Source organism: Phyllobates terribilis, unplaced genomic scaffold (assembly GCF_046119375.1).
Source record: "Phyllobates terribilis strain yellow unplaced genomic scaffold, ASM4611937v1 Scaffold_7__3_contigs__length_470593459, whole genome shotgun sequence".
Lineage (NCBI taxonomy): Eukaryota > Metazoa > Chordata > Amphibia > Anura > Dendrobatidae > Phyllobates > Phyllobates terribilis.
Window position 1 is genome coordinate 424225524 of NW_027362767.1, and position 144179 is coordinate 424369702.

The 144179-nt window shown below is 49.1% G+C and overlaps 2 protein-coding genes and 1 pseudogene across 2 annotated transcripts; 2 read left to right on the plus strand and 1 right to left on the minus strand.

The window, feature by feature from the left end:
- The first annotated feature begins 17471 nt into the window (after positions 1-17471).
- On the plus strand, positions 17472-26955 carry LOC141155595 (negative elongation factor E-like). Its single transcript, XM_073642464.1, has 9 exons — positions 17472-17603; positions 18079-18157; positions 19481-19550; positions 20062-20207; positions 20470-20544; positions 20638-20675; positions 26091-26287; positions 26621-26765; positions 26841-26955. Exons 2-9 carry the CDS (start codon positions 18083-18085, stop codon positions 26953-26955), a joined length of 861 nt encoding a protein of 286 aa, XP_073498565.1. The 5' UTR covers positions 17472-17603; positions 18079-18082.
- A 9787-nt stretch (positions 26956-36742) lies between these two features.
- On the plus strand, positions 36743-81637 carry LOC141155596 (superkiller complex protein 2-like; annotated as a pseudogene).
- Positions 81638-82011: 374 nt separating this feature from the next.
- On the minus strand, positions 82012-96954 carry LOC141155154 (cytochrome P450 2A13-like). Its single transcript, XM_073641841.1, has 9 exons — positions 96740-96954; positions 95760-95922; positions 93784-93933; positions 93243-93403; positions 91933-92109; positions 91600-91741; positions 90043-90230; positions 83021-83162; positions 82012-82434 (listed from the first exon to the last, which is right to left on the minus strand). The coding sequence occupies exons 1-9, from the start codon at positions 96917-96919 to the stop codon at positions 82250-82252; spliced, it is 1488 nt and encodes a 495-aa protein (XP_073497942.1). The 5' UTR covers positions 96920-96954; the 3' UTR covers positions 82012-82249.
- Positions 96955-144179: the final 47225 nt, after the last annotated feature.

Genomic DNA, 144179 nt, shown 5'->3' on the forward strand with positions numbered 1-144179 from the left:
AACACGGCAAAAATGTTCAAAAGGTGTATACAAAAAAAATGGTATCACTAAAAATGTCACATTGAACAAAGAATGCGGCCCCCCAAATTCAAATTTTTTCCATGTGCGGCCCATATACCCAGCCGAGTTTGAGACCCCTGGTATAGATGGACTAATAGAGAAAGTCCCACACACTGCTAGAAGGCCAAATATTTTTTCAGAGCTAGATGCAGACAAAAAATTATTTTTAATTTGCAACCTGATGGAGGTCAGTATAGATGGACTAATAGAGAAAGTCCCACACACTGCTAGAAGGCCAAATATTTTTTCAGAGCTAGATGCAGAAAAAAATTATATTCAGTTTGCAACCTGATGGAGGTCAGTATAGATGGACTAATAGAAGAAGTCCCACACACAGCTAGAAGGCCAAATATTTTTTCAGAGCTAGATGCAGATAAAAATTATTTTTAATTTGCAACCTGATGGAGGTCAGTATAGATGGACTAATAGAGAAAGTCCCACACACTGCTAGAAGGCCAAATATTTTTTCAGAGCTAGATGCAGAAAAAAATTATATTCAGTTTGCAACCTGATGGAGGTCAGTATAGATGGACTAATAGAACAAGTCCCACACACTGCTAGAAGCCCAAATATTTTTTCAGAGGTAGATGCAGATAAAAATTATTTTTAATTTGCAACCTGATGGAGGTCAGTATAGATGGACTAATAGAGAAAGTCCCACACACTGCTAGAAGGCCAAATATTTTTTCAGAGCTAGATGCAGATAAAAATTATTTTTAATTTGCAACCTGATGGAGGTCAGTATAGATGGACTAATAGAGAAAGTCCCACACACTGCTAGAAGGCCAAATATTTTTTCAGAGCTAGATGCAGAAAAAAATTATATTCAGTTTGCAACCTGATGGAGGTCAGTATAGATGGACTAATAGAACAAGTCCCACACACTGCTAGAAGCCCAATATTTTTTCAGAGCTAGATGCAGAAAAAAATTATATTCAATTTGCAACCTGATGGAGGTCAGTATAGATGGACTAATAGAATGATGCTATGCCCAAAAGATTTTACTTCACTAGGTGCAGTAAAAAAATTGGTATTCTATACACAGGTGGTATATCTTGCAACACAGATAGGCTACTCCACTGACTAACACACTCTGCAATAGGCCAAAAAGGATTAGCTTTGCTAGATTCAGCCAAATGCTGTGAAAAAAACTTGCACAGCACTGGCACAGACCTGCCTGGCAAAAACTGATAGGAACTGATGTAACCTAGTCCTGAAAAGGACTCCAATTACAATTAGTCTTTACTCCCACAATCTATCTATTTAAGAGCACAGACCTGCCTGATAAAAGTCGTAGGAAATGCTGTAACCTAGTCCTTAAAAGGACTGCAATCACAACTATTCCCTACTCCCAAGCTATCTGTAGATTTGTGCGAAAATTGGCTTGAAATTAACAAGGTATAGCGCACACAGCAACAGCGGTGCAGTCTAACACGCAGCTGCAGCAATGAGAAAATGGTGGCGACGGGGAAAATGGCTTGGTCTTATAGGGCAAGGACATGTGACATACACTGCCAATGACACATGCCCTTGCTTGTGTGAAAAACAGCAGTTCGCTCCGTGTGTGCGCTGCTGATAGGCTGACAGACTGCACCTCCCCACTGCAAATGCGGGAAAGAGAAAAAAAAATGGAGATCTTCATTATTCCTGCAGAGATCCATCCCCTGCCCCTCCCCCCACCCCGCTGTACACTCAAACTGCGTATTAACATTAATTTTCATCATTACTGAGAAAAAATCCAGTTATGATTTTGGTGCACGAACAGTTATCGAACATAACCTCAAACAGCCGAATTTTTCTCAAATCGTTCGTGTTCGCCGAACGGCTCGAACACCGCCCAAAACAGCTCGAATTTGAGATTGGCGAACAGTTCGAGTAGAACAACGCTCATCTCTACTCATGAAGCTCTGTGGATAGCGGGCTGTATCACACATGATAGGATTAGATACATGGCTCTGCTCAGTCAGTGTAAAGCCTCATTCACACGTTCCTGCACCACAGACATCTGAATGAGGCTTTACATTGACTGAGAAGAGCTTCAGTGAGTGATCAGACCACAGCAGCGCGATGGTTACACTACGGTGCTCTGAACACTGCGGTGATGGCAGTGGTGAGTACAGGTCTGCAGCCTGGCATTGTACTACTAATCCCCGGCTACTGAGCTTTCTCATTGCTGGAAGAAGAATCCGCCACTGTTCTGCTCTCCATATTCTGAGCAGCTCTGCGGGGTGACTTCTTTCAGCGGTGAGAACAACACAGTAGGCTGGGATCAGTAGTACAATACCAGACGGCCATCCTGTAATCACCGCCACTGCCCTGGTGCTCTTCTCACCACCTATGCCCTGGTGCTCTTCTCACTGCCGCTGCCCTGGTGCTCTTCTCACCGCCGCTGCCCTGGTTCTCTTCTCACCACTGCTGCCCTGGTACTCTTCGCACCACTGCCATCCTGGTGCTCTTCTCACCACTGCTGCCCTGGTGCTCTTCTCACCACCGCTGCCCTGGTGCTCTTCTCACCACCGCTGCCCTGGTGCTCTTCTCACTGCCGCTGCCTTGGTGCTCTTCTCACCGCCGCTCCCCTGGTGCTCTTCTCACCTCCGCTGCCCTGGTGCTCTTCTCACCGCTGCTGCCCTGGTGCTCTTCTCACCACCGCTGCCCTGGTGCTCTTCTCTCCACCGTAGCCCTGGTGCTCTTCTCACCGCCGCTGCCCTGGTGCTCTTCTCACTGCCGCTGCCCTGGTGCTCTTCTCACCGCTGCCGTCCTGGTGCTTTTCTCACTAATGCCGTCCTGGTGCTCTTCTCACCACTGCCGTCCTGGTGCTCTTCTCACCACTGCCGTCCTGGTGCGCTTCTCACCACTGCTGCCCTGGTGCTCTTCTCACCTCCGCTGCCCTGGTGCTCTTCTCACCGCTGCTGCCCTGGTGCACTTCTCACCACCGCTGCCCTGGTGCTCTTCTCTCCACCGTAGCCCTGGTGCTCTTCTCACCGCCGCTGCCCTGGTGCTCTTCTCACTGCCGCTGCCCTGGTGCTCTTCTCACCGCTGCCGTCCTGGTGCTTTTCTCACTAATGCCGTCCTGGTGCTCTTCTCACCACTGCCGTCCTGGTGCTCTTCTCACCACTGCCGTCCTGGTGCGCTTCTCACCACTGCGGTCCTGGAGCTCTTCTCACCACTGCCATCCTGGTGCTCTTCTCACCATTGCCGTCCTGGTGCTCTTCTCACTGCCGTTGCCCAGGTGCTGTTCTCACTGCCGCTGCCCTGGTGCTCTTCTCACCGCCGCCACCCTGGTACTCTTCTCACCACTGCCGTCCTGGTGCTCTTCTCACCACTGCCGTCCAGGAGCTCTTCTCACCACTGCCGTCCTGGTGCTCTTCTCACCACTGCCATCCTGGTGCTCTTCTCACCACTGCCGTCCTGGTGCTCTTCTCACCGCCTCTGCCCTGGTGCTTTTCTCACCACTGCCATCCTGGTACTCTTCTCACCACTGCCATCCTGGACCTCTTCTCACCACTGCCGTCCTGGTGCTCTTCTCACCACTGTTGTCCTGGTGCTCTTCTCACCGCCGCTGCCCTGGTGTTCTTCTCACCACTGTCGTCTTGGTTCTCTTCTCACCACTGCCGTTCTGGAGCTCTTCCCACACTGCCGTCCTGGTGCTCTTCTCACCACTGCTGTCCTGGTGCTCTTCTCACCACTGCTGTCCTGGTGCTCTTCTCACCACTGCCGTTCTGGTGCTCTTCTCACCACTGCCATTGCCCTGGTGCTCTTCTCACCACTGCCGTCCTGGTGCTCTTCTCACCACTGCCGTCCTGGTGCTCTTCTCACCACTGTCGTCCTGGTGCTCTTCTCACCACTGTCGTCCTGGTGCTCTTCTCACCACTGTCGTCCTGGTGCTCTTCTCACCAATGCCGTCCTGGTGCTCTTCTCACCACTGTCGTCCTGGTAATCTTCTCACCAGTGTCATCCTGGTGCTCTTCTCACCACTGCCGTTCTTGTGCTCTTCTCACCACTGCCATTGCCCTGGTGCTCTTCTCACCACTGCTGCCCTGGTGCTCTTCTCACCACCGCTGCCCTGGTGCTCTTCTCTCCACTGTAGCCCTGGTGCTCTTCTCACCGCCGCTGCCCTGGTGCTCTTCTCACTGCCGCTGCCCTGGTGATCTTCTCACCGCTGGCGTCCTGGTGCTTTTCTCACTAATGCCGTCCTGGTGCTCTTCTCACCACTGCCGTCCTGGTGCTCTTCTCACCACTGCCGTCCTGGTGCGCTTCTCACCACTGCTGCCCTGGTGCTCTTCTCACCTCCGCTGCCCTGGTGCTCTTCTCACCGCTGCTGCCCTGGTGCTCTTCTCACCACCGCTGCCCTGGTGCTCTTCTCTCCACCGTAGCCCTGGTGCTCTTCTCACCGCCGCTGCCCTGGTGCTCTTCTCACTGCCGCTGCCCTGGTGCTCTTCTCACCGCTGCCGTCCTGGTGCTTTTCTCACTAATGCCGTCCTGGTGCTCTTCTCACCACTGCCGTCCTGGTGCTCTTCTCACCACTGCCGTCCTGGTGCGCTTCTCACCACTGCGGTCCTGGAGCTCTTCTCACCACTGCCATCCTGGTGCTCTTCTCACCACTGCCGTCCTGGTGCTCTTCTCACTGCCGTTGCCCAGGTGCTGATCTCACTGCCGCTGCCCTGGTGCTCTTCTCACCGCCGCCACCCTGGTACTCTTCTCACCACTGCCGTCCTGGTGCTCTTCTCACCACTGCCGTCCAGGAGCTCTTCTCACCACTGCCGTCCTGGTGCTCTTCTCACCACTGCCATCCTGGTGCTCTTCTCACCACTGCTGTCCTGGTGCTCTTCTCACCGCCTCTGCCCTGGTGCTTTTCTCACCACTGCCATCCTGGTACTCTTCTCACCACTGCCATCCTGGACCTCTTCTCACCACTGCCGTCCTGGTGCTCTTCTCACCAGTGTTGTCCTGGTGCTCTTCTCACCGCCGCTGCCCTGGTGTTCTTCTCACCACTGTCGTCCTGGTTCTCTTCTCACCACTGCCGTTCTGGAGCTCTTCCCACCACTGCCGTCCTGGTGCTCTTCTCACCACTGCTGTCCTGGTGCTCTTCTCACCACTGCTGTCCTGGTGCTCTTCTCACCACTGCCGTTCTGGTGCTCTTCTCACCACTGCCATTGCCCTGGTGCTCTTCTCACCACTGCCGTCCTGGTGCTCTTCTCACCACTGCCGTCCTGGTGCTCTTCTCACCACTGTCGTCCTGGTGCTCTTCTCACCACTGTTGTCCTGGTGCTCTTCTCACCACTGTCGTCCTGGTGCTCTTCTCACCAATGCCGTCCTGGTGCTCTTCTCACCACTGTCGTCCTGGTAATCTTCTCACCACTGTCATCCTGGTGCTCTTCTCACCACTGCCGTTCTCGTGCTCTTCTCACCACTGCCATTGCCCTGGTGCTCTTCTCACCACTGCCGTCCTGGTGCTCTTCTCACCACTGCCATCCTGGTGCTCTTCTCACCACTGTCGTCCTGGTGCTCTTCTTACCACTGTCGTCCTGGTGCTCTTCTCACCACTGCCGTCCTGGTGCTCTTCTCACCACTGCCGTCCTAGTGCTCTTCTCACCACTGCCGTCCTGGTGCTCTTCTCACCACTGTCGTCCTAGGGCTCTTCTCACCACTGCCGTCCTGGTGCTCTTCTCACCACTGCCGTCCTGGTGCTCTTCTCACCACTGCCGTCCTGGTGTTCTTCTCACCACTGCCATCCTGGTGCTCTTCTCACCACTGCCATTACCCTGGTGCTTTTCTCACCACTTCCGTCCTGGTGCTCTTCTCACCACTGCCGTCCTGGTGCTCTTCTCACCACTACCGTCCTGGTGCTCTTCTCACCACTGCCATCCTGGTGCTCTTCTCACCACTGCCGTCCTGGTGCTCTTCTCACCACTGCTGCCCTGGTGCTCTTCTCACCACTGCCGTTCTGGTGCTCTTCTCACCACAGCCATTGCCCTGGTGCTCTTCTCACCACTGTCGTCCTGGTGCTCTTCTCACCACTGCCGTCCTGGTGCTCTTCCCACCACTGTCGCCCTGGTGCTCTTCACACCACTGTCGTCCTGGTGCTCTTCTCACCACTGTCGTCCTGGTGCTCTTCTCACCGCCTCCACCCTGATGCTCTTCTCACCACTGCCGTTCTGGTGCTCTTCTCACCGATTCCGTCCAGGAGCTCTTCTCACCACTGCCGTCCTGGTGCTCTTCTCACCACTGCCGCCCTGGTGCTCTTCTCACCACTGCTGTCCTGGTGCTCTTCTCACCGCCTCTGGCCTGGTGCTTTTCTCATCACTGCCGTCCTGGTACTCTTCTCACCACTGCCGTCCTGGACCTCTTCTCACCACTGCCGTCCTGGTGCTCTTCTCACCACTGTTGTCCTGGTGCTCTTCTCACCGCCGCTCCCCTGGTGTTCTTCTCACCACTGTCGTCCTGGTTCTCTTCTCATCACTGCCGTCCTGGAGTTCTTCTCACCACTGCCATCCTGGTGCTCTTCTTACCACTGCCGTCCTGGTGCTCTTCTCACTACTGCTGTCCTGGTGCTCTTCTCACCGCCTCTGCCTTGGTGCTCTTCTAACCACTGCCATCCTGGTACTCTTCTCACCACTGCCGTCCTGGACCTCTTCTCACCACTGCCGTCCTGGTGCTCTTCTCACTGCCGCTGCCCTGGTGCTCTTCTCACTGCTGCCGTCCTGGTGCTCTTCTCACTGCCGCTGCCCTGGTGCTCTTCTCACTGCCGCTGCCCTGGTGCTCTTCTCACCGCCGCTGCCCTGGTGCTCTTCTCACTGCCGCTGCCCTGGTGCTTTTCTCACTGCCGCCGCCCTGGTGCTCTTCTCACCGCCGTCGCCCTGGTGCTCTTCTCACCACTGCCGTCCTGGTGCTCTTCTCACCGCTGCCGTCCTGGAGCTCTTCTCACAACTGCCGTCCTGGTGCTTTTCTCACCACTGCCGTACTGGTGCTCTTCTCACCACTGCTGTCCTGGTGCTCTTATCACCGCCTCTGCCCTGGTGCTCTTCTCACCACTGTCGTCCTGGTACTCTTCTCACCACTGCCGTCCTGGACCTCTTCTCACCACTGCCGTCCTGGTGCTCTTCTCACCACTGTTGTACTGGTGCTCTTCTCACCGCCACTGGCCTGGTGTTTTTCTCACCATTGTCGTCCTGGTTCTCTTCTCACCACTGCCGTCCTGGTGATCTTCTCTCCACTGCTGTCCTGGTGCTCTTTTCACCGCCTCCGCCCTGGTGCTCTTCTCACCACTGCAGTCCTGGAGCTCTTCTCACCACTGCCATCCTGGTGCTCTTCTCACCACTGCCGTCCTGGAGCTCTTCTCACCACTGTCGTCCTGGTGCTCTTCTCACCGCCGCTGCCCTGGTGCTCTTCTCACCACTGTCATCCTGGTGCTGTTCTCACCACTGCTGCCCTGGTGCTCTTCTCACCACTGCTATCCTGGTGCTCTTCTCACCACCGCTGCCCTGGTGCTCTTCTCACCACCGCTGCCCTGGTGCTCTTCTCACCACCGCTGCCCTGGTGCTCTTCTCACCGCCGCTCCCCTGGTGCCCTTCTCACCTCCGCTGCCCTGGTGCTCTTCTCACCGCTGCTGCCCTGGTGCTCTTCTCACCACTGCTGCCCTGGTGCTCTTCTCACCACCGCTGCCCTGGTGCTCTTCTCACTGCCGCTGCCCTGGTGCTCTTCTCACCACTGCCATCCTGGTGCTCTTCTCACCACTGTCGTCCTGGTGCTCTTCTCACCACTGCCGTCCTGGTGCTCTTCTCACCGCCTCCGCCCTGATGCTCTTCTCACCACTGTCGTCCTGGTGCTCTTCTCACCACTGCCGTCCTGGTACTCTTCTCACCACTGCCGTCCTGGAGCTCTTCTCACCACTGTCGTCCTTGTGCTCTTCTCACCACTGTCGTCCTGGTGCTCTTCTCACCACTGTCGTCCTGGTGCTCTTCTCACCACTGCCGTTCTGGTGCTCTTCTCACCACTGTCGTCCTGGTGCTCTTCTCACCACTATCGTCCTGGTGCTCTTCTCACCACTGTCGTCCTGGTGCTCTTCTCACCACTGCCGTCCTGGTGCTCTTCTCACTACTGTCGTCCTGGTGCTCTTCTCACCACTGCCGTCCTGGTGCTCTTCTCACCACTGCCGTCCTGGTGCTCTTCTCACCTCTGTCGTCCTGGTGCTCTTCTCACCACTGCCATCCTGGTGCTCTTCTCACCACTGCCGTCCTGGTGCTCTTCTCACCACTGCCATCCTGGTGCTCTTCTCACCACTGCCGTCCTGGTGCTCTTCTCATCACTGCCGTCCTGGTGCTCTTCTCACCACTGCCGTCCTGGTGCTCTTCTCACCACTGCTGCCCTGGTGCTCTTCTCACCACTGCCGTTCTGGTGCTCTTCTCACCACAGCCATTGCCCTGGTGCTCTTCTCACCACTGTCGTCCTGGTGTTCTTCTCACCACTGCCGTCCTGGTGCTCTTCTCACCACTGTCATCCTGGTGCTCTTCTCACCGCCTCCACCCTGATGCTCTTCTCACCACTGCCGTCCTGGTGCTCTTCTCACCACTGCTGTCCTGGTACTCTTCTCACCACTGCCGTCCTGGACCTCTTCTCACCACTGCCGTCCTGGTGCTCTTCTCACTGCCGCTGCCCTGGTGCTCTTCTCACTGCCGCTGCCCTGGTGCTCTTCTCACCGCCGCTGCCCTGGTGCTCTTCTCACTGCCGCTGCCCTGGTGCTCTTCTCACTGCCGCCGCCCTGGTGCTCTTCTCACCGCCGTCGCCCTGGTGCTCTTCTCACCACTGCCGTCCTGGTGCTCTTCTCACCGCTGCCGTCCTGGAGCTCTTCTCACAACTGCCGTCCTGGTGCTCTTCTCACCACTGCCGTACTGGTGCTCTTCTCACCACTGCTGTCCTGGTGCTCTTATCACCGCCTCTGCCCTGGTGCTCTTCTCACCACTGCCGTCCTGGTGCTCTTCTCACCACTGCCGTCCTGGACCTCTTCTCACCACTGCCTTCCTGGTGCTCTTTTCACCACTGTTGTCCTGGTGCTCTTCTCACCGCCGCTGCCCTAGTGTTCTTCTCACCACTGTCGTCCTGGTTCTCTTCTCACCACTGCCGTCCTGGTGATCTTCTCACCACTGCTGTCCTGGTGCTCTTTTCACCGCCTCCGCCCTGGTGCTCTTCTCACCACTGCCGTCCTGGAGCTCTTCTCACCACTGCCGTCCTGGAGCTCTTCTCACCACTGTCGTCCTGGTGCTCTTCTCATCGCCGCTGCCCTGGTGCTCTTCTCACCACTGTCATACTGGTGCTGTTCCCACCACTGCTGCCCTGGTGCTCTTCTCACCACTGCCGTCCTGGTGCTTTTCTCACCACTGTCATCCTGGTGCTCTTCTCACCATTGCTGTCCTGGTGCTCTTCTCACCACTGCCGTCCTGGTGCTTTTCTCACCACTGCCGTCCTGGTGCTCTTCTCACCACTGTCGTCCTGGTGCTCTTCTCACCACTGTCGCCCTGGTGCTCTTCTCACCACTGTCGCCCTGGTGCTCTTCTCACCACTGTCGTCCTGGTGCTCTTCTCACCACTGTCGTCCTGGTGCTCTTCTCACCACTGTCGTCCTGGTGCTCTTCTCACCACTGCCGTCCTGGTGCTCTTCTCACCACTGCCGTCCTGGTGCTCTTCTCACTACTGTCGTCCTGGTGCTCTTCTCACCGCCAATACCCAGAGTTCCTGTCACCGCTTGTAGCGGAAATGGTGCTTGGCTTCCCCCACAGCTGAGAGCTGGACAGCTCAGGCTGGTGCCCAGTTCACAGCTCAAGCAGCCACAGTGTAGGAGATGTGGTCAGACATTGTCCGCAGTCTCCTGGAGATGCAGTATTTATGGTGTGTAAGGGTTGTGCTCAGACACATCCACACCAGCAAAAATGGCCATCCCCCGCGGCTGCAGAAAAAAATGAATAAGTGTCAATACATTACATTTCATTTTTTTTAAATAAATGTTTATATAATCAATAATTATTAATACAAAAATAAAAATTGCAACACTTTCCCTTTCTTCCCTTTCAGGGCATTGGAGGAAACGTAGTATTGCGCTTGCAGCAGATTTTTACACATTTGGGAAACCCAATGTGATATGTAAGGAAGTCATCATATTCACATTTCAAAGAAATATTAAATTGTTCCAACCATAAGATGGAGGTCGGCCCCATTAAACCAGTATTACAGAATAGGACGAGATAGAGGGTTTTTATGTACAGATAATCAATTTTTGGCAACCATTTTACGTCAGCCTCCAGTGACCTTAAAGGGAAGACACAGGAACTTTTCTTCATGTGACCACCCTTCCTTCCAACCACAGCATGTTACTGTAATCCTACCCCTGTATAGCCTACTATGACCTTACTGGAAGAGATCCAGGAACTTTTCTTCATGTTATCACTGCTGTACCATACGCAGCCTGTAGCTATTATTTCACCCCTCACAGCCTTCCCAGATTGTGACACAGGAACTTTTCTTCTTGTTACCTCCTAACCAAAGACAGCCTTATGCAGTCATACCTCCATGTACTGCCTTCACTGCTCCAAAGGAGAAAATACAGGAACATTTCTACTTGTTATCAGCTCACTTTAATTACCAATTACAGCCAAATGTGATCCAAGGTGGGGGGTGCATACTGGAACTTTTCTTTATGCTATCACCCTAGTATACTAATCACAGACTCTTCCTTTCATCTCTAGGGCTGTATAGCCACTGAACTCATCGGGTACAGGAATACCAATCACTCCAAGGTGGCGGATGCTGAAAATCTCATTCATATCACTCCCCCTCTTCTCTTACCAATCACAGCCCGTTACTATTATTTCTCTTTAGTGACTCCAATGGAGACGACATGAACCTTTCTTCTTGTCATCATCCCTTTGTTATTATGTTATACCAGCTGCAGAGCATGGAGCTGGACAGCACAGCTCCACTCACTGTTTAGTGGCAGCTGCCAAGAATTGCAGCTCAGGTCCGGTCATTCTTTACATCCAGTCGCTGCTGGAGTTCATCGATGGACGTACCAGGTATCAGACCTCCATCGACCTGATAATAATACCTTATCCTAAGGAAAGTCATCAATATCACAAGTAGGAAAACCACTTAAAAGGGGTTGTCCAGGTTTGGGTTTCAAGTCTGCAGTCGCTTTGCGTGACTGCAGACTTGTGAATCCTCAAAGTGCGCTGTCAGGATTCTCTGGTGTCGGGAGAAAGCGATTTTCTTATTTTCGGACACATTACGACTAGACTTGTATTGAATGAGGCTGCACACCTCTAATCGGCACATAAATACATTCGGTTACGCACATGGTACGGGTACTGGAGAACCCTGATAGTGCGCAGTGTGCACTCTGTGAGGATTCACAAGTCTGCTGTGACATAGAGTGACTACAGAAATGTACCCCACGCCTGGACAACCCCTTTAAGTCAGAACACAAAATCGTAACAGCTCCAGTGATTGGGAACAGGTTGTCTGTATCTGTCTGGGTGTGCAATAGTTTAGGGGATCTGGATTTATGGGGCCTGCCTTGGATAGGGGTCTGTATTTTTTTACAGGGTTTTTCCAGGGTCTTGTATGTAATTAGGGAGCAGGTATTTACTTAAGGGGTCTGTGGTGTTTATTTAGAGAGGTCTGACATGAGGACGGTCATAGTTTGGGGCTCTGTATTTATCTTAGGTAACCAGCAATGGACAGGATGAGCAATAAGTGTTTGATTGGTGGAGGTCCAATCACTGCTACCCTTCCCCCATCCCCTGCTGATGATGAGAGCGGGGGTCCCATGTCCTATATGTGTATGGAGCAGTGACAAGACCACCACCTGCCAGCATCTATGGAGGAAGTGGTCACATGAGCCCCCTATACACATCATCAGTGGGGTCTGACCCATTCTTCTCACCCTGTTGTGGTAAAATTTAGAACTATGAATATTGTGGGCTGTAGATTGTTATTGGCTTCTTTTTCCCCCAATGTAGTGGATTTTCAGGACTTAGTGCGCAGGTGCACGTTCTGATAATTTATTAACCATTTGATGGCCCATCACAAGCTGGTAGCTACAGCAGCTTCATAAGAATGGGACGTCATGCCTGTACATGACTCACCCCCTGGGCCATGTTGGGCAGCGTTGCGCATGCGGGGAATACCCGGAGCCGGATCCGATAGGGGTAGTAGTCCTCGTGGCGGTGACCCGGTCCGTGCCCAGGGTGTCAAACTAAGTGGCGGTGCTTGGCATAAGATGTTGTTTTGTTCGACTACGCCACCCGTTGATTGCGGCTATGAAGCCGCCGCTGCAGGGCAGACCGCTGAGGCCGGTGGTACGGTGGTGCAGCGTGGATGGTATAACCCCCAACGGGAGGGGTATAGCCTCAGGGCAGCTGGAAAGGCAGGGAAGAGATGATGGTGGTCGTGGTGGTGTAACAAGGAATCACTGAGACGTGCGGTTGCAGTTTTCACAGCTTTACTCACAGTTCTTTATCAGGTCACTTGTGCGCAGTAAGGACCACCCGAGCCGTGCTGCGCCCACCAGGTGAGGGACTCGGCTAACTCCCAGGCAGTTCCGGAGCGTGGTCCAAGGCTCCCCTCTCTTCCTTCCTACTGGCCGTCCCCACTAGGGACCCACCTTTGTCCGGCTCCCTCGGGCCTTCTGGTGGTGAAACCTTTCCCGGTTTCCCTGACCCTATATGGTATGCCTTCCTGGTGGATATGGTGAGGGGTCACGCCAAGGCTTGACCACGACCTCCGGTTCCTGGCAGAGGATAATTGGCCTCCACCAGTTTGGGATCCGGTACCCTGTTCTACCAACTCTTCACCCGATAACTCGTGGGATCTCAGGGTTCCCTCTCTTCTTGCGTCTCTGGGCCTTTCCTGGTGTTTCTGTTCCTCCTTCTTCTTCTTTCTCTCTCTCTCTGCCTCAGGCCTCCTCTCCAGGCCTGGCTCTGGAGCTGGGCCCAGACTGAGCCCCAGCTCCCTGTCAGCCCTCTCTGGCTGAGCTCCTCTCTGAACTGACTCACTATCCAAGATGGTGCCCACCTTTTATACTCCCTCTGACACCCGAGCCCAGGTGACCAGCACCCAATGGGCTCCTACCTATGCCCAGAGTCCCTCCCCTCTCTGCTCCTACACCACTGGGATGTTCCTCCCCCCTCCCCACTCCAGCCAGGGACAGAAGCTGTTGTACCTGCACATCTATCTGGTGGGAGTACCGTTGATCTGTCCCCCGGAAATGGGGTGAGTGTAGTGTATGCAGCCTACTGAGCTATGTTCCACGCTCCATCCTTACCCGGGAGTGGAATACCGCACCTCTGGTTCGAGGTGCAATACCCCTGTAGCAGCCGAGTCCTCGGGGTGCTACATTCCCCCCTGGTAAATCACAGCACGTCCTCGGGCTGGAATAGAATAAAACAATATAAAACATACAAATTTTGAAAGTGCACTCATATATAAAACATTAACTGAAAACTCATCCCTTTATGGGAGGTACCTTTTTTTTTTTTTTTTTTTTAAACGTACAGGTATAAAACATTTTCAAAATATATTCTTGATCTCTGGCCACGGTGCAACTTGTGACCAGGTAAAGTGCAGCAGTCACTAATTCCAAGGTAGAAAGGCAGTTCTTATAAAACCAATAGGGGGCGCTTTAAGAAGCGCAACTATTTACAGGGTGGCCGCTCTCAGTCCTCAGCCAGGTAGAGGGAAAGGATGACCGCTCTCAGTCCTCGGTCAGGTTAGGGATTAGGGCAAAACAGGCAACAGTTCTCTTTCTGTCCCAACGGGGACCACACTCTTTGTGGAAACAGTCCCACAACAGTCCTTATACCCGATCGGGTAACTATTTACATCTCCTTTTTTTACCGTTTATGATTTACGGTGTCCTCCACACGCTCCTTCCTGAGGGTAGTCTTCAGACCCGTCCGGGTCCTCTTGGTCTTCCTCATACTGCATCTCCTCCTCAGTCAGCCGGTGTACGTGAAGGGCGTACGGTCCTTTAGCACACTGATGCCGGGTGAAGGCGACCACATCACCCGGGTAGAGGTCACGTCCGCGGTGTCCCTCCGGCAGGTGGCTTTCGACATCCCTGCGGGTGACAAAGACGTCGCCGGGGGTTCAGTGATCCCGGATAAAGCCCCAGCCGTTCTCCAGTTGAAACTTTATTACGGTCCCGGTGGTGCGGGGGCCGTGGGCCGTACGGGGGTTTCGTCGGGCCCGGCGTTTCTGCTCCGCGCTTTGGGCCTGCAGCTGTTCCTCGCGGATCCGCCTCTCTCGCCGTTCTCTCCCAAAGACCTCCAGCTGTTGACGGCAGCACTCCTCCCGCCGGGCTGCGGCCGCCCGGGTCTCCTTGGTGAACCCCATGAGGTCCTCACCGGTCGGATCCCATGCGAATTGGGCGTCTTCCAACGGGAGCGGGACAATTTTGGCGGGTGCCGGTGCCGGGATCAGAGGCTCACACAGGGGCCGTTCCCTCCGGAGTCGGGGGTTGATGTACTCCGGTGGCCACACGAAGGGCAGCCCGTCCGGGCTAGTATGCTGCGCGAAGAGATCTTCGCCCAGGGGCAGCACTGTGGAGGTCAAGGGCGCTGTGGGGGCAGCGGCGCCCGGATGCACCAGGCCTTGCGACCAGGCCGGCGGCACAGTGGAGGTAGAGGGCGCTGTGGAGCCCGCGGCGCCCGGGGGTACTCGGCCCTGCGACCAGGCCGGGGGAATCCTATTTGGGTCAAAGGACGGCACCGTTGAGGAAGAGGGCGCTGGAGGGGCATCAGCGCCCGGGTTCACCAGGCCTTGCGACCAGGCCGGTGGCACTTCCTGCTTCGCCGCGCTCAGGGTCAAGGGGCGTGGCGTAACAGAGGGCGCGACCGCGGCTCCTGCCGCTTGAGGCCTAGTTTGGAGCAGCGGCGGTGTGGCAACGGGCGCGGTGAGTATGACTTCGGGCTCTGCGACGGGGAGCTGGGGCAGGCTTACGGCTACTGGGCACGGGGTGATGACGTCCCCATTACCTGCTTCCATCCTTGCAGCTCCCTCCGCGGCGTCGTCTCCGGCCTTCGTCCCTCCTGCACCATCCTCAGGGGCAGACATGCCCCACGTTGCGGGTGGCGTCCTCTGCTAGCGGGGTCCAGCCTGCTGGGCCATCTCCCTTCTCCATTCGGCCAGTGCTTCCTGCTGTACTCGGGCCATCTTCCGGGCCAAGTCCTCCAGCGCAGCCTGTGCACGCTCCGGATCTCTGGGGAGCTGTGCCAGGATCTCCACTAGGCTGTCTGGTGTTGCGGCCTGCAGCAGGCCTCGGCCCGAGGTGCTGGCATTGCTGGGCGCTTCCTCCATTCCCGGGTGCGATCCATCCAGACTCCTCCAGGCCGCACCCATCTTCTCAGCTTTATTCCCTATCCGCCCCCATTGGGAGTGGTCCCGGGGCATCTTAGTGACAGTCAGTTTCAGAGGCAGACCCCCCACTCTGATGGACATCTCCATTATTGTAGTCTCGGCTGGTGGGGGCGGTCTCTTCCTTTGGCGCCACTCTGGGGCCATGCGCACGATGGGAGGTGGTCTCTTGCCACCCTCTGGCACGCCCATAATGGCGTCCGCTCTGCCAGGGCGGGAAACCGTCTCAGATGGCGGGAATCGTCTCCTGATGGCGGGAAACTCCGCGGATGGCGGGTAAAGGCTGCAAATGGCGGGCAAACGGCGGGAAACAACTCCGGACGGCGTCCGATGGCGGGAATCCTCCGGAATTGGCGGGAGACTTCTTTTTGAGGTACATGTTAACTTTCCTTCAGGCACGCAGTACCCGGTGGTCGCGGGCACGTAATCCTGCCGACTACGCCAAAGTTGACTCACCCCCTGGGCCATGTTGGGCAGCGTTGCGCATGCAGGGAATACCCGGAGCCGGATCCGATAGGGGTAGTAGTCCTCGTGGCGGTGACCCGGTCCGTGCCCAGGGTGTCAAACTAAGTGGCGGTGCTTGGCATAAGATGTTGTTTTGTTCGACTACGCCACCCGTTGATTGCGGCTATGAAGCCGCCGCTGCAGGGCAGACCGCTGAGGCCGGTGGTACGGTGGTGCAGCGTGGATGGTATAACCCCCAACGGGAGGGGTATAGCCTCAGGGCAGCTGGAAAGGCAGGGAAGAGATGATGGTGGTCGTGGTGGTGTAACAAGGAATCACTGAGACGTGCGGTTGCAGTTTTCACAGCTTTACTCACAGTTCTTTATCAGGTCACTTGTGCGCAGTAAGGACCACCCGAGCCGTGCTGCGCCCACCAGGTGAGGGACTCGGCTAACTCCCAGGCAGTTCCGGAGCGTGGTCCAAGGCTCCCCTCTCTTCCTTCCTACTGGCCGTCCCCACTAGGGTCCCACCTTTGTCCGGCTCCCTCGGGCCTTCTGGTGGTGAAACCTTTCCCGGTTTCCCTGACCCTATATGGTATGCCTTCCTGGTGGATATGGTGAGGGGTCGCGCCAAGGCTTGACCACGACCTCCGGTTCCTGGCTGAGGATAATTGGCCTCCACCAGTTTGGGATCCGGTACCCTGTTCTGCCAACCCTTCACCCGATAACTCGTGGGATCTCAGGGTTCCCTCTCTTCTTGCGTCTCTGGGCCTTTCCTGGTGTTTCTGTTCCTCCTTCTTCTTCTTTCTCTCTCTCTCTGCCTCAGGCCTCCTCTCCAGGCCTGGCTCTGGAGCTGGGCCCAGACTGAGCCCCAGCTCCCTGTCAGCCCTCTCTGGCTGAGCTCCTCTCTGAACTGACTCACTATCCAAGATGGTGCCCACCTTTTATACTCCCTCTGACACCCGAGCCCAGGTGACCAGCACCCAATGGGCTCCTACCTATGCCCAGAGTCCCTCCCCTCTCTGCTCCTACACCACTGGGATGTTCCTCCCCCCTCCCCACTCCAGCCAGGGACAGAAGCTGTCGTACCTGCACATCTATCTGGTGGGAGTACCGTTGATCTGTCCCCCGGAAATGGGGTGAGTGTAGTGTATGCAGCCTACTGAGCTATGTTCCACGCTCCATCCTTACCCGGGAGTGGAATACCGCACCTCTGGTTCGAGGTGCAATACCCCTGTAGCAGCCGAGTCCTCGGGGTGCTACATACACAGCAGCCGATTAACAGAAATAAATGGAGAAGAGAGGGGGCGGCGACAACGACACAGACCAGCCAATCACAGCCGACCACTTCTCTCTGCTGATTGGTCAAAAAGGCTTGAAGTGTGGCGGAAACGCATTTACTCATGTGACCAGCCAAGACAAGTTGGGGCGGAAATGTATCAGCGAAAGTCCGCGGTGATTGGTTGCAGGGCAGTGATGACGTCAGTGGTTGGCATGCGTCGCTCAGCTGGTTGGTAATCTCTGCAAACAAGAAAAAAACTGCCGGTGACGTATAAAAAGTGCGACCAGAGCGACAAGGTAAATACTTCATATTCTCCGTTTCTTATTCTAAGTTCGCGCTCAGTCCGGTTCTTCTCGCCGTCTGCAGCCGGTGTAGTCCGCCTCTGTGGGCAGCTGAGTGACCAGTGATAGTTCTGGGGTATTGAAACCTCTTCCTACGTGTACAGCTCATCGTTGCCTGCATTCTTCTCATATTTTCTCCATTTTATCCCATTTTCTGCTTTTATGTTCATCACTAGGTGTAAAATGACAGGTGGTAAAGCCTCCGGGTGTAAATATCACTGTTTCCACTCACTGACAGCAAGCAGAAGGTTTATCTGGGTTTTCCAGGCTGATATGTATATAGGTTTGGGGTCATCAGCCTGGACCCCTTCCCAATCCTCAGATCAAAGGGTTAAATACCTGCATGGCCCCTTTATCTACTCAGGGAATGGATTAAGGGGCTTCTGCTTCTTTATTTTGTGGTTTAGGGGTCCTAGATATCACCTATGGTCCGACACTATGATAATGTGACGGCACCGGCCCTTTAATTGGCCTCAACCCCTTTAATTATGTAAATGAGTTACTGTGATTTGCTTGTAACTGTCCCCTCTTTTTTCCTTCTCGCCCCCAAGCACTATGGTTTTGTTGCCGCCCGTCTTGACGGATGAAGAGGAAGCTCTACAGAGGAAGTTTGCCAAGCTCAAAAAGAAGGTTTGTTAAAGGGATTGTTCAAAATTGAAAAAAAAAATACATCGATGTGCATGCTGCAGCCAATCACTGGCATCAGTGATCTTGGACCGTACACTCTAGCTGAGGCCTGTCATTGGTTGCAGTGGTCACATGGGTGCACTTTTTTTGTTTTGTTTTAAAGTGCATCCAGGTGAGCGCTGCAGCCGATAAGAGGCCTCAGTTAGTGTGTACGGTCCAAGATCATTGATGCTTGTGATTGGCTGCAGCGGTCACATGGATGTATTAGGCTGAGGCTATGTGCCCACGATGCAGAAATGAAGCAGAAAATTTCTGCATCTCCCTGGCAGAAAAAACGCATGCAGATTGTGCATGCGTTTTTCCTGCAGAATACATGCGGATTCACATGTGTTTCCGCATGCAGATTGACAAGTGCTTTCCAGGCGATAGCATCACTTGGAAAGTGCTTGACAACTAGGTCACACTGTATAAATCCATGAAAATAGCATGGATTTATACAGTGTGAACCGTAAAAATTAAAACAAAGCTATACTCACCCCCGAGGCCCGGCGTGGCTGCAGCGCTGCTTCCTGTCTGCTTTCTGGATGCCGGCATATCGCGAGACAGAGCGGTGAAGGGCCTGCGGTCACATGACTGTGACGTCACCGCAGGTCCTTCAGCGATGCCGGCATTCAGAGAGAAGCCTTAGGAAAGGTGAGTATAAACTTTATTTGTTATTTTATTCTTTTTTTACAGGTACAATGGTACCCAGGTCTGGATGAGAGTCTCCTCTCCTCCAGAACTGGGTACCATCCGCACATAGAGACGCATAGAAGCCGCTTGTACAAATGTACAGTCGCGGTTTCTATGCAAGTCAATGGCGGGAGTTCCGCTGCGCTTCTGCAAAATTAAATGACATGCTGCAGATTTTTGTACGCAGCATAAACGCTGCGGAAGAATCCGCAGCATGTGCATAGAACATGCGGAATCCCCTTGGGGACCATGGGGTGCGGATTACCTAGCGTTTCACAAGCGTTTATGCTACGGAAATTCCGCAGCATAAACGCTTGAAAAACGCTACGTGTGCACCCAGCCTATGGCTACACACAACATTATGATTCCAGTGTCCCACTGTAACATTGCATTTATTGATTTCCTGTAGTGTTATAGGGCAGAAACAGCGCCACACTTGTTCAGGGGTTGTCTGTGGTATTGCAGCTAAAGGAATGGAGCCTTGCTGTGTTACCAGATGCCTCCTGTGGACTGCGGTGGCGCTGTTTATTGAAGAAAGCCGCGATGTTTTGCAGGATCTCTCTTAATGTATTTTATTTTCGTATCTTGTACTAGAAAAAAGCATTGTTGGCTCTGAAAAAGCAAACGTCCACCAACCAGACGAGCCAGGCCGGCATCAAGAGATGTAAGTCAGATCATATAATTACTGTTCATATATAAAAAAGAGTCTGGGCCTTTTTATTTTTGGAAAAGTGACGCCCCTCTCTAGTGGTCGTGTCTGGTACTGCAGCAGTCACTTGTCTGACAGTAATATATATATATATATGATTTATTTTGTGCAGGCTGCTCCGAAGGTTTGTACCTGCACCAGAAGCAGGGTCTGCCCTGTTTGGAAGCCACAGGACCACTGCCGCTGGTAATTGGCTGCAGCGGTTAGATGACAAGCAAAATGCGTCAGTAGATGTTTCTCTGATGACGTGCTATCCCAGTCATATATCCGGTGCCGCAGTACCTTGACATTCGAATGGGCAGAGTTCTGGAACGGCCTGCGCTGAATCTGCGGGGGCACTGGAAGGTGATCGTCTCTTGTTTATTAGTTTTAATAAACCCTTTTAAGCTGCGATACCAGGCACAGCCAGAGACGAGCGTTGCGCTATTACCATTTCTTCTGTTTCTGGGAAACTTGTCTTTTCCAGCTTTATCGGATCAACCAGCAGTGGACACTGCCACAGCGACAGAACAAGCTAAGATGCTGGTGAAGACCGGCGCCATCAGTGCTATTAAATCCGGGACCAAAAACAGCGGATTCAAGCGTTCTCGGACACTAGAGGGCAAACTGAAGGTGACGTCTACGTGACCCCCCCATGGTCTTCTCATTCTGGGCTGCTCTATAAGGGGCTCTGCGGTCTGTTACCCTCTAGGACCATCCTGTAATGTATGGCCTTGGCTTAAAGTCTATGCTCATTCAGTCAAGTGGAAGCCCCCGAAATGGCGTGACAGCAGGGGTCAGACCCTCACAGGCATCAAACACTGTACAGGAGAGGAATTCCGCTTTTAATTACAATAATGTCTAATTGTTTGACGCCTTGTATTCTTGCCCTCAGGACCCCGATAAGGGCCCGGCACCCACTTTCCAGCCTTTCCAGCGCAGCATCTCTGTAGACGAGGAGCAGGCTGAGGTCAGCACTCAGGGAAGCTTTAATATTTTGTTATAGGAGCGATCCGATCTGAGACACTCGCTTTTAACATGTCGTCTGTTTTTCTGTCTCCAGAGTTCAAGACGCAACCAAAGGAAGTCTCTGTACGACAGGTGAGTCTCCTCCATCGTCGCCTCTGACCTTTCTGTCCTTTTATTGATTTGATTTTATTCAGTCTCCCATGACAGCACCACGAGAGAGAGGATCCGCCCATCATGGACAGTAAACCTACAGGTTAAAAAGGGCGGCCCTCTCTTCCCGCCTCAGTTTAGGTTTCCTGTCCATGATGGGAGACCTCGCAGGTTTACCTGCAGAAGTTGGACTACTGTCCCAGAGAGGGCCACAGCATGTGGTTGGAGCCGGTCCGTCCCGGTCCTCTGGAGACGCCACGGTAGGGCTCAGTGGGGCGCCTCCGTGAGCGTTGCGGCGGGCGCGACATCACCTCACGGGGAGGTAGATGTCCGCCAGGTGTGGGGCCGCTAGCGGGCTTCCTTCCCCCGCTACATTCGCAGGAGATCCAGGTCGCGCCGGCGGGGCACGTGACAGGCGCGGCTTAGTGACGTGACTTCCGGTGCGCCGGGCAGGAAGTCCCTGTCACATCACCGGAAGGGGCCGGAGCTCGCGCGCATCCAGGAAGTGCACGCGAGCAACAGAACGCCGGGGGTGTAAAGGACTTGGCGGCGAGGAGCCCACCTGGGGCGATGAACCCACCTGGGGAGGAAGACCAAGGAGCAGGTAACGCCCTCCTGGGTAAAAAAAAAAAAAGGAGGAAACACACACCCACACATGGTACCGGTATGGCCAGTATATAAAGGGTCTGGTAACATACAGAGGTGCTTCCCAGCCCATTATTACAGTGTAAGTTATGGGAGATTCACAAGAGCTGTCACCTAGGCAACAACATCTGCTGCAGGAGCAGCCCTCTGGGGAGCCCTCACAACTAGTGGCGCAGCGTCATTCCCGGCTAGGGTCTGGTCGTACAACTAGAAGAGTTACCACTAAGAGCAGGAAGGACTGTCCGGTGCGGCGTGATTCCAGGCATGTTGGATTCTTCTGCTTCTACGGTACCGAAAGTTCTGTGGGGTGAGTGGAATCTTCGTGAAAGTTCTACTAATGTTTCCTCCTTTCTATCTATAACTTTCTTTTAGAGCAAGAAATGTTCCTCAAAATCCAAACACAGAGAATGTGCCTTATGTAGCTGTCCACTCCCTGATTCATATACCAAGAAGTCATGCCAGCTTTGTATTAGCAAGATGATGTCGGAGGAAACCCCAGATTTTTCCCTAGGCCTAAGAACTTTAATAAGGGAAGAAATAGGCAAAGCTTTGCAGGGTTCAGAGTCTGGGCATATTCCTCAAGAAACCCAATCGGGTTCAGACTCTGAACTATCGACCGCCTTCTCTTCTTCTGACAGTGAGCCAGACAGACAGTGTTTTCCCCTGAAGGAGGTTGATGCCCTAGTAAAGGCTGTCCGATCTACAATGGGGATAGTGGACACGAGGGCAGAGAAGCCAGCTGAGGATGTTATGTTTGGTGGTCTGGGACTAAAGAAAAGAAGGGGCTTTCCGGTAAATTCAAAGGTGAAAGACCTCATTGATAAGGAGTGGAGAAAGCCTGACAAGAAGGGTAGTGTTCCTCCATCTTTTAAAAGGAGATATCCATTTGAGGATGCTATGTGTTCCTCCTGGTTAAAAGCACCCAAACTGGATGTTGCTGTTACCAAAGCAGCGAGAAGAGCTTCCCTCCCGTTTGATGATATGGGTGCATTGAGAGACCCCCTAGACAGACGGGCTGATACTTTCTTGAAAGGGGCATGGGAGACAGCTGCGGGAGCACTGAGGCCAACTGTAGCAGCTACCTGCACGTCCAGAACCCTGATGGTTTGGCTTGAACAGCTAAACAGTCAGTTGAAGGATGGGGCTTCTAGGAAAGACATTATTTCTTCCCTTCCACTGGAGAGGGGGCGGCAGCCTTTCTTGCTGATGCATCTGCGGACTCCGTAAGGTTGGCAGCAAAATCAGCAGCACTGTCAAATGCGGCTCTGCGAGCCTTGTGGATTAAATGCTGGCCAGGGGATTTACAGACTAAATCCAGACTGTGCACAATCCCGTGCGAAGGAGAATACCTCTTTGGTCAGACCATGGATGACTTATTGGAGAAAGCTGGGGACCCTAAGAGGGGGTTTCCATCAGTACCTCTACCCTCCTTTAGGAGATCGTTCCGGAAGAGGAAATATTTCTGGAAAAGATATTTCAGGGAGCAAGACAAGTCTGACGAAAGGGGTCGAAAAGGTAGAGGTCTACTCTTTGATCCGTCTCCAAAAATTGAGCAGAAGCCAGGGGATACATAATCAGCCCAGATGGGAGGGAGATTGTCATTATTTGTCCCAGCTTGGGAACAGATTTCTCATAGCAATTGGATTTTAAGCCTGATTAAGTATGGTCTTAAATTTCAATTTAAAGCATTGCCTCACAAAAGATTCATGGTTGTTCCCTCCAGTTCTTCCCCAGAACGCCAGGCTGCCCTCTTTTCGGAAATACAAGCCCTAATAAGAAAACGCTTCCTGATTGAGGTTCCGGAGGCTGAAAAGGGTCTCGGTTTCTACTCCCCGCTCTTCTTGGTTCCGAAACCGGATGGAAGTCTCAGGACAATCATAAATCTGAAATCCCTGAATAATTTCCTTAAAATACATACCTTTAAAATGGAGTCTTTAAAATCCGTAATAAAGTTACTTTTTCCCCACTGTTATATGGTAGTGCTCGATCTCAAAGATGCGTATTACCATATCCCAATTCATAGTGACTATCAGAAATACTTGAGGCTGGCCATTGAAATTGACGGGGTGGTTAAACACTTTCAATACACTGCACTCCCCTTTGGTTTAGCTATAGCCCCGCGAGTTTTTACTAAAGTAATGGCGGAAGTTATGGCCCATGTAAGAGAAAGGGACATTCTAATTATCCCTTACCTGGATGACCTCCTGATAGTGGGGAACTCGTTTGTTCAGTGCGAGACCCACCTGCAGGAGACCATGTCGGTCTTAAAGAGCTTGGGGTGGTTTCTAAATTTAGAAAAGTCTAGACTATCTCCACTCAAGGTACAACAATATCTGGGGGTCATATTAGATTCTAGGAAACAGCTATGTTGTCTTCCAGAAGAAAAAATTGATAGAATCCGGGGGTTGGTAGCACAGTATATACGTAAACCTTCTATGTCACTCCGTAAGGCCATGTCACTGTTGGGAACCTTCACCTCCACTTTTCCTGCGGTTCGTTGGTCACAATTACATTCAAGAGCTTTTCAGTGGGATGTGTTGTACAATAACGCAGCTTTAGAGGGCCATCTAGACCGTGAGTTTACTCTAGGTCCTCGTGCCATACGGTCCCTTCGTTGGTGGTTACGACAAGACAATCTTGCTAAAGGGGTTCCCTGGGAATGTAGTCCAACTGCAGTCTTGTCCACTGATGCAAGTGCTACAGGTTGGGGAGCTCACTTTGAAGGGAAATTAGTGCAGGGAACCTGGTCAAGCAGTGAGCGACAGCTGTCATCAAATGCTAAGGAGCTTCTGGCGGTGCTGCATGCATTCAACGAGTTCCTTATATATTTACAGGGCCAGCATGTCCGTATACTCTCGGACAATCAAGTCACGGTAGCTTGCATAAACCACCAAGGGGGAACCCGCTCAAGAGTCTTGATGAGGGTAGCGAACACACTTCTGCAGAAAGCCGAAGTTCATTGTCCCTGTCTTTCGGCTACTCATCTAAAAGGGAAGGAAAACATCACAGCGGATTTCCTCAGCCGTACTTCTGTAAAAGAGGGAGAGTGGTCCCTAAATACGCAAATATTCTCCAGAATCGTAGAAATGTGGGGCCTTCCAACTGTGGACTTATTCGCAACAAGGGCCAATGGGAAAGTGGTGAATTTTTGTTCCTTAGACCCAAGAGAGGGACCCCTGGCAGTGGGCGCCGTCATGGTTCCCTGGAGATTCCCTCTGGCATATGCCTTCCCTCCCATGATCCTGCTCCCAGCAGTGATAAGAAAGATCAGGGCAGACCGGGCCAGAGTGATACTCATCTGCCCCGAGTCTACATTTGACGGCGTGGATTTTGAGAGGGTGTTATTGACCAACAAAGGATTCCCCGCAAATGTAGTGAATACTCTCCTGGCTAGCAGAAAACCTGTTACCACCCTTATTTATGCCAGGACCTGGAGGAAGTTTCTGTCCTTTGCAGAAGTTAAGGTGGAGGAGGGGCCCCCTATTGGGAAAATTCTGGAATTTCTGCAGCGGGGCTTAGAATTAGGTCTCACTACCAGTACCTTGAAAGTACAGGTGTCGGCGTTGGGAGCTTTATTTTCTTCCAATATTGCAGATAACTATTGGATAGCCCGTTTTATAAAAGCTTCCTTTAGGGGTAGACCCATTACCAAAGTAAAGATGTCTCCCTGGGATTTGAATTTTGTCTTTGATGCCTTGACCAGTCCTCCTTTTGAGCCACTAGATTTGGTCTCCCCCAAAATTATTTTCCTAAAGACGGTCCTGTTAGTAGCCCTAACTTCAGCCAGGAGAGTCAGTGACCTACAGGCCCTTTCAATATGCCCTCCTTTTACGCAAATTCTGGACGATAGGATTATATTAAAATCTGATCCAGCCTTTCTTCCTAAAGTGGCCACTCGATTCCATAGAACCCAGGAAATAGTTCTCCCAACTTTTTGCTTCCCGCCCAAAAATCAAAAGGAGGAGAGGCTTCACACTTTGGACGTTAGGAGGTGCGTACTAAAGTACTTAGAAGTATCACGTGGGTTTAGAAAGGATAAGTCCCTATTTATATGCTATCGGGGGGCTAGAAAGGGTTGTAAGGCCTCAAAGGCTACAATCGCTAGATGGATCAAGGAGGCAATTTCCCTCGCATACTCCTCGGGGGATAAAGAGATACCGGAGGGATTGAGGGCGCATTCTACCAGAGCGGTATCAACCTCCTGGGCTTAGAAGACAGGGCTTTTCCATTGAGGAAATTTGTAAGGCTGCCACTTGGTCTTCTCCCTCTACTTTCTATAGGCACTATAGATTGGATCTGGGTGGCTCTGCAGATCTCACTTTCGGGAGAAGGGTGCTTCAAGCTGTGGTCCCTCCCTAATTTCCTTCGTCTCTGTAATTCTCTCGTGGTGCTGTCATGGACGACCGAATAAAGCCTTAGTTACTTACCGGTAACGGGATTTTTCGGAGCCCATGACAGCACCTTTATATTCCCTCCCTTCACTGGTGTTGTGCACTCCCGTAGAGTTGATTTCTTTTTGTGCACCCTTGTGGGAATTTGATGAAAAGTAATGTACTTAATGTGATTATGTTTTGTTATAACTAACCTTGGCGGTACTCTCATGCTCTGTTAACTAAACTGAGGCGGGAAGAGAGGGCCGCCCTTTTTAACCTGTAGGTTTCCTGTCCATGATGGGCGGATCCTCTCTCTCGTGGTGCTGTCATGGGCTCCGAAAAATCCCGTTACCGGTAAGTAAGCTTTCTCCATTCTCAGTTTTGTCAGCTCCAGTGAACGTATGCGAGAACCCGAGAGGGAGACGGAGGAGCGAGAGAGCGACAGAGAAGGCCATCGCGCAGGAGACAGGGAGCCGTATGAACGAGAACGAGACCGGGAGAGGGACAGGGAGAGGGACAGAGACCGAAGCGATAGAGATCGGGAGAGGGAACGAGACAGAGAAGGCTTCCACCGGAGTACGTGCACGTGTATCACTGCGGGGATTGTAACCACATTAGACAGTGACCCCAGGAGCTCACGATCTAATCACCTTATTGTGAGACTAGAAGATCGTAGCTTTCTTCCAGAACCACTATTATCCATTGACTGTTTCTGGTATTACTAATGTGCAATACCAGACTCAACTAGTGTACAAGAGTGGCGCTGTTTTACTAACTCCATGTAGAAGATGCCAGCCACTGACCGCAGTGCGGCTCCCCCTTGTAGTTTTGAGGTCGGTAGGGTGGGCTTGGGAGTAAACCTGGGCTGTAGATGAAATGTCTTCTGTTTCTGGTCCCCGGTGTGCGCAGGATCAGATTCTTTTCCAGAACGTCGAGCACCCAGGAAAGGAAACACTGTGTACGTTAATGGCGTGGGCATGAAGAAGCAGATGCTCACCAACGCCTTCTCCAAGTTTGGGAAGATCATAGACCTCGCAACTGACGCTCAGCGGAAGTGCGCGTAGCTGCTCGTCCGTGGTGCTAGAGAGGACAAGCAGGATAATCCGAGCTTCTGTTTTATCCCGTACAGCTGTGCTTTTGTCACATTTGAGAAGATGGAATCAGCAGATCAAGCGATCCAGGAGGTGAGAGCGGGTGAGGGGGCACTAGAGAAGAAGCCAGGAAGGACTTGGTTCTGCTTCTAAATCCCCTATATAGTTAGTCTCATACATAGTCTCCTTTTCCATGGGCCAATATTAAGTGATAGAACGCATCTCCATGCACTCACCACTAGGGGGAGCGTATGAGCTCATGGAATACTTTGTATACATTCAACAATAAAACCGTGCGCTCCCTTTAGTGGTGACTGCAGGAGACCAGAGCTTTGTCGCTGTGTGTTATAACAGTGATGTGATGTTTATATATCATTTACATATATTACAGTGCATTGTGAAAGTATTTAGCCTCCTTGAACTTTTCTACCTTTTGCCACATTTCTGACTTCAAACAAAGATATAAAATTCTAATTTTTGGGGGAAGAATCAACAAGTGGGACACAATCGTGTAGTGGAACGAAATTTATTGGATATTTTAAACTTTTTTAACAAATTAAAAACTGAAAAGTGGGGCGTGCAATATTATTCGGCCCCCTTGAGTTAATACTTTGTAGCGCCACCTTTTGCTGCGATTACTGCTGCAAGTCGCTTGGGGTATGTCTCTATCAGTTTTGCACATCGAGAGGCTGAAATTCTTGCCCATTCTTCCTTGCAAAACTGCTCGAGCTCAGTGAAGTTGGATGGAGGGAGTTTGTGAGCAGCAGTTTTCAGCTCTTTCCACAGATTCTCGATTGGACTCAGGTCTGGACTTTGACTTGGCCATTCTAACACCTGGATACGTTTATTTTTGAACCATTCCATTGTAGATTTTGCTTTATGTTTGGGATCATTGTCTTGTTGGAAGATAAATCTCCGTCCCAGTCTCAGGTCTTTTGCAGACTCCAACAGGTTTTCTTCTAGAATGGTCCTGTATTTGGCTCCGTCCATCTTCCCATCAATTTTAATCATCTTCCCTGTCCCTGCTGAAGAAAAGCAGGCCCAAACCATGATGCTGCCACCACCATGTTTGACAGTGGGGATGGTGTTTTGAGGGTGATGAGCTGTGTTGCTTTTACGCCAAACATGTCGTTTTTCATTGTGGCCAAACAGTTTGATTTTGGTTTCATGTGACCAGAGCACCTTATTCCACATGTTTGGTGTGTCTCCCAGGTGGCTTGTGGCAAACTTCAAACGAGACTTTTTATGGATATCTTTGAGAAATGGCTTTCTTCTTGCCACTCTTCCATAAAGGCCAGATTTGTGCAGTGTACTACTGATTGTTGTCCTATGGACAGACTCTCCCACCTCAGCTGTAGATCTCTGCAGTTCATCCAGAGTGATCATGGACCTTTTGGCTGCATCTCTGATCAGTCTTCTCCTTGTTCGAGATGAAAGTTTAGAGGGACGGCCGGGTCTTGGTAGATTTGCAGTGGTCTGATACTCCTTCCATTTCAATATGATCGCTTGCCCAGTGCTCCTTGATGTTTAAAACTTGGGAAATCTTTTTGTATCCAAATCCGGCTTTAAACTTCGCCACAACAGTATCTCGGACCTGCCTGGTGTGTTCCTCGCTCTTCATGATGCTCTCTGCACTTGAAACAGAACCCTGAGACTATCACAGAGCAGGTGCATTTATACGGAGACTTGATTACACACAGGTGGATTCTATTTATCATTACCAGTCATTTAGGACAACATTGGATCATTCAGAGATCCGCACTGAACTTCTGCACTGAAAGTAAAGGGCCGAATAATATTGCACGCCCCACTTTTCAGTTTTCAATTTTTATTGGATATTTTAAACTTTTTTTTGTTCCACTTCATGATTGTGTCCCACTTGTTAATTCTTCCCCCAAAAAATGTAATTTTATATCTTTATTAGTGTTGAGCGAGTATGTTCTGTCCGAGTATGCTCGGGCCGAGCGCCGAGTAGTTACAGCTGCTCGGTGATATGGTTGAATCGCTCCCGTGTGCATGATTTGCGACTGTTGGACAGTTTTACTACATGTGAGGAATGTGTAAGAAATAGACATTCCTCACATGTAATAAAACTGTCAAACAGTTGCAAATCATGCACACGGGAGCGATTCAACCATATCACCGAGCAGCTGTAAATACTCGGCGCTCGGCCCGAGCATACTCGGCGAAAGGGTTAATAGAACATACTCGCTCAACACTAATCTTTATGTTTGAAGCTGAAATGTGGCAAAAGGTAGAAAAGTTCAAGGGGGGGCAAATACTTTCACACTGCACTGTGTGTGTGTGTGTGTATGTGTATATATATGTACAGTACAGACCAAAAGTTTGGACACACCTTCTCATTTAAAGATTTTTCTGTATTTTCATGACTATGAAAATTGTACATTCACACTGAAGGCATCAAAACTATGAATTACCACATGTGGAATTATATACTTAACAAAAAAGTGTGAAACAACTGAAAATATGTCTTATATTCTAGGTTCTTCAAAGTAGCCACCTTACTCTGTCGCCTCATTGGGGGACACAGGACCTTGGGTGTTATGCTGCTGTCCACTAGGAGGCGACACTATGCTTATCTGAAAAAGATTAAGCGTGGCTCCTCCTCCGCAGTATACACCTCCGGACGGCATCAGCGTGCTCCAGTTTTTGCTTAGTGTCACAAGGAGGCACACCTCAGACCTTCACTCGTCCCTCGCTTCAGCACGGGATTACAGATGAAAAAAAGAGGGTCTCTTTAGAGACCCCCGGCATGGCTCCTTCCTCTGCCCCCTACTAGGGGTGCACAGTTGAACTTGAGATGGCGTAGCCACCATGCTGCTCCTTCTCCGGCCCCTCGGGTCAGGCTCGAAGTTGAGAACCCCCCTCCTTCCCCAATTCCCTCGGTCTTGGTCCGAAGTTGAGGCGAGGACAAAGCCCCCTGACGGTGACAGCGGCACCCTCCCTAATCCCCCCTGGGGGTATTAAGTTGAGACACCATCAGGTAGGGCCTGGACGGCAGCATCTGCAGCTCTCACCAGCCAGCACACTGTAGCCGAGGACCAGCAGCAATACAGGAGCCCCAGCTTGACTGCGGGACCCTGTAGGAGCCGGGGGGAGTGCAGGCAGCCATGGCACACACAGGCACAGGCCTTCACAGGCTCTGCACCTGCGGCAGCTTTTCATGTTAAGCGCCTAAGGGGGACTCTTTTCAGAGACCCCCTTCCACTTATGTCCCCACCGCCATTCTGCCTTTCAATCCGGGGGGGGTCCAGTTCTGATCCGACCCCCCCCCCCCCCCCCCCTTTGGGCGTAGAAAACAAATTTACACCGCGGCTTCGGCCTTGCTGAAGCCGCCGCCCATTTTCCGCCCCCCCCCCGGATGACTATTTTGACTCACTACGGTGTCAGACAGGGGGCGGATCTAGGCTGCAGGGCTCGCATCTCCATAGCAACTGCCGCTCTTGCAGCGCTCCGCGCCCCTTCTCCTTCATCCTTGCAAGCAGGAGAAGAGCTAGGGCGGCCATATCAAGCTGCAGGACGCATACAGGCCAGCCAAGTCTCCGGGGAGGCACAGGACCAGGCTCTTTCGTCTGAGTTACCTCAGCTGTGAATTGTATTACTCTGTATCCTCCTCTGCACAGTTAGCCCCCTTGCATAGCCACTCCAGGTGCACTATGCCGGGCTCAAAGTCTAAGAAAACCAAGCAGGACTGCTTTTACGCTTTCTGTACAGCCTGCAGTAATGCTCTTCCCAGCGGCAGCACATATCCACATTGCAAGGATTGTACTCAGACTACTGTGCCAAAGTCCCAAGTAGCCCCTACCAACCCTTCAGTGTCTAATGCTACGCCGGAATGGGTCACTCAAATGTCACAATCTATGACACAGTCCATAGATAACATGACCTCCAAATTGCTTCAGGCTCTGCAAAGCCATACCTCGACTGTGAATGCTACCCAACAAAGGGAAAGCCGGACTCAGTCACATACTGGCCCAGGTACATCCATGTCAAGGTCAGGACGCAAGCGCACCCATAGGTCACGCTCATCTGCGTCATCCCATAGCACACGGTCATCCCTGTCTAGGGAGAGATACCGTAGTCACAGGTCATCTACACAGTCCCCTACCAGGGACAGACATGATATTTCTCCGCACCAATCTCCGTCCAGAGAAATCCCCCATTCTGGGTCACCTAGGACACACCTTAGTGATACACAGGAGTCAGAAGGCGTCTGCGATTCTGACTCAGACAAGGAAACTGATGGATCCCTAACTCCAATCCCACCTAGCAATGCAGCGCTAGTTGAGGACATAATCTCGTCCATACATCGGGTGCTGGACATCTCTGATCCGATCCCGGACGCACCACAAAATAATATTTCATTTGAAGGAGCTCTGAAACCACCTAAGGTTTTCTTGGATCATCCAGAATTTAAATCTATCCTCACAAAACAATTCTCACAGCCTCACAAGAAGCTTAACAATCACAAGTTTCTGGAGGCCCGTTACCCCTTTCCAAAGGAAACCACCAAAGAATGGGCAGACCCACCAGCAGTGGACCCCCCAGTCTCCAGACTGGCAGCACAGACACTTCTTTCACTGCCAGATAGCTCAACCCTTAGGGATGCAGCAGACAGTCAGGTAGAAAGTATGGCTCGATCAATTCGCTTCTGTTATGTTCTGCTACCAGAGCTAAGGAAAGAGAGGAGATCTGTCCCTACGATAGAACTCAGCTGAATCCCTACGATGTAACAGGGAACCTGATCCTGCGATCAGACCTGCTAAAGTCCTAAGCTAGTCTGTACGGAGACCTATAGATGTGGGGAAGGAATCCCTATAAGTACTAAGGACTGGGAGGAATATGGGACACCTCCTAACAGAAATAGTAGCAGACAGACGAACAAACAAAATATATAGAACATAGAGGTCCGTAGACCAAGCAAACTAACAGAGTAAGATACAGAGCACAGGCTAGCTAGAAAGTAGTTATACAATGAAGTCCAGCAAAGCCAGAAGGGCGGAGTAGGCTTAAATAGGCCAACAAGGTCATGTGACCAGCAAAGGAAAAAAAACCTAAGAGCAAGGTTCTAACAGTACCCCCCCTTCTAAGAGGATCCTCCGGATCCCCTAGGACCAGGCTTATCAGGAAATCTCCTGTGAAACGCTCTGATAAGTCTGGACGCGGAAACATCATCCGACCTCACCCAAGAGTTATCCTCGGGTCCGAAACCTTTCCAGGCCACAAGATACTGCAAACTACCTCTATACAGTCTAGAGTTAAGGATGCGAGAAATTTCATATTCCCCGTCCTCCACCACCGGAAGAACAGAGGCAGAGGCGTCACAATCCGATACAACAGCTTTTTTCAACAGAGAGACATGAAATACCGGATTAATTCTCCAGGAGGTAGGAACCTCCAACCTAACAGCAGATTGGTTGACAACCTGAAGCACCTTAAAGGGCCCTACAAACTTGGGACCCAATTTCTTAGAAGGAATCCTCAACCGCAGATTCCTAGAGGACAACCAAACCATGTCACCAACAGCGAACAAAACCTCCTGTCGTTTCCTATCAAAGTAGTCCTTAGATTTTCTGTTGGCCTCCTGAAGATTACCACGCACATCCGTCCAAACTCTCTCCAAATCACCGGAAAAATTCTCCTCCTCAGGCACGGCAGATCCCAACTTGGAGAACGACCCAAACGACGGATGTCTTCCAGAACAACAAAAAAAAGGCGAACAACCAGCAGAAGAAGATGTATGATTGTTCAGAGCAAATTCAGCAAGTGGCAGAAACTCAGACCACCCCTCTTGATTGTCTGCCACAAAACAACGCAAGAACTGCTCAACATCCTGGTTTTTCCTTTCTGTCTGGCCATTAGATTCAGGATGATATCCGGACGAGAACGATAAATGAACTCCCAACCTGTCACAAAAGGCACGCCAAAAATGAGCCACGAACTGAGGACCCCTATCAGAAACAATGTCAGTAGGAACGCCATGAAGTCTGACAATTTCCTTGACAAAGGCCTTAGCGAGAGTTTTAGCGCAGGGCAGTTTGACAAAGGGAACCAAGTGACACATCTTGCTAAAACGGTCCACGACCACCCAGATGACAGTAAAACCCTCAGAGGGGGGAAGGTCAGTTATAAAGTCCATAGCCAAATGTGTCCAAGGAGCACTGGGAACCTCCAAAGGACAAAGCAACCCCGCAGCAGGAGTATGTGAGGACTTAGATCTAGCACATATAGTACATTGACGCACCCACTTAATGACTTCCTTCTGCCATCCAGGCCACCAAAAACTGCGACCCACCAGTCTCTTGGTCTCAGAGATTCCGGGATGACCTGCCAACCGAGATTCGTGACACTCAACAAATAAATCTCTCCTAAAGGTCCCAGGCACAAACAACCTCCCATGGGGAGTGTTAGATGGGGCATTCTCCTGTGCTTTAAGAATCTCATCTTCCAAAACGGAGTCCAAAGCAGCTATCACAACACCTTCTTGTAAAATGTTCTCCTCTTTCTCAGCACCGACTATGGGAGAAAAACTGCGAGACAAGGCATCCGCCTTAACATTCTTAGTACCAGGGATGTAAGTAACGGAGAAATTAAACCGCGAGAAAAACAGTGCCCACCTAGCCTGACGGGCATTCAGGCGCTTGGCAGCATCAAGATATATCAGATTTTTATGATTCGTAAGAACCTGAACGGGAAATTCCGCACCTTCCAAGAAGTGACGCCAGTGTTCAAATGCGAGTTTAATAGCCAATAATTCCCGATTACCAATATCGTAATTCAGTTCAGTCTCCGAAAAATTTTTTGAAAAAAAGGCACAGGGATGTACTCCATCCCCGTTATCCTGAGACAATACTGCGCCAACCCCCACAGAGGAAGCATCAACCTCAACCAAAAACGGCTTAGTCACATCAGGCTGCATAAGGATGGGAGCAGAGGTGAACCTCTCCTTGAGATACACAAAAGCTTCAATGGCCTCAGAAGACCACTGAACCGCATCAGCACCTTTCCTGGTGAGATCGGTCAGAGGTTTGACAATACTAGAAATTTTTTTTATGAATTTTCTGTAATAATTGGCGAAACCTAAAAACCTCTGTATCGATTTCAAACCAATAGGCCTAGGCCATTCCTGCACAGCTTGAACTTTAACCGGGTCCATCTCAAAACCTTCACTGGAGATAATGTAGCCCAAAAAACTAATTCTCTGTACAGCGAACTCACATTTCTCCAGCTTAGCAAAAAGCGAATTGTCCATTAATAACTGTAATACCTCACGTACGCTCCGCCAATGAGACTCCAGATCCGGCGAATAAATCAAAATGTCATCCAAATACACAACCACATTTTTGCCGATCAAAGGTCTAAGGATGTCATTAATCAGATTCTGAAAAAATGCAGGAGCATTAGTAAGACCAAAAGGCATAACCAGATTCTCAAAATGACCCACAGGAGTGTTAAAAGCAGTCTTCCATTCATCACCCTCCTTCATGCGCAACAGATTGTATGCCCCCTTAAGGTCAATTTTAGAGAACCACTTGGCCCCCATTAACTGGTTAAACAGATCAGGAATCAATGGCAGTGGGTAAGGATTGCGTACAGTAATTTTGTTAATCTCACGAAAATCCAGACAAGGACGTAAACCGCCGTCCTTTTTTTTTTACAAAAAAAAATCCAACCGCCACAGGAGACTTAGAGGGCCTAATGTGACCGGCGGCCAAACTTGTCTGTATGTATTCCTCCAAAGCCTTCCTCTCAGGAATAGTAAGGTTAAATAAACGACTTTTAGGAAGAGTCGCTCCAGGGACAAATTCAATAGAACAATCATAGTCTCTATGGGGAGGCAAAACCTGCGATTCCTTCTCAGAAAAAACTCTCCAAAAATCCTGAATAGGAACAGGCAATTCTCCCCTATCCAAAGCTGCAATACGCCCGTTACAACACTTGTCATAACATTTATGGCTCCAGGATTTAATTTCAGTGGTAGACCAATCCAGTACAGGATTGTGAAATTTTAACCAGGGCAATCCCAATATTACTGGAGAAGGCAAGTTATTCAAAACTACCAAATCCAATTTCTCATGGTGAACACCACTAATAGTGAGAGGAAATTCACAGACCTTGAGAGTAATATTCTTCAAAGGGGAACCATCCACAGAAACCACAGCAATGGGGAATGATAAAGGTTCGGGTTTTAAATTGAGTCTTTCCAAGAATCCCCCATCAATTACATTCAGAGTAGACCCACAATCAACAAACACCCGAAATTCCATTAATTTTTCCTGAGCAATCGTGGAAGCAGCTAAAAATACACCCTTGGAATTTAAACAGGCAATACGGGCATGACTGACCATTTTTTTTTCTTTCTTCATACGAAGCTCACAGCCTTTAATCAAATGACCAGATTTTCCGCAATAGAAACACAAGCCTTCAGAAAATCGACGGTCTTTTTCTTGAGAGCGAGGTGCCACCGATCCAATCTCCATCGGTTCACCACTGTTAGTACACACATTCTCATAACCAGAAACTGACATAGCAGAGGATTTGCTCTCATTAACCCTTGCACGCAGTCTCCTATCCACCCGTATAGCTAATTGCATAGCCTGTTGCAAATCTTCAGGTGTAGGATAAGCAATTAGCAGGTCTTTAACCCTTTCACTGAGCCCAGCAAGAAATAGACTTTTCAGAGCAGAATCGTTCCACCCTATTTGAGTAGACCAACGACGGAAATGAGTACAATATTTTTCCACATTACCTGATCCCTGTTTCAAACGTCTCAACTCAGTCTCAGCTGATGCGACACGGTCAGGATCATCATATAATAGTCCCAAAGCAGGAAAAAAACTATCCACTGATCTGAAGCATGTATCACTAGGTTGCAAAGAAAAGGCCCACTCCTGAGGCTCTTTGCGCAAAAGTGACATTATGAACCCTATGCGCTGGGATTCATCCCCAGAGGACTTGGGTCTCAAACGAAAATACAATAAGCAAGCATTTTTAAATGAAAAAAATTCTCGATGTTCACCAAAAAATAAATCCGGCAAACATACCTTAGGCTCCAAGAAATGTGCTCCAGGACAGTTACTCACGTGCTGACGGAGCTCGGCCACCTCCAGAGAGAGTCCCTGCAGGCGATGAGCCAAATCCTGAACCGACACCATGATGGAACAGAAAAATCTTTCCTTAGAGAATTTGCTGGCTGGACTTACTGTTATGTTCTGCTACCAGAGCTAAGGAAAGAGAGGAGATCTGTCCCTACGATAGAACTCAGCTGAATCCCTACGATGTAACAGGGAACCTGATCCTGCGATCAGACCTGCTAAAGTCCTAAGCTAGTCTGTACGGAGACCTATAGATGTGGGGAAGGAATCCCTACAAGTACTAAGGACTGGGAGGAATATGGGACACCTCCTAACAGAAATAGTAGCAGACAGACGAACAAACAAAATATATAGAACATAGAGGTCCGTAGACCAAGCAAACTAACAGAGTAAGATACAGAGCACAGGCTAGCTAGAAAGTAGTTATACAATGAAGTCCAGCAAAGCCAGAAGGGCGGAGCAGGCTTAAATAGGCCAACAAGGTCATGTGACCAGCAAAGGAAAAAAAACCTAAGAGCAAGGTTCTAACAGCTTCAGTCTGGGCAGCCAAGGCCATACTGGCTTGGGCAAAAAATCTACAAACTGGCCTCCAAGCTTCTGCCCCTGAACTGTCGGACCAAGCAGTTCAGATGGCAGTTGTGGCAGATTACATGCTTCATGCAGCTCTGGATTCTGCAAGGGGTGCAGCAGGCGCAATTTCACACGCCATCACAATTCGGCGTATCCTTTGGCTGCATGAACGGAAAGCGGACGCAGCCTCAAAGAAGTCCCTCACGCACCTTCCATACCTCAGCGGTCGACTTTTCGGTGAAAGCTTGGATACGATGATATCCAATGCCACAGGGGGTAAGAGTACCTCTCTTCCCCAACTGAAACCCAGGCGCAATTATAACAAGCGTAACCAAGCTCGCTTCCTATCCTTTCGGAACTCTTCCGGCTGGTCCGTTTCACGGCCACCACAAAATAACAGTCGCTTCACACGCAGGGAAGACTCGAGGCCGACACAAAAGTCGGACAAATCCTGGCAGTCAAAGGCAGGCCACTCAAAATCAAAAGGAGGAAAATCTAAGAATTTCTCTTCATCATGACTCACGGACTCAGGAAGACACTCCACCTGTAGGAGGCCGACTTTTACTCTTTCATCAAGTCTGGCTACCTATTACAGAAGACAAGTGGGTCAGGGAACTAGTGTCTTCAGGATACAAAATAGAGTTCACTTCCAACCCACCAAACAGACTCCTTATATCTGTTCCCCCAAAATCGCCAGTAAAAGCTTGCGACTTCCACCAAGCGGTCTCATCGCTTCTTCAAGCACGAATCATAATACCTGTCCCCGCAGCCGAGCGCTTCCAAGGGTTCTGCTCCAATCTTTTCGTAGTCCCCAAGAAAGGAGGAGGGGTACGCCCCACACTAGACCTAAAACAACTCAACAAATATGTACGAGTACGTCACTTCCGTATGGAGTCCCTCCGGTCAATCATTGCATCTATGGAAAAAGGAGAATATCTCTCCTCCATAGACATACAAGATGCATACCTGCATATACCGATTGCACCTGCCCATCAGAGATTTCTCAGGTTCGCAATCGACCAGGACCACTACCAGTTCGTGGCTCTCCCGTTCGGACTCGCCACGGCTCCTAGAGTGTTTACTATGCCTCTGGAGTGTAGGACGTGCATGGTGGCTGCCATGACTTTGGTAGTCTTTCCATACCTGGACGATCTTCTCGTCAAGGCTTCTACCTTCAAGGACTGCGAGCTCAGTGTCTCTATCACAATCGACACCCTGAGTCGCCTGGGTTGGTTAGTCAACCTTGAAAAGTCATCACCAACCCCAAACCAGTCTCTGACATTCCTGGGAATGCTATTCATTACCTCCAAGGGCCTAGTGCTTCTCCCCAAAGACAAGGCACTGCCTCTCCGTCTAGGAGTTCTCACCCTTCTCAGCAAACCCCCTCGATCTCTCCGGTTTGCAATGAGAGTCCTTGGCAGGATGGTGGCGGCAATAGAAGCGGTTCCATTTGCCCAGCTTCACCTCAGACCTCTCCAACTAGACATTCTCAAGTCATGGGTCAGGAAACCTTCTTCTCTCGACAGGAAGTTCCAGCTGACGTCGTCAACCAGGAAGTCCCTTCACTGGTGGCTCAACCGGACCTCTCTAACAAAAGGGAAATCTTTTCTCCCAGGTCAATGGAAGGTCCTGACCACCGACGCAAGCCTAACTGGTTGGGGTGCAGTACACCTACACCACAGAGCACAGGGCAAGTGGTCCCCAATGGAAGCAACCTTGCCCATCAACATCCTGGAGATTCGTGCCATCCTCCTGGCGTTGAGGGCCTTCCATCACTTACTGGCAGCCTCTCACATCAGAGTACAATCGGACAATGCCCCAGCCGTGGCATATGTCAATCACCAAGGGGGAACCCGCAGTGCCAGAGCGATGCGAGAGGTGACACGCATCCTTCACTGGGCGGAGAAAACGAGCTCCATTATCTCTGCGGTCCACATTCCGGGTATAGACAACTGGGAAGCAGACTTTCTCAGCCGACAAGGAATAGACTCGGGAGAGTGGGCTCTCCATCCCGAAATCTTCCAACAGATCTGCCATCGTTGGGGCACTCCGGACGTGGACCTAATGGCGTCTCACCTCAATGCCAAAGTCTCCAACTTCATGGCCAGAACACGCGACCCGAGAGCGCTAGCAGGGGAAGCCCTGGTTCAGGACTGGACCCAGTTCCAGCTCCTGTACATTTTTCCACCTCTCCCCCTGATATCCAGAGTGGTGAGAAAGATCAAACAGGAGGGAGTTCCAACCATCCTAATCGCACCGGACTGGCCCAGGCGTACATGGTACGCCGACATCGTACGACTCACAGCAGACGTTCCCTGGCGTCTTCCCGACCGCTCGGATCTTCTGTCACAAGGCCCGTTCTACCACCAGAACTTAGAGGCTCTCAATTTGACGGCGTGGCCATTGAGACCTGGGTTCTAACCCAGGCAGGTTTTTCGCCAGACGTCATTAAAACCATGATCAGAGCACGAAAACCAACCTCTGCCAAGATTTACTACCGTACCTGGAAAACTTTCTTTACCTGGTGCGAATCTCATAACCAAACCCCACTCACTTATTCCCTACCCAGGGTGCTCGGTTTTCTCCAATCGGGTCTGGAAGCCAGACTATCCCTGGCCTGCCTTAAGAGCCAGGTGTCAGCTCTTTCAGTGCTTTTTTCAAAGGTGCATTGCTCATAAACCGCAAGTAAGAACATTTCTCCAGGGGGTTTCCCGATTGGTTCCCCCCTACAGACGACCTCTAGAAGCGTGGGACCTCAACCTGGTGCTGACAGCATTACAGGAAACACCCTTTGAACCCCTTAGGGAAGTCCCACTCTGTCTTCTATCCCAGAAAGTGATTTTTCTTGCGGCAATCACCTCGCTACGCAGGGTGTCTGAACTCACGGCACTCTCCTGCAGACAGCCCTTCCTGATTTTTTTCCAGGACAAGGTAGTCCTTCGTACGGTTCCATCCTTCCTTCCGAAGGTTGTGTCCAGCTTTCATTTCAACGAAGAAATTTCACTACCATCCCTCTGTCCGGCCCCGGTTCATAGAGTGGAAAAAGCTCTGCATACGCTTGACCTTGTCAGGGCACTGCGTATTTATGTGTCTTAGACTGCGCCCTTCCGGAAATCTGATTCTGTTTTCCTTCTTCTGGAAGGTGGTCGCAAGGGTCTGCCAGCTTCCAAAGCTACCCTTGCCAGGTGGATCAAATCCACCATACAAGAGGCCTACCGCCTCAAAAATTCACCTATTCCTGCAGGTATTACGGCACATTCTACACGTGCGGTAGGGGCCTCCTGGGCCATTCGGCACCAGGCTTCGGCACAACAAGTGTGTAAGGCAGCCACCTGGACTAGCCTACACACGTTTACAAAACACTACAACGTTCATACCCAATCCTCGGCAGATGCGAGCCTGGGCAGACGTGTTCTGCAGGCGGCGGTGCCCCAATTGTAGGGACCCGTCTACACAATATTCGTCCATTGCTTCCCACCCAGGGAATGCTTTGGGACATCCCATGGTCCTGTGTCCCCCAATGAGGCGACAGAGTAAAGGAGATTTTTGTGTACTCACCGTAAAATCTCTTTCTCTTAGCCTCTAATTGGGGGACACAGCACCCACTCTTTGCCCGTTCCGGGCCGTTAAGTTGAGTTCTCATATTGGTTTTCCTTTGAGTTCTTACATAGTTGCCTTCTTATAGGCATGGTTATGTTAGCCATGTTACGTTCCTCCTACTGCTTTTGCACAAAACTGGAGAAGGCTGATGCCGTCCAGGGGTGTATACTGCAGAGGAGGAGCCACGCTTAATTTTTTTCAGATAAGCATAGTGTCGCCTCCTAGTGGACAGCAACATAACACCCAAGGTCCTGTGTCCCCCAATTAGAGGCTAAGAGAAAGAGATTTTACGGTGAGTACACAAAAATCTCCTTTTTTTTTTATTTTAAATTCTTTTTTTTACAGTTTCTATGGTACCCAGGTCTGGATGAGAGTCTCCTCTCCTCCAGACTTGGGTACCATTCGCACATAGAAACGCATAATATCCGTGTGTACAAATGTACTGGCACGGATTATATGCGTTTCAATGCAAGTCAATGGCGGCGATTACGCTGCGTGTCCGCAAAATGAATAGACATGCTGCGGATTTTTGATCGCAGCATAAATGCTGCGGAAAAATCCACAGCATGGGCATTGACAGTGCGGCTTGTCATTGGGGACCATGGGGGACGGATTACCAAGCGTTTCCCAAGCGTTTATGCTGCAGAAATTCCGCAGCATAAACGCTTGGAAAACGCATAGTGGGCACACAGCCTTAGAGGGGGCCTTCACGTCTTCCCTTGTGACAACTGGTCTTATATGGCGGAGGACAACACCCGACCAGCACCTGGTGATTGTGATCTGCAGAACATGGCAGCAAGGGCTTAGTTTATCTGCAGCTCCTCTACTGGGGGACGTAGTATTACAAGCTGTCCATTGTAATCAGTGTAGTGCGCGGACGTGAGGGGTCCTCCAGTGATAAATATTCATCTCCTTTTTAATGACAGATCTACTGACTGCTCCCCCCGGGTGGAAGCAGGGGATGAACTTCAAGCCATCAGGTAACAACCGTATCATTTACAGGCTGATGTGCAGCCATATACAAAGTCTCCTTGTAGGTCTCACCGAGCAGCTCTCTACATAGCTGCCACTGATGCTACATCGGATGGAGGGAGGGAGAGACGGATGGAGGGAGGGAGAGACGGATGGAGGGAGGGAGAGACGGATGGAGGGAGGGAGAGACGGATGGGTGGAGGGAGCGACGGATGGGTGGAGGGAGCGACGGATGGGTGGAGGGAGCGACGGATGGAGGGAGGGAGAGACGGATGGAGGGAGGGAGAGACGGATGGAGGGAGGGAGAGACGGATGGGGGGAGGGAGCGATTGATGGGGGGAGGGAGCGATTGATGGGGGGAGGGAGCGACGGATGGGTGGAGGGAGCGACGGATGGGTGGAGGGAGCGACGGATGGGTGGATGGATGGAGCGTTGGATGGATGGATGGATGGAGCGTTGGATGGATGAAGCGTTGGATGGATGGATGGAGCGTTGGATGGATGGAGCGTTGGATGGATGGATGAAGCATTGGATGGAGAGATGGATGGAGTGGTGGATGGGTGGACGGAGCATTGGGTGGAGCCTCCTGGTTTTAATCTAAAACCTTCATATGAATAAATCCAGAAAAGAGGCTGCGTTCTGCTCCAAGCTTAGGGCAAAGAAAAAAGTGGACATTTTATTAGCCCATCTGTGGCTGACCACCCATATGGCTTCTGTTACAGCTCCGTTTGCTGTTGTCAGACAGATTTGATGTTTGCACTTAATCTCAAATGTCCACAATAAGTAAATAATAAAAGTGCAATTCAATCTATCAGACGGGTTCCGGGCCCCAGGGGTCCTGCCCTTCACCAGCCTGCTGGGGTCTCTGGAAGATTTCACACTGGGAGACTCCAGCGAGGATGAAGATGAAGTAAAAGAGAAGGATAAAAGAACTAAAGCTGAAAGTCTCCCGAGGAGCGACAGCCTGGAGGAACTGGGCGTGGAGGTAAGAAAAGGAGGAGGATGGAGAACTCGCTCTGTCTTACAGCATCACCGCACACATAACACTGCTTATCTCTAGAGCTTTAATCTGTCTCCGGAGCTGCATTCAGAATTCTGCTTAGCTAAGCTGCTCTGTACTGGACGCTGATTTATTACAATGTCTACATTATCCGGATGATCTCCCACAATGCACCACATCAGATCAGCAAACACTTGGTTTAGCAATCCCATCTAATCTGACAAAAATGACGTAAAACTAGAGGATTGTAGATGTGAGATGGATGAATACTGGGTACGTGGACTCTGGATAGACGATAGCGATACCAGTCCAAGAATGTTGGGCGCCGGCCTCAAGACGTTACCTGAAAACCTCCAAGATGTGAGCTGTAGATAGGGAGGGAAGGATATGTACATATTAGATTTTGTATGGGATCATGGCCGCTCGTTGCTTCTCCCCCAGGCGGTCTCCACTATGGCACCTCCACCACCAGCCTCCGTTCCAGCAGAAGCCCCCCAGGAGCATTGGGCCGTCCCCCTGAACAGTCATTCCCCGGTGGATGATTTCTACAAGCGTATCCCGGACTTGGCCTTTAAGGTAAGACGTCGATGTTGTGTGTCTTGTCATATATACGGAGGTCATCACCCCCTGACCCCGGCACTACGTCTCTGTCCCTTGCAGCATCCTTTCGAGCTGGACACGTTTCAGAAGAAGGCCGTGCAGTGCCTGGAGGACGGCTCCTCCGTCTTCATCGCTGCTCACGTCTGCCGGGAAGACGGTGGTGGCTGAATACGCCATAGCGTTGTCTCTGAAGCACATGACCAGGTGAGCGGTGTCCTCTGCAGGATTGTATCAGACTATACTGCCCCCTATCTGTCAGTCACACCGTACCTGGACTGTCCTCCATACCTATATTCCTCAGGTCTATATACACCTCTCCAATCAAGGCTTTGTCCAATCAGAAATTCAGAGATTTCAGGATCACGTTTGGAGATGTCGGCCTGATCACGGGGGATGTCCAGCTGTACACCGGAGCGTCGTGTCTTATCATGACCACGGAGATCTTAAGGTACACTGGAAAGGTTGTATGTGTATGGCTGTTCTGTATTCTTCATTTTCAGACTTTCTTCACCTACAGAATTGTGAATACAGCTCTGGAGTAATAATATGGGATGTATTTACAAGCTTTCTTAAAGAGTGCTTCTCATCATCTTCTGCAAGAGTGTGCCGCTCCCCAGCCTTACAGCCTCCTGATTGTTGGGGGGACGGCGGGCTCCTGATTGTTGGGGGGACGGCGGGCTCCTGCTTGCGGGCGGGACGGCGGGCTCCTGCTTGCGGGCGGGACGGCGGGCTCCTGCTTGCGGTCGGGACGGCGGGCTCCTGCTTGCGGTCGGGACGGCGGGCTCCTGCTTGCGGGCGGGACGGCGGGCTCCTGCTTGCGGGCGGGACGGCGGGCTCCTGCTTGCGGTCGGGACGGCGGGCTCCTGCTTGCGGTCGGGACGGCGGGCTCCTGCTTGCGGGCGGGACGGCGGGCTCCTGCTTGCGGGCGGGACGGCGGGCTCCTGCTTGCGGTCGGGACGGCGGGCTCCTGCTTGCGGTCGGGACGGCGGGCTCCTGCTTGCGGGCGGGACGGCGGGCTCCTGCTTGCGGGCGGGACGGCGGGCTCCTGCTTGCGGGCGGGACGGCGGGCTCCTGCTTGCGGGCGGGGCGGCGGGCTCCTGCTTGCGGGCGGGACGGCGGGCTCCTGCTTCCTGGCGGGACGGCGGGCGGTTTTCTATTTTTTTTAAGCACTTTGCAATATTACCTATGTAAGATCTTTACGTTAACCCTTTATCTGTATATGGCATGGTGGACAAACATAAAGTAAATCACCATCTACTTTTCACTCTCGCAGGTCAATGCTGTACAACGGCTCTGACGTCATCCGGGACTTGGAGTGGGTCATCTTCGATGAGGTTCATTACATTAATGACGCTGAGGTTGGTGTGTGTATAATCTTTTTTCATATCGAGATGAGTTCCAGTCACAGCCATATTAACCCCATGCATGCCCCCCTCCCAGCGCGGTGTTGTATGGGAAGAGGTCCTTATAATGCTCCCGGACCACGTAAACATCATTCTGCTGAGCGCCACCGTCCCCAACACCGTGGAGTTCGCAGACTGGATCGGGTGAGTCGTTCAGAGTAATTTACATCTAATGGCCGCACTTAGAGCGCTGACCATCATCTTCCTCCTCGGGACAGTTTTTTTTTTTTTTTTTTTCTCCTCTTTCTCAAAGAACCATAACTTTTTACATTTCCTGTCCCCATCGCTGTATGAAGGCTTTCTTTTTGTGGGACAAGTTTTACTTTTGAAAGTCACCATTGATTTTACCATATAGTGGAAAGCTGGAAAAAAATCCAAGTGCGGTGAAATTGCAAAAAAAATGCAATTTTACAATAGTTTTTTGTGCTTTTTATTTACCATGTAAAGCTGACCTGGAAATATTATTCTCCAGGTCAGTACGAGGACGCAGATACCAAGCATACTTAGTTTGTTTTGTTTTATTGGGTGATCGGGGGTCTTCAGCAGCATTGTGGGGCGGGATCAGAACTCACTTAATTGTGCCCATCAGAGACTTTCCGGTTATCAGTGGTTGATTTTTTTTCTGTATCTTACAGGAGAATTAAGAAGAAGAAGATTTACGTCATCAGTACATCAGAGGCCGGTCCCTCTAGAGCATTATCTGTACACGGGGAATAGTCAGAGAACACTCAGTCAGTTTTTTCTGCTGCAAGATGCAACTGGGACCTTCCAAACCAAGGGGTGAGACCCTCAACCATCACCTGTGTCTGGTATTACATCTCAGCTATATTGAATTGTTTGGGGGTAAGCTGCAAAACCGAAAACATCCTATAGGCAAGAGAAGTCCGGTTTCTGTTTACAGCTTTCTTGAGCTAATTGTGTCACTTCTGGCTTCCTGCAGGCGCCACTAGGGGGAGCTTTAATTAACCTCAATGGTACTTTTACCTTTAATAGTCTCCTGGCCGCCCATAAGGCACTGGCTGGCATAGATGGCTCTTGTATTCTCCTCGGGCACCACCAGGGCTAGGTGTTACTTACCGCTTCCTCTTATATAAAGCCCCTCTCCTGTCTCTACAGATACTACGCCGCAGTTGAAGCAAAGAAGGAGCGTTCCTCTAAGTACTCACAGACGTTTGGGGCCAAACACCCACACGGAGGAGGTGCCGGACATGTAAGGGACCTTAGGGATGGGGACCAGGTTGGTCAGTGAGGAGACGGCCGGGAAGGGTTGATGGTCTGGTGTCTCCCGGCAGGATAAGGGCACCTGGCTGTCGCTCATCCAGTCCCTGCGGCAGAGGGACGCCCTGCCCGTTGTGGTGTTCACATTCTCCCGTACCCGGTGCGAGCAGAACGCCGGAGCACTGACCACCGTGGACTTGTGTACGGCGTCGGAAAGGAGCGAAATCCAGACCTACTACAACAAATGCCTGAGCCGGCTGCGTGGGGGCGACCGCCAGCTCCCCCAGGTGCGTACATGGGCACCTCCTGCCACACACGGCCCAGGGTTATCGAGGTACTATAACTCCCAGCATGTCTAGTGCAGGTAAATAGATATGTCACGATTGCAGGTGCTGCATATGCTGGACCTCCTGAAGAGGGGGATCGGGATCCATCACAGCGGGATCCTGCCCATCCTGAAGGAAGTGGTGGAGATGTTATTCAGCCGGGGACTCGTCAAGGTCAGTACTCTGAGAATCTCTGGGAAGAACGACTGGCTCCTCTGTTATTCCCCCGGGAAATGTTTGTATAAATTGATGACTTGGTGTTACCGTTGACCCTATTAACTAGGGTGGCGCTACATGTTCTGCAGCACTTACTGTTCTGTATCAGACGAATTAGGGACACAACACGTTAAAGGGAACAATGACACTAATTTATTGTAAATCTCCAGGAGGAATAACCGAGAAGTGGCCAATGCCATAGAGGTTGGGTTTACGCATTCTCTTTGTTCGCCTCAGATCCTGTTTGCCACAGAGACATTTGCTATGGGGGTGAACATGCCGGCCCGCACCGTGGTGTTTGACTCCATCAGGAAACATGACGGATCCAACTTCAGAGACCTGACTCCAGGTAGGTCACGTCCAGGCGCGGTGCGATTCCCCAGATCCGGGAGCGGTGCGGTCTGATTATCTGGCGGTGCAGTAATGGCCAATGCTTCCTCACACAGGAGAGTACATACAGATGGCCGGGCGCGCAGGACGCAGAGGACTGGACAACACCGGGATGGTGATCATACTGTGCAAATCCGACGTGCCCGACATGAGCGATCTGCACAAGATGATGATGGTGAGGATGGGGGACGGGAGCACTAGATAGATGATGGGGACAATTGCAATCGAAATTACTCTCCTCTACTGTAAATTCGGATTATTAGCAACAATTGCAGACTTTTACTAACTTTTTCCTAAGTTTTAGAAACTTTTTGCAATACACCAATCATACAAGAACAATGTAAATCGCTCAATAACTCATATAACAAGAGGTTTCTACAAATACGTTACAAAATTCCATTTATTACTGACTCTGTATTATTCACCCCCTTTATCACTAGTGTCTCTAGTACTTAGTAAAGCCCCTCTGGCTGTTATAACCTGCTGCAGACATAATACTACGCCCGACATCGGCCTCTGGGAAATCTTACTTATTCCTTAATATTTTCGTGTTTTTTTTCACTGCAGCCGCCTTCTTCAAATCCCTGTCAGATTTACCTATAAACACACAGGGGGAGAGACCGGTCAGTCTAGGAGAGGAGGGTGGGGAGAAGCCGCCGGGGGACCGGCCTCCAACTAGTCAGCTGAGGAGGCCTCGCAAAGTATGTTTTCTCTGAAAAGTCGCACTGTTTCTGATATAAGGCTTCAATAACACAGCCAGTCTGATACGTGCTGGATAGATAAGTTGTGTTAAATAGTAACCGGACAGATCAGGCTGAGGAGGGGGATGCGGCTGCAGAATATCTGTGAAATCACATGCTGTGAGAGGGGAGGAGGGGAGGCCTGTAACCTATGGGAATGTAATAGGCTCGGACCTTAGATTACAATGTCACGCTGCTTCAGCGCCATTAATGATGGTGAACGTGGGCGATTGTAGGTGATCGCGACCACCACAGGGCACGGACCCCCCCACACTCGCCATCATTAGTCCTACTTTTATGCTGTGCAGTCATATATGTACAGGAGCCCTGTGGAGCGGTGGAAACATGAAATCCACAGGTCACACAGGATTTTTTTGGCCGCTCCATATCCACAGGAATGACAGAGATTATTGACCATGATGGGGGCTTCTTTATGTCAATGTCTTTCCCTACTTGCCCCCCTCCTGTCCAGGGGAAGCCCACCCAGCTGCACTCCCAGTTCCGTCTCACATACTCCATGATCCTGAACCTCCTGCGCGTCGAGGCTTTGAGAGTGGAGGACATGATGAAGAGGAGTTTTGCTGAAGCCCACACCCAAAAAGATAGCAAGGTGAGTGCTTACAACGCGGGGTGAAAAATCCAGTTTTTGGATTTCCTTGCTGAGCAGAAGATGAGACTACACAGATCCAGAACCAGATGACGGACCATCGCTTTCTCTACTCGATGCAACTACGTCTACGGTCTCCACCTGTGGCGCTTCAGGTGCTGTGAAACTACAACTCCCAGCATGCTCTGTGCCTGGGAGGGACCCCTAAGTGCTTATTTCGCAGGCCCATGAACAACGCATTAAGGTCCTGACCAAGACTCTAGGCGACATGGGGGACGTTGAGTGCTCCGGGGACCTGGCAGACCTTTATGACTATTTTGTGATGGTGCAGGAGCTTGTCTACACCAGGGAGATGCTGCAGGTAACGACCCAAGTCCTCCATGTTTGATTACGGATCAGTGATGATATATTAATATTTAACCCCTTCTTGTTCCTTAACGTATAGACCAGTTATGTAGCGAGCTGGGATGATCTGGCGCGGTGCACCTGTACCGTCCAGTAGCATCGCACCAGATGGAGAGGGCTCCTTTAAAAAATTAGATACGTTATGTGTTCCAAACCTGTGTCGTTATCTTGAAAAAAGTGGTCGAATCCATCAACGGCATGAAGTGTCTAAGCGCGGGACGTATCGTCATCATCCACACAGACTATCACCCCTGGGTGCCCGGAGTCATCCTAAAGGTAGGATTTCACCCAGATCTCGCTATACCCGTGGTGACCGGCGTACCCTACAGCACACGGACATCGGCTTTTACCCGTTAGGTGTCTTCAGATGCCTCCAATAGGATCTACACTACACTGGTGCTGTGTGAGAAGAAACAAGATGGCACGATAGCTTCTACGCCACGAGGAGAGAAGGACAACATGATGGCACCATGCCCTGATGACCTGTTAATGACCAAAGTGTTCCGCCCCGAGGGTAAGAAGAAGCTAAAAAAAATCCTTTATCTCTGGCAGGACGTATCATGTGACTTTCCTGAAAATATCTGCTCAAAAGCGAGCAGATATGGGGTCTTCTAGTGGGATGGTCTTCTCAGAGAATATGCCTGCCTGCATGACTGATAGTACCCAGGGCCAATTGCAAGGTCTGGCGGTCTTTGACCTACCTTCGATAAGATCTGATTTTGTCCCAACCCTGGCTTAGCTTGTTAGATTTTCTTCCTCGCCCGCTCTACCAGTCAGCTACTACTCTGCAGAACCAACCTAAGGACTAGAGATGAGCGTTGTTCTACTCGAACTGTTCGCCAAACTCAAATTCGAGCTGTTTTGGGCGGTGTTCGAGCCGGTCGGCGAACACGAACAATTTGAGAAAAATTCGGCTGTTCGAGGTTATGTTCGATAACTGTTCGTGCACCAAAATCATAACTGGATTTTTTCTCAGTAATGATGAAAATTAATGTTAATACGCAGTTTGAGTGTACAGCGGGGTGGGGGGAGGGGCAGGGGATGGATCTCTGCAGGAACAATGAAGATCTCCATTTTTTTTTCTCTTTCCCGCATTTACAGTGGGGAGGTGCAATCTGTCAGCCTATCAGCAGCGCACACACGGAGCGAAGTGCTTTTTTTCACACAAGCAAGGGCATGTGTGATTGGCAGTGTATGTCACATGTCCTTGCCCTATAAGACCAAGCCATTTTCCCCGTCGCCACCATTTTCTCACTGCTGCAGCTGCGTGTTAGACGGCACCGCTGTTGCTGTGTGCGCTATACCTTGTTAATTTCAAGCCAATTTTCGCACAAATATACAGATAGCTTGGGAGTAGGGAATAGTTGTGATTGCAGTCCTTTTAAGGACTAGGTTACAGCATTTCCTACGACTTTTATCAAGCAGGTCTGTGCTCTTAAATAGATAGATTGTGGGAGTAAAGACTAATTGTAATTGGAGTCCTTTTCAGGACTAGGTTACATCAGTTCCTATCAGTTTTTGCCAGGCAGGTCTGTGCCAGTGCTGTGCAAGTTTTTTTCACAGCATTTGGCTGAATCTAGCAAAGCTAATCCTTTTTGGCCTATTGCAGAGTGTGTTAGTCAGTGGAGTAGCCTATCTGTGTTGCAAGATATACCACCTGTGTATAGAATACCAATTTTTTTACTGCACCTAGTGAAGTAAAATCTTTTGGGCATAGCATCATTCTATTAGTCCATCTATACTGACCTCCATCAGGTTGCAAATTGAATATAATTTTTTTTCTGCATCTAGCTCTGAAAAAATATTTGGGCTTCTAGCAGTGTGTGGGACTTGGTCTATTAGTCCATCTATACTGACCTCCATCAGGTTGCAAATTAAAAATAATTTTTTTCTGCATCTAGCTCTGAAAAAATATTTGGGCTTCTAGCAGTGTGTGGGACTTGGTCTATTAGTCCATCTATACTGACCTCCATCAGGTTGCAAATTAAAAATAATTTTTTTCTTCATTTATCTCTGAAAAAATATTTGGGCTTCTAGCAGCGTGTGGGACTTGTTCTATTAGTCCATCTATACTGACCTCCATCAGGTTGCAAATTAAAAATAATTTTTTTCTGCATCTAGCTCTGAAAAAATATTTGGGCTTCTAGCAATGTGTGGGACTTGGTCTATTAGTCCATCTATACTGACCTCCATCAGGTTGCAAATTAAAAATAATTTTTTTCTGCATCTAGCTCTGAAAAAATATTTGGGCTTCTAGCAGTGTGTGGGACTTGGTCTATTAGTCCATCTATACTGACCTCCATCAGGTTGCAAATTGAATAAAAAAATTTTCTGCATCTAGCTCTGAAAAAATATTTGGGCTTCTAGCAGTGTGTGGGACTTGGTCTATTAGTCCATCTATACTGACCTCCATCAGGTTGCAAATTAAAAATAATTTTTTTCTTCATTTAGCTCTGAAAAAATATTTGGGCTTCTAGCAGTGTGTGGGACTTGTTCTATTAGTCCTTCTATACTGACCTCCAGCAGGTTGCAAATTGAATATAATTTTTTTCTGCATCTAGCTCTGAAAAAATATTTGGGCTTCTAGCAGTGTGTGGGACTTTCTCTATTAGTCCATCTATACTGACCTCCATCAGGTTGCAAATTCAAAATAATTTTTTTCTGCATCTAACCCAGCCAATAGTTTTGGCCTAATACCACAGTTTGGCCACTCAGCTCTGCTCGGTTACCATCCATTGTTTTTTTGTGCAAACAACTCCAGAGTTGTGAATTAGTTAACCACCAAAATGAGTGGAAAAAGGCCTGCTGCTGGTGGAAAGGGGAATAGGCGTGTTGGGAAGGGGAAAAAAGGTTGTGTCCATGGGGTAGGTGCAGAAGAAAGACCATCTTCCAGCCAAACTAAAATGTCTACTTCTTTTAGCGGACAATGTGATAAGATCCCTTTCTTACGGCCACGCCAATCGCTACAAATTCCAGATGAGGCACAAAAACAGCAGGTGCTTCAACGGATATCAAGTGCTCCTTTAAGTGGGCTCTCCTCCACATCAACTTCAACATCACAAATACTCCAGTCCTCAAAGGTGTCACCCCAATCGCACTTGCTTCCTCACAGCTCCCAAATCTCCAGCTGCCCGTCTGAGTATGAGGTAGAACAGATGGTTGAGTCTGCAGAGCTGTTTACTCATACTATAGCCTGGGAATCAGAGGTCGACTCCAGCGCTTCTGTGAATCCAGACGAGGAAATGATCTGCACTGATGCCCAGAATCTTTATGAGTCGGATCCAGGACCAGACGCAGAAGGTTCTGACCATAATGTAGACCCTCATTCCCAAACTGTAACTCCTGTTGGTGGAGACAATGAGGAAGACGATGATAAGACTCAAATACCTGATTGGAGCGACAACTTTAGTTTTTTGTCAGGGCAGGAACAGGTTGGCTCTGAGGACGACGGGTGTGATAACGCACAGGGTGATGATGATGAGGTTGGAGATCCCACTTACTGTCAACCCACAGTCAGCCAAGAGATGAGGTCAGCAGAGGAGGTGGAGGAAGATGCTAGTGACGACGAGGTCAGGTTGCGCGTTCCTGGACAGAGACGTAGTACTGGAAGCACGTCAACAACTGCATCCTCAAACACAACTCTGCCTCTCACCACAAGTCGTGGTGGCTCTTCAGGTCGCATGGGTGCTAAGCCTTGCATAGCCTGGGCATTTTTTCAGATCGATAAAGATGACCCAACTCGTGTTATCTGTAACATTTGTCAGCAAAAGCTAAGTAGAGGCCAAAAAATACATAGTTTGAGTACTTCATGCATGAACCGGCACATGGACATGAAGCATAAGTTGCAGTGGGAAGCTCAGTGTGCTACAATGCGGCCTAGCCGGCCGGGCCAATCACCGTTTGCCATATCTTGTGCATCCGCGGCCTCTTCATCCTCTGTGACTGGGGGGACAGCAGTCACACCTGTTTTGGGGCGCAGACCTGCCACCTCTTTACCCGCAACAGCCAGCGTGATTGGCAGGTCATCATTTTCTTTGGAGGTGGTAACACCAGCTGGTCTTGAGCGCTGTCCGACATCGATAGCACCACCTTTGGATCAAGGCAACCTAACATGTCCGCCTGCATCTTCCTCACAGACCGGCAGTTTGCCGGGGACACCCTTATCAACCCCGTCTAAGCACAATAGCCAGCCCTCGGTCCCTCAGATGTGGACAAGTAAAAGACCATTTCCTCCTAGCCATGAGAAAGCTAAGAGGTTGAATTTCACCATCTGCAAGCTCTTGGCTACAGAAATGCTGCCTTTCCGCCTGGTGGACACAGAGGATTTTCGAGACCTTATGTCCGTCGCAGTGCCCCAGTACCAGATGCCCAGTCGGCACTACTTCTCAAAGAAAGGTGTGCCTGCGCTCCACCAGCATGTCGCACACAACATCACCTCTTCTTTGAGAAACTCTGTGTGTGACAGGGTGCATTTCACCACAGACACTTGGACGAGTAGGCATGGACAGGGGCGTTACATGTCGCTGACTGGGCACTGGGTAACTATGGTGACAGCAGGACAAGGGGCTGCTGTCCAAGTCTTGCCGTCCCCACGAGTTGTGCGTCAATCCTCTTTATGTCAAAGTTCCTCCACTGCTTCTGCCTCCTCAACCTCCTCTCGGTCTTCCACCTGCACCCAAAGCCTGTCTGGTCATGCCACAAGCTTTCTAACTGCGCAGAAGGGATCCTGCACACCTCCTTACTATGCTGGCAGTAGGGCTCGACGTCATCAGGCGGTTTTTACATTGAAATGTCTGGGAAATGTGAGTCACACAGCTGAGGAGTTGTGGTCAGCTCTGGAGAACCAATTTCATGAATGGTTGTCTCCACTGGACCTGAAACCAGGGAAGGCCGTGTGCGACAATGCTGCAAACCTGGGTGCGGCCCTTCGCCGGGGCAATGTCACACACGTGCCTTGTATGGCTCACGTGTTGAACCTGGTTGTCCAGCAATTTTTAGCCCACTATCCCAGACTAGATGGCCTTCTGCAGAGGGCACGGTCGCTGTGTGCTCACTTCCGCCGTTCGCATCCCGCAGCTCAGCGACTTACATCTCTACAGAAGTCGTTGGGCCTGCCACTTCACCGGCTAAAATGCGATGTGCCTACCCGGTGGAATTCAACTCTGCACATGTTGCAGCGACTGTGGCAGCACCGACAAGCCCTGGTGCAATACGTTCTGACGTATAGCCTGGGCCAACGAGATCCAGAGGTGGGGCAAATCACGCTGGAGGAGTGGTCTCAGATCAGGGACCTATGCACCCTTCTGCACAGTTTTGAAATGGCGACGAAGATGTTTAGTGCTGACGATGCCATTATCAGCATGACTATTCCGGTGATTTACATGCTGGAGCACATGTTAAACAGAATTCGGAGTCAGGTGGTGGCACAAGAGGAGGTGGAGGAAGTAGAGGAGGAGGAGTTGTATGCGGAAGGGCTAACATCTGCAAGGTCCAGACGGTCGGCAGCACCAAGGCGGCAGGCATGTGAGGGTGGGGGAGATGATTTTACCAGGGCGCATGGTAGCAGCCAAACTAGTGAGGAAGGTGCAGGAGCCCAGGAAGAAGTGGAGGACGAACTGATGGAAGACTCATCAGATGAGGGAGACCTTGATCACATTTCTGTTGTGCGAGGTTGGGGGGAGAGGACAGAGGAAGGAAGCATGATTGTTACCTCGCCACCAACACAACAGGGACTTGGTGCTCCTGGATGCGCAACACACATGAGTGCCTTCTTGCTGCACTACCTGCAACATGACCCTCGAATTGTGAGAATTAGAAATAATCCTGACTACTGGGTTGCCACACTGTTAGATCCCCGGTACAAAAGTAAATTTGCAGAAATTATTCCTGCCATAGAAAGGGATGCACGCATGCAGGAGTATCAGCAGAGACTGTTGCAGAATCTTACATGTGCTTTTCCACAAAATACCAGTGGTGCACGTAGTGAATCTCACAGTTACAACTTGCCAACCGTGGGACCGTCAAGTGTTCAGCACTCAAACCGTAACAGAACCACAGTATCTGCTGGTAACATCAATTTTGCGGAATCATTTCACCACTTTTTTAGCCCATCCTTTGCAAGGCCACAGGAGACAAGAAGTCTGACACATAGTCAACGCCTAGAGACGATGGTACAGGAGTATCTCCAAGTAAACATTGAAGCCACGACTGTGTCACTGGACCATTGCTCTTTTTGGGCTTCCAATCTGGATAAATGGCCGGAGCTAGCCACTTACGCCTTGGAGATCTTGTCATGCCCCGCAGCCAGCGTTCTGTCTGAACGTGTGTTCAGCGCTGCTGGTGGTGTGCTGACAGATAAGCGCACGCGGCTCTCCACTGATAATGTAGACAGACTCACGTTCATAAAGATGAACAAATCATGGATCCGAAACGACTTTTCTACCCCTGTGTCATCCTGGGGAGAGTAAAAGCTTGATGATTGGTTAAAATCACCCTACCAACCGTTTTAAGCTTTCAAATTACTAATCATGTTTATCTGTATCTTGACTGGAAAATAATTTGGGCTTTGTAGCAGTGTGCAGCACTGATCCTATTAGGCCATCTATAATAAGCTCCACCAGATTTAAAATTAAAAATAATTTTTAGCTGCATCTAGCCCGGAAAATAATTTTGGGGCTCCGAGATGCGCAAGACACATAAGTGCCTTCTTGCTGCACTACCTGCAGCATGACCCTCATATTGTCAGAATTCGAAGTAATCATGACTACTGGGTTGCCACACTCTTAGATCCCCCAAACTTTTCGATCAACCTTTTCATTTTAATAAAGACCAAAAAAATGGTCATTTTTGAAATTATAAGCATTAGCAGGTTGTTAGAAACTGAAATCAAACAGTTTTCAACTCAAAACTTTATTCTAGGTGATGTTACATTTTCACATAGGACCCCTTGTTCGAAAGGAGCTTCTGAACTCTCTCGTCCATTGAATTTGTCAGGTTTTGGATGGTTTCTGCTTCAATTGTTTTGCATGAGGACAGAATACCCTCCCAGAGCTGTTGCTTAGATGTGAACTGCCTCCCGCCATCATAGACACTCCTTTTAATGATGCTCCAAAGGTTCTGAATGGGGTAGAGGTCAGGGGAGCATGGGGGTCACACCATAAGTTTGTCCCCTTTTATGCCCATATCAGCCAGAGATGCAGATGTTTTATGTGCAGCATGAGATGGTGCATTATCATGCAGAAAAATGATCTTGCTGTGAAATACACGGTTCTTCTTCTTGAACCATGGCAGGAAGTGCTGTTTGAGAAAATCCACATACATTATGGAGTTCATCTTTAGCGCCTTCAGGGATCCTAAAGGGGCCGACAATCTCTCTCCCCATGATTCCAGCCCAAAACATTACTCCACCTCCTCCTTGTTGGCGCTGTAGCCGTGTTTGCGTGGGGTGTCCATCAACCAGCCATCCTCCACTCCATTCATCTGGGCCATCGAGCGCTGCACGGCACTCATCCGTGAACAAAACAGTTTTGAAATCAGTCTTCATGTAATGTTTGGCCCACTGGAGCCGTTTCTGCTTGTGTGAAGTGGATAGAGGAGGTCGACAGGATGGCGTATGCACAGCTGCAAACCTCTGAAGGACCCTGCATCTTGTTGTTCGGGGGACGTTGGAGGCACAAGCAGCTTCAAAAACTTGTCTGCTGCTATGACAAGGCTTTTTTGCCGCTGCTCTTTCAACCTGACGTAATTGCCTGTAGGAAAGAGTCCTCAATTTGCCCTTATCAGCACGCACACGTGTGTACTGTGAATCAGCTACATACTTCTTGATTGCCAAGACACTTCATCCTGATCATCGCACAATGTTGATTGTAGTCATGCCTTGACCTAAACACTCCACAATTTGTTGCTTCTCAGCAGCCGACACATCCTTTTTCTTTCCCATTTTGGCAGAAAATGTAGGCTGCTTAATAATGTGAGACAGCCTTCTTAAGTAGTCTTGCCTTTCATTGGACACACCTGCCAAACTAATTAGCACAGGTGTCTGCAATTGCTTACAGTGATATAAAGAGCCCTGACACACATCACCATCAATGAGTTTAACTGACAAACAAACAAATTCTTCCCTTATCACTCCTAAACACTTTTTGCATAATAATTTGGAACGCGGTGTACATGTGCTTTTCCACAAAACACCAGTGGTTCACGTAGTGAATCTTACAGTTCTAACTTGCCAACCGTGGTCTGTATGGAGTTGTTCAATAAAGGGCCCAAAATTAAGATAACATAGATGGGAGAGGTCTCTATGAATAGGAATTCCTAAGTATTTGATACCCTGTGAGGGCCAGGCAAAGGGAAAGTTGGACTGGATGGAATCCTATATGGATTTAGGGAGGGAGACATCGAGGGCCTCAGACTTCGCTGCATTGATTTTAAAATTTTACCATGTAACAAAGTGATCTATTTCAGCCATAACAGCAGGGATGGATATATGTGATTGAGTGATATATACTAGGACATCATCAGCAAATAGAGAGCACTTGTACTCGGTGCCTCCCACCTCAATCCACCTAATATTGGGGTTATGGCGAATTGATGAGAGCAGGTGCTCCGTCACTAGGATGTATAAGAGAGGGGACAGAGGACATCCCTGCCTTGTCCCATTGGTGATTGTGAAAGGTGATGAAAATGTTCTGATGCACCCCCTGGGCCTTGGGACACCCGGAGCCGGACCCTTTTTGGTGGATGCTGGTGGTTGTAGTCTTCGTGGCGGCGATCCGGTTCCGTGGCTCAGGGTGGTCAAACCAGTGGCGGAACTATTTATGTGGTTTTGATGTTTAAATGTCCGACTACGCCACCCGTGGATTGCGGTCAGAGTGAACCGCCGCTGCAGGGCAGACCGCTGAGGCTGGTGTTGTGGGTGCAGCAGAGCGTAGCATAACTCCCCACGGGAGGAGTATAGCCTCAGGGCAGTGTATGCGGAGGATGGGGGTGATGGTGCAGGGCAGCAGCAGTAACGACACGGAGTCAGTGATGCAGTTCAGGGCCTTTACTCACAGTTCTTATTATCCAGACCACGTCTGCAGGTAACGGCTGCCCACGTCGTACTGTGCTCACCAGGTGAGGGGCTCAGACAACTCCCAGATAACTTTGGAGCGCTTCACAGGACCCCCTTTGTGTGTCCTTTGTCTGGCCTTTCTTACCAACACTTCTGTCCGGCTGCCTCGGGCCTCCTCTTGGTAAACTTGGCGCCAGTTTCCCTGACCCTATGTGGTGCCTTCCTAGCGGGTGGAGCAAGGGGCTGCGCCACATAAAATGTCAGAGCCTCCGGTTTCTAGCTGAGGGTCGTTTCCTGCCTCCACTAGTTCGGGGACCGGTCTCCCCCTTTGGCCTGACCCCTCCACGCAGGTGGATTCGGGCGTGCGGTGGCGACTCGCCCGTCCGCACCCCTGGGATCCCTTCATTCCTCGTTCCTGGAGCCTTCTCCGCTCCTCTTCCTTCCTTCTCCCTCTTGCAGGCCTGGGCCTCTGTTACTAGGCCCGCCTCCGGAGCAGAGCTCATGCAGAGCCCCTGCTCCCTGCCACTTCTGCTCAGACTTCTCTGCACTGAACTAAGATGGTGCCCACCTTTTATACTCCCTTCTCAATGCACCCAGGAACTGCTTCCTCCCTGCTCCTGCACTGCAGGGTTCCCCTTCCTCAGTGTTCCCTCCCCCCACTCCAGCCAGGGACAGGGACTGTCGTGCCCATCTCAGGGGCATATTGGTCGCCCTGCCCCACGGCAATGTGGTGTAATGCATGCAGGTGTCGGGTCCTGATCCACACTCCATCCTTATCTGAGAGTGAGATATCACACCTCTGGGTGAGGTGCAATACGTCTGTAGCAACCGAGCCCTCGGTGCTACAGTTCCATTTATCTTCAGCCTAGGTGACGTATTGTGATACAGGGCCGTGATTTTGGCTATAAAAGGGTCCCCTAGACCCCTACCCCAAGCTTTTTAAGAGAATCATATATGGCGTGCCAGGAGACTCTATGGAATGCTTTCTCAGCATCCAACGAGAGTATCTACTTACAAATTTTAAACTGCATCTAGCCCAGGAAATACTTTGTGCCTAGTAGCAGTGTCTGCTAGTCAGCGGATTATCCCGGCTGTTAAGCAAGCTACACCACCTGTAGTTTGGACACTTAATTTTTTCAAAGGAAATGCTTCGGGACCACGGGATACTCAGTGAAGAGCATCAGGAGGCACCCCAAGGCATAGGGGCTGGGACTGGCACTAGGATGCCTTGCGGTGGACAGCCGAGCTCGATCCTTATAAAAGCTTTTTAACTGCAGCAGCTTTAGTGGACGCTACTGGAGCTGGAATTACGCGGCTGCTGGCATGAGACTTGCCCTCCAATAGATCCTTGTAAATGGATTTAAAGTGTATTCATTCAAATTAGAGGGACAATTTAAATTAAAAAGCTTAGAGCTGCCTCCACCACAGGGGGGCTCTCTCGACCCACCAGCGGACAGGCACCAGTATTGGGAGAGGGGGGCTGGCCGTCAGGGTTCACCGCGGCTCTGGCACAAACCCGGCGACACGGAGGTGGCACGGGCAGGAGCGGACTGGCCGTCTCGGCTTCTCACTTTTTGGATTTTAGAAGGGCATGACATGCCTATATCTGTGTCTCCCCCTCCTTTTACTCCTCCACCTCTTTTCTTTTCGCATGACTATATGTACTTGTCACTTTTCCATGTGTTAGTTGTGTCTTCTGAGCAGTTTGTCAGCTTTTGGACACCTTTGAAGGTGTTTTCTATGTGTTTCTATGTGTTTTTGTTTGCCTGCCATTGGTTTTAACGGTGTTCGAAGGTGTTCGACGAACAGTTCGACGAACAGTTCGGCGAACACACGGGTGTTCGACGAACCGAACCGAACTCGAACACTACGGGGGTGGCTCAACACTACTAAGGACCCCTGCCACAATGTGCAGATCCTTACATAGGGGTTAAAGGGTAAAATCCCGGGAGCCCGTAAACCCTGTCAAGGTCTGGTGGACTCTGACCACCTACCTTCAATAAGATCTGATTTTGTCCCAGCCCCGGCTTAGCTTGTTAGATTTTCTTCCTCGCCCACTCTACCAGTCAGCTGCCACTCCACAGAACCAACCTAAGGACCCCTGCAGTGATGTGCAGATACTTTTCATAGGGGTTAAAGGGTAAAATCTCTGGAGCCTTTAGAGCCTGCTAATCCAAGTGGCTATTGTTAAGTCTGACCATGAACTACGGCTGTGGGCTGCCAGATTGTGACTGTAGTCCGCACGCTTGTACTACGAGAGCATTCATTGGTTTGCTCCTCTTGATATAGGGCCAAGTGACTTCAAGCTCCTCAAGCTTCAATCCTCCGAAATTCTCATGATAACTGGGAAGACGTTAAGGGTCCATGCCGATAAAGTTCTGGACTATGTCGCTAGGAGCCAGACCCCTCGCTTCAGGTACCTCACCTATAATATCGGGAGTATATTCCTCCACCTTGAGGCCATGTGATGACCATTGGCCAATATGAATTTCCCTGCCATTCACAGAAATGACCCTCCGGGCCCTGCAGTCTCCGGTGTGACCCAGGAGCTGGCGCGGCTGGCGGACCTGCCACCTGGATCGCTGTCAGCGCTCTGTCCCGTGAATGATCTGCAGCTGAAGGAGCTGGAGGTGGTGGAGGCCGTCAGCAGGGTCAAGAGACTGGAAGGGGTCTTGAGGGGATTCAGCTCCCCGAATAGCCCCCGTTTTACCTCCCAGGTGACGTCATCGCTGACTTTTGAGCGCTCGTCCTCTGACCTTTGTTTCTTTCTTCGTTCTCATGACTCCGTCCTTTTCATCCTTTTAGTATCTCCGTCTGGAGCAGCGATCACAGGTCATGGATGAGCTGGATCGTCTCCGCTTTCTGACGTCGGAGCAGTCATTGAGTCTGTTACCCGAGTACCAGCAAAGAATCGACGTAAGTCAGTGAAGATGTCTGTTCAGGGATGTGCTGCAGCTGACCTGCGTCATCTGCCAGAACTTGCTGCTTGTTTTCATCACTTTCATCCTGTGATGTCAGGTCCTGCGCACCCTGAAGTACATAGATGATGGTGGTGCAGTGCAGCTGAAGGGCCGCGTGGCCTGTGAGGTCTGCAGTCATGAACTGCTGGTGACGGAGCTGGTGCTGGATGGAGCTCTGTCACCCCTGAACCCCGAGGAGATCGCTGCCCTGCTGTCCTGCCTCGTCTTCCAGCATAAAACACAATGTGAACCACGACTGACAGATACGTTGAAGGCGGTAAGAACGCAACTGATGTATGCAGTATTACTATAATACTGCCCCCTATGTACAAGAATGTAACTACTATATAATACTGCCCCCTATGTACAAGAATATAACTACTATAATACTGCCCCTATGTACAAGAATATAACTACTATAATACTGCTCCTATGTACAAGAATGTAACTACTATAATACTGCCCCCTATGTACAAGAATATAACTACTGTAATACTGCCTCCTATGTACAAGAATATAACTACTATAATACTGCTCCTATGTTCAAGAATATAACTGCTATAATACCGCCCTTATGTACAAGAATATAACTACTATAATACTGCCCCCTATGTACAAGAATATAACTACTATAATACTGCCCCCTATGTACAAGAATATAACTACTGTAATACTGCCTCCTATGTACAAGAATATAACTACTATAATACTGCCCCTATGTACAAGAATATACCTACTAAAATACTGCTCCCTATGTACAGGAATATAACTACTATAATACTGCACCTATCTACAAGAATATAACTACTATAATACTGCTCCTATGTACAAGAATATAACTACTATAATACTGCTCCCTATGTACAAGAATATAACTACTATAATACTGCCCCCTATGTACAAGAATATAACTACTGTAATACTGCCTCCTATGTACAAGAATATAACTACTGTAATACTGCCTCCTATGTACAAGAATATACCAACTATAATACTGCTCCCTATGTACAGGAATATAACTACCATAATACTGCCCCCTATGTACAAGAATATAACTACTATAATACTGCTCCTATGTACAAGAATATAACTACTATAATACTGTCCCTATGTACAAGAATATAACTACTGTAATACTGCCTCCTATGTACAAGAATATAACTACTATAATACTGCCCCCTATGTACAAGAATATAACTACTGTAATACTGCCTCCTATGTACAAGAATATACCTACTATAATACTGCTCCCTATGTACAGGAATATAACTACTATAATACTGCCCCCTATGTACAAGAATATAACTACTATAATGCTGTCCCTATGTACAAGAATATAACTACTATAATACTGCACCATATGTACAATAATATAACTACTATAATACTGCCCCCTATGTACAAGAATATAACTACTATAATACTGCCCCTATGTACAAGAATATAACTACTATAATACTGCCCCTATGTACAGGAATATAACTACTATAATACTGCCTCCTATGTACAGGAATATAACTACTATAATACTGCCCCCTATGTACAAGAATATAGCTACTATAATACTGCCCCCTATGTACAAGAATGTAACTACTATAATACTGCCCCCTATGTACAAGAATATAACTACTATAATACTGCCCCCTATGTACAAGAATATAACTACTATAATACTGCCCCCTATGTACAAGAATATAACTACTATAATACTGCCCCCTATGTACAAGAATATAACTACTATAATACTGCCCCCTATGTACAAGAATATAACTACTATAATACTGCCCCCTATGTACAAGAATATAACTACTATAATACTGCCCCTTTGTACAGGAATATAACTACTATAATATTGCCTTCTATGTACAGGAATATAACTACTATAATACTGCCCCCTATGTACAAGAATATAACTACTTTAATACTGTCCCCTATGTACAAGAATATAACTACTATAATACTGCCCCCATGTACAAGAATATAACTACTGTAATACTGCCCCCTATGTACAAGAATGTAACTACTATAATACTGCCCCCTATGTACAAGAATATAACTACTATAATACTGCCTCCTATGTACAAGAATATAACTACTATAATACTGCCTCCTATGTACAAGAATATAACTACTATAATACTGCCTCCTATGTACAAGAATATAACTACTATAATACTGCCCCTATGTACAAGAATATAACTACTATAATACTGCCCCCTATGTAAAAGAATATAATTACTATAATACTGCCCCCTATGTACAAGAATATAACTACTATAATACTGCTCCTATGTACAAGAATATACCTACTATAATACTGCTCCTATGTACAAAAATATAGCTACTATAATACTGCCCCCTATGTACAAGAATATAACTACTATAATACTGCCCCTATGTGCTAGAATATAACTACTATAATACTGCCCCCTATGTACAAGAATATAACTACTATAATACTGCCCCCTATGTACAAGAATATAACTACTATAATACTGCCCCCTATGTACAAGAATATAATTACTATAATACTGCCCCCTATGTACAAGAATATAACTACTATAATACTGCCCCTATGTACAAGAATATAACTACTATAATACTGCCCCCTATGTACAAGAATATAACTACTATAATACTGCCCCTATGTACAAGAATATAACTACTATAATACTGCCCCCTATGTACAAGAATATAACTACTATAATACTGCTCCTATGTACAAGAATATAACTACTATAATACTGCCCCCTATGTACAAGAATATAACTACTATAATACTGCTCCTATGTACAAGAATATAATTACTATAATACTGCCCCCTTTGTACAAGAATATAATTACTATAATACTGCCCCCTATGTACAAGAATATAACTACTATAATACTGCCCCCTATGTACAAGAATATAACTACTATAATACTGCCCCCTATGTACAAGAATATAATTACTATAATACTGCCCCCTATGTACAAGAATATAACTACTATAATACTGCCCCCTATGTACAAGAATATAACTACTATAATACTGCCCCCTATGTACAAGAATATAACTACTATAATACTGCCCCTATGTACAAGAATATAACTACTATAATACTGCCCCTATGTACAAGAATATACAGTGGGTACGGAAAGCATTCAGGCCCCTTTACATTTTCACTCTTTGTTTCATTGCAGCCATTTGGTAAATTCTTAAAAGTTCATTTTTTTCTCATTAAAGTACACTGTGCACCCCATCTTGATTGAAAAAAACAGAAATGTAGAAATTTTTGCAAATTTATTAAAAAAAAAAAACTGAAATATCGCATGGTCATAAGTATTCAGACCCTTTGCTCAGTATTGAGTAGAAGCCCCCTTTTGAGCTAGTGCATCCATGAGTCTTCTTGGGAATGATGCAACAAGTTTTTCACACCTGGATTTGGGGATCCTCTGCCATTCTTCCTTGCAGATCCTCTCCAGTTCTGTCAGGTTGGATGGTGAACGTTGGTGGACAGCCATTTTCAGGTCTCTCCAGAGACGCTCAATTGGGTTTAGGTCAGGGCTCTGGCTGGGCCAGTCAAGAATGGTCATAGAGTTGTTCTGAAGCCACTCCTTTGTTATTTTAACTGTGTGCTTAGGGCCATTGTCTTGTTGGAAGGTGAACCTTCGGCCAAGTCTGAGGTCCAGAGCACTCTGGAAGAGGTTTTCATCCAGGATATCTCTGTACTTGGCCCATTCATGTTTCCTTCAATTGCAACCAGTTGTTCTGCAGCTGAAAAACACCCCCATAACATGATGCCGCCGCCACCATGTTTCACTGTTGGGATTGTATTGGGCAGGTGATGAGCAGTGCCTGGTTTTCTCCACACATACCGCTTAGAATTATCACCAAAAAGTTCTATCTTCATCTCCCTACTGCATCTCTGGAGCTCAGCCACAGTGATCTTGGGGTTCTTCTTTACCTCTCTCACCAAGGCTCTTCTCCCACCATTAATCAGTTTGGCTGGACAGCCAGGTCTAGGAAGACTTCTGGTGGTCCCAAAGTTCTTCCATTTAAGGATTATGAAGGCCACTGTGCTCTTAGGAACCTTGAGTAATGCAGAAATTCTTTTGTAACCTTGGCCACATCTGTGCCTTGCCACATTTCTGTCTCTGAGCTCCTTGGGCAGTTCCTTTGAGCTCATGATTCTCATTTGGTCTGACATGCACTGTGAGCTGTGAGGTCTTATATAGACAGGTGTGTGCCTTTCCAAATCAAGTCCTATCAGTTTAATTAAACACAGCTGGACTCCAATGAAAGAGTAGAACCATCTCAAGGAGGATCACAAGGAAATGGACAGCATGTGACTTAAATATGAGCAAAGGGTCTGAATACTTATGACCATGTAATATTTCAGTTTTTCTTTTTTAATAAATTTGCAAAAATTTCTACATTTCTATTATTTCAGTCAAGATGGGGTGCAGAGTGTACTTTAATGAGAAAAAAATGAACTTTTTAGAATTTACCAAATGGCTGCAATGAAACAAAGAGTGAAAAATGTAAAGGGGTCTGAATACTTTCCGTACCCACTGTAACTACTATAATACTGCCCCCTATGTACAAGATGTGACAGAGTCACTGGTATGGTATATGAGGGGAGGTATGTGTCACGCAGGTTGCTAGCCTGTGTGAACTAGAACCAATAAACTTTCTGCCAGCATGTTATATGTTGGGGGGGTTAACTCTTTTAAAGGGTATGGTTTTATGGGAATAACATAGAGATGGGAGGGACGTCATTCCCCATACTTCCACCTCAGGGTGTGTCTGAGCAATGTTTAAATGTTCAGTCCTGTTTTTTTTCTCTGTTGTTGAGTTTGGATAGGCAAGGTCTCTAGACTGGAAGGCCACAGCTCAGAGAGGAGCTGAAAGCTGGGACTACAACCTGTGTGGCTAATCCCACACTGCTATGGACTGTGCTATCGTTTATCTTTTGTTTTGCCAGTAAGGCTGTGTTTATTTTTGCTGGAGCTGCAGGGCTTTATGCCACTAAATAAAGCCTGCAGAGAAAACACGGTTCCTGAGTCTACTTCCGGAAGCGACCGAGTGAGGCGTCTTATCACAGTTGGTGGAGAATGCGGGCAAGATTCCAGGAACACGTGTACCTGCTACAGAGACCAGTGGATGTCTTGGGTGAAGGCTGCCAGCCAGCAGGAGACGTCCGGCAGCATGGAACAGCTAATTAAGCACCTGGTGCAGAGCATGCAGCAACAGCACTTGCAGAGCATGCAGCAGTAGCACTGTGAGCAGCTACAGCAGAAACAAGAGACCATTAAGCTGCTCATACAACAGATTCAGCTCCAGAAACAGCAGCAACAGGATCAGCATCGCCAACAGCAGATCGAGTTACTTGCAGAGGCGATCCGTGGCAAGGCAACGGCTCCGACAAGTCCAGGTGATGACGCATATGTCAGTAAGACGGATAAAGAGAGCGTTACAGAAGATGACCCCAGGGGATGATGTTGAGGCGTTCCTGACTGTTTTTGAGAGGGTGGCGGAATGGGAGAAATTGCCGCTGGAACAGTGGGCGGAGGTTCTGGCGCCATATTTGACTGGGGAGCCGCAGAAGGCTTATTATGATCTGACTTTGCCTGACACAAAGGAATACGCCAAATTAAAAACCAACATATTGGCACGCTCAGGAGTGACTATGTCTGTCAGAGCACAAAAGGTCCACCACTGGGCGTATGCGGGCGATGGACCTCCACGCTCACAGATTTTTGACTTGTTACATCTTGTACAGAAATGGCTGCAGCCAGTCTTCCTCTCCTGCCCAGATGGTTGAGCGTGTGGTGATGAACAGGTTCATCCATTCCCTACCCAGACCGGAGCAGACCTAAGTTCCCCAGGGCGACCCTCTGAACTCAGACGACCTCGCAGGTCTGGTAGAGAGGTACCAAGTGTTCGAAAAATCCCTGGGGAAACCCGACATAGCCACCTCCCCTTCATGGGCTGCCCAAAAGGGGGTGGGTTCACCACGGAAGGGGTTCAGAGCCACAACTAGGGGGCGTTCAACTTCCACTGAAGCATGGTCTGTTGTGAAGGATGTGATCTGTTGGCGATGTCGCAATCCAGGACACGTAGCCACCCAGTGTCATACGTCTGCTGAGCCAATGGACTGCAACCTAGGCTGACGATGGTCATACTTTGCTTACCCAGCCTGCAGTGTGGACTGTCAACCCGGCTAGGAGCCGCATGTGTGTGCCGTGTCCGTTAATGGAGTGATGGTCCTGGGGCTGTTGGAGTCCGGGACTCTGGTGACCTTGATCAGTGCCACCCTTCCCCACCTGCTGATCCCCCGCCAGAACTGTGGGCGTCCGCTGCATACATGGGGATGCCAAGAACTACCCAGTGGCCAGAGTGACAATCGGAACAGACTGTGGCGCCCAATCCCACGCGGTTGTTGCGGTCAAGGACCTGATACATCCCGTCATATTGGGGCGCGATTTTCCCTTGTTCTGGGATTTGTGGGGGAAGGGATCCAAACTCAGTTGCGGGGATAAAAGCCAGGACACTAGAGAAATACCCCGGTCGACATCAGAAGTGGATGGGTTTTCACTGTGTGTCCTTGTCGGTGACGAGGATAAGACTGTGACTGAGGAGGCCGACCTCCCTGAGTTAGAGGTGCCTGGAGAGAACTTTGGGGCAGCTCAAGTTCGGGACTTGACCTTGAAAGGTGCATGGGATAATGTTATGGTTTGTAATGGTGTTGCCCAAGAGCCGGGGGCGGACACCAGGTACCCACACTTTGCAGTTAAGGGGAAGCTGTTATACCAGGTAACCAAACTATAAGGTGAAGAGGTAGTGGAACAGCTGTTTGTTCCAGGGGCATACCATCGGAGGGTATTAGACATAGCCCACTCACATATTCTGGGGAGAGACCTAGGGATTGAATAAACTCAGGAGCGAATAGTGAGGAGGTTCTATTGGCCAGGATGTTACCAGGAGATCTTAAACTATTGTAGGTCCTGCCCCACCTGCCAGATAACCGCGCCCACCTCCCACTTCCGTAGTCCCTTAGTTCCACTACTTGTGTTAGAAGTTCCCTTTAAGAGGATTGCCATGGACCTCGTGGGTCCCTTAGTTAAATCGGCACGGAGCCATCAATACATCTTGGTCGTCATGGACTATGCTTCTCGATACCCCGAAGCGGTACCCTTAAAGAACTCGTCCAGTAGGAGCATAGCTCGGGAACTTGTCCACGTCTTTGCCAGGACCGGCCTGCCGAAGGAAATCCTGTCAGGCCAAGAAACCTCATTCATGAGCAAGTTAATGAAGTAGCTGTGTAAAGTGCTTCAGATTACCCAGCTGCGTACCTCCATTTACCATCCGCAGACCGATGGCTTGGTGGAGCGTTTCAATAAGACCCTGAAAGCGATGCTCAAAAAAGTCTTCGAGAAGGATGGTCGAGACTGAGACTATCTGCTTCCGTTTCTACTTTTCTCCATCAGAGAAGGTCCCCAAGCCTCCACTGGATTTTCTCCGTTCGAGCTTCAATATGGCCGGCATCCAAGGGTTCTCCTACACATCGCCAAGGAAACCTGGGAGGCCGAGGTCACGCCCCACCGGATCATCATCGAACATGTCGCCCAGTTACAGGAGAGAATGGCGAAAGTGATGCCCATCGTGAAGGAACATCTTCTCCAGGCGTAGGAAGCCCAGGCGAGGGTGTATAACCGGTCGGCAAGGTTGAGACAGTTCCAGCCTGGGGATCGTGTTCCGGTTCCCATTCCCACTGTGGAAAGTAAGTTCCTGGCCAAGTGGCAATGCCTGTATGAGGTGGTGGAGAAACTCAGTGAAGTGAACTTCTGAATCCACCAGCCTGGCCGAAGAAAGCTGCACCAAGTATACCATGTGAACTTGCTCAAGCCGTGGCGGGACAGGGAGACTGTGGAAACTCCTTACCTGGGAGCCGCTCCTGAAGGCAAGGTGGAAGAGGTCAGTATAGCAGAGACTCTATCGCCAGCCCAGAAGCAACAGTATCGAGAATTACTACAGCGGAATCAGGAGCTGTTCTCAGAGTTGCCGGGGCATACTCAGGTGGTAGAGAATGACATGCTAACAGGACCACATGTAAGAGTGAATCTGAAGCCGTATCGGATTCCGAAAGCACGCCGGGAGGTGATCTCGGCCGAGGTGAAGAGGATGTTAGACCTCGGTGTGATAGAGGAGTCAAAGAGTGGGTGGTCGAGCCCAATTGTCCTCCTGCCAAAACACAATGGAGAGTGGAGGTTTTGTAATGACTATCGCCGGCTGAATGAGGTGTCCAAGTGTGATGCGTACCCTATGCCCCGTGTCGACGAACTCATCAAGAGGCTTGAACCGCCGAGCTACATCACCACTCTAGACCTGACGAAGGGCTATTGGCAGATCCCCATGTCCCAAATGGCCAAGGAGAAGATGGCTTTCTTGACACCGGATGGGTACTTTCAATACACTTGGATGCTGTTCGGGCTGCAGAGAGCCTCAGCCACCTTCCAGAGGGCTATGGATCGGATCCTAGCCCCACATAAGAAGTATGCCGCAGCCGGCCTTAACGATATTGTAGTTTTTAGCCCAGACAGGGCTAGTCATGAATTCTCTAAGGAAGGCGGGATTTACAATAAATCCGAAACAATGCACCGTTGGAACAGAGGAGGTCAAGTACTTGGTCTATGTCGTCGGGAGATCCGAAATAAAGCCGCAAGTTAATAAAGAGGAGGCAATCCAGACCTGGCCGCAACCGCTCTCCAAGAAGCAAGTGAGAGCATTCCTGGGAATGGTGGGATATTACCGGCGGTTTATCCCAAATTTTGCCATGACGGCCACGCCACCTGACGGATCTCCTAAAAGGCACCAGATCAACCATGGTGAAGTGGACAAGGAAACAGAGACCGCTTTTCAACTGTTGAAGTCAGCACTGTGTAAACAGCCGGTCCTGGTCGCACCAGACTTCAAGAAAGAGTTTGTGGTCCAGACAGAGGCTTCAGAGGTTGGTCTAGGAGCCGTACTCTCTCAAGATAGAGAATGGGATGCTCTTCCCCATTTATATCTGAGCCGGAAGCTGTCCTGCGAGAAAAACGACGCAATAGTAGAAAAGGAGTGTCTAGCCATTAAGTGGGCCGTAGATACAGTAAGATACTACCTACTAGGCTGGAAGTTGGTGTCAGACCCTGCCCCGTTGAAATGGTTGAGGAAAAAGAGGGGTATAAATGCCAGGGTAACTAGATGGTTCCTAGCTCTTCAGGACTTCAACTTTCATGTAGAGCCTAGGCTCTGGAAGTTACACGGGAACGCTGATGCCCTGTCTAGAATTCCCTGTCTCGTATCGGACGGTGCCCAAACCCCCGGCTTTAGGCAGAGGAGGGGAATATGTGACAGTCACTGGTATGGTATATGAGGGGATGTATGTGTGACGCAAGTTGCTTACCTGTGTGAACTAGAACCAATAAACTTTCTGCCAGCATGTTATATCTTGGGGGGGGTTAACTCTTTTAAAGGATATGGTTTTATGGGAAAAACATAGAGATGGGAGGGACGTCATTCCCCATACCTCCACCTCAGGGTATGGCTGAGCAATGTTTAAATGTTCAGTCCTGGTTTTTTTTCTCTGTTGTTGAGTTTGGAGAGGCAAGGTCTCTAGACTGGAAGGCCACAGCTCAGAGAGGAGCTGAAATCTGGGACTACAACCTGTGTGGCTAATCCCACACTGCTATGGACTGTGGTATCTTTTATCTTTTGTTTTGTTGTTTTGCCAGTAAGGCTGTGTTTATTTTTGCTGGAGCTGCAGGAGGGCTTTGTGCTTCCGGAAGCGGCCGAGTAAGGCGTCTTACTACAAATAATATAGCTACTATAATACTGCCCCTATGTGCAAGAGTGTAACTACTATAATACTGCCCCCTATGTACAAGAATATAATTACTATAATACTGCCCCCTATGTACAAGAATGTAACTACTATAATACCTCCCTCTATGCGCAAGAATATAACTACCATAATACTGCCCCCTATGGACAAGAATATATCTACTATAATACTGCTCCTATGTACAAGAATATAATTACTATAATACTACCCCTATGTACAAGAATATAACTACTATAATAATGCACCTATGCACAAGAATATAACTACTATAATACTGCTCCCTATGTACAAGAATATAACTACTATAATACTGCCCCCTATGTACAAGAATATAACTACTATAATACTGCCACTATGTACAAGAATATAACTACTATAATACTGCCCCTATGTACAAGAATATATCTACTATAATACTGCCCCCTATGGACAAGAATATATCTACTATAATACTGCTCCTATGTACAAGAATATAACCACTATAATACTGCCCCCTATGTACAAGAATATATCTACTATAATACTGCCCCCTATGGACAAGAATATAACTACTATAATACTGCCCCCTATGGACAAGAATATATCTACTATAATACTGCCCCCTATGGACAAGAATATATCTACTATAATACTTCTCCTATGTACAAGAATATAACTACTATAATGCTGCCCCCTATGTACAAGAATATATCTACTATAATACTGCCCCCTATGGACAAGAATATATCTACTATAATACTGCTCCTATGTACAAGAATATAACTACTATAATACTGCCCCTATGTACAAGAATATAACCACTATAATACTGCCCCCTATGTACAAGAATATAACTACTATAATACTGCCCCCTATGCACAAGAATATAACTACTATAATACTGCTCCTATGTACAAGAATATAACTACTATAATACTGCTCCATATGTACAAGAATATAACTACTATAATACTGCTCCATATGTACAAGAATATAACTACTATAATACTACTCCTATGTACAAGAATATAGCTACTATAATACTGCTCCCTATGTACAAGAATATAACTACTATAATACTGCTCCATATGTACAAGAATATAACTACTATAATACTACTCCTATGTACAAGAATATAACTACTATAATACTGCCCCCTATGTACAAGAATATAACTACTATAATACTGCCCCCTATGTACAAGAATATAACTACTATAATACTGCTCCTATGTACAAGATTATAACTACTATAATGATCTTTTTATTTAAAACTGACAACCAAATATTACAGAATAATTACATTAAAATCACAAAATAATAAATATTAAAGAAAATAAATACTGTGTTGTTACATCACTTACACAATAATATTAGATAACATTAATAAATCCCGCCACATGAATGTTCCTCCAGTTCACATTACCTGAGTTAATCTTTATATCTTTCTTATACACTGTGTTAAGACTTTCCAGGATCTTATACCTGACACTATCACAGGACTGGACCTCCTTATTGATGAGCAGGCAGCACCGTGCGCACCACAGATGATAGATGGTCACCACATTTATTACATACAGGGGGCTTCGGTTATACGCCCTGAGCTCAGGCTGGAAGTCTCCGTACAGCAGCTGACCATACGACTGTCCCACCAGGTGCGGTAACTTTAGGGACAAGGACACACACTCCCATACCTGCATACTGAAGGGACACTCTAGCAGCAGATGCTCCATAGTCTCCTGTATATGGGGGCACTCTTCCCTAGGACAGGATCTGTCTGATACATTCCTGCACTTTAGGTTGTCTCTGACGTACATCTTACCATGGAGCCCCAGCCACGCCACGTCTCTCATATGAGGGGGAACTCTGGGATCTAGTACATTTTTTGCAGCCTGCTTTACATCTAGACTTGGGGCGCCCCTCAATTGAACATGGACACTAAAGTGAGATGACAGCACGTTCTTATACAACTCCTTCCTACTGAGCTGCCTGACGTCCTCATACAGGATCCTCCATCTAATAACCTTACTTATTACATGGACACCATACCAAGAAACATTATTCTTTAGTCGGCCTGAGATTCTCTTGATGGGGTCCCCTACCGACCACACGGACACAAACTGCTGGATCTGGCTCTTAAACAAACAAGACCATGGCGTATTCTCTGAATTCTTACAAAATGAAAAATTCTTCATAAGAAACATGAGATTAAAGAAGAGCTCAGGACAGGGCATGGAGAGACCACCCTCCTTATGGGGGAGATAGACAATGTTTCTCCTGACCACATTCACTCTGTTACCCCACAAGAAGTGAAAGAAGACATTGGTAAGTCTGGGGAGTAACACATCGGGCACCGGGAACACCACACTGATATAGAGGAAGAGCGGGAGCAAGAAGGTCTTCAGCAGGCGGACCTTCTCCAGATACGTCAGCTTCCAGTGTCTCCAGCTCTGCACCTTCTGCTCACACACCACCAGCTTCTCCTCCCAGTTCACCTTCCCATCATCTACAGCTCCAAACACTACTCCCAAAATCTTTATCTGACCCTGAACTGTTCTGAAGGGCACAGAGAAGACATCACTGTCACCCCCCAACCACAACGCCTCGCTCTTCTCCATGTTCACAGAGGAGTTAGACACATTGGAGAAGGCTGTGATCTCCTGCTGTAGAGCCGCACAGTCATCTCTAGACGACACCACCACCGACACGTCATCCGCATAGGCGCAGAACTTTACATCCTCCACTGTACTCTGCAGGCAACACCTCAGCCCTGTGAAACCTCTATGATCCTGCACTTTTCTGAGGAAAGGATCCAGACTGAAAACATACAACAATGGGCTGAGAGGACAGCCCTGCCTCACCCCTGACATGATCCTGAAGGGCTCGGCCAAGTGACCATTAATCAGCGGCAGGCTTACAGCCTCCTTATACACAACCTGCAGCCACTGCACAAAACGCACCGGGAGGCCATAGTGTAACAACACCTGGTACAGGTAGTCATGATGGACTCTATCAAAGGCTTTACTCTGGTCTAAGCCCACAATATACGCCCCCACATTGTGCTGCTTAATGTACGTCACAGCTTCTCTCACCAGCAGCAATGAGTCCTCTATCGTCCGACCCTTCACACCACACGTCTGGTTGGCAATGATCAGCTCACCCGCCACCTCACTCAGCCGATAATGCAAGATCTTGGCCAGGATTTTATAGTCAGTGTTTAGCAAAGACAGTGGACGCCAGTTCTTTACATCTTTTAGATTTCCCTTCTTTGCTAAGAGAACCAGAACAGATCTATACTGGGACTGTAGGAGCTTCCCTGCAGAGAGGCAATCATTATAAACCTGCACCAGGTCCGGAGCCAACAAGTCCCTGAACTCTTTGTAAAACTCGCTGGTCAGGCCGTCCAGTCCTGGGCTCTTGTTGGCCTTTAAGGAGTCAATGCTCCTCTTCACCTCATCCTCAGTTATGGGATCGGCCATACTATCTGCCTGCACCAGGTCTAACGTTGGTAGGGACACCCCCTTCAGATAGGCTTTAATGTCATCCTTATCAATATGAGCCCCTTTATACAGATCTCTATAATAATCACCAATGATCCTGTGGACTTTCTCCGGCTCTGACTGTTCCACCCCATTCTCATCTAACAAGCCAGTGATCAGCTTCTTACTAACCCTGTTCTTACAAGCAATAAAGGGATCTGGATTATGGACGCCCCAACTATCAAACTGTCCCTCCGCCTTGAGAGACTTGAGGCGATCGTACTGCAGCTCCCTCATCCGCTGCTTTATATGGCTGACGCTCCGTCCATCCACCTTCTCTCCACCATTCATCCTGTTGTATAGCCGGCTGAGGTGCAGTCTCAGGGCTGTGTATCTCATATAATCCATATTACTACGTCTCCTGGCTGCTCCTACAATAAACTGCTTGATGTCACTCTTCATGATCTCCCACCACTCGGCTGTGTCATCACACATACATTGGGTGGTCCTACGCTCATTATAGAATGTGGTGAAGGCCTCTCTGAACCGAGGATCTTGGACTACAGAGCTGTTCACCTTCCAGTACCCCTTTCCACAGACCACAGCTTGGGCCAGATCCAGCGTCACACTCACCATACAATGGTCCGAATACTCCAGGGGGCTGATACTGTACTGAGAGCATCTCACCTCCCTCTTTATATACACCCGGTCTATCCTACTGGCATTACCACCCTTATGGTAAGTGTACGTCTTACTGGTATGATGAGACCCATAGGGGTCTACTAAGTGGGCCTGCTGGACTATATTATTAAGGAACGTCTCATCATATCTTAGTTGCTTATGACTGCTGGATCTGTCCACATTACAGGACACATTATTAAAGTCCCCACACAATATAAATACTTTAGATGTAAAGCAATATGGTTTCATGTGGTCAAATAGTTCCCTCCGCTCTTTCCTGGTCTGCGGAGCATAAATGTTTATCGCTCTATAATGGATGGAGTCCAATGTAAAGTCCAGCATCAGACAGCGACCCGGACAGATCTCCAGGACTCTGTCCACCTGGACATTCATGGTATTAAAGAGGACCCCCACACCGTCATTTCTCTCCAGACCGAAGGACCAGTATGACGGCCCAAGTCTCCAATCTCTCTTAGCTGCATACACATGGGCATTGCTCTTCAGATACGTCTCCTGCAAGAAGAAGACGTCCGATCTCTCGTCAGATAAACGCTGGTAAATCGCCTGGCGCCGGCTCGCAGTCCTCACACTGTTCACGTTAATGGAGCTTATTCTCAGCCGCATCCTGATCACTTAGACTTTTTAGTCTTCTTCCTCCTTCCACTGCTGTCACCTGTAGTGCCCCATCTCTTTGTGGACACGGGAGGGTCAGGATCCACCTAATCAGAGACGTTTTCTAGGACGCATGAAGGACTTTGCTCCATTTGTGCCTCTTCTTCTTGGTCGTCTTTTCCCAGCACATTGTAACGTCCAGGACTTATCGCCAGCACTGGAGGCTCAGAGGTTTTCTGTACTGTTGTGACTTTTCTGGTGGGATCCACAGATGCATTTTTTCTTTTTACGGTCACAAAGGCTTCCCCATCCACACTGGACAGTGCAGGCGGACTAACTGCTGCCACAGATGTACTGGGCTGATGCTTGGAGGTTTGGTGACAGGCTTTCTGGACAACTTAGGCCTCTCTTTAACAATTGGCATTTTAGGCCCTACTTTAGTGGCTGATCGAAGCTTAGGTCTTATTATATTGGCTGATGACGCTTTAGGTCTTTCTTTAGTGGCTGGTGGGCCTTTAGATGGTTCTTCAGTGGCTGGTGGTCCTAGTAGTGCAGCATCCGTTAATACATGAGACTCTGGAGCAGGTTCACTGATAATGTCACTTCTGTCCTCATCCATACCGGCTTCTGGGACAACATCAGAACCTCTGGTGACATCTTCCTGTACAACTTCTGAGGAGGCCTGGCCATTATATTTATTATGTTCTGCATGCCGGCAGTCCCGGAACGTATGCCCTGGTTCTGAGTACAGATTACAGATGACGGGTCCTGTGCATTTGTCCTTTGTATGACCTGACTGTCCACATAATGAGCATGTGATACGAGAGCAGTTTATGGCGAGGTGCCGGCCCCCACATCTATGGCACAGACGTGGCTGACCAGGGTAGTAGCAGATCCTCCTCTCTGAGCCCAGGTAGAAGGAGTGCCGCAGATGTCTGGTCACACCGCTCTCTTGCATAAGCTGGATTCTTACCGTATATCCTCCATTCCATATCTGCTCCTCATCATAGATCTTGTCGGGATGACTTCTCACTATGCACTGCCAGTTCAGCCAGTGCTGCAGATCCGCCACCGCCACCACCTCAGACTGGAACAGGACAGTGGCCGTTATCTCCTGCGGCTTAGACAGCTGGATACAATGGAGGTGATCCCAGATCTCATCTTCTCTGGTGTCATTATAGATGTTCCAGAACAGATCCAGATCACACTGGAGCTTAAAGCTGATGTCATAGATCCTGCTGGATGGGATATGGATCAGAGCGTAGACCTCAGACGCATTGAACTTCATGAACTCTTTCAGGAGAACTTTCCCAATGTAAATTCTAGATGGGATGTTCTCCTCTGGTCCTGTGTATTTTATCCTTACTGCGTTTCTCCTCTGAGGCGGGGGGTTCACTGGTCTGGTGACGTTAGAAAACAGTCTCCTGAACTGATGGTCAGCAGATGGATCAGTGCTGGAAATCTCCACTGCTGCTGGAGGATTAGTGCTGGAGCTCTCCCCAGTCCCATGATTACTGACACCTGACTGTGCTGCAACAACGCCCAGATCTACTACTGATGGTTGCACAGTATTGTCTCCATTCACTGACATGGAGGGTTCAGAGTCCATTATAATATTTGTATTATCTGTTGCAGACAGACATTCACTAGCACCAGTGAGCGGGGTCTCACTCACAGCGCTGAGGGGGGTCTCACTCACAGTATCAGTACAGGGTGCACATTCTTTCTCACTCTCAGCAGCTGAGCTCACTTCATTGCTGCATAGAGAGGTCACTGCAGTTAACCCCTCGTTTGCTGGCACACTTTCCTCTGCAGCACTTTCTGGTGTCTCGGACCCCTCACATTGTGCCCCTGATATCAGCGCTGCACTTCTCACTGGGCTTCCTTGCTCCACAATGCTGTACACAGTTTTATATTTAATGTCCTTCTTCCCAATAAAGCGTTTTCTGCTCACAGTCTGCGCTCTGGATCCTTTTTTTTTCTCTTTAGCCCAAGTCTCCTTTCTGGGCACAGAGATTAAACTTTTCTCCAGTTTTTCTTTCCTGATCAGCAGCTCTCGGCTGCAATCATCCAGACACTCGCACTTCATCAGTTTTACCTTAGGATCAGTCTCTTTCTTAATTTCTTCTTTTAGTTTGCTGATATGCAATTCCAGCTTAAATATACTTTGCCTTGTAACTTTAGCATTTAATCCTCCAACATAACTGCGAAGGCAAATAGAGTCATGGCATGGATCAGAAGAGGAATAGGGGCATATGATGAGAACATTGTTCTTCCTCTGTATAAAGCGCTGGTAAGGCCGCACTTAGAATATTGTGCACAGTTCTGGGCTCCGGTGCTCAGGAAAGACATATTGGAGCTAGAGAGGGTACAAAGGAGGACGACTAAGGTAATAAAGGGAATGGAGGGACTAGAATACCCAGAGAGGTTGTCAAAATTAGGCCTATTTACGTTGGAAAAGAGAAGGCTTAGGGGAGACCTCATAAACATGTATAAATACATCAGGGGGCTGTACAGAGATCTCTCCCATGACCTGTTTATACCAAGGATGGTGACAAAGACGAGGGGGCACACTATGCGTCTGCAGGAAAGGAGGTTCCTGCACCAGCATAGAAGGGGATTCTTTACGGTCAGAGCCGTGAGACTCTGGAACTCTCTGGGAGAGGAAGTGGTGATGTCCAACTCACTTAATGAGTTCAAGAGAGGCCTGGACGCCTTTCTTGAGAACAATAAAATTACATCTTATGCTTAGTTAATTAATCCAGGGATTTAATCTGACTGCCAGATTGGTGTCGGGAAGTGAATTTTTCCTCAATGATGTAAATTGGTCTATACCGCATGGTTTTTTGTTGCCTTCCCCTGGATCAACGCTGCGGAATAGCTGCAGTGCACAAGAAATAGGCTGAACTGGATGGACGCTTGTCTTTTTTCGGCCTTATAAACTATGTAACTATGTATAACAAGCAGATTTAGAAGACTCACCAGCCACCATCTCCAGCTTTCCATTACCATCAGATGCAGGCTGCAGGCCAGACTCCAGACCAGGGGCTTTCCCTGGATCATCAGCCCAGCTCCCCTCCCCTCCACCTGGGTCAGAAGCCATGCCTCCGCCCTGCTGAGAGCTCACAAGCACACGTCTATCCTCTCCTATGGACAAGAATAGAACTACTATAATACTGCCCCCTATGTACAAGAATATAACTACTATAATACTGCCCCCTATGTACAAGAATATATCTACTATAATACTGCCCCCTATGGACAAGAATATATCTACTATAATACTGCTCCTATGTACAAGAATATAACTACTATAATACTGCCCCTATGTACAAGAATATAACCACTATAATACTGCCCCCTATGTACAAGAATATAACTACTATAATACTGCTCCTATGTACAAGAATATAACTACTATAATACTGCCCCTATGTACAAGAATATAACCACTATAATACTGCCCCCTATGTACAAGAATATAACTACTATAATACTACTCCTATGTACAAGAATATAACTACTATAATACTGCTCCCTATGTACAAGAATATAACTACTATAATACTGCTCCATATGTACAAGAATATAACTACTATAATACTGCCCCCTATGTACAAGAATATAACTACTATAATACTGCCCCCTATGTGCAAGAATATAACTACTATAATACTGCCCCTATGTACAAGAATATATCTACTATAATACTGCCCCCTATGGACAAGAATATATCTACTATAATACTGCTCCTATGTACAAGAATATAACTACTATAATACTGCCCCTATGTACAAGAATATAACCACTATAATACTGCCCCCTATGTACAAGAATATAACTACTATAATACTGCTCCTATGTACAAGAATATAACTACTATAATACTGCCCCTATGTACAAGAATATAACCACTATAATACTGCCCCCTATGTACAAGAATATAACTACTATAATACTACTCCTATGTACAAGAATATAACTACTATAATACTGCTCCCTATGTACAAGAATATAACTACTATAATACTGCTCCATATGTACAAGAATATAACTACTATAATACTGCCCCCTATGTACAAGAATATAACTACTATAATACTGCCCCCTATGGACAAGAATATATCTACTATAATACTGCTCCTATGTACAAGAATATAACTACTATAATACTGCCCCTATGTACAAGAATATAACCACTATAATACTGCCCCCTATGTACAAGAATATAACTACTATAATACTGCTCCTATGTACAAGAATATAACTACTATAATACTGCCCCTATGTACAAGAATATAACCACTATAATACTGCCCCCTATGTACAAGAATATAACTACTATAATACTACTCCTATGTACAAGAATATAACTACTATAATACTGCTCCCTATGTACAAGAATATAACTACTATAATACTGCTCCATATGTACAAGAATATAACTACTATAATACTGCCCCCTATGTACAAGAATATAACTACTATAATACTGCCCCCTATGTGCAAGAATATAACTACTATAATACTGCCCCTATGTACAAGAATATAACTACTATAATACTGCCCCTATGTACAAGAATATAACTACTATAATACTGCCCCCTATGTACAAGAATATAACTACTATAATACTGCCCCCTATGTACAAGAATATAACTACTATAATACTGCTCCTATGTACAAGAATATAACTACTATAATACTGCCACTATGTACAAGAATATAACTACTATAATACTGCCCCTATGTACAAGAATATAACTACTATAATACTGCTCCATATGTACAAGAATATAACTACTATAATACTACTCCTATGTACAAGAATATAACTACTATAATACTGCTCCCTATGTACAAGAATATAACTACTATAATACTGCTCCATATGTACAAGAATATAACTACTATAATACTGCCCCCTATGTACAAGAATATAACTACTATAATACTGCCCCCTATGTGCAAGAATATAACTACTATAATACTGCCCCTATGTACAAGAATATAACTACTATAATACTGCCCCTATGTACAAGAATATAACTACTATAATACTGCCCCCTATGTACAAGAATATAACTACTATAATACTGCCCCCTATGTACAAGAATATAACTACTATAATACTGCTCCTATGTACAAGAATATAACTACTATAATACTGCTCCATATGTACAAGAATATAACTACTATAATACTACTCCTATGTACAAGAATATAACTACTATAATACTGCTCCCTATGTACAAGAATATAACTACTATAATACTGCTCCATATGTACAAGAATATAACTACTATAATACTGCCCCCTATGTACAAGAATATAACTACTATAATACTGCCCCCTATGTGCAAGAATATAACTACTATAATACTGCCCCTATGTACAAGAATATAACTACTATAATACTGCCCCTATGTACAAGAATATAACTACTATAATACTGCCCCCTATGTACAAGAATATAACTACTATAATACTGCCCCCTATGTACAAGAATATAACTACTATAATACTGCTCCTATGTACAAGAATATAACTACTATAATACTGCCACTATGTACAAGAATATAACTACTATAATACTGCCCCTATGTACAAGAATATAACTACTATAATACTGCTCCATATGTACAAGAATATAACTACTATAATACTACTCCTATGTACAAGAATATAACTACTATAATACTGCTCCCTATGTACAAGAATATAACTACTATAATACTGCTCCATATGTACAAGAATATAACTACTATAATACTGCCCCCTATGTACAAGAATATAACTACTATAATACTGCCCCCTATGTGCAAGAATATAACTACTATAATACTGCCCCTATGTACAAGAATATAACTACTATAATACTGCCCCTATGTACAAGAATATAACTACTATAATACTGCCCCCTATGTACAAGAATATAACTACTATAATACTGCCCCCTATGTACAAGAATATAACTACTATAATACTGCTCCTATGTACAAGAATATAACTACTATAATACTGCCACTATGTACAAGAATATAACTACTATAATACTGCCCCTATGTACAAGAATAATATACCTGAGAACCCGCACACATGGGACATCTGACCCCTTTCTGCTCTTACCCGCAGGGTGTGAAGAAAGTGCGGGAGTTGGCGGAACGTTTGGCGTTGATTCAGCGGGAGTGCGGTCTGAAGGAGTCAGTGGAAGATTTTGTTGCACAGTACAAGTTTGGTCTGACGGAGGTGGTCTATGAATGGGCTCGTGGCATGGTAATGAGCGACTCTTCAGCAGACGTCATATTGAGCAGTCATTGTATAACATATCTGCAGGCTTCTTACTTACTATACTTTTATTCCGGGTCATTGTAAAGATCTCTGCTTGCTGTCAGTGAATAGGAACCTTCTCGTACAGATGTACTATGTTCCTTGTATCTCCTTTCCAGCCTTTCTCTGAGATTATGACGCTCACAGACATCCAGGAGGGCCTCATCGTGCGGTGTGTTCAGCGTCTGGATGAAGCTTGCCGGGACGTGCGCTCCGCTGCTCGACTGGTCGGAGACGCCACGCTCTGCGCCAAAATGGAAGCCGCTTCACAGCTTATCAAGAGGGATATAGTCTTTGCTGCCAGCCTGTACACACAGTGATCATACACCATGAGGTCACTGTTAAATCTATTCTCACGGAGAGGGAGAGGTGTCCTTAAAGGGGTTGTTCATTTTTCCTAACATTGCCCGATTTTTACTTTTTTTTCATGTAGGGGGTCAGATGCTTCCAAAACTGAAGACCCACTAAATGGCCATCGTCGTGACAGCGTATCCAGTAAGACCTCATACTGACCAGACCTCCGGCGCTGTGACTTCTGTGGTTTGGGGCTGTCATTAACCTCTATGAGGTCTGCCCCGGGACAGTATTTGGGGGCTGGCGTCTGCTCTTCCTCACGTGGACTGTGGCTCATAGAGAAACCTGGGGCCGTGACACCCTAAACCTTATTGCTGTAAATTACAGCAGTACATGAAATAAAACAATTTATGGTCACATTTTGTCTCGTTTTGTTTTTTTCTTTTGGAAAAAAAATGTAAGTACTGCAGACACTGGAGGCAATGGTGGCGACTCCGCGCTGGACCCAGGTAGAGCGAGTAAAGAACATTTTGATTTTTTTACAAGAAGCAAAGTGAGGCTGTTCTGAATTATTAATGGCATTATACGACTCCATTATAGGAGCTAAACAACCAATTAAATGATGGTGTAGATCCAACACGGGATCTATGAACCTAATTGACTATATTTGGATACGTTGTGGTGTCTACCATTATTCCAGGCAAAATGCACAGATCTAACACGAGCCTCAGTAAAAGAATCGTGAAAAACAATCTGTACGTCATCGGGTACAATAGACACGTCACAGTCCGATATTTTTATTAACATAAAATAATTACGAATGTATAAAATTCTGATTCTATTCTGTACATTATTATTGTGGCACGGAAATACTAAAAATAAAATGAAAAAATATCCATGATTTTGTTTGTGCGCACGAGTCTATGTATTGTTTTATCAGTTGATGTCCTTCAACCATTAGAGCGGCCGTCATATATGGTAAGTTCTGGAACTTCTAGGTTTCCATTTTGGAGGAAGTTCGTCTTCCGCTCAGAAACGAGGGACGACGTTCATCTGGTAGTTCTGCGGTCTGGAAGCGTTGGTTTTGGGCTCGGGTTTTATGCTCAGATTCTTCCTGTCTACAGTCGGCTCTAGGGTGAATTTCTGCAGTATGGTGGTTAGGAAGAGGAAGAGCTCCATGCGAGCCAGGCCTTCTCCCATACACATGCGTTTGCCTGAGAAAACAGATAAGAAGTCCAAGCAAAACTTATAAGAGTAACCATTGTTTTCTGGTGCAAATTGCTTTGAAAAGTTGCAAATTTTTTGTGCAATTTTGGGAGTTGCGCAAACAGTTTGCAACTTTTGGCGTTTTCACACTAGTTTCTACCAGCTCCGCCAAAGTGGTCAGAGCTGGGACGGGACGGGGACGTGGTACCACAGCACCTCACGCCAGAAATCCCCCATCCCCCATACAGCCAGGCTCAGCTGAGCGTTCAAGTGTTTTCAATGGCGAAAGAGAAGAAAGCAGCTGCCAAACATCACTGGCAGAGGCTTATCCCCCCTGGAAATAAAAGGACTGACCGGGGAAGTTACACCTGCCTCATCCTTGTTTCATGTGATGGTTGTTACATCTATTGATATAGAATATTTGTAAGAACAAAAACAACTGACTCCCAAAATCAAGTGATGTTTCTGGTCTTCCTAATCCCAGCCCGTATACCAACCATATAAAATAGTGTTTTGTCATATTCTAACCCTGGTTAACTTTCAGTCATAGTTTACAGATATTTTTTTTGCCGTAACAATATAATAATCTCTTACCTGTAGAGAATGGCATAAATCCATCACTTTTCTTAAAGCCGCCTTTCTCATTAAGGAAGTGTCCAGGATCAAACTCCTCGGGGTTTTTGAAATGTTTGGGGTCTTTTAGGACAGAAGTCAGGACTGGGAACACGAAGCTTCCCTGAAAAAGTAATGTATAAAATATGTAGATGTAGAAACCTGAAGGGTTAAACGTAAGATGTAGCTTGTAGTTGATAGGAGTGAGATCTAGTTGTTAGTTGATAGGAATGAGATCTAGTTAGTAGTTGATAGGAGTGAGATCTAGTTGGTAGTTGATAGGAGTGAGATGTAGTTGATAGGAATGAGATCTAGTTTCTAGGAGAGAGATCTAGCTGATAGTGAGATCTAGTTTAGAGTTAATAGGAGTGAGATCTAGTTGGTAATTGATAAGAATGAGATCTAGTTTGGAGTTGATAGGAGTGAGATCTAGTTGGTAGTTGATAGTGAGATCTAGTAGTTAGGTAATAGGAATGAGATCTAGTCGGAAGTAGGTAAATGATAGGAGTAAGATCTAGTTTGAATTTGATAGGAGTGAGACTTAGTTGGTAGGAGTGAGATCTAGTTGTTAGTTGATAGGAATGAGATCTAGTTGGTAGTTGATAGGAGTGAAATCTAGTTTGGAGTTGATAGGAGTGAGATCTAGTTGGTAATTGATAGTGAGATCTAGTTGGTAGTTGATAGGAGTGAGATCTAGTTTTAGTTGATAGGAGTGAGATCTAGTTGGTAGTTGATAGGAATGAGATCTAGTTGTCACACTGTCACAGAATACTGGAGGTAGGGGGCCTCAGCTGACCCTAAGCTGGGGCCCTGACTAATCCCTCAACCTGGAGGTACTGTTAAAGGTACAGAGGTCCAGGCCGCCAGCGTAACCCCTACCTCCTGAGGATCCCTGCACCTCAGTAATCTAGTCCTGAGAAGGACCCCGATCACAACAATTGGGAACCAGAAATAATATGCCCACACACAGTATTTAGACGAACGAGACAGTACAAGGGAAAAACCAAAACCACCTTGCATACAACTTCTACACAACTACAACAGAGGGAACACCAACGGGAAAGGAGATAAATGATAAAGCGAGGAAAGGGAAAATACACTTCCAAATACACTTATCTCAGCAACTCCAAACACCACGATCCGCTCTGTAAGTCTGAATGAAAAGCTTTCACCGACACCTCCCAAACAGACCTGCAGGAATATGAAGGAGTCTCACTAAAGAAGCATTGATTGCAGCTGGGCGAGGCTGGACCTCAGCTAGCCCAGAGAGAGAGAGAATTAACTCCTTCACTGCCGAAAAAACACAAAGCACCAACAAGTCAGCTGCGAGAAGTCAGGCTGTGTACTCGTGACGATCTTCGTGGCAACACACCCGTGACAGTACCCCCCCTTCTACGAGGGGCCTCCGGACCCTCAGGGCCAGGTTTATTCGGGTGAGTCGTGTGGAAGGCCCGAACTAATCGGTCTGCGTTAATATCCGACGCAGGAACCCACATCCTCTCCTCAGGACCATACCCCTTCCAATGAACCAAGTACTGAAGGGACCGGCGATTAAAGCGTGAATCAATGACCCTCGATACCTGGAACTCCAAGTTACCATTGACAACCACAGGAGGGGGAGGTAAAGGTGACGGTACCACCGGCGCCACATACCTCTTAAGCAATGATCTGTGAAACACGTTGTGAATTTTAAACGTAGGGGGGAGGTCAAGACGGAATGCCACCGGATTAATAACAGAACTGATTCTGTACGGCCCGATGAACCTGGGACCCAGTTTCCAGGAGGGAACCTTAAGTTTAATATTCCTGGTAGACAACCATACCTGATCGTTCACACTTAGGTCCGGACCAGACACTCTCCTCCTATCAGCCATACGTTTGTATCGGTTCCCCATAGTATTCAGATTCTTCAGCACCCCTCTCCATACTGAAGCGAGAGATGAGGAAAATCGTTCCTCCTCCGGAACCCCCGAAGAGCCCCCCCTACTGAAAGTACAAAACTGGGGGTGAAAACCATATGCCCCAAAAAACGGGGACTTACCAGTGGACTCGCTCCGCCTATTATTGAGAGCAAACTCTGCCAGAGGTAGGAAAGAAGCCCAGTCCTCCTGGTTCTCTGACACAAAACACCGAAGATATGTCTCCAAGCTCTGGTTCATACGTTCCGTCTGACCATTGGTCTGAGGATGAAAAGCCGACGAGAATGACAAATGCATCCCCCGCCGTGCACAAAACGCCTTCCAGAACTTGGACACAAACTGAGACCCCCGATCAGACACCACCTCGGAGGGTACCCCGTGAAGCCTCACAATCTCCCCAATGAACACCTGCGCAAGAGTTTTAGCATTAGGGAGAGCCGGAAGAGCGATAAAATGTGCCATCTTGCTGAACCTGTCCACTACAACGAGTATGACCGTTTTACCCGAAGACGGAGGGAGGTCCGTAATAAAGTCCATAGACAGATGAGTCCAAGGACGCTCCGGGATCTTCAAAGGTAAAAGGGCCCCAGACGGACGGGTATGTGAGGTCTTAGAGCGCGCACAAACCCCACAGGACGCGACAAAAGTTACCACCTCTTTATGTAAGTTAGGCCACCAAAACCGACGCGAGAGGAGATCCACAGTTGCTTTACTCCCCGGGTGTCCTGCAAAAACTGAGTTATGGTGTGCCTCGATCACCTTTTGTCGCAACTGATCTGGAACGAACAGTCTCCCCGGAGGTCCAACAGGGGCGTCCCCCTGAGCCTCCAATATCTCCTCCTCCAGCTCAGAGCATACTGCCGAAACCACCACCCCCTCCTGAAGAATAGGAATCGGGTCGTCCGTATTCCCGGCCCCAGGGAAACTACGAGATAAGGCATCCACCTTTACATTTTTAGACCCAGGACGATATGTAACGACGAAATTAAACCTGGTAAAAAACAATGACCACCTAGCTTGTCTGGGATTCAGACGTTTAGCGGACTCCAGATATAGCAGGTTCTTGTGATCGGTGATGACGGTGACCGGATGAACTGCCCCCTCCAAAAAATGGCGCCACTCCTCAAAAGCTAACTTAATGGCCAAGAGTTCCCTATTGCCGACATCGTAATTCCTCTCAGCGGACGACAATTTTTTAGAGAAAAAGGCGCACGGATGCCACTTACCAGGGGACGAACCCTGTGACAATACTGCTCCCACCCCTACCTCGGAAGCGTCTACCTCTACAAAGAATGGCTGAGACGCATCAGGTTGAATGAGTATGGGTGCCGAGGCAAAACATTTTTTCAAGGAGGAGAATGCTTGACAAGCCTTGTCAGACCACCTAGAAAAATCCGTCCCCTTTTTAGTCATGTCTGTGAGAGGCTTAACCATGGACGAGAAATTACGAATGAACTTCCGGTAATAGTTAGCAAACCCCAGGAAACGTTGTAGTGCCTTAAGATTCTCCGGCCGATCCCACTCAAGAACTGCCCGCACTTTCCCAGGGTCCATACGAAAACCGGACGCTGAAACCAGGAAGCCTAAAAACTGGAGTTCCTGTACGGCGAACACACACTTTTCCCACTTGGCATACAGTTTATTATCCCGCAAGATCTGTAACACCTGTCTAACGTGCTCCTGATGAGACACCAGATCCGGCGAGTAAATTAAGATATCATCCAGATATATGACAACAAACTGTCCCACCAGGTGGCGAAAAATATCATTAACAAAGTGTTGAAACACCGCCGGGGCATTAGTCAGACCGAATGGCATGACAAGGTTCTCATAATGCCCCTCCGGAGTGTTAAAAGCCGTCTTCCACTCATCCCCCTCCTTCATCCTAATCAGATTGTACGCCCCCTTGAGATCCAACTTAGAGAACCATTTGGCGCCCACGATCTGATTAAAGAGATCGGGAATAAGTGGGAGCGGATACGGATCTCGGACCGTAATCCGATTAAGTTCACGGAAATCCAGGCAAGGGCGTAGGCCTCCATCTTTCTTCTTAACAAAGAAGAACCCCGCGGCCACCGGTGAAGATGAAGGTCTAATATGCCCCTTAGCCAGACTTTCAGAAATATAATCCTTCATGGCCTGCCTCTCAGGACCAGAAAGGTTATACAACCTAGCTTTAGGTAACTTGGCCTCAGGGAGCAGTTTTACAGAACAGTCATACTCGCGATGAGGAGGTAGTTCCTGACACCCATTCTCCGAGAATACATCCTCAAAGTCCGCCAGAAATGGAGGTAAGACCCAAGGAGTAACCGCACCGATGACCGTGTTCATGCAGTTTTTATTACAGAATTTACTCCATTGGCTTATCTCTCTGGTTTGCCAATTAATAACCGGGTTATGCTTAGCTAACCAAGGAAGGCCCAACACTATAGGAGTGGGAAGACCCTCCAACACGTAGCAAGACAACAGTTCTTTATGTATTGCCCCCACTTGAAGTTTTACGCCATGCACAGCTTGCAAAAAACTTCCCTGACCGAGAGGCCTGGCATCGATCGAGAATATGGGGATGGGTTTAGCCAACTCACTCAATCGCATACCTTGAACCCGGGCAAACTGAGCATCAACCAGATTAGCCCTGGCCCCACTATCCAGAAGAACAGATATCCTCTCAGTTCTCGCACCCACCACCACCTCCGCCGGTACGAGAAACTGAGACGAACCTAGGGACGAAATACCTACTCCCAGATTGCCGTCCACCACACAACCTGGGATCAACAGTTTTTTCGACGACTCTTTACTCTGCAAGGGACGGGATGGACACCCCCCAATAAAATGTCCCTTTTTCCCGCAGAGGAAACACCTTCCTGTCTTATGGCGCTCCACCGGTCCCCTTCCCCGAAATGATGTCCCTCCTAATTGCATAGGCTCCTCCGGACTGACCAGGGGAACCACCATATGAGGGGACCTTGTAGGAGGTGGAGACATTACAGGGGGTAGAGTTATCCCGCACCTCTCCCGAAGCCGTCTGTCAACGCGAATGGCAAGGGCCATAGCGGCTTCCAGTGACGCGGGAGAGTCATACTGTGCCAACACATCCTGTAATTTGTCGGATAAACCATGACAAAACTGGCTCCTAAGAGCCGGGTCATTCCACTGGGTGTCCGTGGCCCACCTACGGAACTCCGAACAGAATTCCTCCGCCGGACGATCTCCCTGCTGAATCCTACGTAACTTAGACTCAGCAAGGGAGATCCGATCTGGGTCATCATATACGAGTCCCAGAGCAGCGAAAAACCTATCCACTGACTGGAGAACCGGGGAGCTTGGGGGAAGAGAGAACGCCCAAGATTGTGGGTCCCCTTGTAGGAGCGAGATGACAATTCCCACCCTTTGTTCTTCGCTGCCCGATAACCGAGGCCGCAGCCGAAAGTACAATTTGCATGCCTCCCGGAAAACAAAAAACTTGTCCCGCCCCCCAGTGAACCTGTCAGGGAGAGCTACTTTAGGTTCTGGTCCGGCTTGCTCCAGAGGATGCAAAACCTTGGACCTAACGTCCGCCAGCCCCATGGACAAACTCTGCAACTGCCGAGCTAGACCGGCTACTGGATCCATGGTAGCTGGAGAAAAACTAAGTTGGTCGGTGAAAATGTCACACTGTCACAGAATACTGGAGGTAGGGGGCCTCAGCTGACCCTAAGCTGGGGCCCTGACTAATCCCTCAACCTGGAGGTACTGTTAAAGGTACAGAGGTCCAGGCCGCCAGCGTAACCCCTACCTCCTGAGGATCCCTGCACCTCAGTAATCTAGTCCTGAGAAGGACCCCGATCACAACAATTGGGAACCAGAAATAATATGCCCACACACAGTATTTAGACGAACGAGACAGTACAAGGGAAAAACCAAAACCACCTTGCATACAACTTCTACACAACTACAACAGAGGGAACACCAACGGGAAAGGAGATAAATGATAAAGCGAGGAAAGGGAAAATACACTTCCAAATACACTTATCTCAGCAACTCCAAACACCACGATCCGCTCTGTAAGTCTGAATGAAAAGCTTTCACCGACACCTCCCAAACAGACCTGCAGGAATATGAAGGAGTCTCACTAAAGAAGCATTGATTGCAGCTGGGCGAGGCTGGACCTCAGCTAGCCCAGAGAGAGAGAGAATTAACTCCTTCACTGCCGAAAAAACACAAAGCACCAACAAGTCAGCTGCGAGAAGTCAGGCTGTGTACTCGTGACGATCTTCGTGGCAACACACCCGTGACACTAGTTGCTAGGAGAGAGATCTAGCTGATAGTGAGATCTAGTTTAGAGTTGAAAGGAGTGAGATCTAGTCGGTAATTGATAAGACTGAGATCTAGTTTGAAGTTGATAGGAGTGAGATCTAGTTGGTAGTTGATAGGTAATAGGAATGAGATCTAGTCGGAAGTAGGTAAATGATAGGAGTAAGATCTAGTTTGGATTTGATAGGAGTGAGACTTAGTTGATAGGAGTGAGATCTAGTTGGTTGTTGATAGGAGTGAGATCTAGTTGGTAGTTGATAGGAATGAGATCTAGTTGGTAGTTGATAGGAGTGAGATCTAGTTGGTAGGAGTGAGCTCTAGTTGGTAATTGATAGTAAGATCTAGTTGGTAATTGATAGTAAGATCTAGTTGGTAGTTGATAGGAGTGAGATCTAGTTTTAGTTAATAGGAGTGAAATCTAGTTGGAACTTGATCGGATTTAGATCTAATTTGGAGTTCAAAGGAATGAGATCTATTTGGTAGTTGATAGAAAGAATTGACCCGAGATATTGAGAGAGCAGCACAACTTTTTTTAGATAGGATATCCCCGGTGTATCTGAGGGACAACCACTAGTTACTGTATAAATATGAGTAGGGTAAGAGTTAAATGTCCGCCTGAGTTCATAAACTTAAAAGACAGAAATGGTTGAAGAAAGTCAAAGTCAAACTTGCGATTGAGACTGAATATTAGCAGTGGTGCACGAGCTGCTAAGCCCCACATCTTCCCAAGGCCAAGCAGCAAGAACCGGCCAGGTGTGGTCGATAAGACGAGATAAGACGAGTACACCGCACCTTAGGGATGTGATATCCTCGGAAGGTGGTGTCCTTGCTGACAGCGTGCGGCACTCCTGTCGGGACGATGTCGGCAAACCTCTGGATCTCGTGGATTACGGCTTCTGTATACGGCATCTTAGTCTTGTCTTCTATGGACGGACAGCGATCTTTACCTATTACATTATCGATCTCTTTGTGGATCTTTTCTGAAATTTATAAAATGGAAGAAAGGACATATTTGTTTAGTCTGGTCGTAACCAAAAACTAATTCTGGGGAAAATGTCGCCATCTCAGGACCAAAAAAATAGAACTAATACAGCTTCAACAAAGGTAAAATACATTGCTCCATCCCGTGATATAATTTAGGGATATTTATAATAACTATATTCTCTGTTCTCAGCAAAAAAAAACTGATATTAAAAAAAAGTTGCAACAAGAACACGACCACTAATCTATTATTTCCTATTTTTAGGACCAATGTAGCAGAACTTTTCACCAACTCAGACTGCGACTCCTGCGCCCTCTGCAGCTACAATCCTACATGAGGAGCATATTAAATAGGGAACATTTCATATTGAACTAGACACATGATGTAATGGTGGCTGAAGAGCAGAATAAAACCTTTTTGATTGTTTAATTTTGCCTCTCCGTTGCGGAGATATTAGCCATCAAAGTATTTGGCTCCTAATGAGTTAACTTTTGTTAAGTCCCAGGTGGGTGTTACCAGAGAGCTTTCACTGGGGGCGTGGACTTCCTGTATTATCAAAGAGCATTCACTGGGGGGCGTGGACTTCCTGTATTATCAGAGAGCTTTCACTGGAGGCGTGGACTTCCTGTATTATTAGAGAGCTTTTACTGGGGGAGTGGACTTCCTATATTATCAGAGAGCTTTCATTGGGACTTCATGTATTATCAGAAAGCTTTCACTGGGGGTGTGGACTTCCTGTATTATCAGAGAGCTTTCACTGGGGGTGTGGGCTTCCTGTATTATCAGAGAGCTTTCACTGGGCGAGTGGACTTCCTGTATTATCAGAGAGCTTTCACTGGGACTTCATGTATTATCATAAAGCTTTCACTGGGGGTGTGGGCTTCCTGTATTATCAGAGAGCTTTCACTGGGGGCATGGACTTCCTGTATTATTAGAGAGCTTATACTGGGGGAGTGGACTTCCTATATTATCAGAGAGCTTTCACTGGGACTTCATGTATTATCAGAAAGCCTTCACGGGGGTGTGGGCTTCCTGTATTATCAGAGAGCTTTCACTGGGGACGTGGACTTCCTACATTATCAGAAAGCTTTCACTGGGGGTGTGGACTTTCTGTATTATCAGAGAGCTTTCACTGGGGGCCATGGACTTCCTGTATGAGTTGCTATGTGACAACATCCACTTTGACTTGACTAAAGTTAACTCATTAGGTGCCAAATACTTTGATCAATTATATCTCCTCAATGGAAAGGCAGAATTTAAAAAAAAAAATGTAAAAAGTTTTTATCCCGCTTTGCAGTCGCTATTACGTTGCGTGTCCGGATCAACATGAAAAGTTAAATAATACAAACAGGCATTAAAATGATCACCTTGTATTTCAGGATATTTCAGGAGTATAAGAAAACCGTATCTCAGCGTCAAACTAGTCGTCTCCGTTCCAGCAAAAAATAAATCTAATATCGTCGCCTGTAGATTCTCGTCATGAAATTCTGTGCCTTGGTTCTTTTTTTCCTAAAAAAAAAAAAATTAGAATGCAAAATTTATTTGCAAATGTCAATAATGGACAAAAACGTGCAATTTTTTAAGAGCAGATAGGAGTCAAAGTGAAGTGGAAGGTTTGATGTCAGCGACTTATTTTAGTGATTACTGATGTTCTCTACATACAGAGTGCGACCCTCGGAGGGCTGATAATAATATCTCACCTCCTCCATCTTGATGAGGAAGCAGTCTATGAAGTCCCGGGGGCAGTTCTCGTCCAGGGAGGCTCGATGGCTCTTTATCATCTCATTGATAAATTGTTTCAGGCTTTCTGTAATTTTGAAGATCCTCTGATGAGGACCGGGAATGTAGGGCATTACGGTGGGGAGCATGTTAAACAGCTAATAAAGGAAAAAAGAAATACAATAAACAACATTACTATTACTTTCTTGGTCCCGCGTCATATTTCTATTCATTATTCACCTTTATAAAATTGTTGTTTTTTTTTATTGCTTCAGTGCACCTATACTGTGATCGGCTGCAGCGGTCAGGTAACTGGAAAGGTGCATTATCAGCCAATCACTGGCCTCAGTGGTGCAGCCTGTGCTAGATATACAGGGGGGACAGCTGGCGAGTATGCCCGATTTTGCTATTTTCATCCCAACCCAAGTTTAATTTAAAGGGAGCCTGTCACCAGGTTTTTGCTATGTAATCTGAAAGCAGCATGATGTAGAGGCTGAGACCCTGATTCCAGCGATGTATCACTTAGTTTACTTGGTGCAGCAGTTGTGATAGAATCACAGTTTTCCTTGCTGCAGATCTAGCAGTTCTCGGAATGCTGAGCTGTGTATAACTCTGCCCACATCACTGTGCATAAGCAGAAAGCTGCCAATCAGTGCTGGGGGCGGGGCTGGACCAGGGAGCACCAGACACCCAGTCCTGCAGTGATAATCTGCTCATAAAACACTGATTGTATTGAAATCGCAAAAAGTAAGTGATATATCACTGGAATCAGGGTCTCGGCCCCTACATTATGTTGCTGACAGATCCCCTTTAAACCTGATAACCTTTAAAATGGCACAGTGGTATTTTTAATTGCTTTAGGCTCCAGAATTTTGAAGTTACCCTTTGAATTCAGACTTTTATATCTCCATGGCTACAGACTACAAATAAACCCTGTGTTGTCAGATCCTGACGCCCATTATACTTTTTTTTTTTCATTTGTCCCCTGCTTCTTACTAACTTGTATTTGGTAGTGTAGGTTGCCAGGAATTGGGGGGGGGGGGGGTGTTACCTCTGCACTCCCTGCAGCTAAACCCCTGTGTGTGCAGCATCTGCAGACACTAAACGGTAGGATAGATTACCCAGTGGATCCCATCTTCAATTATTGTGGCATTTCTGATTCGAGCCAAGGTGCCCCGACAACCATAAGTCATGTGGGCAGAATTTGCTATAGCCCTTTTATTTTTTGTAATTTCATGGTAATTACACGACACCCCTATAGATTCTAGAATACACGTTTTATGATATTTACCTGCCCTGAGCGCGTGTTTATCAGCTGGAAAATATCATTAATATACGACAAAAGGGTGGAGAATTTCTGATCTTCGTAGTCGAATCTTTCACCGAACACGACGGAGCAAATAACATTGGAGACAGCTTGTCGCATTACGTATAAAGGGTTAATAGGAGCGTCTGCAAGTAAATAGAAAGAGGCCGTCAGTAACTATACACTAGAGAAATTGGGGAAATATGTCTGGTCAATACAAAGGACCAAGGGGGAGATTCATTACGTGTGGAGGAAAGGCGATTCTGGCAGCTAATAGGAAAGGATTCTTTACAGTTAGAGCAGTTATCTCCTACTGAAAGAGACACTGTATCAGATTTTATAATAGCAGACGAGGCTGTAAGTGCGGGGATTTCTGCAGGTGGCCGTATATAGGGGCAGCGCGACAGTGATACAATCGTCAGCATTTGGAAAAGAAGGATCAGGCATGTTGAATACGAACATGACCGATCCTTCATGTCATATCTGTATGAGCGACCTGAGAACATATTTTTTAGATTGCACCAACCTTTCTCCTTCATGAATCTGTCGGTGAGACATCGCGCTTCTTCTTGGATTCTTTCTTCGATGCTTCTCTTTCCCATTCCAAAATTTCTCATAGTTGTCAGTGAAAACCGACGAAGGATTTTCCATCTTTCTCCACTGCTGGCAATGACCCCTGTAAGGTCAAGCAAAGGGTTAAAAGGTTTAGAAAAAACATGGGTGTTGTCTTCTGTCTAGATGCGGCACTGAACGTGGAGGGAAGTGGCGGCACTGAACGTGGAGGGAAGTGGCGGCACTGACAACCACATTAAAAGCTGCAAACTCAAGTTTTGTATTTTTCAGCTTTATGTAATTAAGTCTTTGCTTTCTATAGTGAACACTAATGTAGTAGCGAGAGAGAAAGGTCAGGATTTATAGAGTCGGCTCCGAAATGTCTACAGTAATTTGTGTTTCCAACCTCCGATCCCGGTCACAGAGCGTCCACATCTCTGAGAGGAGCGCGGCCAGGAAAGATCCACATTGTTCCCGCACCATCCAGACGTGGTTCATATATACAGCACGGCCTGGATACAGCATCATACAGTAATCCACATCGAGGGGACCCATTCATCATCATTCTATTCATCTATTATAATTTATCATCAGAAAATGACCTCAAGAATAAATCCAGTATTTGTGCTAAATACAGAGTTTATTTATTCAATTTCATATTACAATTTGCATAAAAAGCAGAAATCTTGCAATTTTCATACAATTTAGACTCATAAATCTTGTTATTTTTACGGAAGACTTTTCAACAGTCTCATTATCAACACAGACTGGAATACAATGACTGATAACACCTCTATATAAAGCTAATAAAACAGGATCCACCATTTACAATAGGTGATGTTACAGCTCACCTCCTCCTCCTGTACAATGACTGATAACACCTCTATATACAGCAGATAACACAGGATCCAGCATTCACAATAGGTGATGTCACAGCTCACTTCCTCCTCCTCCTGTACAATGACTGATAACACCTCTATATACAGTAGATAACATAGGATCCACCATTCACAATAGGTGATGTCACAGCTCACCTCCTCATCCTCCTGTACAATGACTGATAACACCTCTATATACAGTAGATAACACAGGATCCACCATTCACAATAGGTGATATCACAGCTCACCTCCTCCTCCTGTACAATGACTGATAACACCTCTATATACAGTAGATAACACAGGATCCACCATTCACAATAGGTGATGTTACAGCTCACCTCCTCCTCCTGTACAATGACTGATAACACCTCTATATACAGTAGATAACACAGGATCCACCATTCACAATAGGTGATGTCACAGCTCACCTCCTCCTCCTCCTGTACAATGACTGATATCACCTCTATGTACAGTAGATAGCACAGGATCCACCATTAGGTGATATCACAGCTCACCTACTTCTCCTGTACAATGACTGATAACACCTCTATATACAGCAGATAACACAGGATCCACCATTCACAATAGGTGATGTCACAGCTCTCCTCCTCCTCCTGTACAGTGACTGATAACACCTTTATATACAGTAGATAACACAGGATCCACCATTCACAATAGGTGATGTCACAGCTCACCTCCTCCTCCTCCTTCTGTACAATGACTGATAACACCTCTATATACAGTAGATAACACAGGATCCACCATTCACAATAGGTGATGTCACAGCTCACCTCCTCCTCCTCCTTCTGTACAATGACTGATAACACCTCTATATACAGTAGATAACACAGGATCCACCATTCACAATAGGTGATGTCACAGCTCACCTCCTCCTGTACAATGACTGATAACACCTCTATATACAGTAGATAACACAGGATCCACCATTCACAATAGGTGATGTCACAGCTCACCTCCTCCTCCTGTACAATTACTGATAGCAGAAAACAAATTGAACAGTAAAAGTGTGAGTTAGACATTTTCAGATTAAATATTCACTTTACAATTTACCAAAGTCTTTTAAAAAAAATTCCCCTGCTCCGGTGTCTCCGCGGTCACTGAAGGCTTCGCTGCAGTCCACCAGCGCTTCCCTCACAGCATCGTACCCGATCAGCACTATTGTCCGGAGGTTTGCTAAGTAGATGGTATAGACGGGTCCGTATGTCTCGCTCAGCTAGAAAAGAAAAAAATGAGGTATGTAACACTTGGGCCAAGTTCACACGAGTGTGTTACACATCCGCATCCCGTCCACTGCAAGGACGTTTTACCCAGACGCTTGGGAAATATTTTCTGGATCTCACAATGTGATTATTGCACACGACTGTATTATATACAGATACACAGGGATCTATTGCTGCACTCCCCTGTTTTATTCAGAAAGGAGAGCTTCTTCTTGGATGTCTCATCTTAGTCTATTAAAGGGAGGTTTTTGCTATGGAATCTGAGAGCAGCATGATGTAGGGACAGAGACCCTGATTCCAGCGATGTTTCTCTTACTGGGCTGTTGGGTGCAGTTTTGATAGAATCCCTGTTTTCTCTGTTGTAAAGGTAGCAGTGCTCTGAATGCTAAACTAAGCATAACCCCGCCCACACCACTGATTGGCCTGTGTACACTCTACATAAAGGGAGGTGTTTGCTATGGAATCTGAGAGGAGCATGATGTAGGGACAGAGAACTTCATTCCAGTGATGTATCTCTTACTGGGCTGTTTGCTGTAGTTTTGATAGAATCCCTGTTTTCTCTGCTCTAGATGTAGCAGTGCTCTGAATGCTAAACTGTGTATAACCCCACCAACACCACTGATTGGTTTGAGTACACAGCAATCTGCCAATCAGTGTTTTGGGTGGGGCTACACAGATTATCCTGACTGCTGCGCATGTGACGCCTAGTCCTGCAGTGATAATCTCCTGCTGATAAAACACTGATTGTATTGAAACTACAACAAGCCACTGAGTAAGTGACACCGACTGTCATAAAGTATGTGCTCTTACCTTAACTAATGAGCGTGGTAGTTCTGTGGTGCTGATTTGATGGATATTCCCCACGCCGGGCAGAGGTGTGGGTCCTGGGGGGAGGTCCTTCTGTGTGACCCTACCCCACCATTTAATGAGATAAATAAGGAGAGTGACTCCGGTGGCCAGGAGAAGCGTGGCTGCGATACTCAGCGCCATCCCTTACAGCTCGGGCTGCATTGTGTCCTGTGTGTTTATATAGGGTCAGGGCAGCGTTCCAACTCGTCATTACCAAGGACAGGAGGGCGTGCGGTGCAGAATTACAGCTGTGCTGCATAATAGGTTGTAAAACGTATAATAATTACCCAGATTATCTCCAGATAATGGAGACAGAACGTACAATGTCACATTTACATTAACCTATAATTGACTCGTCTAAATATGTTGCCAAAAAATAAGCGAAACTCTTGTAAATGGGGTCAATAGATCGTTTACGCCGATGTAAAGATCGGCAGCACATTGCCCCTTGTGACAATGGGACGCGCTGCCAAGAACATGACCCACGGTGACAGAATGATGGCACTAATGATCGTTATGTTCCCATTAATTGTCATCGGCCCTGTTAACCCCTTAATGCAATATCACACACATACGAAATGGCGTGTGGAGAGGGCTCAGGTAGCGGGGTCTATCTCTAACAGACGTCACCAGAGATGAGCTACGGTCACGAATGTTAAAGCGGTATTCCCATCTCCAAGATCCTAACCCAATATATAGTAGGCATAGTAATAATAATATTAGCAACTACCTCCAATTAGAAATGTAGTATAGTTCTTCTGATTCACTGTGTCACTTACCCCATGTGCAGGGCATTGCAGTAGATTAGGTATCTATCCAGGGGCGGACACTGACTGCTTGGGGCCCCCCATCTTTTATGGTGACAAAGCTACAGATGTATATATAGCCACACACACATATATACCTCTTACATAGCCTCCTTTATTATGTATATTGCTGCCCCTTATTACACAGTGCCCTCTCTTGTTATGTACAGCACCCTCCCTTACATACTGGATTATTTATAGCCCCCTGTCTGTATTGCATAGCGTCCTCTCTTGTTAGATATGTAATGCAATGACGGCTAATGGAGCATGGGAAAGCTTCTTTTCTGATGGAGGAGCTGATGGACTGGTCTTCTGGTCACCGGCTGCTCCATCCGCCGTCATTTTATATCTAACAAGAGATGACTATGTAATAAAAGAGGGCGCTGTGACTGACAGAAATAACAAGAATACACAATGTAAGGGACAGTGTGGCGCCCCTGAGGGTTCGACCGCCACAGAGATGCTGCACTTCTCTAATGGAGTGTAGTGTTCCTCCTCTGAGGTAAGTGCAGTGTGATAGTCGTGACCCAAACCTTGCATCCAACACCACATTTCTCCACCAGAGGGAGCTAGTATGCACCAGGTGCTGCTCCCCTGGTTACAGGGAGACTGGGGAACCAAGAGTTAGGGGAACCAGATAGTGGGTAAGGGTGGAGGACCTACAAGTTAGTTACACTTTAAATTTCATATTTAATAGAAAGCCATCTTTGATCTTGGTCCTTTTAGTCCTTTTTCGGTTCTTCGGCTGTTCTCTGTGCTGTCAAATACTGTGTGTAATGTGACTTCCCTCCCGGAGCGCAGATCCTGTGTGGGCCCGCATCAGATGGAGACACAGCCCTCGTGCCCCGGCCTTGGGACGAGAGGTAGGTTGTAGACAAGGAATGTCTCAACCCGGCCAAGGACCAGGATCAAGAAGGCCCGGAGCTTAAGAGTGTGGCTCCACAGCAAATGGATCCCAGGCAGGATGCAGACGGAGCGGAGTACGCCACCTGTCCTCGCCAGCTGATATATTCAGAGGGACTCCGGCTGCAAGAGGGGTACCGGCCCCCGACCTTGCTACTCTAAGTCCTGGATGGGAAAGCCCGGTTAGGCCCTGAGGATCCCGCCAGGTATCGGACGGAGCGGAGCTGCCACCCGTGCCCTAGTTCTGAGAGGAGCTCAGAGGGAGACCCGGCCTATTTGCACACACACGGACAGGAAAGGATTCGGTCTGTAGTTCAGAAACACTCTGCAATAGGGTCCCGACTGAATGCTGGACTTACTCGGAAGTTGTCGGACCCCCGTCCCTGGTGACCGCAGGTTGTCGCCTTCCTTTGCCAGCTAAGTGAGTAAAGCCTTGGAAGTTCACCCCTATGGCCTCCGGACTGTTATTTCTGCGCCGCACCGCGGGATGCGGCGCCCGTCTCCCTCTACTACTACCCCCATCCTCCTGTCCCTCTGCCCTGAGGCCTTGCTCCGCCTGTGGGGAGTGGTAAGAACTCTGGCCGCCATAAAACCATGCCTCAGTGGACTGTAGCGGCGCTGGTGGCCTTCACCAGGCACCACAGGTGGCGTAGTCGTTAACCAACCACTCAACCCGGATAAGCCCACACCATCTCCTTTTAATGTGACGGCCCTGAGCACAGGTCGGGTCCGGGCCACGGCTGCATTCCATCTCTCCTTCACAGGACCCGACTCCGAGTCCCCCAACACCCAGGGTAAACTAAAAGGGCTTACACTGGAGAGAGTGTCCCAACAGCACTGTACATAACAGCAGAGGAAGCTATATAATAAGAGACAGCACCATATATAACTAGAGAGGATGGTACGTAATAAAGGAGGGTGTCATACATAAAAAAAGAGGAAACTATATATATAACTAAGGACAGCGCTATACATATTAAGTGAGTACACTATATACTAAGGGACTGTGATATACATAATACGGCTACATTCCTGTATCCGTGTGCAGTGTCGGTGTGCTGCCCGCTTTTACAGACGCATTGAGCATGTCCTATTCTAATCCTCAGAATCGGATCAGGACAGGACATTCTCTGACCCTTTTAGATCTCATTCTCAGATACGTGATTTTCATGGATGTGTGAATGGATCTATAAAACTCTACGAGTCCGTGGACCATCCGATAAAACAATCTGGCAGCACACGGACATTTCACACAAATGTGAGAATGCAGCCTAAGGGATTTTACATGTAACATTATCACTCCAAGTCACACAGTGCAGATACAGAATAATATTTACATCCAGGCACTTACCGCTGACGTCTCGTCTGATCAGAGTCGGTTTCTGCTGCTTCTTCTCCGTCTGGTCAGACCTTCATGTCCACATCTCCCAGCCACGACTCGTCTTGTCACGATGATCTCCAGCCTAGAAAATAACAAGGTCACATATATTGTATATATACATATGTCTCCCCTGCTCTGCACCCCTGAATACAGATATGTACCCCCCCCCCATTAATATACTATTAGCCACTTAGTAATCAAAATATAAAGTGATAAGCAGCACTGTGCCCCCCATTAACTATAATCTCCACCAGCCAATAATATAAATTATTCAGTCTCTGTGACTCTCCCCAATTAACTGTAAGGCTCTGTGCACACAGAAAACATACAAGGCTTCAAAGTACAAGCAAAGTGAAACCCCCATCATTGCTCTGTCACAGCACCCCAATCATTGCTTTCTCCCAGCACCCCCATCATTGCTCTCCCTAGCCCCATCATTGCTCTCTCCCAGCACCCCCATCATTGCTCTCTCCCACCACCTCCATCATTGCTCTCTCCCAGTACCCCCATCATTGCTCTCTCCCAACACCCCCATCATTGCTCTGTCATAGCTCCCCCGTCATTGCGCTCTCCCAGCACCCCCGTCATTGCTCTCTCCCCGCACCCTCGTCATTGCTCTCTCCCAGTACCCCTATCATTGCTCTCCCCTAGCACCCCCGTCATTGCTCTCTCCCAGCACCCCCGTCATTGCTCTCCCCATCCCAATCATTGCTCACCCCAGCCCTATCATTGCTCACCCCAACCTCATCATTGCTCTCCCCAGCCCCATCATTGTCACCCCAGCCCCATCATTTCTCTCCCCATCCTCATCATTGCTCTCCTCAGCCCCATCATTGCTCTTCCCAACCCCATAATTGCTCTCCCAGCTCCGTAATCGCTCTCCCCAGCCCCATCATTGCTCTCACCAGACCCGTCATTCCTCTACTCAGCCCCATCATTGCTCTTTCCAGCCCCATCATTGTTCTCCCCAGCTCCGTAATTGCTCTCCCCAGCCCCATCATTGCTATCCCCAGCCCCGTCATCTCTCACCCCAGCCCCATCATTGCTCTCCCCAGCCCCGTCATTGCTCACCCTAGCCCCGTCATTGCCCTCCCCAGCCCCATCATTGCTCTCTCTAGCCCCATCATTGCTCTCCCTAGACCCATTATTGCTCTACCCATCCCCATCATTGCTCACCCCAGCCCCATCATTGCTCACCCCAACCTCGCTATTGCTCTCCCCAGGCCCGTCATTGCTCACCCCAGCCCCATCATTGCTCTCCCCATCCCCATCATTGTTCACCCCAGCCCCATCATTGCTCACCCCAACCTCACCATTGCTCTCCCCAGCCCCGTCATTGCTCTCCCCAGCCCCATTATTGCTCTACCCAGCCCCGTAATTGCTCACCCCAGCCCATCATTTCTCTCCCCATCCCAATCATTGCTCTCCTGAGCCCCATCATTGCTCACCCCAGCTCTATCATTGCTCTCCCCAGCCCCATCATTGCTCTCCCCATTCCCATCATTGCTCTGCCCAGACCCATCATTGCTCTCCCCAGCCCCATCATTGCTCTCCCCATCACTATCATTTCTCTCCCCAACCCCATCATTGCTATTTCAAACCCCATCATTTCTCTCCATCCCCATCATTGCTCACTCCAGCCCTGTCATGGCATTGCTCATCCCAACCTCATCATTGCTCTGCCCAGCCCCATCATTGCTCTCCCCAGCCCTATCATTGCTCTCTTAACCCCCATCATTGCTCTCCCCATTCCCATCATTGCTCTCCCCAGCCCCATCATTGCTTTCCCCATCCCCATAACTGCTCTCCCCAGCCCCATCATTGCTCTCTCCAGCCCCATCATTTCTCTTCCCATCCCCACCATTGCTCACCCCAGCCCTGTCATTGCATTGCTCACCTCAACCTCATCATTGCTCTCCCCAGTCCCATCATTGCTCACCCCAGACCCATCATTACACTCTAAAGCCCCATCATTACTCTCCCCATCCCCATCATTGCTCTCCCCAGCCCCATCATTGCTCTCCCCATCTCCATAATTGCTCTGCCCAGCCCCATCATTGCTCTCCCCAGCCCCATTATTGCTCTCCCCATCACTATCAATGCTCTCCCCAACCCCATCATTGCTCTTTCAAACCCCACTCTAAAGCCCCATCATTGCTCTCCCCATCCCCATCATTGCTCTCCACAGCCCCATCATTGCTCTCCCCAGACCCATCATTGTTCACCCCAGCCCCATCATTGCCCACCCCAGACCCATCATTTCTCTCCCTATCATTGCTCACCTCAGCCCTATCATTGCTCAACCCAACCTCATCATTGCTCTCCCCAGCCCCATCATTGCTCACCCCAGCCCTGTCATTGCTCTCCCCAGCCCCGTCATTGCTGACCGCAGCCCCATCATTTCTCTCCCCATCCCCATCATTGCTCTCCCCAGCCCCATCATTGCTCAACCCAGCCCCATCATTGCTCTCCCCAGACCCATCATTGCTCTCCCCATCCCCATCATTTCTCTCCCCAGCCCCATCATTGCTCTCTCCAGCCCCGTCATTGCTCTCACCATACCCATCATTGCTCACCCCAGCCCCATCATTGCTCACCCCAGCCCCAATATTTCGCTCGCCAACCCCATCATTGCTCACCCTAGCCCCATCATTGCTCTCGCCAAACCCATAATTGCTCTCTACAGCCCCACAATTTCTCTCCGCAGCCCCATCATTGCTCACCCCATCTCCATCATTACTCTCTCCAGCCCAATTATTGCTCTCCCCAGCCCCATCATTGCTTTCTCCAGCTCCATCATTGCTCTCCCCATCCCCATCATTGCTCTCTCCAGCCCCATCATTGTTCTCTCCAGCCCAATAATTGTTCTCCCCATCCTCATCACTGCACTCCCCATACCCATCACTGCACTCCCCATCCCCATCATTGCTCTACCCATCTCCATCACTGCTCTCTCCAGCCCCAGCATTGCTCTCCCCATACCCCTCATTGCTCACCCTAGCCCCATCATTGCTCACCCCAGCCCCATCATTTCTCTCCCCAACCCCATTATTGCTCACCCTAGCCCCATCATTGCTCTTGCCATCCCCATAATTGTTCTCTTCAGCCCCAAGATTGATCTCCGCAGCCCCATCATTGCTCTCCCCATACCCATCATTGCTTTCTCCAACCCCATCATTGTCCTCTCCAGCCCCATCATTGCTCTCCCCATCCCCATCATTGCTCTCCCTAGCCCCATCATTGCTCCACCCATCTCCATCATTGCTCTCTCCAGCCCCATCATTGCTCTCCCCATCCCCATCATTGCTCACCCTAGCCTCATCATTGCTCTCCCCATCCCCATCATTGCGTACTCCAGCTGCATCATTGCTTACCCCAGCCCTGTCATTGCTCTCCCCAGCCCTGTCATTGCTCTCCACAGCCCCATCATTGCTCTATCTTGCCCCATAATTGCTCACCCCAGCCCCATCATTTCTATCCCCAGCCGCATCATTGCTCGCCCCAGCCGCATCATTGCTCACCCCAACCTCGCCATTGCTGTCCGCAGCCCCGTCATTGCTCACCTCAGCCCGTTATTGCTCTCCCCAGCCCCATCATTGCTCACCCCAGCCCCATCATTTCTCTCCCTATCCCCATCATTGCTCTCCTCAGCCTCATCATTGCTCACCACTGCCCCATCATTGCTCTCTCCAGCCCCATCATTTCTCTCCCCATCCCCCTCATTGCTCACCGCAACCCTGTCATTGCATTGCTCACCCCAACCTCATCATTGCTCTCCCCAGCCCCATCATTGCTCTCCCCAGCCCCATCATTGCTCTCTAAAGCCCCATCATTGCTCTCCCCATCCCCATAATTGCTTTCCCCAGCCTCAACATTGCTCTCCCCAGCCACATCATTGCTCACCTCAGTCCCATCACTGCTCAACCCAGCCCTGTCATTGCTCTCCCGAGCCTCACCACTGCTCACCCCAGCCCCATCATTTCTCTCCCCAGCTCCATCATCACTCTCCCCAGCCCGATCATTGCTCAACACAGCCCCATCATTGCTCTCACCAGCCCCATCACTGCTCACCCCAGCCCCATCATTGCTCTCCCCATCCCCATCATTGCTATCCCCAGCCCCATCATTGCTCTTTCCAGTCCCGTCATTGCTCTCCCATACCTATCATTGCTCACCCCAGCCTCATCATTGCTTACCCCAGCCCCATCATTTCTCTCCCCATCCCCATCATTGCTCACCCTAGCCCCATCATTGCTCTCGCCATACCCATAATTGCTCTCTCCAGCCCCATCATTGCTCTCCCCATCCCCATCATTGCTCTCCCCAGCCATTTCATTGCTCTCCCCATCCCCACCATTGCTCTCCCCAGCCCCATCATTGCTCACCCCAGCCCCACCATTGCCCACCTCAGTCCCATCATTTCTCTCCCTATCATTGCTCACCTCAGCCCCATTATTGCTCAACCCCACCTCGTCATTGCTCTCCCCAGCCAAATCATTGCTCTCCCCATCCCCATCATTGCTCTCCCCATACCCATCATTGCTCACCCCAGCCCCATCATTGCTCACCCCAGCCCTATCATTACTCTCTCCAGTCTCGTCATTGCTCTCCCCATACCCATCATTGCTCACCCTAGCCCCATCATTGCTCACACCAGCCCCATCATTTCTCTCCCCAACCCCATTATTGGTCACCCTAGCCCCATCATTGCTCTTTCCATCCCCATAATTGCTCTCTCCAGCCCCATCATTGCTCTCCCCATACCCATCATTGCTCTACCCATACCCATGATTGCTCTCTCCAGCCCCATCATTGTTCTCTCCAGCCCCATGATTGCTTTCCCCATCCCCATCATTGCTCTCCCCATCTCCATCATTGCTCTCCCCATCCCCATCATTGCTCTCCCCATCCCCATCATTGCTCACCCTAGCCTCGTCATTGCTCTCCCCATCCCCATCATTGCTCTCTCCAGCTGCATCATTGCTCTCCCCAGCCCTGTCATTGCTCACCCAGCCCTGTCATTTCCCTCCCCAGCCCTCTCATTGCTCTCCCCAGCCCCATCATTGCTCGCCCCAGCCCCATCTTTGCTCACCCCAATCTCGCCATTGCTGTCCGCAGCCCCATCATTGCTCACCTCAAGCTGGTTATTGCTCTCCCCAGCCCCATCATTGCTCACCCCAGCCCCATCATTTCTCTCCCTATCCCCATCATTGCTCTCCTCAGCCTCATCATTACTCACTCCAGCCCCATCATTGCTCTCTCTAGCCCCATCATTTCTCTCCCCATCCCCATCATTGCTCACCCCAACCCTGTCATTGCATTGCTCACCCCAACCTCATCATTGCTCTCCCCAGCCCCATCATTGCTCTCCCCAGCCCCATCATTGCTATCTAAAGCACCATCATTGCTCTCCCCATCCCCATAATTCCTCTCCCCAGCCCCAACATTGCTCTCCCCAGCCCTATCATTGCTCACCTCAGCCCCATCATTGCTCAACCCAACCTCGTCATTGCTCTCCCCAGCCCCATCATTACTCACCACAGCCCTGTCATTGCTCTCCCCAGCCTCATCATTTCTCACCCCAGTCACATCATTTCTCTCCCCAGCCCCATCATTGCTCTCCCCCTCCCCATCATTGCTCACCCTAGCCCTGTCATTGCTCTCCCCATCCCCATTAATGCTCTCCCCATCTCCATCATTGCTCTCCCCATCCCCATCATTGCTCTCCCCATCCCCATCATTGCTCACCCTAGCCTCGTCATTGCTCTCCCCATCCCCATCATTGCTCTCTCCAGCTGCATCATTGCTCTCCCCAGCCCTGTCATTGCTCACCCAGCCCTGTCATTTCCCTCCCCAGCCCTCTCATTGCTCTCCCCAGCCCCATCATTGCTCGCCCCAGCCCCATCTTTGCTCACCCCAACCTCGCCATTGCTGTCCGCAGCCCCATCTTTGCTCACCTCAAGCCGGTTATTGCTCTCCCCAGCCCCATTATTGCTCACCCCAGCCCCATCATTTCTCTCCCTATCCCCATCATTGCTCTCCTCAGCCTCATCATTGCTCACTCCAGCCCCATCATTGCTCTCTCCAGCCCCATCATTTCTCTCCCCATCCCCATCATTGCTCACCCCAACCCTGTCATTGCATTGCTCACCCCAACCTCATCATTGCTCTCACCAGCCCCGTCATTGCTCTCCCCAGCCCCATCATTGCTCTCTAAAGCCCCATCATTGCTCTCCCCATCCCCATTATTGCTCTCCCCATCCCCATCATTGCTCACCCTAGCCCCATCATTTCTCTCCCCATCCCCATTATTTCTCTCCCCAGCCATATCATTGCTCTCCCCATCCCCATCATTGCTCACACCAGACCCACCATTGCCAACCCCAGTCCCTTAATTTCTCTCCCTATCATTGCTCACCTCAGCCCCATCATTGCTCAACCCAACCTCGTCATTGCTCTCCCCAGCCCCATTATTGCTCACCGCAGCCCTGTCATTGCTCTCCCCAGCCCCGTCATTGCTCACGCCAGCCCCATCATTTCTCTCTCCAGCCCCGTCATTTCTGTCCCCATACCCATCATTGCTCACCCCATCCCCATCATTGCTCACCCCAGTCCCATCATTGCTCTCTCCAGCCCCGTCATTGCTCATACTAGCCCTGTCATTGCTCTCCCCATCCCCATTATTGCTCTACCCAGCCCCATCAATACTTTCCGCAGGCCCATCATTGCTCTCCCCATCCCCATCATTAATCTCCTTAGCCCCATCATTGCTTTCTCCAGCCCCATCATTTCTCTCTGCATCCACATCATTGCTCACCCCAGTCCTGTCATTGTAGCTACTCAACCAACCTCATCATTGCTCTCCCAGACCCATAATTGCTCTCCCCAGCCCTATCATTGCTCTCTAAAGCCCCATCATTGCTCTCCCCATCCCCATCATTGCTCTCACCAGCCATATCATTGCTCTCCCCATCCCCACCATTGCTCTCCCCAGCCCATCATTGCTCTCCCCAGCCCCACCATTGCTCACCTCAGTCCCATCATTTCTCTCCCTATCATTGCTCACCTCAGCCCCATTATTGCTCAACCCAACCTCGTCATTGCTCTCCCCAGCCAAATCATTGCTCTCCCTATCCCCGTCATTGCTCTCCCCATACCCATCATTGCTCACCCCAGCCCCATCATTGCTCACCCCAGCCCAATCATTACTCTCTCCAGTCCCGTCATTGCTCTCCCCATACCCATCATTGCTCACCCTAGCCCCATCATTGCTCACACCAGCCCCATCGTTTCTCTCCCCAACCCCATTATTGGTCACCCTAGCCCCATCATTGCTCACACCAGCCCCATCGTTTCTCTCCCCAACCCCATTATTGGTCACCCTAGCCCCATCTTTGCTCTTTCCATTCCCATAATTGCTCTCTCCAGCCCCATCATTGCTCTCCCCATACCCATGATTGCTCTCTCCAGCCCCATCATTGTTCTCTCCAGCCCCATGATTGCTCTCCCCATCCCCATGATTGCTCTCCCCATCCCCATCATTGCTCTCCCCATCCCCATCATTGCTCTCCCCTTCCCCATCATTGCTCACCCTAGCCTCGTCATTGCTCTCCCCATCCCCATCATTGCTCTCTCCAGCTGCATCATTGCTCTCCCCAGCCCTGTCATTGCTCACCCAGCCCCTTCATTTCCCTCCCCAGCCCTCTCATTGCTCTCCCCAGCCCCATCATTGCTCGCCCCAGCCCCATCTTTGCTCACGCCAACCTCGCCATTGCTGTCCGCAGCCCCATCATTGCTCACCTCAAGCCGGTTAATGCTCTCCCCAGCCCCATCATTGCTCACCCCAGCCCCATCATTTCTCTCCCTATCCCCATAATTGCTCTCCTCAGCCTCATCATTGCTCACTCCGGCCCCATCATTGCTCTCTCCAGCCCCATCATTTCTCTCCCCATCCCCATCATTGCTCACCCCAACCCTGTCATTGCATTGCTCACCCCAACCTCATCATTGCTCTCCCCAGCCCCATCATTGCTCTCCCCAGCCCCATCATTGCTCTCTAAAGCCCCATCATTGCTCTCCCCATCCCCATAATTGCTCTCCCCAGCCCCAACATTGCTCTCTCCAGCCCTATCATTGCTCACCTCAGCCCCATCATTGCTCAACCCAACCTCGTCATTGCTCTCCCCAGCCCCATCATTGCTCACCCCAGCCCTGTCATTGCTCTCCCCAGCCCCATCATTGCTCTCCCCATCCCCATCATTGCTCACCCTAGCCCTGTCATTGCTCTCCCCATCCCCATTATTGCTCTCTCCAGCCCCATCATTGCTCTCCGCAGCCCCATCATTGCTCTCTCCAGCCCCATCATTGCTCTCTCCAGCCCCATCATTGCTCTCCCCATCCCCATCATTGCTCTCTCCAGCCCCATCATTGCTCCCTCCAGCCCCATCATTGCTCTCCCCATCCCCAACACTGCTCTCCCCATCCCCAACATTGCACTCCCCAGGCCCATCATTGCTCTACCCATCACCATCATTGCTCTCTCCAGCCCCATCATTGCTCTCCCCATCCCCATCATTGCTCACCCTATCCCCATCACTGCTCTCCCCATCCCCATCATTGCTTGTCCTAGCCCTGTAATTGCTCTCCCCAGCCCCATCATTGCTCTCCCCATCCCCATCATTGCTCTTCTTAGCCCCATCATTGCTCTGTCCAGCCCCATGATTTCTCTCTCCATCCCCATCATTGCTCGCCCAAGCCCTGTCATTGTATTGCTCATCCAACCTCATCATTGCTCTCGCAGCCCCATAATTGCTCTCCCCAGCCCTATCATTGCTCTCTAAAGCCCCATCATTGCTCTCCCCATCCCCATCATTGCTCTCCCCATCCCCATCATTGCTCACCCTAGCCCCATCATTGCTCTCGCCATACCCATAATTGCTCTCTCCAGCCCCATCATTGCTCTCCCCAGCCCCATCATTGCTCTCCCCATCCCCATCATTGCTCACCCTAGCCCTGTCATTGCTCTCCCCATCCCCATTATTGCTCTCTCCAGCCCCATCATTGCTCTCCGCAGCCCCATCATTGCTCTCTCCAGCCCCATCATTGCTCTCTCCAGCCCCATCATTGCTCTCCCCATCCCCATCATTGCTCTCTCCAGCCCCATCATTGCTCCCTCCAGCCCCATCATTGCTCTCCCCATCCCCAACACTGCTCTCCCCATCCCCAACATTGCACTCCCCAGGCCCATCATTGCTCTACCCATCACCATCATTGCTCTCTCCAGCCCCATCATTGCTCTCCCCATCCCCATCATTGCTCACCCTATCCCCATCATTGCTCTCCCCATCCCCATCATTGCTCGCCCTAGCCCTGTAATTGCTCTCCCCAGCCCCATCATTGCTCTCCCCATCCCCATCATTGCTCTCCTTAGCCCCATCATTGCTCTCTCCAGCCCCATGAATTCTCTCTCCATCCCCATCATTGCTCGCCCAAGCCCTGTCATTGTATTGCTCATCCAACCTCATCATTCCTCTCCCAGCCCCATAATTGCTCTCCCCAGCCCTATCATTGCTCTCTAAAGCCCCATCATTGCTCTCCCCATCCCCATCATTGCTCTCCCCAGCCATATCATTGCTCTTACCATCCCCATCATTGCTCTCCCCAGACCCATCATTTCTCTCCCTATCATTGCTCACCTCAGCACCATCATTGCTCAACCCAACCTCGTCATTGCTCTCCCCAGCCCCATTATTGCTCACCCCAGCCCTGTCATTGCTCTCCCCTGCCCCATCATTGCTCTCTCCAGCCCCGTCATTGCTCTCCCCATACCCATCAATGCTCACCCCAGCTCCATCATTGCTCACCCCAGCCCCATCATTTCTCTCCCCATCCCCATCATTGCTCACAATAGCCCTGTCATTGCTCTCCGCATCCCCATTATTGCTCTCCCCAGCCCCATCATTACTCTCCGCAGCCCCGTCATTCCTCTCCCCATCCCCATCATTGCTCTCCTTAGCCCCATCATTGCTTTCTCCAGCCCCATCATTTCTCTCTCCATCCCCATCATTGCTCACCCCAGTCCTGTCATTGTATTGCTCACCCAACCTCATCATTGCTCTACCAGCCCCATAATTACTCACCCAGCCCTGTCATTGCTCTCTAAAGCTCCATCGTTGCTCTCCCCATCCCCATCATTGCTCTCCCCAGCCATATCATTGCTCTCCCCATCCCCATCATTGCTCTCTCCAGCCCCATCATTGGTCACCCCAGCACCACCATTGCCCACCCCAGTCCCATCATTTCTCTCCCTATCATTGCTCACCTCAGCCCCATCTTTGCTCAACCCAACCTCGACATTGCTCTCCCCAGCCATATCATTGCTCTCCTCATCCCCGTCATTGCTCTCCAGATACCCATCATTGCTCATCCCAGCCCCATCATTGCTCACCCCAGCCCTATCATTGCTCTCTCCAGTCCCGTCATTGCTCTCCCAAACTCATCATTGCTCACCACAGCCCCATCATTGCTTACCCCAGCCCCATCATTTCTCTCCCCATCCCCATCATTGCTCACCCTAGCTCCATCATTGCTCTCGCCATACCCATAATTGCTCTCTCCAGCCCCATCATTGCTATCCCCAGCCCCATCATTGCTCTCCCCATCCCCATGATTGCTCACCCTAGCCCTGTCATTGCTCACCCCATCCCCATTATTGCTCTCTCCAGCCCCATCATTGCTCTCCGCAGCCCCATCATTGCTCTCTCCAGCACCATCATTGCTCTCTCCAGCCCCATCATTGCTCTCCTCATCCCCATCATTGCTCTCTATAGCCCCATCATTCCTCCCTCCAGCCCCATCATTGCTCTCCCCATCACTGCTCTCCCCATCCCCAACATTGCACTCCCCAGGCCCATCATTGCTCTACCCAGCACCATCAATGCTCTCTCCAGCCCCATCATTGCTCTCCCCATCCCCATCATTGCTCACCCTATCCCCATCATTGCTCTCCCCATCCCCATCATTGCTCACCCTAGCCCTGTAATTGCTCTCCCCAGCCCCATCATTGCTCTCCCCATCCCCATCATTGCTCACCCCATCATTGCTCACCCCAGCTCCATCATTGCTCTCCCCAGCCCCATAATTTCTCTCACCATCCCCATCATTGCTCATCCTAGCCCTGTCATTGCTCTCCCCATCCCCATTATTGCTCTCCCCAGCCCCATCATTACTCTCCGCAGCCCCATCATTGCTCTCCCCATCCCCATCATTGCTCTCCTTAGCCCCATCATTGCTTTCTCCAGCCCCATCATTTCTCTCTCCATCCCCATCATTGCTCACCCCAGTCCTGTCATTGCATTGCTCACCCAACCTCATCATTGCTCTCCCAGCCCCATAATTGCTCTCCCCAGCCCTATCATTGCTCTCTAAAGCCCCATCATTGCTCTCCCCATCCCCATCATTGCGCTCCCCAGCCATATCATTGCTCTCCCCAGCCCCATCATTGCTCACTCCAGCCCCACCTTTGCCCACCCCAGTCCCATCATTTCTCTCCCTATCATTGCTCACCTCAGCCCCATCATTGCTCAATCCAACCTCGTCATTGCTCTCCACAGCCAAACCATTGCTCTCCACATCCCCGCCATTGCTCTCCCCATACTCATCATTGCTCACCCCAGCCCCATCATTGCTCACCCCAGCCCTATCATTACTCTCTACAGTCCAGTCATTGCTCTCCCCATCCCCATCATTGCTCACTCTAGCCCCATCATTGCTCACACCAGCCCCTTCATTTCTCTCCCCAACCCCATTATTGGTCACCCCAGCCCCATCATTGCTCTTTCCATCCCCATAATTGCTCTCTCCAGCCCCATCATTGCTCTCCACAGCCCCATCTTTACTCTCCCCATACCCATCATTGCTCACCCCATAACCATGATTGCTCTCTCCAGCCCCATCATTGTTCTCTCCAGTCCCATGATTGCTCTTCCCATCCCCACCATTGCTCTCCCCATCTCCATCATTGCTCTCCCCATCCCCATCACTGCACTCCCCTTACCCATCATTGCTCTCCCCAGCCCCATCATTGCTCCACCCATCTCCATCATTGCTCTCTCCAGTCCCATCATTGATCTCCTCATCCCCATCATTGCTCTCCCTAGCCTCGTCATTGCTCTCCCCATCCACATCATTGCTCTCTCCAGCTGCATCATTGCTCTCCCCAGCCCTGTCATTGCTCACCCAGCCCCGTCATTTCCCTCCCCAGCCCTCTCCTTGCTCTCCCAGCCCCATCATTGCTCTCTCTAGCCCCATAATTGCTCTCCCCAGCCCCATCATTTCTATCCCCAGCCCCATCATTGCTCGCCCCAGCCCCATCTTTGCTCACCCCAACCTCTCCATTGCTGTCCGCAGCCCCATTATTGCTCACCCCAGCCCTGTCATTGCTCTCCCCTGCCCCATCATTGCTCTCTCCAGCCCCGTCATTGCTCTCCCCATACCCATCAATGCTCACCCCAGCTCCATCATTGCTCACCCCAGCCCCATCATTTCTCTCCCCATCCCCATCATTGCTCACAATAGCCCTGTCATTGCTCTCCGCATCCCCATTATTGCTCTCCCCAGCCCCATCATTACTCTCCGCAGACCCGTCATTCCTCTCCCCATCCCCATCATTGCTCTCCTTAGCCCCATCATTGCTTTCTCCAGCCCCATCATTTCTCTCTCCATCCCCATCATTGCTCACCCCAGTCCTGTCATTGTATTGCTCACCCAACCTCATCATTGCTCTACCAGCCCCATAATTGCTCTCCCCAGGCCTGTCATTGCTCTCTAAAGCTCCATCATTGCTCTCGCCATCCCCATCATTGCTCTCTCCAGTCCCGTCATTGCTCTCCCCATACCCATCAATGCTCATCCCAGCCCCATCATTGCTCACCCCAGCCCCATCATTTCTCTCCCCATCCCCATCATTGCTCACACTAGCCCTCTCATTGCTCTCCCCATCCCCATCATTGCTCTCTCCAGCCCCATCATTGCTCACCCCAGCGCCACCATTGCCCACCCCAGTCCCATCATTTCTCTCCCTATCATTGCTCACCTCAGCCCCATCTTTGCTCAACCCAACCTCGTCATTGCTCTCCCCATCCATATCATTGCTCTCCTCATCCCCGTCATTGCTCTCCGCATACCCATCATTGCTCACCCCAGCCCTATCATTGCTCTCTCCAGTCCCATCATTGCTCTCCCCTTACCCATCTTTGCTCACCCTAGACCCATCATTGCTCACACCAGCCCCATCATTTCTCTCCCCAACCCCATTATTGCTCACCCCAGCCCTGTCATTGCTCTCCCCAGCCCTGTCATTGCTCACTCCAGCCCCATCATTTCTCTCCCCAACCCCATTATTGCTCACCCCAGCCCTGTCATTGCTCTCCCCAGCCCCGTCATTGCTCACTCCAGCCCAATCATTTCTCTCTCCAGCCCCGTCATTGCTCTCCCCATACCCATCATTGCTCACCCCATCCCCATCATTGCTCACCCCAGCTCCATCATTGCTCTCCCCAGCCCCATAATTTCTCTCCCCATCCCCATCATTGCTCTCCTTAGCCCCATCATTGCTTTCTCCAGCCCCATCATTTCTCTCTCCATCCCCATCATTGCTCACCCCAGTCCTGTCATTGCATTGCTCACCCAACCTCATCATTGCTCTCCCAGCCCCATAATTGCTCTCCCCAGCCCTATCATTGCTCTCTAAAGCCCCATCATTGCTCTCCCCATCCCCATCATTGCGCTCCCCAGCCATATCATTGCTCTCCCCAGCCCCATCATTGCTCACTCCAGCCCCACCTTTGCCCACCCCAGTCCCATCATTTCTCTCCCTATCATTGCTCACCTCAGCCCCATCATTGCTCAATCCAACCTCGTCATTGCTCTCCACAGCCAAACCATTGCTCTCCACATCCCCGCCATTGCTCTCCCCATATCCATCATTGCTCACCCCAGCCCCATCATTGCTCACCCCAGCCCTATCATTACTCTCTACAGTCCAGTCATTGCTCTCCCCATCCCCATCATTGCTCACTCTAGCCCCATCATTGCTCACACCAGCCCCATCAATTCTCTCCCCAACCCCATTATTGGTCACCCCAGCCCCATCATTGCTCTTTCCATCCCCATAATTGCTCTCTCCAGCCCCATCATTGCTCTATGCAGCCCCATCATTACTCTCCCCATACCCATCATTGCTCACCCCATAACCATGATTGCTCTCTCCAGCCCCATCATTGTTCTCTCCAGTCCCATGATTGCTCTCCCCATCCCCACCATTGCTCTCCCCATCTCCATCATTGCTCTCCCCATCCCCATCACTGCACTTCCCTTACCCATCATTGCTCTCCCCAGCCCCATCATTGCTCCACCCATCTCCATCATTGCTCTCTCCAGTCCCATCATTGCTCTCCGCATCCCCATCATTGCTCACCCTAGCCTCGTCATTGCTCTCCCCATCCACATCATTGCTCTCTACAGCTGCATCATTGCTCTCCCCAGCCCTGTCATTGCTCACCCAGCCCCGTCATTTCCCTCCCCAGCCCTCTCCTTGCTCTCCCAGCCCCATCATTGCTCTCTCTAGCCCCATAATTGCTCTCCCCAGCCCCATCATTTCTATCCCCAGCCCCATCATTGCTCGCCCCAGCCCCATCTTTGCTCACCCCAACCTCTCCATTGCTGTCCGCAGCCCCATCATTGCTCACCTCAACCCCGTTATTGCTCTCCCCAGCCCCATCATTGCTCACCCCAGCCCCATCATTTCTCTCCCTATCCCCATCATTGCTCTCCTAATCCTCATCATTGCTCACTCCAGCCCCAAAATTTCTCTCTCCAGCCCCATCATTTCTCTCCCCATCCCCATCATTGCTCACCCCAACCCTGTCATTGCATTGCTCACCCCAACCTCATCCTTGCTCTCCCCAGCCCCATCATTGCTCTCCCCAGCCCCATCATTGCTCTCTAAAGCCCCATCATTGCTCTCCCCATCCCTATAATTGCTCTCCCCAGTCCCAACATTGCTCTCCCCAGCCATATCATTGCTCACCTCAGCCCCATCATTGCTCAACCCAACCTCGTCATTGCTCTCCCCAGCCCCATCATTGCTCTCCCCAGCCTCATCATTGCTCACCCCAGCCCCATCATTTCTCTCCCCAGCTCCATCATCACTTTCCCCAGCCCCATCATTGCTCAACACTGCCCCATCATTGCTCTCACCAGCCCCATCACTGCTCACCCCAGCCTCATCATTGCTCTCCCCATCCCCATCATTGCTATCCCCAGCCTCATCCTTGCTCTCTCCAGTCCCATCATTGCTCTACCAAACCCATCATTGCTCACCACAGCCCCATCATTGATTACCCCCCCATCATTTCTCTCCCCATCCCCATCATTGCTCACCCTAGCCCCATCATTGCTCTCGCCATACCCATTATTACTCTCTCCAGCCCCATCATTGCTCACCCCAGCCCCATCATTGCTCTCCCCATCCCCATCATTGCTCACCCTATCCCTGTAATTGCTCTCCCCATCCCCATTATTGCTCTCTCCAGCCCCATCATTGCTCTCCCCAGCCCCATCATTGCTCTCCCCATCCCCATCATTGCTCACCCTAGCCCTGTCATTGCTCTCCCCATCCCCATCATTGCTCTCTCCAGCCCCATCATTGCTCCCTCCAGCCCCATCATTGCTCTCCCCATCCCCATCACTGCTCTCCCCATCCCCAACATTGCTCTCCCCAGGCCCATCATTGCTCTACCCATCTCCATCATTGCTCTCTCCAGTGCCATCATTGCTCTCCCCATCCCCATCACTGCTCACCCTATCCCCATCATTGCTCTCCCCATCCCCATCATTGCTCGCCCTAGTCCTGTAATTGCTCTCCTCAGCCCCATCATTGCTCTCCCCATCCCCATCATTGCTCTCCTTAGCCCCATCATTGCTCTCTCCAGCCCCATGATTTCTCCTTCCATCCAAATCATTGCTCGCCCCAGCCCTGTCATTGTATTGCTTATCCAACCTCATCATTGCTCTCCCAGCCCCATAATTGCTTTCCCCAGCCCTATCATTGCTCTCTAAGTCCCCATCATTGCTCTCCCCATCCCCATCATTGCTCTCCCCAGCCATATGATTGCTCTCCCCATCCCCATCATTGCTCTCCCCAGACCCATCATTTCTCTCCCTATCATTGCTCACTTCAGCCCCATCATTGCTCAACCCAACCTCGTCATTGCTCTCCCCAGCCCCATTATTGCTCACCCCAGCCCTGTCATTGCTCTCTCCAGCCCCATCATTACTCACTCCAGCCCCATCATTTCTCTCTCCAGCCCCGTCATTGCTCTCCCCATACCCATCATTGCTCATCCCATCCCTATCATTGCTCACCCCAGCCCCATCATTGCTCTCTCCAGCCCCGTCATTGCTCTCCCCATACCCATCAATGCTCAACCCAGCTCCATCATTGCTCACCCCAGCCCCATCATTCCTCTCCCCATCCCCATCATTGCTCGTTCTAGCCCTCTCACTGCTCTCCCCATCCCCACTATTGCTCTCCCCAGCCCCATCATTACTCTCCGCAGCCCCATCATTGCTCTCCCATCCCCATCATTGCTCTCTTTAGCCCCATCATTGCTTTTTCCAGCCCCATCATTTCTCTCTCCATCCCCATCATTGCTCACCCCAGTCCTGTCATTTCATTGCTCACCCAACCTCATCATTGCTCTCACAGCCCCATAATTGCTCTCCCCAGCCCTATCATTGCTCTCTAAAGCCCCATCATTGCTCTCCCCATCCCCATCATTGCTCTCCCCAGCCATATCATTGCTCTCCCCATCCCCATCATTGCTCTCCCCAGCCCCATCATTGCTCACCCCAGCCCCACCACTGCCCACCTCAGTCCCATCATTTCTCTCCCTATCATTGCTCACCTCAGCCCCATCATTGCTCAACCCAACCTCGTCATTGCTCTCCCCAGCCAAATCATTGCTCTTCCCATCCCCGTCATTGCTCTCCCCATACCCATCATTGCTCACCCCAGCCCCATCATTGCTCACCCCAGCCCTATCATTACTCTCTCCAGTCCCGTCATTGCTCTCCCCATACCGATCATTGCTCACCCTAGCCCCATCATTGCTCTCACCAGCCCCATCATTTCTCTCCCCAACCCCATTATTGGTCACCCTAGCCCCATCATTGCTCTTTCTATCCCCATAATTGCTCTCTCCAGCCGGATCATTGCTCTCCGCAGCCCCATCATTGCTCTCCCCATACCCATCATTGCTCTCCCCATACTCATGATTGCTCTCTCCAGCCCCATCATTGTTCTCTCCAGCCCCATGATTGCTCTCCCCATCCCCATCATTGCTCTCCCCATCTCCATCATTGCTCTCCCCATCCCCATCACTGCACTCCCCATACCCATCATTGTTCTCCCCAGGCCAATCATTGCTCCACCCATCTCCATCATTGCTCTCTCCAGCCCCATCATTACTCTCTCCAGCCCCATTATTGCTCTCCCCATCCCCATCATTGCTCACCCTAGCCCCATCATTTCTCTCCCCATCCCCATTATTTCTCTCCTCAGCCATATCTTTGTTCTCCCCATCCCCATCATTGCTCTCCCCAGCCCCATCATTGCTCACCCCAGCCCCACCATTGCCCACCTCAGTCCCATCATTTCTCTCCCTATCATTGCTCACCTCAGCCCCATTATTGCTCAACCCAACCTCGTCATTGCTCTCTCCAGCCAAATCATTGCTCTCCCCATCCCCGTCATTGCTCTCCCCATACCCATCATTGCTCACCCGAGCACCATCATTGCTCACCCCAGCCCTATCATTAATCTCTCCAGTCCCTTCATTGCTCTCCCCATACCCATCATTGCTCACCCTAGCCTCATCATTGCTCACACCAGCCACATCATTTTTCTCCCCAACCCCATTATTGGTCACCCTAGCCCCATCATTGCTCTTTCCATCCCCATAATTGCTCTCTCCATCCCCATCATTGCTCTCCGCAGCCCCATCATTGCTCACCCCATACCCATGATTGCTCTCCCCATACCCATGATTGCTCTCTCCAGCCCCATCATTGTTCTCCCCAGCCCCATGATTGCTCTCCCCATCCCCATCATTACTCTCCCCATCTCCATCATTGCTCTCCCCATCCCCATCATTGCTCTCCCCATCCCCATCATAGCTCACCCTAGCCTCGTCATTGCTCTCTCCATCCCCATCATTGCTCTCTCCAGCTGCATCATTGCTCTCCCCAGCCCTGTCATTGCTCAACCAGCCCCGTCATTTCCCTCCCCAGCCCTCTCATTGCTCTCCCCAGCCCCATCATTGCTCACCCCAGCCCCATCTTTGCTCACACCAACCTCGCCATTGCTGTCCGCAGCCCCGTCATTGCTCAACTCAACACCGTTATTGCTCTCCCCAGCCCCATCATTGCTCACCCCAGCCCCATCCTTTCTCTCCCTATCCCCATCATTGCTCTCCTCAGCCTCATCATTGCTCACTCCAGCCCCATCATTTCTCCCTCTAGCCTCATCATTTCTCTCTCCAGCCCCATCATTGCTCTCCCCAGCCCCATCATTGCTCTCTAAAGCACCATCATTGCTCTCCCCATCCCCATAATTGCTCTTCACAGCCCCAACATTGCTCTCCCCAGCCCTATCATTGCTCACCTCAGCCCCATCATTGCTCAACCCAACCTCGTCATTGCTCTCCCCAGCCCCATCATTGCTCACCCCAGCCCTGTCATTGCTTTCCCCAGCCTCATCACTGCTCACTCCAGCCCCAACATTTCTCTCCCCAGCTCCAGCATCACTTTCCCCAGCCCCATCATTGCTCTCACCAGCCCCATCACTGCTCAACCCAGCCCCATCATTGCTTTCCCCATCCCCATCATTGCTATCCCCAGCCCCATCATTGCTCTCTCCAGTCCCGTCATTGCTCTCCCAAACTCATCATTGCTCACGAAAGCCCCATCATTGCTTACCCCAGCCCCATCATTTCTCTCCCCATCCCCATCATTGCTCACCCTAGCCACATCATTGCTCTCGCCATACCCATAATTGCTCTCTCAAGCCCCATCATTGCTCTCCCCAGCCCCATCATTGCTCTCCCCATCCCCATCATTGCTCACCCTAGCACTGTCATTGCTCACCCCATCCCCATTATTGCTCTCTCCAGCCCCATCATTGCTATCCGCAGCACCATCATTGCTCTCTCCAGCCCCATCATTTCTTCCTCAAACCCAATCATTGCTCTGTCCATCCCCATCACTGCTTTCCCCATCACCAACATTGCTTTCCCCAGGCCCATCATTGCTCTACCCATCACCATCATTGCTCTCTCCAGCCCCATCATTGCTCTCCCCATCCCCATCATTGATCGCCCTAGCCCTGTAATTGCTCTCCCCAGCCCCATCATTGCTCTCCCCATCCCCATCATTGCTCTCCTTAGCCCCATCATTGCTCTCTCCAGCCCCATCATTTCTCTCTCCATCCCCATCATTGCTCGCCCAAGCCCTGTCATTGTATTGCTCATCCAACCTCATCATTGCTCTCCCAGCCCCATAAATGCTCTCCCCAGCCCTATCATTGCTCTCTAAAGCCCCATCATTGCTCTCCCCATCCCCATCATTGCTCTCCCCAGCCATATCATTGCTCTCACCATCCCCATCATTGCTCTCCCCAGACCCATCATTTCTCTACCTATCATTGCTCACCTCAGCCTTTTCAGTGCTCAACCCAACCTCGTCATTGCTCTCCCCAGCCCCATTATTGCTCACCCCAGCCCTGTCACTGCTCTCCCCAGACCCGTCATTTCTCACCCCAGCCCCATCATTTCTCTCCCCATCCCCATCATTGCTCTTTCCAGCCCCGTCACTGCTCTCCCCATACCTATCATTGCTCACCCCATCCCCATCATTGCTCACCCCAGCCCCATCATTGCTCTCTCCAGCCCCGTCATTGCTCTCCCCATACCCATCAATGCTCACCCCAGCTCCATCATTGCTCACCCCAGCCCCATCATTTCTCTCCCCATCCCCATCATTGCTCACACTAGCTCTCTCATTGCTCTCCCCATCCCCATTATTGCTCTCCCCAGCCCCATTATTACTCTCCGCAACCCTGTCATTGCTCACCCAACCTCATCATTGCTCTACCAGCCCCATAATTGCTCTCCCCAGCCCTATCATTGCTCTCTAAAGATCCATCATTGCTCTCCCCATCCCCATCATTGCTCTCCCCAGCCATATCATTGCTCTCCCCATCCCCATCATTGCTCTCCCCAGCCCAATCATTGCTCACCCCAGCGCCACCATTGCCCACCCCAGTCCCATCATTTCTCTCCCTATCATTGCTCACCTTAGCCCCATCTTTGCTTAACCCAACCTCGTCATTGCTCTCCCCAGCCATATCATTGCTCTCCTCATTCCCGTCATTGCTCTCCCCATACCCATCATTGCTCACCCCAGCCCCATCATTGCTCACCCCAGCCCTATCATTGCTCTCTCCAGTTTCATCATTGCTCTCCCCATATCCATCATTGCTCACCCTAGCCCCATCATTGCTCACACCAGCCCCATCATTTTTCTCCCCAACCCCATTATTGGTCACCCTAGCCCCATTATTGCTCTTTCCATCCCCATAATTGCTCTCTCCAGACCCATCATTGTTCTCCCCATACCCATGATTGCTCTCTCCAGCCCTATCATTGTTATCTCCAGCCCCATGATTGCTCTCCCCATGCCCATCATTGCTCTACCCATCCCCATCATTGCTCTCCCCATCCCTATCACTGCACTCCCCATCCCCATCATTGCTCTCCCCAGCCCCATCATTGCTCCATCCATCTCCATCATTGCTCTCCCCATCCCCATCATTGCTCACCCTAGCCTCGTCATTGCTCTCCCCATCCCCATCATTGCTCTCTCCAGCTGCAACATTGCTCTCCCAGCCCTGTCATTGCTCTTCCCAGCCCTGTCATTGCTCACCTAGCCCCGTCATTTCCCCCCCAGCCCTCTCATTCCTCTCCCCAGCCCCATCATTGCTCACCTCAACCCCATTATTGCTCTCCCCAGCCCCATCATTGCTCACCCCAGCCCCATAATTTCTCTCCCTATCCCCATCATTGCTCTCCTCAGCCTCATCATTGCTCACTCCAGCCCCATCATTCCTCTCTCCAGCCCCATCATTTCTCTCCCCATTACCATCATTGTTCACCCCAACCCTGTCATTGCATTGCTCACCCCAACCTCATCATTGCTCTCCCCAGCCGCATCATTGCTCTCCCCAGCCCCATCATTGCTCTCTAAAGCCCTATCATTGCTCTTCCCATCCCCATAATTGCTCTCCCCAGCCCCAATATTGCTCTCCCCAGCCACATCATTGCTCACCTCAGCCCCATCATTGCTCAACCCAGCCCAGTCATTGCTCTCCCCAGCCTCATCATTGCTCACCCCAGCCCCATCATTTCTCTCCCCAGCTACATCATCACTCTCCTCAGCCCCATCATTGCTCAACAAAGCCCCATCATTGCTCTCACCAGCTCCATCACTGCTCACCCCAGCCCCATCATAGCTCTCCCCATCCCCATCATTGCTATCCCCAGCCCCATCATTGCTCTCTCCAGTTCCGTCATGGCTCTCCCATACCCATCATTGCTCACCCAAGCCCCATCATTGCTTACCCCTGCCCCATAATTTCTCTCCCCATCCCCATCATTGCTCACCCTAGACCCATCATTGCTCTCGCCATACCCATAATTGCTCTCTGCAGCCCCATCATTGCTCTCTAAAGCCCCATCATTGCTCTCCCCATCCCCATCATTGCTCTCCCCAGCCCCAACATTGCTCTCCCCAGCCCTATCATTTCTCACCTCAGCCTCATCACTGCTCAACCCAACTTCATCATTGCTCTCCCCAACGCCATCATTGCTCACCCCAGCCCTGTCATTGCTCTCCCCTGCCTCATCATTGCTCACCCCAGCCCCATCATTTCTCTCCCAAGCTCCATCATCACTCTCCCCAGCCCCATCATTGCTCAACACAGCCCCATCATTGCTCTCACCAGCCCTATCACTGCTCATCCCAGCCCCATCATTGCTCTCCCCATCCCCATCATTGTTATCCCCAGCCCCATCATTGCTCTCTCCAGTCCCGTCATTGCTCTCCCATACCCATCATTGCTCACCCCATCCTCATCATTTTTCTCCCCATCCCCGTCATTGCACACCCTATCCCTGTCATTGCTCTCCCCATCCCCATTATTGCTCTCTCCAGCCCCATCATTGCTCTCCGCAGCCCCATCATTGCTCTCTCCAGCCCCATCATTGCTCTCTTCAGCCCCATCATTGCTCTCTCCAGCCCCATCATTGCTCTCCCCATCCCCATCATTGCTCTCTCCAGCCCCATCATTGCTCCCTCCAGCCCCATCATTGCTCTCCCCATCCCCATCACTGCTCTCTCCATCCCCAACATTGCTCTCCCCAGGTCCATCATTGCTCTACCCATCCCCATCATTGCTCACTCCAGCCCCATCATTGCTCACCCCAGCCCCATCATTTCTCTCCCCATCCCCATCATTGCTCACCCTAGCCCTGTCATTGCTCTCCCCATCCCCATTATTGCTCTCCACAGCCCCATCATTACTCTCCACAGCCCCATCATTGCTCTCCCCATACCCATCATTGCTCACCCCAGCCCCATCATTGCTCACCCCAGCCCTATCATTGCTCTCTCCAGTCCCATCATTGCTCTCCCCATACCCATCATTGCTCAACCTAGCCCAATCATTACTTACACCAGCCCCATCATTTCTCTCCCCAACCCCATTATTGGTCACCCTAGCCCCATCAATGCTCTTTCCATCCCCATAATTGCTCTATCCAGCCCCATCATTGCTCTCCGCAGCCCCATCATTGCTCTCCCCATACAAATCATTGCTCTCCCCATACCCATGATTGCTCTCTCCAGCCCTATCATTGTTCTCTCCAGCCCCATGATTGCTCTCCCCATTCAAATCATTGCTCTCCCCATCCCAATCATTGCTCTCCCCATCCCCATCACTGCACTCCCCATCCCCATCATTGCTCTCCCCAGGCCCATCATTGCTCCACCCATTTCCATCATTGCTCTCTCCAGCCCCATCATTGCTCTCCCCATCCCCATCATTGCTCACCCTAGCCTTGTCATTGCTCTCCCCATCCCCATCATTGCTCTCTCCAGCTGCATCATTGCTCTCCCCAGCCCTGTCATTGCTGTTTCCAGCCCTGTCATTGCTCACCCAGCCCCATTATTTCCCTCCCCAGCCCCATCATTTCTCTCTCCAGCCCCATCATTGGTCATCCCAGCCCCATCTTTGCTCATCCCAACCTCGCCATTGCTGTCCGCAGCCCCGTCATTGCTCACCTCAACCCCTTTATTGCTCTCCCCAGCCCCATCATTGCTCAGCCCAGCCCCATCATTTCTCTCCCTATCCCCATCATTGCTCTCCTCAGCCTCATCATTGCTCACCCCAGCCCCATCATTGATCTTCCCAGCACCATCATTTCTCTCCCCATCCCCATCATTGCTCACCCCAACCCTGTCATTGCATTGCTCACCCCAACCTCATCATTGCTCTCCTCAGCCTCATTATTGCTCAATACAGCCCCATCATTGCTCTCTCCAGCCCCATCATTGCTCTCCCCATCCCCATCAATGCTCTCCCCAGCCCCATCATTGCTCTCTCCAGCACCATCATTTCTCTCCCCATCCCCATCATTGCTCACCCCAACCCTGTCATTGCATTGCTCACCCCAACCTCACCATTGCTCTCCCCAGCCCCATCATTGCTCTCTCCAGCCCCATCATTGCTCTCTAAAGACCCATCATTGCTCTCCCCATCCCCATCATTGCTCTCCACAGCCCCAACATTGCTCTCCCCAGCCCTATCATTTCTCACCTCACCCCCATCACTGCTCAACCGAACTTCGTCATTGCTCTCCCCAGCCCCATCATTGCTCAGCCCAGCCCTGTCATTGCTCTCCTCAGCCTCATCATTGCTCACCCCAGCCCCATCATTTCTCTCCCCAGCTCCATCATTGCTCTCCCCAGCCCCATCATTGCTCAACACAGCCCCATCATTGCTCTCACCAGCCCCATCACTGCTCACCCCAGCCCCATCATTGCTCTCCCCATCCCCATCATTGCTATCCCCAGCCCCATCATTGCTCTCTCCTGTCCCGTCATTGCTCTCCCATACCCATCATTGCTTACCCCAGCCCCATCATTTCTCTCCCCATCCCCATCATTGCTCACCCTAGCCCTGTCATTGCTCTCCCCATCCCCATTATTGCTCTCTCCAGCCCCATCATTGCTCATAGCATCCCTATCATTGCTCTCTCCAGCCCCATCATTGCTCTCTCCAGCCCCATCATTGCTCTCTTCCGCCCCACCATTGCTCTCCCCATCCCCATCATTGCTCTCTCCAGCCCCATCATTGCTCCCTCCAGCCCCATCATTGCTCTCCCCATCCCCATCACTGCTCTCCCCATCCCCAACATTGCTCTCCCCAGGCCCATCATTGCTCTACCCAACTCCATCATTGCTCTCTCCAGCCCTATCATTTCTCTCTCCATCCCCATCATTGCTCACCCCAGCCCTGTCATTGTATTGCTCATCCAACCTCATCATTGCTCTTCCAGCCCCATAATTGCTCTCCCCAGCCCTATCATTGCTCTCTTAAGCCCCATCATTGCTCTCCCCATCCCCATCATTGCTTTCCCCAGCCATATCATTGCTCTCCCCATCCCCATCATTGCTGTCCCCAGACCATCATTTCTCTCCCTATCATTGCTCAGCTCAGCCCTATCATTGCTCAACCCAACCTCGTCATTGCTCTCCCGAGGCCCCATTATTGCTCACCCCAGCCCTGTCATTGCTCTCCCCAGCCCCATCATTTCTCTCCCCATTCCCATCATTGCTCTCTCCAGCCCCGTCATTGCTCTCACCATACCCATCATTGCTCACCCCAGACCCATCATTTCTCACCCCAGCCCCATCATTGCTCTCTCCAGCTCCATCATTGCTCTCCCCATCCCCATCATTGCTCTCTCCAGCCGCATCATTGCTCTGTCCAGCCCCATAATTGCTCTCCCATCACTGCTCTCCCCATCCCCATCATTGCTCTCCCCAGGCCCATCCTTGCTCTACCCATCTCCAACATTGCTCACTCCAGCCCCATCATTGCTCTCCCCATCCCCATCATTGCTCACCCTAGCCCTGTCATTGCTCACCACATCCCCATCATTCCTCTCTCCAGCCCCATCATTGCTCTCCCCATCCCCATCATTGCTCACCCTAGCCCTGTAATTGCTCTCCCAGCCCCATCATTGCTCTCCCCATCCCCATCATTGCTCTCCTTAGCACCATCATTGCTTTCTCAAGCCCCATCATTTCTCTCTCCATCCCCATCATTGCTCACCCCTGTCGTGTCATTGCATTGCTCACCCAACCTCATCATTGCTCTCCCAGCCCCATAATTGCTCTACCCAGCCGTATCATTGCTCTCTAAAGCCCCATCATTGCTCTCCCCATCCCCATCATTGCTCTCCCCAGCCATATCATTGCTCTCGCCATCCCCATCATTGCTCTCTCCAGCCCCATCATTGCTCACCCCGGCCCTACTATTTCTCACCCCAGTCCCATCATTTCTTTACCTATCATTGCTCACCTCAGCCCCATCATTGCTCAACCCAACCTCGTCATTGCTCTCCCCAGCCATATCATTGCTCTCCCCATCCCCATCATTGCTCTCCCCATACCCATCATTGCTCACCCCAGCCCCATCATTGCTCACCCCAGCCCCATCATTGCTCTCCCCATCCCCATCATTGCTCTCCCCAGCCCCATCATTGCTCTCTCCAGTCCCGTCATTGCTCTCCCCATACCCAAGATTGCTCATCCCAGACCCATTATTGCTCACCCTAGCCCCATCATTGCTCTTGACATACCCATAATTGCTCTCCGCAGCCCCATCATAGCTCTCCCCATACCCATCATTGGTCTCCCCATAACCATCATTGCTCTCTCCAGCCCCATCATTGTTCTCTCCTGCCCCATGATTGCTATCCCCGTCCCCATCTTTGCTCTCCCCATCCCCATCATTGTTCTCCCCATCCCCATCACTGCACTCCCCATCCACATCATTGCTCTCCCCAGCCCCATCATTGCTCCACCCATCTCCATCATTGCTCTCTCCTGCCCCATCATTGTTCTCCCCATCCCCATCATTGCTCACCCTAGCCTCGTCATTGCTCTCCCCATCCCCATCATTGCTCTCTCCAGCTGCATCATTGCTCTCCCCAGCCCTGTCATTCCTCTTCCCAGCCCTGTCATTGCTCACCCAGCCCCATAATTTCCCTCCCCAGTCCTCTCATTGCTCTTCCCAGCCCATCATTGCTCTCTGTAGCCCCATAATTGCTCTCCCCAGCCCCATCATTTCTCTCCCCAGACCCATCATTGCTCTCTCCAGCCCCATCATTGCTCACCCCAACCTCGCCATTGCTGTCCGCAGCCCCGTCATTGCTCACCTCAACCCCATTATTGCTCTCCCCAGCCCCATCATTGCTCACCCCAGCCCCATCATTTCTCTCCCTATCCCCATCATTGCTCTCCTCAGCCTCATCATTGCTCACCCCAGCCCCATCATTGCTCTTCCCAGCCCCATCCTTGCTCTCCCCATCCCCATCACTGCTCTCCCCAGCCCCATCATTGCTCTCCTCAGCCTCATCATTGCTCACTACAGCCCCATCATTGCTCTGCCCAGCCCATCATTGCTCTCCCCATCCCCATCACTGCTCTCCCCAGCCCCATCATTGCTCTCTCAAGCACCATCCTTTCTCTCCCCATCCCCATCATTGCTCACCCCAACCCTGTCATTGCATTGCTCACCCCAACCCCATCATTGCTCTCCCCATCCCCATCATTGCTCTCCCCCGCCCCAACATTGCTCTCCCCAGCCCTATCATTTCTCACCTCAGCCCCATCATTGCTCATCCCAACTTCGTCATTGCTCTCCCCAGCCCCATCATTGCTCACCCCAGCCCTGTCATTGCTCTCCACAGCCTCATCATTGCTCACCCCAGCCCCATCATTTCTCTCCCCAGCTCCATCATCACTCTCCCCAGCCCCATCATTGCTCAACACAGCCCCATCATTGCTTTTACCAGCCCCATCACTGCTCACCCCAGCCCCATCATTGCTCTCCCCATCCCCATCATTGCTCTCCCCAGCCCCATCATTGCTCACCCCAGCTCCACCATTGCGCACCCCAGTCCCATCATTTCTTTCCCTATCATTGCTCACCTCAGCCCCATCATTGCTCAACCCAACCTCGTCATTGCTCTCCCCAGCCATATCATTGCTCTCCCCATCCCCGTCATTGCTCTCCCCATACCCATCATTGCTCACCCCAGCCCCATCATTGCTCACCCCTGCCACATCATTGCTCTCCCCATCCCCATCATTGCTCTCCCCAGCCCCATCATTGCTCTCTCCAGTTCCGTCATTGCTCTCCCCATACCCATCATTGCTCAACCTAGCCCCATCATCACTCTCCCCAGCCCCATCATTGCTCAACACAGACCCATCATTGCTCTCACCAGCCCCATCACTGCTCACCCCAGCCCCATCATTGCTCTCCGCATCCCCATCATTGCTATCCTGAGCCCATCATTGCTCTCTCCAGTCCCGTAATTGCTCTCCCATACCCATCATTGCTCACCCCAGCCCCATCATTTCTCTCCCCATCCCCATCATTGCTCACCCTAGCCCTGTCATTGCTCTCCCCATCCCCATTATTGCTCTCTCCAGCCCCATCATTGCTCTCCGCAGCCTCATCATTGCTTTCTCCAGCCCCATCATTGCTCTCTCCAGCCCCATCATTGCTCTACCCATCCCCATCATTGCTCTCTCCAGCCCCATCATTGCCCTCCCCATCCCCATCACTGCTCTCCCCATCCCTAACATTGCTCTCCCCAGGCCCATCATTGCTCTACCCATCTCCATCATTGCTCTCTCCAGCCCCATCATTGCTCTCCCCATCCCCATCATTGCTCACCCTATCCCCATCATTGCTCTCCCCATCCCCATCATTGCTCGCCCTAGCTCTGTAATTGCTCTCCCCAGACCCATCATTGCTTTCCCCATCCCCATCATTGCTCTCCTTAGCCCCATCATTGCTCTCTCCAGCCCCATCATTTCTCTCTCAATCCCCATCATTGCTCACCCCAGCCCTGTCATTGTATTGCTCATCCAACCTCATCATTGCTCTCCCAGCCCCATCATTGCTCTCCCCAGACCATCATTTCTCTCCTAATAATTGCTCACCTCAGCCCCATCATTGCTCTCCCCATCTCCATCAGTGCTCTCCCCAGCCCCATCATTGCTCTCTCCAGTCCCATCATTGCTTTCCCCATACCCATCATTGCTCACCCCAGCCCCATCGTTGCTCACCCCAGCCCCATCATTTCTCTCCCCATCCCCATCATTGCTCACCCTAGCCCTGTCATTGCTCTCCCCATCCCTATTCTTGCTCTACAGCCCCATCATTGCTCTCCGCAGCCTCATCATTGCTCTCCACAGCCCCATCATTGCTCTCTCCAGCCGCATCATTGCTCTCTGCATCCCCATCATTGCTCTCCTCAGCCCCATCATTGTCCTCCCGAGCCCCATCATTGCTCTCTCCAGCCCAATCATTGCTCTCTCCAGCCCCATCATTGCTCTTTCCAGCCCCATCATGGCTCTCCCCATCTTCATCATTGTTCTCTCCTGCCCCATCATTGCTCTCTCCAGCCCCATCATGGCTCTCCCCATCATTGCTCGCCCTAGCCCTGTAATTGCTCTCCCCAGCCCCATCATTGCTTTCCCCATCCCCATCATTGCTCACCCTAGCCCTGTCATTGCTCTCCCCATCTCCATCATTGCTCACCCCTGCCCCATCATTGCTCACCCCAGCCCCATCATTTCTCTCCCCATCCCCATCATTTCTCACCCTAGCCCTGTCATTGCTCTTCCGATCTCCATCATTGCTCTCTCCAGCCCCATCATTGCTCTCTTCATCTCCATCGTTGCTCACCCTTAGCGATATCTAAAGCATATCTAACGAATGGGGGGATGATTATAGGCACTTTACTCCCCTGATGATTAAAGGGAAACGCGTCGGGAGCCTGCCTGCGTTGAGACTCCATTCACATCACTAATGGAGGATCAGATAAGTTGAAAAATTTCCTCTATGATTATATAATAATGTTTTATGCCACAAAATAGTTTATTTAGTTGTGGATATAATGAATACACTTTTGCTGTTGTTGTTGCTCTATATGGTTGGCTGAGTTGCTTTATACACTGACTAGCATATATCTTTCCCATATGCTGTGTATTGTATCTACATCAATACCTTATCTTATTTGGCTGTATCATGGATGGGAAATACCTAGAGAGGACACGGTTGTTTGGTGAACCATACTAGTGAGATTATTTTTGTTGGTATTCATCATTTACCTGAGAAATCATTTTCTCAAAGGTCTTGTGTGACCTATTTCTATATAAGGAACATCATCAGGATAAGGATAAGTTTCCTATTGTGTCTTAATATTATTGTACTTTGGTACTTCTTGTACTTATGCATGCACCTGGCACCTTTTTGAACCTTTTTTTAAATAATACTGAATAAAGGTTATATTTTACCCTCTTGCTATTTATTATTATAACTAATTGGGTACCACTTATTTGCTATTTTTGAGGGGTTATATCAGATAAAAAGGGGAAGCACTTCCTAGTTCGAGGGAAGTCTCCGACAGTGTTACTGGCAAATGGTTTGAGGTCAGTGGATGCACAAGCTGTGAAGGGCCCTATCAGTTTCAAGTCTCCAAAGCAGCATGAGGACACACCCAAAGTTTTGCACAGATCCTAAGGCGGTCTTGGGCCTAGGGTCCGGAAGAGGCATTGGATTCCATGGCTCTTTCTGTCCACAGTGGAAGAGACCAGTCAGGTAACAGCGAGAGGGAAAGGTGGGGGGCCTCAGGGGAGCTGTAATGCCGGATAGGAAGCCCCTGGTACTAACAGAAGCTGTTGCAGCGGGGGCAGTTCTGGCAGAACGGAGGCAAGGACTGACAGTGTACTGGGCAGAGGGAACATTCTGCTGCCCCACGCACTGGGAGTCGGTAGTTCTGTGAGCCGGCTGACAAGCTAACAGCCAGCTCACAGACCGTGCAGCGTGCCGGCTCACAGCGTTCAATTGTACTCGTGTCTTTCAGACATGAGTACAATTGAAGCTCTGACTGCCGGGACACTGAGGACTGAGGACATTATTACTGGAAGGGGCCCAGCATGGGGGACATTATTACAGAAAGGGGCCAGGACGGAGGACATTGTTACAAGAAGGGGCCCAGGATAGGGGACATTATTACAGAAGCACTGAACACCTTGTAATTCTGTGACTTGCTCAGTGGTGGTCGGGCTCAGCCTCCTCACCTCGGCCGTATCTCTGAGCACTGAACACCTTGTACTTCTTTTTCTCAACACAGTTTTTGCTCTCTGGGGAATATTTGCAACAAAACTTTTGCTAGTTCTGTGATGTCTCCAATATCTGACAATCTCAGGAGCTGCGCCCGTCAAGTTTATTACCAGCCGTTATCTCAAGGGCCGATAATATCCGTAAATAGCTCTCGGGGGATCAGAGTTGACTGGAGCCTTCATCGTGCAGTTTACTCTTTGTTATCTGAGTTTAGAATGTGGAGTTGAGGGTAAAAAAAAAAATTGCATTTGGGTTTCAATAACAATGTTGCACCTTTTGGCTTTTACAAGCTCTTTGTTTCCTTGTTTATGGTTGGCTGCAGAATGAGTTAACTGCAAAAAAAATAATCAGCGAGCTCATTCTGAGGGGAGAGTTTGCAACTCTTTTACTTGTCTCCACTCTTCTGAATTATGACCACAGACCATATGACTTCTATGTGGTACTTAATTAGCACTGACAAATTCAGAAAAAGAGTTACAATCTGGCTGTCAAAAAAAGAGTTTGCTGAAGTGTTTTCAGTTAACCCATTTTACATCCAGAAATGTGCAAGGAAACAAAAATCCTGTAAAAATCCAATTGGTGATACATTTTTAATGAAACCCAGTTGTAAATATTCATTTTTTAGCCCAAAATACATACATTTAAGTAAAGAAACAAACTTTTTTATTCAGTTTTATATTAAAAAAAATGTGCATGACTTCAATTAAATGTGTTCCTGTCTTTTATAACAAGTTCATGTGTGGCTTTTTCCTTCCATAGAAATTGGTAGACTAGTGGGGACCTGCCGAAGCCAGGAGCTATTTCAGCTAGATATGTGTCCATGGAAAGGGAGACATTATAACAGGAAGGGGCCAGGATGGGGGACATTATAATAGGAAGGGGCCCAGGATAAGGGACATTATTACAGGAAGAGGCCAGGATGAGGGACATTATTACAGGAAGGGGCCCAGGATAGGGGACATAATTACAGAAAGGAGCCAGCATGGGGACATTACTGTTGGAAGGGGCCCAGGATGGGGGACATTATTAAAGAAAGGAGCCAAGACAGAGGACATTATTACTGGAAGGGGCTCAGGATGGGGGGCATAATTACAGGAAGGGGCCAGGATGGGGGACATTATTACAAAAAGGGGCAAGGACTGAGGACATTATTATTAGAAGTTGCCCGGGATGGGGACATAATGACTAGAAGTGGCCCAGGATAGGGGACATTATTATAGAAAGGAGCCAGGATGGGGACATTATTACTGGAAGGGGCCCAGGATGGGGGACATTATTACAGAAAGGAGCCTAGAAGGGGACATTATTACTGGAAGGGGCCGGGGATGGGGGGACATAATTACAGGAAGGGGTCAGAATGAAGGACATTATTACAGGAAGGGGCCAGGATGGGGGACATTATTACAGGACTGAGGACATTATTACTGGAAGGGACACAGGATGAGGGACATTATTACAACAAGGGGCCAGGATGGGGGATATAATTACAGGAAGGGGCCAAGACGGATGACAATTTTACAAGAAGGGGCCCAGGATGAGGGGACATTATTACAGAAAGGAGCCGTGACGGGGACATTATTACTGGAAGGGGCCAGGATGGGGGACATTATTACAGGACTGAGGACATTATTACTGGAAGGGGCCCAGGATGGCGGACATTATTACAGCAAGGGGTCAGGATAGGGGATATAATTACAGGAAGAGGCCAGTACAGACAACATTATTACAAGAAGGGGCCCAGGATAGGGGGACATTACTACAGGAAATGGCCAGGATAGGGGATATAATTACAGGAAGCGGTCAGGTCAGGATGGAAGACATTATTACAAGAAGGGGCCCAGGATGGGGGGACATTATTACAGGAAGGGGCCAGGATGGATGCCATTATTACTGAAAGGGGCCCAGGATGGGAGTCATTATTACAGGAAGGGGCCAGGATAAGAGATATCATTTCAGGAAGGGGCCAAGACAGACAACATTATTACTGAAAGGGGCCCAGGATGGGGGGACATTATTACTGGAAGGGGCCCGGGATGGGGGGACATAATTACAGGAAGGGGTCAGAATGAAGGACATTATTACAGGAAGGGGCCAGGATGGGGGAAATTATTACAGGACTGAGGACATTATTACTGGAAGGGACACAGGATGAGGGACATTATTACAACAAGGGGCCAGGATAGGGGATATAATTACAGGAAGGGGCCAAGATGGATTACAATTTTACAAGAAGGGGCCCAGGATGAGGGCACTTTATTACAGGAAGGGACCAGGATGGACGACATTTTTAAAGGGAGGGGCCCGGAATAGGGGACATTATTACAGAAAGGAGCCAGGACGGGGACATTATTACTGGAAGGGGCCCGGGATGGGAGACATAATTACAAGAAGAGGCCAGAATGGAGAACATTATTACAGGAAGGAGCCAGGATGGGGTACATTATTACAGGACTGAGGACATTATTACTGGAAGGGGCCCAGGATGGCGGACATTGTTACAGCAAGGGGTCAGGATAGGGGATATAATTATAGGAAGGGGTCAGGACGGAGGACATTATTACAAGAAGGGGCCCAGGATGGGAGACATAATTACAGGAAGGGGCCAGAATGGAGGACATTATTACAGGAAGGGGCCAGGATGGAGGACATTATTACAGGAAGGGGCCCAGGATAGGGGACATAATTATAGAAAGGAGCCAGGATGGGGACATTATTGTTGGAAGGGGCCAGGGATGGGGGACATTATTAAAAAAAGGAGCCAAGACAGAGGACATTATTACTGGAAGGGGATCGGGATGGGGGACATAATTACAGGAAGGGGCCAGGATGGGGGACATTATTACTAAAAGGGGCCAGGACAGAGGACATTATTATTAGAAGGGGCCCCGGATGGGGACATTATTACTGGAAGTGGCCCAGGATAGGCGACATTATTACAGAAAGTAGCCAGGATGGGGACATTATCGCTGGAAGGGGCCCGGGATGGGGGACATTGTTACAGGAAGGGGCCAGGATGAGGGACATTATTACAGGAAGAGGCCCAGGATGGGGGACATTATTACAGGATGGGGTCTGGGATGGGGGATATTATTGCAGGAAGGGGCCAGGATGAGGGACATTATTACAGGAAGGGGCCAGGGTGGGGGACATTATTACAGGAAAGGGCACAGGGTGGGAGAAATTATTACAGGAAGGGGTTCGGGATGGGGGACATTATTACAGGAAGGGGCCAGGATGAGGGACATTATTACGGGACTGAAGACATTATTACTCCCCATCTCCATCATTGCTCACCCCTGCCCCATCATTGCTCACCCCAGCCCCATCATTTCTCTCCCCATCCCCATCATTTCTCACCCTAGCCCTGTCATTGCTCTCCCCATCTCCATCATTGCTCTCTCCAGCCCCATCATTGCTCTCTTCATCTCCATCGTTGCTCACCCTTAGTGATATCTAAAGCATATCTAACGAATGGGGGGATGATTATAGGCACTTTACTCCCCTGATGATTAAAGGGAAACGCGTCGGGAGCCTGCCTGCGTTGAGACTGCATACCCATCACTAATGGAGGATCAGATAAGTTGAAAAATTTCCTCTATGATTATATAATAATGTTTTATGCCACAAAATAGTTTATTTAGTTGTGGATATAATGAATACACTTTTGCTGTTGTTGTTGCTCTATATGGTTGGCTGAGTTGCTTTATACACTGACTAGCATATATCTTTCCCATATGCTGTGTATTGTATCTACATCAATACCTTATCTTATTTGGCTGTATCATGGATGGGAAATACCTAGAGAGGACACGGTTGTTTGGTGAACCATACTAGTGAGATTATTTTTGTTGGTATTCATCATTTACCTGAGAAATCATTTTCTCAAAGGTCTTGTGTGACCTATTTCTATATAAGGAACATCATCAGGATAAGGATAAGTTTCCTATTGTGTCTTAATATTATTGTACTTTGGTACTTCTTGTACTTATGCATGCACCTGGCACCTTTTTAAACCTTTTTTTAAATAATACTGAATAAAGGTTATATTTTACCCTCTTGCTATTTATTATTATAACTAATTGGGTACCACTTATTTGCTATTTTTGAGGGGTTATATCAGATAAAAAGGGGAAGCACTTCCTAGTTCGAGGGAAGTCTCTGACAGTGTTAGTGGAAATGGTTTGAGGTCAGTGGATGCACAAGCTGTGAAGGGCCCTATCAGTTTCAAGTCTCCAAAGCAGCATGAGGACACACCCAAAGTTTTGCACAGATCCTAAGGCGGTCTTGGGCCTAGGGTCCAGAAGAGGCATTGGATTCCATGGCTCTTTCTGTCCACAGTGGAAGAGACCAGTCAGGTAACAGTGAGAGGGAAAGGTGGGGGGCCTCAGGGGAGCTGTAATGCCGGATAGGAAGCCCCTGGTACTAACAGAAGCTGTTGCAGCGGGGGCAGTTCTGGCAGAACGGAGGCAAGGACTGACAGTGTACTGGGCAGAGGGAACATCAACCGGAGGGGACTCTGTCTCACTCTGTGTGCCGCAGTCGAATGTATCCGAATCTTGCAGTAAAACTGAACCTGTTGAACCAGACCAAATTTCTGTTATGTGTGCAGCCAGAGGCGTATCTAGGGGGCAGGGGCAGCCGGGGCATGTACCCCGGGCGCAGCAGGTGGGTGGGCGCAGTCGGGCCACCTAATGTGGCAGTCCGAAGTGTCTCCCCCGGCGGCTGCATTCTGCTGCCCCCCGGACTGGGAGTCGGCAGTTCTGTGAGTCGGCTGACAAGCTAACAGCCAGCTCACAGACCGTGCAGCGTGCCGGCTCACAGCGTTCAATTGTACTCGTGTCTTTCAGACATGAGTACAATTGAAGCTCTGACTGCCGGGACACTGAGGACTGAGGACATTATTACTGGAAGGTGCCCAGCATGGGGGACATTATTACAGAAAGGGGCCAGGACGGAGGACATTGTTACAAGAAGGGGTCCAGGATAGGGGACATTATTACAGAAGCACTGAACACCTTGTACTTCTGTGACTTGCTCAGTGGTGGTCGGGCTCAGCCTCCTCACCTCAGCCGTGTCTCTGAGCACTGAACACCTTGTACTTCTGTGACTTGCTCAGTGGTGGTCGGGCTCAGGCTCCTCACCTCGGCCGTATCTCTGAGCACTGAACACCTTGTACTTCTTTTTCTCAACACAGTTTTTGCTCTCTGGGGAATATTTGATACAAAACTTTTGCTAGTTCTGTGATGTCCCCAATATCTGACAATCTCAGGAGCTGCGCCCGTCAAGTTTATTACCAGCCGTTATCTCAAGGGCCGATAATATCCGTAAATAGCTCTCGGGGGATCAGAGTTGACTGGAGCCTTCATCGTGCAGTTTACTCTTTGTTATCTGAGTTTAGAATGTGGAGTTGAGGGTAAAAAAAAAAATTGCATTTGGGTTTCTATAACAATGTTGCACCTTTTGGCTTTTACAAGCTCTTTGTTTCCTTGCTTATGGTTGGCTGCAGAATGAGTTAACTGCAAAAAAAATAATCAGCGAGCTCATTCTGAGGGGAAAGTTTGCAACTCTTTTACTTATAGAATCATAGAATGGTAGAGTTGGAAGGGACCTCCTGGGTCATCTGGTCCAAGCCCCTGCTCAAAGCAGGATTCACTAAATCATCTCAGACAGATGTCTGTCCAGCCTCTGTTTGAAGACGTCCATTGAAGGGGAACTCATCACCTCTCGTGGCAGCCTGTTCCACTCATTGATCACCCTAACTGTCAAAAAGTTTTTTCTAATATCTAATCTATGTCTCCTCCCATTTAGTTTCATCCCATTACTTGTCTCCACTCTTCTGAATTATGACCACAGACCATATGACTTCTATGTGGTACTTAATTAGCACTGACAAATTCAGAAAAAGAGTTACAAACTGGCTGCCAAAAAAAAAAGAGTTTGCTGAAGTGTTTTCAGTTAACCCATTTTACATCCAGAAATGTGCAAGGAAACAAAAATCCTGTAAAAATCCAATTGGTGATACATTTTTAATGAAGCCCAGTTGTAAATATTCATTTTTTAGCCCAAAATACATACATTTAAGTAAAGAAACAAACTTTTTTATTCAATTTTATATAAAAAAAAATGTGCATGACTTCAATTAAATGTGTTCCTGTCTTTTATAACAAGTTCATGTGTGGCTTTTTCCTTCCATAGAAATTGGTAGACTAGTGGGGACCTGCCGAAGCCAGGAGCTATTTCAGCTGGATGTGTGTCCATGGAAAGGGAGACATTATAACAGGAAGGGACCAGGATGGGGGACATTATAATAGGAAGAGGCCCAGGATAAGGGACATTATTACAGGAAGAGGCCAGGATGAGGAACATTATTACAGGAAGGGGCCCAGGATGGGGAACATTATAAAAGGAAGGGGTCCAGGATGAGGGACATAATTACAGAAAGGAACCAGGATGGGGACATTATTGTTGGAAGGGGCCCGGGATAGGGGACATTATAAAAGAAAGGAGCCAAGACAAAGGACATTATTACTGGTAGGAGCTCAGGATGGGGGACATAATTACGGGAAGGGGCCAGGATGGGGGACATTATTACAAAAAGGGGCCAGGACAGAGGACATTATTATTAGAAGAGTTCAGATATACGTCACTCCGGATCAATCACGGTGCACGGATCGGATACCACTCCTTAATAAATATAAATATATAGTCCGGCACTCATTCAGTAGTGTGAAGTATAATTTTTAATTGAATATTAACAGTTCCTTCAGAAATTTATAAGAAATGCAATCCATACACTGTAACGTTTCGGTCGTCCAACTACGACCTTCATCAGACACTAATGTATAAACAGAAACAAATAATGCATAAACATAAGTAATAAAAAAATACATAAAGTGAAAAATAACAAAAAATACTATGTCCAGGAACAGACAGGTAATAGGACATTTCATAGGAGCGTGTGAAGGATATTCTCTGTTGTAAACACGATGTGATGTAATGAGAAAAATAAATTGAAAAAGGGTCATATGGCGAACTGATCAAGCCTCATCAAAAGACAGTATAACCGAAGAGGAATTTCATAGTCAGACTGGCAGTCAATGTGCCAAAGAAAACATAACCTATGTCAGAAAGATTGGACCCATAATATAACCCAAATTGGGTTGAAAATGTAAATCACCTGCTTTAATTTGTCTGTTGAGGATCGTGACTTCCTTCTCAACTAGTGAAATAAATGTTTCCACTGGTGGGCTATTTTTTGGAGGATTAAAGGTACTTTTCAATCTAAGACCCAGGTCAGATATATTAATGGGAGTAGAAGTAATACTAGTAGTGTCCCTATTTGGTAATGTCTGATTATAAAAGAATGTCTTAAGTCTAAGGTTTCTATAGAATCTTTGTAGATCAAGGTCTAGTTGAAAGGTATTAAACCTGTAAGTAGGACAAAAGGATAAACCCTTTTGTAGCAGACGTAATTGAGTGTGATCCAATGTCTTAGAGGAAATGTTGATCACTAGGTTGGTGTTACTACCTGTGATCTCGTGTTCATCATATAACGTGTTGTGTCTGTAGCACTGGCCACCCCTCCTCGTCCTTTTCTTGGATAGAATCTTCTGGCTTGTCCTAAAAAAGAAGACGATCGATTGGTGTCCTGGCGTTCGTGGTCCGAACTGATAGCAGAAGAACCCCCTGAGAATCTGCGGGATCTGTAACTTGGTCTGAAGGACTTGCCATCTGTATACTCTATTCTGTAGATAATCCTGAGTGTCTCTGATTAACTTTTGGCGTTTCCTTTTCTCTGTTTCTTGACGGAAAAAATCAATGTTTTCTTTGGTACGTAATTTCAGATTATCAAATTCTTCTTTCGTTAGAGTGTCACTTAGTTGAGTTTCAATGTTCAGAACCTTCTCTTTGGTGGACGATATTTCTTTATGGAGATGTTCCAGAGTTAAAGTCATCAGGTCCAGAGAACATTTGTTGAGGACTTGTTTAAAACGCTGACAGAAATCCGTATTGTCCTGAAAAAGTGTAGGACGTAGTGAAACCCACAGACCCCTAGGGATTCGTTGGGTTTTGATGTACTCGGCAATCGTGACGTTGTGTAGTTCAAGACCTGTAAGATATCGAGATTCCTTCTCGAGATCCCGTGACCTGAACTCACTTGCTGGAACTTGGAGAAAGTCGCTGTTGGTGGTGACCTTAGCGACTATATTTGCCACCTCCGACGCATCATATCAAAAACTAGTAGTAGACATATCCTGAAAACCCGGGTGCTCGTATAAGGGTGACAAACATGTAGAGTTCAGATATACGTCACTCCGGATCAATCACGGTGCACGGAACGGATACCACTCCTTAATAAATATAAATATATAGTCCGGCACTCATTCAGTAGTGTGAAGTATAATTTTTAATTGAATATTAACAGTTCCTTCAGAAATTCATAAGAAATGCAATCCATACACTGTAACGTTTCGGTCGTCCAACTACGACCTTCATCAGACACTAATGTATAAACAGAAACAAATAGTGCATAAACATAAGTAATAAAAAATACATAAAGTGAAAAATAACAAAAAATACTATGTCCAGGAACAGACAGGTATACCCTCTATATATCTTATTCACCATCTGCTTTCTCTAATGATAATACTGTCCCATACCTTATACTCTTCTCATTGTAGTTACAGACTAGTTATTCCTTATTTTAACACACATTGTTCCACTCTTTCTCCTTTCATTTTTTTTATATTTTATTTTCTATTATTTATTTTTTATTTTTTGTTTTTTATTTTTATTTTTTCTTCCCCCATTTTTTTCTTTGAGAGCTGTATTTTTTCTATATTATGGGTCCAATCTTTCGGACATAGGTTATGTTTTCTTTGGCACATTGACTGCCAGTCTGACTATGAAATTCCTCTTCGGTTATACTGTCTTTTGATGAGGCTTGATCAGTTCGCCATATGACCCTTTTTCAATTTATTTTTCTCATTACATCACATCGTGTTTACAACAGAGAATATCCTTCACACGCTCCTATGAAATGTCCTATTACCTGTCTGTTCCTGGACATAGTATTTTTTGTTATTTTTCACTTTATTTATTTTTTTATTACTTATGTTTATGCATTATTTGTTTCTGTTTATACATTAGTGTCTGATGAAGGTCGTAGTTGGACGACCGAAACGTTACAGTGTATGGATTGCATTTCTTATGAATTTCTGAAGGAACTGTTAATATTCAATTAAAAATTATACTTCACACTACTGAATGAGTGCCGGACTATATATTTACATTATTATTATTATTATTAGAAGGGGCCCGGGATGCGGACATTATTGCTGGAAGTGGCCCAGGATAGGGGACATTATTACAGAAAGGAGCCAGGATGGGGACATTATTGCTGGAAGGGGCCCGGCATGGGGGACATTGTTAAAGGAAGGGGCCAGGATGAGGGACATTATTACAGGAAGGGGTTCGGGATGGGGGACATTATTACAGGAAGGGGCCAGGATGAGGGACATTATAACAGGACTGAAGACATTATTACTGGAAGGGGCCCAGGATGGCGGACATTATTACAGCAAGAGGCCAGGACGGAGGACATTATTACTGGAAGGGGCCCAGGATAGGGGACATTATTACAGAAAGGAGCCAGGTTGGAGAAATTATTGCTGGAAGGGGCCTGGGATGGGGGACATTATTAAAGGAATGGGCCAGGACGGAGGACATTATTACAGGAAGGGGCCCAGGATAGGAAACATTATTACAGCAAGGAGCCGGGTGGGGCCATTATTAATGGAAGGGGCCCGGGATGGGATACATATTTACAGGAAGGGGCCAGAATGGAGGACACTATTACAGGAAGGGTTCCGAGATGGGGGACATTATTACAGGACTGAGGACATTATTACTGGAAGGGGCCCAGGATGGGGGACATTATTACAGAAAGGAGCCAGGACGAAGACATTATTACAGGAAGGGGCCCGGGATGGGAAGACATAATTACAGGAAGGGGTCAGAAAGAAGGACATTATTACAGGAAGGGGCCAGGATGGGGGACATTATTACAGGACTGAGGACATTATTACTGGAAGGGACACAGGATGAGGGACATTAATACAACAAGGGGCCAGGATAGGGGATATAATTACAGGAAGGGGCCAAGACGGACGACATTATTACAAGAAGGGGCCCAGGATGAGGGGACATTATTACAGGAAGGAACCAGGACGGATGACATTATTAAAGGGAGGGGCCCAGAATAGGGGACATTATTACAGAAAGGAGCCAGGACGGGGACATTATTACTGGAAGTGGCCCGGGATGGGAGACATAATTACAAGAAGAGGCCAGAATGGCGAACATTATTATAGGAAGGAGCCAGGATGGGGGACATTATTACAGGACTGAGGACATTATTACTGGAAGGGGCCCAGGATGTGGGATATTATTACAGCAAGGGGTCAGGATAGGGGATATAATTACAGGAAGGCGCCAGGATGGACAACATTATTACAAGAAGGGGCCCAGGATGGGTGGACATTATTACAGGAAATGGCCAGGATAGGGGATATAATTACAGGAAGGGGTCAGGACAGAGGACATTATTACAAGAAGGGGCCCAGGATGGGGGGACATTATTACAGGAAGGGGCCAGGACGGACGACATTATTACAGGAAGGGGCCCAGGGTAGAGGACATTATTACAGAAAGGAACCAGGAAGGGGACATTATTACTGGAAGGGGCCCGGGATGGGAGACATAATTACAGGAAGGGACCAGAATGGAGGACATTATTACAGGAAGGGGCCAGGATGGATGACATTATTACAGGACTGAGGACATTATTACTGGAAGGGGCCCAGGATGGGAAACATTATTACAGCATGGGGCCAGGATAGGGAATATAATTATAGGAAGAGGCCAGGACGGACGACATTATTACAAGAAGGGGCCCAGGATAGGGGGACATTATTACAGGAAATGGCCAGGATAGGGGATATAATTACAGGAAGCTGTCAGGTCAGGGTGGAAGACATTATTACAAGAAGGGGCCCAGGATGGGGGGGCATTATTACAGGAAGGGGCCAGGACGGATGACAGAATTACTGAAAGGGGCCCAGGATGAGAGTCATTATTACAGCAAGGGGCCAGGACGGATGACATTATTACTGAAAGGGGCCCAGGATGGGAGACATAATTACAGGAAGGGGGCAGAATGGAGGACATTATTACAGGAAGGGGCCAGGATGGAAGACATTATTACAGGACTGAGGACATTATTACAGGAAGGGGCCCAGGATGGGAAACATTATTACAGCAAGGGGCCAGGATAGGGAATATAATTACAGGAAGGGGCCATGACGGACAACATTATTACAAGAAGGGGCCTAGGATAGGGGGACATAATTACAGGAAATGGCCAGGATAGTGGATATATTTACAGGAAGCGGTCAGGTCAGGATGAAAGACATTATTACAAGAAGGGGCCCAGTATGGGGGGACATTATTACAGGAAGGGGACAGGACAGATGACATTATTACTGAAAGGGGCCCAGGATGGGAGTCATTATTACAGGAAGGGGCCAGGATAGGGGATATAATTTCAGGAAGGGGCCAAGACAGACAACATTATTACTGAAAGGACGTTATTACAAGACGGGGCCCAGGAAGGGGACATTATTACTGGAAGGGGCCCGGGATGGGAGACATAATTATAGGAAGGGGCCAGAATGGAGTACATTATTACAGGAAGGGGCCAGGATGGAGGACATTATTACAGGACTGAGGATATTATTACTGGAAGTGGGCCAGGATGGGGGACATTATTACATAATGGAGCCAGGACGGGGACATTATTACTGGAAGGGGCCCGGGATGGGGGACATAATTATAGGAAGGGGCCAGAATGGAGGACATTATTACAGTAAGGAGCCAGGATGGGGGACATTATTACAGCAAGGGGCCAGGATAGGGAATATAATTACAGGAAGGTGCCAGGATGGACGACATTATTACATGAAGGGGCCCAGGATGGGTGGACATTATTACAGAAAATGGCCAAGATAGGGGATATAATTACAGGAAGCGGTCAGGTCAGGATGGAAGACATTATTACAAGAAGGGGCCCAGGATGGGGGGACATTATTACAGCAAGGGGCCAGGACAGATGACATTATTACTGAAAGGGGCCCAGGATGAGAGTCATTATTACAGCAAGGGGCCAGGATAGGGGATATAATTTCAGGAAGGGGCCAGGACAGATGACATTATTACAAGAAGGGACCCAGGATGGGGGGACATTATTACAGGAAATAGCCAGGATAGGGGATATAATTACAGGAAGGGGCCAGGACAGAGGACATTATTACAAGAAAGGGCTCAGAATGGGGGGACATTATTACAGAAAGGGGCCCAGCATGGAGGTCATTATTACTGGAAGGGGCCCAGGATGAGGGACATTATTACTGGAATGGTCCCAGGATGGGAGACGTTATATTAGAAAAAGGCCCAAGATGGAGGACATTATACCCCGAAGGGACCCAGTATGGAGATTATTTTTACAGGATGGGGGACATTGTTACATTGGGGGCGAACACGAAAGTCTTCACAAGTTCTAGAAAGCTACAAGGGCCCATACATCTGACGAACATGCAGGTGGGGGCCCAGGTCCAAATTTTGCACCGGACTCTAGTTACTCCACTGCGCTTCGGCACACATTTTATAAAGAATAGAGTGGAAGCAACTTTGTACGCGAGATAGACAAGACTGCTAAAGATGGTGGGAGGTGAAGAGGGAGAGGTCCCACATGGCCTCCCTGAGACTGTCCACCAAACTCCATGTAAACTTCATTGGTGCCGGCAGTGCTCCACAGCAGACGGCTGCACACATTGCCCTCAGGTGACCCAGCCATCGACAGCCAAAACAAACAGGTACCTGAGCCGAATCTGATGGAGCATTGGATACTCGACGTGATTACATCATAATAATTCTTCTAGATCAGAGCGTTGCGCTCCACATTATAAACTCTGCTGATCCTTCTGATAAACCTTGTTGACATTGGGTGATTGCATGACTAAGGCTCCAGTCAACTCCGGTCACCCGGGAGCCGTTCACAGATAACAGCTGGTAATAAATCAAACATCTTCAATACAATATTTCAGTAAGTTTTAGCTGAAGATTATAAATTCCCAAACACCTTATTATGTAATAGGGAGGTTTAGAGAGGTTACAGGAACAACATCTGGACCCTCACAGATTAGTGGGGGCACTGATGCACTTACAGTTGGTAACCAGAGATCTCAGCAGCAGAACCCTGCTGTGATTGTATAGGGTTTTTTTGCTATCTCATCTGTTATAGCAGAAGATGAGGCCCCTTAAGTTTAAAGACCCCATCTATGCTATATAAGTCTGAAAGTTACTTTAGGTAAAAAAAAACACCAGCTGTGAATGTTCCTTCTTGAATCAATAATGCGTCCTTGCTAGGCATCAGAATGTATCTGATTTAATGTGTCTAATTCAATGTGTCCGATTGAATGTTTCAACACAAGCACGAGAATAGAAGTTAGTCTTTGTGTGCTAAAATTGTATAATCAAACCATATATGGTAAATCCGTTTCCTGCCTTCAGAGTGAATATAAAACCCATGCTTTGTAATAAAGTTACACTCTCACTCTCTCTCTCTCCGATATCGTAATCCAAAGG

Excerpts from the sequence above, each read along its gene's own strand:
- LOC141155595 (XM_073642464.1), top strand. The coding sequence starts at position 18,083 with ATGGTTTTGTTGCCGCCCGTCTTGACGGATGAAGAGGAAGCTCTACAG. Across the intron at positions 18,158-19,480 it reads TTGCCAAGCTCAAAAAGAAG|AAAAAAGCATTGTTGGCTCT; the intron begins GTTTGTTAAAGG and ends ATCTTGTACTAG. Across the intron at positions 19,551-20,061 it reads CCAGGCCGGCATCAAGAGAT|CTTTATCGGATCAACCAGCA; the intron begins GTAAGTCAGATC and ends TGTCTTTTCCAG.
- LOC141155154 (XM_073641841.1), bottom strand. The coding sequence starts at position 96,919 with ATGGCGCTGAGTATCGCAGCCACGCTTCTCCTGGCCACCGGAGTCACT. Across the intron at positions 93,934-95,759 it reads ATTTTTTTTAAAAGACTTTG|GGGTCATTGCCAGCAGTGGA; the intron begins GTAAATTGTAAA and ends TTGACCTTACAG. Across the intron at positions 92,110-93,242 it reads TAAACACGCGCTCAGGGCAG|CTGTTTAACATGCTCCCCAC; the intron begins GTAAATATCATA and ends TTCCTTTATTAG.